Raw genomic sequence first — 144,179 nt, 5'->3', positions numbered from 1 at the left:
TGGGCAGATGGTGTATACTAGATGGGCATTTATTGCCCATTTGAAGCTGCCCTTGAGGAGTTAGTGATCAGCTGGCTTCTTGAACAGCTTCAGTCCCATTGGCATAGCTACACCCATAGTCCTGCCTGAGGAGGATTTCTCGTATTTTGACAGTGAGGGAACAATATTATACTTGGGTGGCATGTTGGCTCAGTGGTTAGCACTGCTGCCTTACAGCGTCAGGGGCCCAGGTCCGATTCCAGCCTTGGGAGACTGTCTGTGTGGAGTTTGCACATTCTCCCTGTGTCTGTGTGGGTTTCCTCTGGGTGTTCCGCTTTCCTCCCACAGTTCAAAGATGTGCAGGTCAGGTGGACTGGCTATGCTAAATTGCCCGTAGTGTTAGGTTCATTAGTCAGAGGGAAATGGATCTGGGTGGGTTACTCTTCGGAGGGTCAGTGTGGACTTGTTGGGCCAAAGGGCCTGTTTCCACACTGTAGGGAATCTAATCTAATCTACTTCAAAGCCAAAAATAGTGAATGGCTTGGAGGGAAACCTGCAACTCGCTGTTTTCCCATGTATCTGCTGACCATGTCCTTCCAGGTGGTAGTGGTCATGGGTTTGGAAGGTGATGTTCGATAAGCCTTACTCAATTTCAGCGTCCTGTAGATGGTATACACTGCTGCTAGTGAACATCATTGTTGGAGAGAGTAAAGGATTTGTTGTTGATCAAATGGCGGCTTTTTCCTGGATAGTGTTGCGTTCCTTGGTGTCCTTGAAGGTTCACTCATAGAATCACAGAAGAGGTCCTTAGCCCACCAAGTCTGAAGCACCTAAAATACACGACATCTGCACTAGTTCCACTTGTAAGTATTAGGCCATAACCGTGAATGTTATGATTCCTCACATCAACTACCCTTCCAGGCAATGCATTCCAAACCCCTTCCTCCCCTGGGCAAAAAAAAAATTTCCTTGAGTCTCCTCTGTACCTCTTCTTACAAGTATGCTCCTTTATTATTGATCCTTCAACTCACTCAGGCAACTGGGAGTATTCCATCTTATTCCTAACTTGTTCTTTGGGGAATGATTTTAGGGAATCAGTAAGTATATTACTCTCTGGAAGTACAAGTGGAATAAGTTAGATTGTTTTATGGGAAATGCTTGCACAGGCTAGAATAGTATCCACTCAAGTTGAGATGAGTAAGAGAGGACTTGGCTGAAATAAATAAGATCCTGAAGGGGTTTGATGGTGGCTATGAAGGGATGTTTCCTCCTCCAGGAACTAGGGATCATTTTGTAAGATAGCAAAAAGAAACATTCTTATCCTCAAAGGGTCATGATTCTTTGGAATGCTTCCTCTCAAAAGACGAAGGTAGACACATTCTTAGTAAGCAGTGGGATGTAAGGTTATCCAGGATAGGCAAGAATTTGGAGTTGATGTTACAATCAGATCAGCCATGATCCTATCAAATGATACATCAATGACCTACTCATGCTCCAGACTCGGCCTACTCCTGCTTCTAACTCATATCTTCATGCATGTTATGTTTTTCCATGCTTTGTATCCTTCTCTCAGCTTTACAGTTAGCTTGAGGGTACCTCAGAAAGCTTAAAATATGGATAAATTCACTTAACTATAAAAGATTGGAAACATTCAGTGCCACGTTGTGACCCATTGTCAGAGGTGTCATGTGCTTACAGAGTGGGAAATATGATTTTTAAAGATGTTATTGTGGCCTCTAAAGTGGGTCAATTAAACATCAACACTTGAGCCATCTGAATCTTAGTCCAACAAGATGAGATAAACCATCCCCTTAAATTGAAATAAATCAATGTGAAGTGTTCTCCCAGCCTGGTTGGTAAAGGAGATGAAAAGTATGGTGCTGGAAAAGCACGGCAGGTCAGGGATACTCCGAGGAACAGGAGAAGAGACGATTCGGACATAAGACTTTCATCAGGAATGAGGAAGTGCTTATGCCTGAACCATCGACTCTCTTGCTCCTCGGATGCTGCCTGACCTGCTGTGCTTTTCCAGTGCCATATTTTTGAACTCTAATCTCCAGCATCTGCAGTCCCTCACTTTCTCCTGGAAAAGGAGATGCTTATACAAGGGAATGTTCTCCTACTTCCATTTTGGGCAAAAGATATTCATTGTTTTTAAAATAACTTCACAGAGGCCAACATCCCATCATCAACAACAACAAAAACAGAAGTTGCTAGAAAAGCTCAGCAAGTCTGGCAGCATCTGGGAAGCGAAATCAGAATTAATATTTTGGGTTCGGTGAACCTTCCTCACCCTTTATTTATATGTGGAGAGACCTTGAAACTGATCTGGCTCCCTCAGACCAGCTCTCAGAGTGAACAGAATCCCTCGACACTCCTGTTGATATCTGTCAGCCAGGGCTCCCTGATTGGACCAGATTAACAGCCCCAATCAGGGAGCTCATAATCTATGAAGTCCACCTGACTGACCTCTTTACAATTACTATCATTTTTACCAATATGGCGTAGTTTTCAGCCATAAGTATACAATTGCTCCCTCTCTGTCATTTTGACAATTTCCTTTTAAATGATAGAAATCAGTTTTTTAAAACAACTAATTGTAAGACAATTGGGACTGTGAAAGGGTTTACAGTGGCCGAAAAATCATATAAAACCAGAATATCCAGAAAGTTAGCATCTTTAAAGAAGGAAACTAGGTGATGACATTTCAAGTTGGTGTCATTGATGAAGGATGTCTGTCTGAATTTACATTGGACAAGGTGGCCTGAGTAAGAAATCGTCTCTATGAAGGGATAGAATGGGAACTGATCCAGGGCACATTCCTGTTCCAGTGCGTAGGCGGCACCAGGTTCGGATGGAAATACCAGCAATGTGTCTGCAGAAAGGTTTATCTTTACTGCTTGATGAAGCATAGTGTAAACCGTTAGCAACATTTGTGCAACAGCGTAGCAGCTTGCTCACAGGGACTGAAGGTGTACTTACCAGAACAAAGGTCTGCGGCTCTGAAGCAAAACTGCCAGCTTTATGCAGAACATCCGTGACCATACTTAGTTCTTCCCTATAGGAACTATTATGATCTTGACATATTATTTTGAGTTTATTTAATACAATGGCATGGTTGGCTAGCAACAAGAATCAATGTGGCTGTGCAGTGAATCATGTGAATTATTCATTGTTGTTGTGATAGTTTCTTGTCTGTGACTTTTCAGAGGTGGGAAAATTTTGAGCACATAGCATCTAACATCTTATACTCTGCTGGGAATACTGGTAGCTGAACTGCCCTATTAGAATGGACAGCTGCCAAGATCTGGGCAGAGTAATTAGGCTGGATGGCAACTGAGCAGTTGTTACCAATGCAATGGGCTGAATGGCCCCCTTCCATATTGTCAAATTCCTATGATTCTTCCTCACAATTTATTACATTATTCTTTCTCTTCAGCCTACAAGGTACTTGCTTGACTAGGACTCTGGGTATGCAGCTGAGCTTAAACATACGTCCATTGAGATCTCCAACATTTGCAAACATGCTGAAAACAGAGTCACTCTGTGATTTTCTTACCCCCTCTGACCACCATAAGTGCCTCATGTTTACTCCACAAATGCTACACAAAATAGAAAGATGCAGAAAAATATTACAAGAATGTTGCCAGGACTCGAGGGTTTGAACAATTGGGAGGGGTTGAATGGGCTGGGGCAATTTTCACTGGATCGTTGGAGGCTGAGGGGCGACCTTACAGAGGTGTATAAAATCACGAGGGGCATGGATAGGGTAAATTGGCAATATCTTTTGCCCAGGGTAGGGGAGTCTCAAATTAGAGAACATAGGTTTCAGGTAAGAGGGGAAAGATTTAAAAGGGGCCTGAGGGACAACTTTTTCATGCAGTGGGTGGTGTACGTATGGAATGAGCTACCAGAGGAAGTGGCGGAGGCTGGTTCAATTACAACATTTAAAAGGCATCTGGATGAGTATATGAATAGGAAGGATTTACAGGGATGTGGGCCAAGTGCTGGCAAATGGTGATTAGAATTATCTTCGGATATCTGGTCAGCATGCATGAGTTGGACAGAAAGGTCTGCTTCCATGCTATGTAACTCCATGACTCTATGACAATCGGTTGTGCTCTCTTTATAACACCTCAACTCCTGGATATATGTCAGGAATTCAGAAAATAGTCAATATGACTTTCTATTCACTGATATATTTCAAATCAAAGGGATGGCTTAAGTTTGACTCCTGAATGTACATGCTTGACTAGCTCTGTTGGCTGGAGAGCTGGTTTGTGATGGAGCATAAGGGGGTTCAATTCCCATTCCTTTTGCCTGAGGCATGGTGACACCCAGGCTAAAGCATCATCGGTTGTCTAATAAGAGAGCAGGACAACAGTCACCTCATATACATGGTTGTCAGAGAAGCTTAAAGCTCAGAACCAGAACTTCTCAAATCACCAGGTACGTCATCCTCAAATCCCAGCCACAGACAAAACCCAATTGCTATCTCGTGAGAATGATTTTTTCTTTTGGTCATTCAAAAGAAATGACCAAATACTATACAAAATAGAAAAGATGCAAAATGTGGGCTTTGTTAACTTTGTTCATTTATTGTCCAATTTTAATTGCCCTTGAAAAGTTGGCAGTGAGCCAACTTTTAAACCACTCCAGTACATTCGGTAGCGGTACACATAAAATGCTGTTAGGGAGGGAGTTCCATGATTTTGACCTACCATTTGGAGGCACACTGATATATTTCTAAGTTCAGATCGTGAGTGGCTTTGAGAAGAATTTGCAGGTGATGATGTTCCTATGTATCTGCTACCCTTGTCTTTTCATATGGAAGTGATTTGGAAGGAACTGTCTAAGGACACTTGTTAAATGTTTGCAGTGCATCTTGTAGATGGTACACACTACTGCAACTGAACTACAGTCATGGAGAGAGTGGATATTTGTGGATGTGGTGTCAATCAAGCAGATGTTTTGTGCTGAAACATTTCAAGTATCTTCAGTGTTTTTGGAGTTGCACCCATCCAGACAGGTAGGGAATATTCCATCACATGGTGGACAGGCTTTGAGGAGTCAACAAACGAGTTACTCAACAGAGTACCAAGTTGAAAGTGAGGACTAAAGATGTTGGAAATCAGAGTCAAAAGGTGTGGCGCTGGAAAAGTACAGCAGGTTAGGCAGCATCGGAGGATCAGGAGAGTTGGCGTTTCGGGCATAAGCCCTTCATTTGGACTCAGAGTAGCTAGTTGGTGATCTGCTCTTGTAGCCATTGTATTTTATGCAGCTAGTCTCAGTTAAGTTTCAGGTCTTTAGTAACCCATTTGACTTTGATAGTGGGGGATTCAGTGATGGTAGAATTAAATGCCAAGATGTAATGGTCAGATTCTCCCTTGTTGGAGATGGTCATTGCCTGGCACTTGTGTGGCACAATTGCCACTTGTCACCCCAAGCGTAGATATTGTCTAGGTCATGTTACATCTTAACATGGAATGCTTCAGTATCTGAGGAGTCAGAAATGTTACTGAACATCGTGCATTCATAGACAAACATCCTCACCTTATAATGGAGAGAAGATCATTGATGAAACAACTGAAGATGGTTAGAACTAGGACTCTCCCTTGATGAACTACTGCAGTGATGTCCTAGAGCTGAGATGGCTGGCCTTCAACATTGTCCTCCTCCGTGCTAAATGTGATTGCATCCAGCAATGAGTTACTCCCTGATTCTTATTGATTTTGGATTTCCAGGCACTCCTTTGTGCCCACATGAACATAGACTTGAAATCTCCCTGCTCCACTCAATACTATGTAGTGAGATTCAAATGATGAATAGTTGCATAAAAAATGTTCAGACCATCTTAACCGTTTCCTAATGTCCTACTTGGTGATTGAAAAGAATGTAGTTTTTGTAACATGGAATGTTGTCTGGATTCTTCCCAGAGTTGCTGCCAGCAGTTTTCAGCACTGAGAGGCCAGCACTACAAGTGCCAAAAAAAATAATTTGTTCGGATTTCCCAACACCAGAATACCTGACATTTTAACCAATCATTTATGGATGTTGACATAGTTTCATGGGTCAAACAACACTCCCAGTACGAAATGGTCTGAGTGCTTCCCTATATATTAGTGCATAAATATATAACACAGAGATCAGATTCAGCAGATAGATGTCATGAAGTTTATTAACAAGATTAACTATTTATATTGCTATAATAACATTGATTATGCATACTCTGTATTCTGTGTTTATTGATGTTAATGCACATTACATACACATAACTGTATAAATGAATGGACTACACTGGCAGCATTTCACCAAGACAGTGATTGATGGTGAAGTAGGAGCTTTTTACTAGAACATCCCATTGTAAAGTCATGTAACTGTGTTAAAGGTAGACTTTTTATCTGGTTTGGCATCGATGAGATAATACAATGGATCTGAGGATTCATACACTCGTTTATTCATTTATATTCAACTCTAATTGTGAACTAATCATTGGGTCATAGACTCATAGAGATGTACAGCATGGAAACAGACCCTTCTGTCCAACTCATCCATACCAACCAGATATCCGAAATTAATCTAGTGCCATTTGTCAGTATTTGTCCATATCCCTCTAACCCTTTCCTATTCATTGTGGTAAATTAGGGGAGATAATGGCCTGCAGGTATTTTCACTGGACTATTAATCCAGAAACCCAGATAATGTTCTGGGGACCTAGGTTCGAATCCTGCCACACCAGATAGCAGGATTAAAACTCAATAAGCATCTGGAATCAAATGTCTAACGGTGACTGTGAATACATTGCTGATTGTCAGGAAAAACCCATCTGGGTCACCAATGTCCTTTGGGGAAGGAAACTGCCATCCTTACTTTGTCTGGCTTGCATGTGACTCCAGACCCATAGCAATGTGATTTACTCTTATTGGCTGTCTGGGCAATTAGGAATGGGCAATGAATGCCAGTCTAGCCAGTGGCACACTTACCCCACAAATGAGTGTAAAAAAGGAATATTTGTTAAAATAATATTTTCCCTAATTTTAGTGAAAGGGATCCTTTTGTTTTAAGAAATTCAAATGGAAAATCTTTCACAGGAAGCTCATTAAATCTTTGACTTGCACCAAGACAGTATTTGAAAGTGAAATGGGAGCTCTCTACGAGAATATCCCATTATAAAGTCACGTAACTGTCTTAAAGATAAACTTTCTATCTGGTTTGGATCTAAGAGGTAATGCAATGGATCTAAGGACTCATACACTCATTTATTCATTTGTATTCAACTGTAATTGCACATTCTGCATAATTTAACTTATACTTCTTATTCACTATATGTGACAATAATCCTCATGATATAAAAATCAGTGGTGAAATCCTGGAAAATGGAACCCATATTTTTCATCGCAAAAGCTTCATCTGGAAGAAGTTATTGATGTTGAAGTTAACACCCCCTCCAATAAGTTAGCTCAGCTTTTGCCCAACTGGGAAGAGTATTTGAGGGTGAGGATCCAAAACCCAAGACTACCGTACAGCGTTGATCTCCATGCTTCTTATGCCTTGTGATGTCATTGCACATCGCTGCCAACTCTTTGGAGTCATTGGTTTGTGACCTACCAAAATGGATAAGCCCCATTTGGGAAGTACATCAAGGGAAAGCGAGGACTGCAGATGCTGGAGATCAGAGCTGATAATGTGTTGCTGGAAAAGGGCAGCAGGTCAGGCAGCATCCAAGGAGCAGGAGAGTCGACGTTTCGGGCATGAGCCCTTCTTCATTCCTGAAGAAGGGCTCATGTCCGAAGCTTTGACTGTCCTGCTCCTTGGATGCTGCCTGACCTGCTGCGCTTTTCCAGCAACACATTTTCAGCCAAGTACATCAAGGGACTTTGTTTGGAATGGGCAGAAGTGAACCTGAGGCGAGAGAGCCTACAAACACCTCATCGAGCTGACAAAATAAATAACACTTGCCACACATGTCAGGAAGACTGCAGTTAGAGTCATAGAGATGTACAGCACAGAAACAGACCCTTCAGTCCAACTCGTCCATGCTGACCAGATATCCCAAACCAATCTATTTCCACCTGCCAGCACCCGGCCCATATCCCTCCAAACCCTTCCTGCTCATAAACCCATCCAGATGCTTTTTAAATGTTGCAATTGTACCAGACTCCACCACTTCCTCTGGCAGCCCATTCCACACACGCACCACCCTCTGTGTGAAAAGAGTGCCCCTTAGGTCTCTTTTATATCTTTCCCTTCTCACCCTACACCTATGCCCACTCGTTCTGGACTCCCCCACCCCAGGGGAAAGACCTTGTCTATTTACCCCTTCCATGCTCCTCATGATCTTATAAACCCCTCAGTCTCCGACACTCCAGGGGAAACAGGGCCAGTCAATTTAGCGTCTCCCTATAGCTCAAATCCTCCAAACCTGGCAACATCCTTGGAAATCTTTAGTGATCCATTTCAAGTTTCACATAAGCCTTCCAATAGAAAGGAGACCAGAACTGCACGTAATATTCCCAAAATGGCCTAACTAATATCCTGCACAGCCGCAACATGACCTCCCAACTTCTGTACTCAATACTCTGACCAATAAAGGAAAGCATACCAAACACCTTCTTCACTATCCTATCTACCTGCGACTCTACAATCAAGGAACTATGAACTGCACTCCAAGGTCTCTTTGTTCAGCAACACTCCCTAGGACCTTAACATTAAGTGAGTAAGTCCTGCTAAGATTTTCTTTTCCAAAATGCTGCACCTCGCATTTATTTAAGTTAAACACCATCTGCCACTTCTTAGCCCATTGGCCCATCTGATCAAGATCCCATTGTAATCTGAGGTACGTTCTTCGCTGTCCACTACACCTTCAATTTTGGTGACAACTGCAAACTTACTAACTATACCCCTTATGCTCACACCCAAATCATTTATATAAATGATGAAAGGTAGTGGACCCAGCACTGATCCTCGTGACACTCCACTGGTCACAGGCCTCCAGTCTGAAAAACAACCCTTCCATCACCATCCTCTGTCTTCTACCTTTGAGCCAGTTCTGTATCCAAATGGCTGGTTCTCCCTGTATTCCATGAGATCTAGCTTTGCTACACAGTCTCCTTTGGGGAACCTTGTCGAATGACTCATTGAAGTCCAGAAGATCTCCAGTCTTCTGGCACCTCATCTGTGACTATCAATGTAACAAATATCTCAGCAAGAGGCCCAGCAATCACTTCCCACAGAGTTCTAGAGTACACCTGATCAGGTCCTGGGGTCTTTTATGCATTTCAAGACATCCAGCACTTCCTTCTAGAGTCATAAAGTCATAGAGATGCACAGCATGGAAACAAACCCTTTGGTCCAACCCGTCTATGCTGACCAGATATCCCAACCCAATCTACTCCCACCTGCCAGCACCCGGCCCATATCTCTCCAAACCCTTCCTATTCATATGCCCATCCAAATGCCTCTTAAATGTTACAATTGAACCAGCCTCCACCACTTCCTCTGGCAGCTCATTCCATACATATACCACCCTCTGTGTGAAAAAGATGCCCCTTAGGTCTCTTTTATATCTTTCCCCTCTCACCCTAAACCTATGTCCTCTAGTTCTGGACTCCCTGACCCCAGGGAAAAGACTTTGCCTATTTATCCTATCCTTGCCCTTCATAATTTTGTAAACCTCTATTAGGGAAAACAGCCCCAGTCTGTTCAGCCTCTCCCTACAGTTCAAATCCACCAACCCTGGCAACAGCCTTGTAAATCTTTTCTGAACCCTTTCAAGTTTCACAACATCTTAGGAAGGAGACCAGAATTGCATGCAATATTCCAACAGTGGCCTAATCAATGTCCTGTACAGCCGCAACATGACCTCCCAACTCCTGAACTCAATACCCTGACCAATAAAGGAAAGCATACCAAATGCCTTTTTCATTATCCTATCTACCTGCGACTCCACTTTCAAGGAGCTATGAACCTATACTCCAAGGTCTCTTTGTTCAGCAACACTCCCTAGGACCTTCCTATTAAGTGTATAAGTCCTGCTAAGATTTGCTTCCCAAAATGCATGCAGCACCTCGCATTTATCTGAATTAAACTCCATCTGCCACTTCTCTACCCATTGGCCCATCTGGTCAAGATCCTGTTGTATTCTGAGGTAACCCTCTTTGTTGTCCACTACACCTCCAATTTTGTTGTCATCTGCAAACTTACTAACTGTACCGCTTATGCTCGCATCCAAATCATTTATGTAAATGATAAAAAGTAGAGGACCCAGCACCGATCCTTGTGGCACTCCACTAGTCACAGGCCTCCAGTCTGAAAAACAACCCTCCACCAACACCCTCTGTCTTCTACCTTTGAGCCAGTTCTGTATCCAAATGGCTGGTTCTCCCTGTATTCCGTTAGATCTATCCTTCCTAATCAGTCTTATGCCTTACTGAAGTCCACATAGATCACATCTACTGCTCTGCCCTCATCAATCCTCTTTGTTAATTGCTCAAAAAACTCAATCAAGTTTGTGAGACATGATTTCCCACGCACAAAGCCATGTTGACTATCCCTAATCAGTCCTTGCCTTTCCAAATACATGTACAGCCTGTCCCTCAGGATTCCCTCCAACAACTTGCCCACCACTGACATCAGCCTCACTGGTCTATAGTGCCCTGGCTTGTCCTTACCTCCCTTCTTAAACAGTGGCACCATGTTAGCCAACCTCCAGTCTTCTAGCACCTCACCTGTGACTAGCTTCCCACAGAGTTCTAGGGTACACCTGATCAGGTCCTGGGGATTTATCCACCTTTACCCATTTCAAGACATCCAGCATTTCCTCCTCTGTAATATGGACATTTTGCAAGATGTCACCATCTATTTCCCTACTGTCTATATCTTCCATGTCCTCTTCCACAGTAAATACTGATGCAAAATACTCATTTAGTATCATCCCCATTTTCTGTGGCTCCACACAAAGGTCACCTTGCTGATCTTTGAGTGACCCTATTCTCTCCTTAGTTACCCTTTTATCCTTAATGTATTTGTAAAAAGTTTTTGGATTCTCCTTAATTCTATTCACCAAAGCTATCTCATGTCCCTTTTATGCTCTCCTGATTTCCCTCTTAAGTATACTCCTACTTCCTTTGTTTTCTTCTAAGGATTCACTCGATCTATCCTGTCTATACCCTACCTATGCTTCCTTCTTTTTCTTAACCAAACCCTCAATTTCTTTAGTTATCCAGCATTCCCTATAGCTACCAGCCTTTTCTTTCACCCTGACAGGAATATACTTTCTCTGGACTCTCGTTATCTCATTTCTGAAGGCTTTCCTTTTTCCAGCCGTCCCTTTACCTGCACCCAATCAGCTTTCAAAAGTTCTTGCCTAATACTATCAAAACTGGCCTTTCTCCAATTTAGAACTTCAACTTTTAGATCTGATCTATCCTTTTCCATCAGGATTTTAAAACTAATAGAATTATCTTTGCTGGTTCCACTGACACCTCAATCACCTGACCTGCCTTATTTCCCAAGACTAGGTAAAGTTTTGCACCTTCTCTATTAGGTACAACCACATACTGAATCAGAAAATTTTCTTGTACATGCTTAACATATCCTCTCCTTCTAAACCCTTAACACTATGCCAGTCCCAGTCTATGTTCGGTCGGTTAAAATCCCCTGTCATAACCACCCTATTATTCATACAGATAGCCGAGATCTCCTTACAAATTTGTTTCTCAATTTCCCTCTGACTATTAGGTCTCTATAATACATTCTCAATAAGGTGACCATCCCTTTCTTATTTCTCAGTTCCACCCAAATAACTTCTTTGGATGTATTTTAGGGAATATTCTCCCTCATTACAGCTGTAATGCTATTCCTTATCATAAACCCCACCCCCCTCCTCTCTTGCCTCCCTTTCTGTCCTTCCTGTAGCATTTGTATCCTGGAATATTAAGCTGCCAGTCCTGTCCATCCCTAAGCCATGTTTCTGTCATTGCTATGATATCCCAGTCCCATGTCCCTAACCATGCCCTGAGCTCATCTGCCTTCGTGTTAGGCCTCTTGCATTGAAATAAATGCAGTTTAATTTATCAGTCCTACCTCGTTCTCTGCTTTGTCCCTACCTACCTTGACTATTTGACTTGTTTCTGTTTTCAACTGTACCAGTCTCAGATTGATCACTTTCCTCACTATCTCCCTAGGTCCCACCCCTTCCCCCACCCCACCACCCCCCCACCTTACTGGTTTAAATCCTCACAAGCGGTTCTAGCAAATTCCCCTGCCAGTACATTAGTTCCCTTCCAATTCAGGCAAAATCCGTCCTTCTTGTACAGGTCACTTCTACCCCAGAAAAGATTCCAATGATCGAAAATGTGAACCCTTTTCCTATACACCAGCTCCTCAGCCATACATTCATCAGCTCTATCCTCCTATTCCTACCCTCACTAGCTTGTAGCACTGGGAGTAATCCAGATATTACTACTCTTGGGGATGTCCATATTAAATTCCTGCCTGTAATCTCCCTTCAGAATCTCAACCTTTTTCCTTCCTATGTCTTTAGTTCCAATGTGTACAATGACCTCCTGCTGGTCCCTCTCCACTTTGAGAACATGCTGCATCCTCTCCGAGACATCCTTGATCCTGGCACCATGGAGGTAACACACCCATTCTGCTTTTTCGCTGCTGGCCACAGAAACGTCTATCTGTGCCTTGGTCTGGAGAGTCTATCTATGCCTCAGACTACAGAATCGATGTCTTGGAACCCGACATACCCCTCATTGCATTAGAGCCAGTCTCAATACCAGAAACTTGGTTGATCGTGCTACGTTCCCCTGAGAATCCATCATCCCCTACATTTTCCAAAACAACATACTTGTTTGAAATGGGACAGCCTCAGAAGACTTCTGCACTCGCTGCCTACCTCTCTTCCTTTTCCTGGAGTTAACCCATCTATGTCTCTGTATCTGCAACTTTTCTCCCTCCCTATAACTGCCATTCATCACACCCCCTTGCTCTTGTAAATTCCTCATTGCTTCTGTCACTCCAACTGATCCATTCAATCTGATAGGATTTGAAACCAACAGTATTTATTGCAGATAAAATCCTCAGTACTGTAAACTCTCCCTAAACTTCCATATCCAACAAGAAGAGCATAACACTCTATTAAAGACCATTTCTGCTTCTTTAAATCTATCGACCCAGAAAATAGCACTGTCTTATTCCTCTACTAAAAACTGCTCCTGACTAACTTAATTCTTATGGCTTATATTTTTACGTTTAATCCAGAGACATATCTCAATTATATTTTAAATCAAGAAAGAACCCACTGTACTCACTACTGCAGACTTACAGCAAGGCCCAAGACCACAGTTAAAATTTCATACATTAGATTGATCAGCTCTCTCAGAATCCCTTAAACTAGAAAGCAAGTAAATCATCCCCGATCCCAAGAAATTATCTCAGATATATGGGATCGCATTCATGTCTTAAATGTCATTGGAACGTCCCAGTTGAAGAGTATGTCCCCAGGTGGATTGTCCATTTACTTCCTCCATTACATTTATTCAATGCCACTTTCTTCCAAATTACTCAGGGTCCAGCATTAAAGGTGCTTCCTGATCGCTTTTGAGGGTTTGTGCTACAGGAAGAGGCTGAGTAGGCTGGGACTGTTTTCCCTGGAGCATCGGAGGCTGAGGAGGTGACCTTATAGAGGTTTATAAATTCATGAGGGACATGGATAGAGCAAATAGACAAGGTCTTTTCCCTGGGGTGCAGGAGTCCAGACGAGAGGGGAAAGGTTTAAAGTGACAGGGGAAAAATATAAAAGGGACCTAAGGAGCAACTTTTTCACAAAGGGTGGTGCATGTATGGAATGAGCTTCCAGAGGAACTGGTGGAGGCTGGTACAATCACAGCATTTAAAAGGCATCTGGATGGGTATATGATTAGGAAGATTTTAGAGGGATATGGGCCAAATGCTGGCAAATGGGACTAGATTAGCTTAAGATATCTGGTCGGCATGGACGGGTTGGACCGAAAGATCTGTTTCCATGCTATACATCCGTATGACTCTAAGACTCTAAGAAATTATTTGTAATTTTGACTAGGTACATGGAGATTTTAGCTTGAAGATTGCAGAGCGAGTGGGAAAACACACAGCAAAGATATTCAAGAATTTTGGAGGAGACAGATTTATTTTATTGTGGGCCGTGGGCATCATTGGCTGAGCGAGCATTTATTGCCCGTTCCTTATTGCCTTTGAGAATGTGGTGATGAGCTGCCTTCATGAACCACTACAGATCAGTTGTGGATACATCTACAATGCTGACATAGATGGAGTCACAGCATTTTGACCCAACAATACTGAAGGAATGCTGATATGTAGGGAGATGTGTACTCAACCCCCTACTGTACTCACTGTATATCTATGATTGAGTCTCCAAATACCAGACTAATGACATTTAAACTATAGTCGGTCGAATCGCATATGGCGATGAAATAGACTACAGACAGAAAGTAGAAGACTTGGAAAAATGGTGCACTGAGAACAACCGAGCTCTCAATGCCGGCAAAACCAAGGAACTCATTATCGACTTTCGGCGGGATGTTATCCATGCCCCCTACACATTAACAGCACAGAGGTGGAATTAGTGGAGAGTGTCGAGCTCCTGGGAGTAGTCACACAACAAGCTTCCTTAGAGTCTTTATGTAGATTCACTGGTTACAAAAGCCCAACAATGTTGCTTCTTCCTCAGGCAGCTGAGGAAATTTGGCATGACGGCGAATACCCTTGCCAACTTTTATAGGTGTGCCATCGAGAGCATTCTGTCTGGATCCATCACTACCTGGTACGACAACTGTACCATACAAGATCGGAGACGGTTACAGAGAGTGGTGAACTCGGCTCAGACAATCACAAAGGCCAACCTCCCATCTATAGAATCCATTTACTTGGCCTGCTGTCAAAGAAAGGCTGCCAGCATTCTCAAAGGTCCATCCCACCCTGGCAATGCTTTTCTACAACCTCTACCATTGAGGGGAAGGTACAGAAGCCAGACACATGCACCTGTTGGTTTCGAGACAATTTCTACCCTACTGTTGATGGAAGACTGAATGGACTCATAAACTCTTAGCATTTGCCTGTATCTGCATTTTTGCTTTTGCCATTGTTTCTGTGCTATTTAATTATGTAATGTGCCTGTACTGATCACAAGACAAAGCTTTTCACTGTGCCTCAGTACACGTGACAATAAACTAAATTCATTCATTCATTCAATTCATATTGAGGAACCTTGATTATCCAAAGGACACAGATGGGCAGCATTTTGTTCGGTTAATCGAATTCTGGATTACCAAATGCCGGATAATATAGTTTAGCCAAGCATCGGGACCTTGCGATCTTGCCAGATAATCCGATAATCAGGTAATCGAATGCTGGATAATCAAGATTCCTCTATATTTCCAAGTCAGAATGTTGAGTGGCTTTGTGGACAATTTGTATGTGGCTGTGTTCCCATGTATCTGTTCTCCTTGTCCTTCCAGATAGTAGTGGTAATGGGTTTGGAAGATGCCGTCTAAGGACCTTTGGTGAATATTTGCAGTGTATCTTGTAGACAGTACACACTGCTGTTACTGAACGGTGGTGATGGAGGGAGTGAATATTTGTGGATATGGTGTCAATCAAGCAGGGTACTTTCTCCTGGATGGTATCAAACTTCTTAGTATTGTTAGTACTGCACCTATCCGGGGAAGTGGGGATTATTCCATCACACTCCTGACATGTGTCTTGTAAACTGTGGACAGACTTTGGAGAGTCAGGGGATGAGTTACTCACTGGAGTATTCCTAGCCCCTGACCTGTTTTGTAGAGATTGTATTTATGTGGCTTGTCCAGTTGAGTTTATAATCAATGGTAACCCCAAAGAGGTTGATAGTGGGGGATTCAGTAATGGTAGCAGCATGAATGTCAAGGGATGGAGGTTAGATTGTCTCTTATTGGTGATGGTCTTTGCCTGGCCTACATATGGCACACATGTTACTTGTCACTTTTCAGCCTGAGCCTGGATATTGTCCAGGTCTTGTTGAATTCGAACATGGACTGCTTCAGTATCTGAAAAGTCACAAATGGTGCTGAACGTCAGTGAAAATCCCCATCTCAGACCTATGATGGGAGGAAGCTCATTGATGAAGCAGCTGAAAATGGTTGGGCCTGGGGCACTACCCTGAGGAACTCACAAAGAGATGCCCTGAAAATGAGGTGACTGCCTTCCATCACTACAACCACTGTCTTATAAGACCATAAGACATAGGAGTGGAAGGAAGGCCATTCGGCCCATCGAGTCCACTCCGCCATTCAATCATGGCTGATGGGCATTTCAACTCCACTTACCCGCATTCTCCCCGTAGCCCTTAATTCCTCGAGTCTAAGTATGGCTGCAATCAGCAGAGAGTTTCTCCCTGATTCTCATTGACTCCAGTTTTACTAGGGCTCCTTGATTAGGTTAGATTCCTTACAGTATGGAAACAGGCCATTTGACCCAACAAGTCCACACCAACCCTCAGAAGAGTAACCCATCCAGACCCCTATCTTATATTTACCCCTGATGAATGCACCTAACACCAGGGGCAATTTATTATTAGATTAGATTACTCAGTGTGGAAACAGGCCCTTCGGCCCAACAAGTCCACACCGGCCCGCCGAAGCGCAACCCACCCAGACCCATTCCCCTACATGACCAATTCATCTGCCCTGCTAATCATTGGATTGTTGGAGGAAACCAGAGCACCCAGAGGAAACCCACACAGACACAGAGAGAATGTGCAAACTCCACACAGACAGTTACCCAAGGCAGGGATTGAACCCAGCGTCCTTGGTACTGTGAGGCAGCCATGCTAACCACTGAGCCACCATGCCACCCCAGTGCCACAGCTTGCCAAATGTGGCCTTCATGTCAAAGGTGGTCATTCTCATCTCACCTCCGAAAGTCATCTCTCTTGTTTGAATCAACTCTATAGTGTGGTGAGGAGGCTTGGCCCTGGCAAAACACAAATTGAATGTCAGTGAGCAAGTTGTCATTGAGCAAGTATTGCATGGAGCACTGTTAATGACACCTTTCATCTTTAGTCTTCTTGTAATTTGGGAAGGAAAGCAGAGTTGGTTTAAGATACAAAGAGGCAAGGTGTAATTATGATGAGGGAGGTAATAATAGCACACTTTAATTCAAAGGCAGTATCTTAGGAATCATCTATAAGATCAGGTAGCCTGCTGGTAAGGAGAGAAGATTGTCTGATCAGATATTGTAAGGATACAGTTGAAAAAGCAGGAGCTGGCTCTCATGGAGAAGATGAGTTTGGACAGATCATGAGGTGAGATAAGAAGAAAAATTGAAAAAATGTCTTCTTTTGGAAATGACATACTCAAACACAGCCTGAGCAAATATTCCCAAATTAGCAATTGAGTGAAACATAAACATATGGATCTTGGAAATTCAGAAGAAATTCTCTTTAAAATTTCTTGAAAAACTGGAAAGGAAGGCACAATGCAAACTCAAACATTGTGACACGATGCTTGCCATTATGAGCAAAAAGTTAGAATTGCAAAATCCAGTGCAAGGTCACTAAATGACTCAGTACTTTACCTTACATTGCAAAAACACTGTTTAAGATTTTTCAGCGCTTGGAACTCTATAAATAAATGATCTGATGTCATGATGACCTAAATCATTGGGACAAACAAAGTTACAATACCACCCCACCAACCTCCACATACATCGCATCATCCGTCGTCATTTCTGCAACCTCCATATGGACCCCACCACCAGGGATATATTTCCCTCCCCTCCCCTATCAGCGTTCTGTTCCGAAAAGACCACTCCCTCCGTGTGTCCCTCGTCAGGTCCACACCCCACACCAACCCAACTTCCGCTCCCGGCACCTTCCCCCGCAACCGCAAGAAATGCAAAACTTGCACCCACACCTCCCCACTCACTTCCCTCCAAGGCCCCAAGGGATCCTTCCATATCCACCACATATTCACTTGCACCTCCACACACATCATCTATTGCATCCGCTGCACCCGATGTGGCCTCCTCTATATTGGGGAGACAGGCCGCCTACTTGCGGAATGTTTCAGAGAAGACCTCTGGGACACCCGGACAAACCAACCCAACCACCCCGTGGCTCAACACTTCAACTCCCTCTCTCACTCCACCAAGGACATGCAGGTCCTTGGACTCCTCCATCACCAGACCATAGCAACACGACGGCTGGAGGAACCGCGCCTCATCTTCCAACCACAAGGGATGAATTTAGATTTCTCCAGTTTCCTCATTTCCCCTCCCCCCACCTTGTCTCAGTCCCAACCCTCGAACTCAGCACCACCTTCCTAACCTGCAATCTTCTTCCTGACCTCTCCGCCCCCACCCCCACTCCGGCCTATCACCCTCACCTTAACCTCCTTCCATCTATCGCATTTCCAACGCCCCTCCCCCAAGTCTCTTCTCCCTACCTTTTATCTTAGCCTGCTTGGCACACTTTCCTCATTCCTGAAGAATGGCTCATGCCCGAAACGTCGATTCTCCTGCTCCTGGGATGCTGCCTGACCTGCTGCGCTGATCCAGCAACACATTGTCAGCACAGTTACAATCGACTCAACTTTAGTAAGCTGAAGAGCCACCTTCTAAATTTTTATATTTAGAAGAACAGAAGCTACATCTTTGTGAGTGTGATGCAGTATTCCGTATCTCTCACTCGTTTTGCTCCAAGTGGTTTATTTTTGTATTATTTTTGTGAAAAGCACGCCAACAAGATAAACCTCTTGATGCATCGGTCACATTTTTGCTGCAGACCCACATTTGACCAATGGTAACCAGAAGAACTATTTCCAAACGGCTTTTAGCACAGTAAAATGTCATTAAGATGCTTCACAGCTGTATTATCAGACAATAAACTAACCCTGAGCCAAAGACAGACACATTTAGGTAAGGTGCCCAAATAACATTCAAGTTGTAGGAGCAAAGGGGAAAAATGGAAGTGCTTTGGGGGTGAGGTTCAGAGAGTAGACTCCAAGCATATAAAGAAACAGCCAACGATGATGGCTAAAGAAAGTCAGAGAAATCAAGAGTTCAGTTAGAAAGTTGTAATATAACGATGATTATGTTTTAATTCCATCCCCTGATTTAATACCTGAGACTGTCTTATGAAAGAAAACACACTTAAATAAGTCAGGACACTGTGTCTTAAAGTGGCTGCAGAGGTAACCTAACCTTTTAAAGTCTGGTTGAAGATTTGTAGCTCGGGTGTCCGTTGTTGTGGTTCTGTTCGCCGAGCTGGAAGTTTTTGCTGCAAACGTTTCGTTCCCTGGCTAGGGAACATCATCAGTGCTGTTGGAGCCTCCTGTGAAGCGCTGCTTTGATGTTTCTACCATCATAGGACAAGCCAGACAGAGAACAGCCAGGGAATTCCTAGAGGCACGGCATTCATCCACAAACTCCATTAACAGACACATGGACCTGGACCCCATATACAAACCACTACAACTGAAACTGACACCCGGAAGCGGCAAGAACATCCATCAACAGACACATCGACCTGGACCCCACATACAAACTACTACAGCTGAAACTGACACCCGGAAGCGGCAAGAACAAACCACTATAAATACCGGAAGAAACATCAAAGCAGCGCTTCACAGGAGGCTCCAATAGCACTGATGATGTTCCCTAGCCAGGGAACGAAACGTTTGCAGCAAAAACTTCCAGCTCGGCGAACAGAACCACAGTAACCTAACCTACATGACAGGCTAAGTTTCTTAAAAGTCTGGGATGTGGATTAACAGGAAACGTGTCTCAGCAGTTCTGCAGAATTTCACATTTGTCATTTTTCCAACAGTCTGGAGAAAAACCTGAAGAGAAAAGCAACAGCCAGGTACCCACCAAAGAAAAAGAAAATTCACTAAGCACATTATGTAAGCAGCACCGTCTTCAAACCTTTTACAATGGGAAACCAATTCTCCTTCATTAACATGGGTTTTCACAACTCTGTGCCAATAACCAGCTATCACGTGACTGAAACTCACTCCCCCACCCCACCCCCCTTGTGAAAAGCAAAGATTAGAAGCTTTCTGGAGGGAGTAATATCAGGAAGGCCATATCTCTCTCTCTCTCTCTCTCAATAGGCTTTGAAAAGCTCAGACCCTATCTCTGCTACAAGTTAGAATACATCAGAGGGAGAGAAAATTTCTGAAGTAAAAGGAACTTCAAGTGCTACAACATCCATTCTGGGAACAGACAGATTGTAGTTTAAAGAGATTGGCTCCAGAAAAAAAAACAGTTTAAATCACCACAACAATACAGGATTTCACGGCCTGTGGGAACAACAGATTTATAATTATTTTCGCTGTAGACATTTTTCCAACACCATCTTCCCCACTCTTTAGCATGTTCTGTTTTATACATGCTCATGTGTTATATGCATGTTGTTGGATTAAGGGTGGATTTCACCTTGTAAATGAGTCTTATACTGTACTTAAGTGAGATTACAAGAAATGCAGGTCCTCATTTTGTTAATTCCGAGATCTGCCTGGCTTGTTTATTCATACAGCTTTGCACATCGAGTCATGCAGTTTAGAAACAGATCCCTTGATCCAACTTGTCTATGGCGACCAAGTTTCCCAAACTAAAATGGCTCCACTTACCTGCATTTAGCCTATATCCCTCTAAACCTTTCCTATTCATGCATATATTCAAATGTCTTTTAACTGCTGCAACTGTACCTGCATCTGCAACTTCATCTGGCAATTCATTCCACATATGAACCACCCTCTGTGTCAAAACGTTGCTCCTCAGGTCCCTTTTAAATCTTTCTCCACTCACCTTAAAAATATGCCCCCGGTTTTGAACTCCCTCGACCATTAAAGAGGTTACAGTTGCACACTTGGAAAAACTCAAGGTATTTGGCAAGAGTCAGCGTGGATTTGTCAAAGTGAAATCGTGTTTAACCAATTTATTGGCATTCTTCAACAAAGTAATATTGGGGCTCTGGAATGGCACAGAGGTAGCGTCCCTGTTCTCAAACCACCTGCTCCAGAGGCATGTAATAATATCTCTGAACAGGTTGATTAGAAAAATAGTTCAAATATAAAAAAAATTAAAAATCACACAACACCAGGTTATAGTCCAACAGGTTTATTTGGATGCACTAGCTTTCGGAGCGCTGCTCCTTCATCAGGTAGTTGTGGAGTATGAGATCTAGTGCTGCCAAATAAACCTGTTCGACTCTGAACTAGTGTTGTGTTATTTTTACTTTGTATACGCCAGTCCAATACCGTCATCTCCAAAATTTTTTTTAAAATGAAGGAGTAATATTCACTGTGGATAAAAGGAGCCTGCAGATGTAATATACTTGGATTTCCAGAAGGCATTTGATAAGGTGTCACATCAAATCTTATTGTAGAGGATAAAAGTTCAGCGGTCTCATGTAGCATGGATAACCAACTGGCTGGCTGGCAGAAAACAGAGGAAATACATACACCGATCTAAATTTGCATATAACATTAGGATAGGTAGGAAAGTATGTTGTCACAACTCACTGGGATAGTATTTTAGAAATTAAACTTGGCTATCCCCAGACTTGTCAAAAAGTGAAAGATGTTAAAATAAGTACACAAAATTCCCCAATTTACCTTTTTTCCAAACCCAGCTTGATTGAAAGCAGGCTCTGTACTTAACAACAACAGTTAAATGGTTATAAACTGTTGGCATAAAAACTATATTAGAAATTCTAAGCTCCTTATCAACATCCCCTACACACCTGTCCACATATGCAGACACACACACAGACAACATAAAATAGGTCTGTTCCGAAGAAAGGTCACTGGACCTGCCCTGCATAGATGCTGCTGGACTTGCTGAGCTTCTCCAGCAATTCCTGTTTTTGTTTCCAATTTCCAGCATCTGCATTTTGTTGCTTTATTTTAGTGCGAAGCACATTGCGACATCTCTTCTTGGTATGCCCAACTTGAAGCCATTCTGCAACTCTCTCCAAAAAGATTTCCATTCCAATCTTTTTCCTTGTTCACTGTCATACACACTCTCCCACACACACCCACACAGCCTCACTCCCACACATACACATCCTCTCTCTCCCACACACACACACACAATCTCCCCTACACATACGCGCACACCCTCTCTCCCACACATACACACACACTCTCCCACATACACACTCACGCACACCCTCTCTCTCACACTCACACAGACCCTGTCTCCCACACACACTCTCCCTCTCTCACACACAAACACACAGCCTCTCTCCCACACATGTATGCACTCTCCCACACACACACACACACTCCTCTCTTCCACATATACACTTTCCCACACATTTACACACACACCCTCTCTCCCACACACACACACACACACACTCTCTCATGTACACACACCCTCTCATACACACACAATCCCACACACTCACCCTCTCTCCCACACATATACACAGCTCTCCCACACACACAAACACTCCCATATACACACACACCCTCTCTCCCGTACACAAACACACACATACTCTCTCACATACATACACCCTCTCTCCCACACATACCCGCTTTCCCACACACACCCTCTCTCCCACACATATACACACCCTTCCCCCCCATACACACATACACTCCCTCTCTCCCACACATACACGCGCACACTCTCCCACACACACCCACACATGCACTCTCCCACACACACCCACACAACCTCTCTCACACACACACACACACACACACACTTTCTCCCACACACCCAGACACACACCCTGTCTCCCAAACATATACACACTCTCCCACACACACCCCATCTCCGACACACACTCTCTCACATACATACACCCTCTCTCTCAAACATACACCCTGTCTCCCACATATGTACACACTCTCCCACACACACCCTCTCTCTGACACACACTCTCTCAGATACATACACCCTCTCTCCCACACATACACACTCCCTGTGTCCCACACATATGCACACTTTCCCACACACATCCTCTCTCTGACACACACACACACTCTCCCACACATACACACTCATGCACACCCTCTCTCCCACACTCACACAGACCCTCTCTCTCACACAAACACACACACTCTCCCACATACACCCTACCTCTCACACACACATGTACACACTCTCCCACACACACACACACTCTCATATACATACACCCTCTCGCACACACACACACACATCCTGTCTCCCACACATATACACACTCTCCCATACACACCCTCTCCCTGACACACACACACACTCTCACATACATATACACTCTCTACCACTCATACACACACATACCCTCTTTCCCAACCACACACACCCTCTGTCCCACACATACACTCCCTCTGTCCCACACATATACACACCCTCACATACACACACACCCTCTCTCTGACACACACACACAACCTGTCTCCCATACAAACGCACACCCTCACACACACACATATACATTTTCCCACACATTTGCACTCTCTCTCTCCCACACATGCACACACACATCCTTTCTCCCACACATACTCTCTCTCCCACACAAACCCACACACGCACATATCCTCTCTCCCACACACATGCACACCTTCCCACAAACACACTCCCTCTCTCCCACACATGCACACACACATCCTCTCTACCACACACACACACACTCTCTCTCCCACAAAGACCCACACACACATCCTCTCTCCCACATATACACTTTCCCACACATTTACACACACACTCTCTCTCCCACACATGCTCACACACACATCATCTCCACCACACACACACTGTTGCACACAGACTCACCCTCACTCCCACACAAACACACGCACCCTCTCTCACACACATACACCCTCTCTCCCACACATACACAAACACTCCCTCTCTTCCACACAAATACACACACACAAACATTCCTAGTGTTTGACAAGGTCATTGCCAAATCTCGCTTCCACAGCCATACCTCACTCCTCAGTGACTACTTCTGACTCAGACTCACTTTGCGTGGATTCCAAATGAAAGTTTCATTCTTCGTGTTTCAAGTTAAAAAAAAACTTGTACAATGAAAGGGAGTGGCCAGTTCTCCCAGCTCACCTTTCTCTGGTTTGGCTTGGTTTTTAGCAGGAATGTAGAAAAAACTGCTGGACCCAAAGAAGCAAGTCCAGGTTGGTACTCTCTCTCTGACCTCTCAGGATCACAGGTATGTTCATGAGTTCTGACAAAAGGTCACTGGACCTGAAATGTTAACACTGTTTTCTCTCCACCGATGCTGCCAGACCTGCTGAGTTTCTCTAGTAATTTCTCTTTCTGTTTAAGGCAAAATAGATTATGGGCAGAGGAAGACAGTGCAAATTGCTGAGATGAACCCTATGATTCTTATGTTGGTCAAAATGTTGTATGTCTATCATCTTCATCTGTTTGAACATAGAACATAGAACATAGAACAATACAGCACAGAACAGGCCCTTCGGCCCACGATGTTGTGCCGAACATCTATCCTAGATTAAGCGCCCATCCATGTACCTATTCAGTTTGCTTCCACTTCAAGGTCTCTGACTTATTGGTTAAAAGCCACTGTTTGTAAAAACTGCTGAAGCAATGAGGAACTATTTTCCTTCATGTTTAAAATGAGTATTCACTGCAGAGAACAGAGAGACAACTCTTGACTAAGTGGAGATCATATCATTTCTTTTTATAGCTTGTTACTCGGCTGTAAGATATTCACTTTCCTGTGTACCAATTATGCAGTTGTTGGTAGACAAAATGCTTTTGTCATTGCTAATTAGTCACTCATCCATAGTGTTATAGACCAGGCCAGACTCCCTGAAACCATTTCAAGAAGGTAGCCCAGACCCTAACCTTGCTCGTTGTTTTAAGTAGATGCACACTGGATGTTCCAGGAGAAATGTAACTGGTCAAACCACTTAGTTTTAACAAAACTGAATTTATTTACAAGATTACTGAATGAAGCACAAACAACAGAAAATAGAATACCAAATATCTTAATCCCTCCAAAAACCCAACAGATCATCCCAACTCAATGATGCTGCTCCAAATACTTGCCACAATCCTCATACACACCCCTTGGCACTAAAGGTAAAATCAAACACAGGGTCTTGCAGGAGAGAGGTCAGAGAGAGAGTACCAACCTGGACTTACTTCTTTGGGTCCAGCAGTTTTTTCTACATTCCTGCTAAAAACCAAGCCAAACCAGAGAAAAGCTGAGCTGGGAGAACTGGCCACTCCCTTTCACTGTACAAGTGTTTTTTTTTAACTTGAAAGCCTTCTGCCTGAGGCATTATCTGTTAGCTAGTATCAAATTGGCCCTAAAACCCTTTAAACCTAGACTTTTCAGAGTCTGAGCCATTTATGACTGCCCAAAAAAACACCAAGTACAGCATAACCTTGTTAAAGGAGCAGCGTTGTCACAATACACAAAACAAGTTCTTGTTGCCACTAAGTTGCATCACTATACAGAACCCCTTGACTTCAATTCATCTGCATTTAATTTACTGCTTGTTCAAACAACTGCCTGCACAACATTTGCCATGAGAGTCAAGTTACTTGCTTTTACAAAAGGGGAGCAATCCTTTAAAGGAAGGTACTGGTATAGTGGTGATGCCACTGGACATCAAATGCAGAACCACAGGCCAATTTTTGAGCTATCGTGAGTGATATTTTTCGCTGGTCTGCTCCAACCCCACTTTTCCCATAGGCCCCATTATTTCTATTAAGCGATTTTCTATGAAACACGGTTTTGCAACTACACCGTTACAGATGAGCCGACTGTGCATTAATCATGAACATATGAGTAGTGCAACAGACTTGACAGGGAAAATGGTCTACTTCTCCTATTTTGCCTGTTTGTACAGATATAACAACTGAAAGAATTCAAAGTTCTTGAAAAGCCTCATGGATGTGGGCGATTAGAAGTAAAGAGGGACTAATGTATGGTAAGATAGGAAAATAAGGATGAGTTTGTAAAATTTTAGGCATTGGTAGAACCAATGAATTCCAATAACTGAATACTTGACAGAACATGTGAGAGTTAGGGTCTAAGCAATGGTAATTTAGATGCGCTCAAGTTAAAATGGGTGCTAGTTCCTTTTTTGACTGGGCAAGACATAATGGGCGGGTTGGTGCCACACTATTTCTTTGGGTCTCTGGTACTGTGGCTCATATTAATGGAAGCAGGTTGCAAGGTAATTAACAGGCAGAGTATATAATAGTAACACAGTGACAATATTAGATTGCCAATCACGTCTGGTAGCATACATTCATGAGCCTTCACATTAATTCCACTAAGGTTTGAGTAAAACTAACTTGTAAATGCATTTGAAATGTAATATTTCAAAAAGAAATCACATGGCACTGAACACAGATCTGTGTGTTCTTTGGAATTGAGCATCCTGTAAGCTTCCTGTGCAGGCATTTCTTCAAAGTTCTCCAAATTGAATTGGTAATTCCTTTAAAATCTACTTTAAACCCCAATGTACATTCTGATGGGCTTTGTCCTAAATTATTCTACTTGCACACACTTGATGTTGCAGAATCAGTTCAGACAAAATAGGAAGCAAGTGCGTGGGTGGTTCATTACATACCACGGAAAATTAGTCATGTTTAGTACGTGTGCAAACAGGAGAACCAGACTGAGTCCATTCATACAAAATGTATCCGCTGGTGAAAAGGATTTTTATTTTGGAGTCAATGTAAAGGGATCTTTATCTAGTCAGCCACATGATATGTATCCTATGGTTCTCATTATGAGTTATACTTTAAACAAACTATCATAACTACTCTGAATAACACGAAGTCTCTACTCATGACCAATTCCAGATGCAACACAGCTTGATCTTTAAAAAAAATTGTTGCAATAGACATTGAACAAGGCTGTCAGTTGCTAAACAAACTATTGTTTTGCGTAGAAGTTATTTGCTTGGCTGTTGATGTTCTGGTGTTGATCCATTATCAAGCAATGATTAATAACAACTTCATGTTTAAAATATTATTCTTACATTCTTCACAGAATTTACATCAAAAAGAAGGTACTGTGCCTGCTCATTAACAACATCAGAAATTTGTTGAAGTTATTAAATCAAACAACTTTCATTTACAAATGATTCATTCAAGACTATGGAAACTAACTTACTTCCGAAAGATGGCTGTGAATTATAGAGGCCAATCACTTCACCCAAAAACATGTTTCCAGGAGTTTCTCAGGGACATTTCGTAAAGAAAAGATCAACATTTATAAAATGGCATTTGCAACCATTAGATATTTCAAAGTATCTTAAGCAATGAGGTAATTTTGTCAGTGTAACGTAAATTGCTTGAAATTGGCATCCAACTATATGCTGAAGAGTGTAGCAATGGAAAAGCATTGCCAGTCAGGCCCATCCGAAGAGCAGGAGAATCGGCGTTTCGAGCATAATGCCTTCATCAGGAATGAAGCAGGAGAATCGACGTTTCGAGCATAAGCCCTGCACCACCCTCTCCGACTCTGATCTCCAGCATCTTCAGTCCTCACTTTCTCTGAGCCAACAATGTGTATCGATCACCTATGAACAGCAGCAAACTGATCATGGCTGACAAAATGGTTTTGTGACATTTATTGAGGGATAAATATTGGTTACAACCTTAGTTGTAAGGATAATTCACCTACACATTTACAAAATAATGCTCTGGGATCTTTTACATTTGAGAGGGCAAACAGGTGATGGCTGTTAGCTTTCTGAGCAGTTAGATATAGGTAGCAGATGTGCCACTGGGTATGGGAAAAGAGGCATAAGCTTCTATTCTCAACTGTAAACCATGCAGGCCGTGATAAGAGCAGGAGATGAATAATTTAAACCATGATTCAGGTGGAATGAATTGATTAAGGTTACAAGCATCAGGCTTTATTTCAGAGTTTACATCTAGAAGTCTGCAATCTATCTAATCACATTATAAAGAATGTCTCTCCTTTTATATGGCATATTCCTACTGGAATTATTAACAAGCAGGATTATTTACGCTAGTAGTTTAAGATTCTGGGTGGCACGGTGGCACAGTGGTTAGCACTGCGGCCTCACAGCACCAGAGACCCGGGTTCAATTCCCACCTCGGGCGGTTGTCTTTGTGGGGTTTGCATATTCTCCTTGTGTCTGCGTGGGTTTGCTCCAGTTTCGTCCCACAGTCCAAAAAAAAATGTGCGGGTTAGGTGGGTTGGTCATGCTAAGTTGCCCGTAGTATTAGGTGAAGGTGTAAATGTAGGGGAATGGGTCTGGGTGGGTTGCGCTTCGGCGGGTCAGTGTGGACTTGTTGGGCCAAAGGGCCTGTTTCCACACGGTAAGTAATCTAAAAAAAAATAAAAAAAGTCATGCAAAAGGGTACATAGTGTTTATTAGGCAAGTAAAGGCATGACATTTGCTTGCTGAAAGTGGGACACAAATTATAATTTTGAAAGTATGGTGAACACCAGTATACAGTACAGAGGTACAACACTGCTTGATTACAGTTTCAAAGTCCTTCTGACAAAAGAACTAAAATTGTGTTGCTGCATTGAAGAAATAAGGATATACTTGGGAAAGAGATTAAAGCAACAAAGCAGAATTTCAAAATGAATTAAAGTAAGACTAATATACTACCTTATTAGGAAGAAATAGTAGGATACGTAATATTGCCTAACAGATTTAATATCCAAGATGGGCCAAATAATGTATTTATATTTTTTTCCAAGAAAATAAATAATCATGAGTGGAACTATAAGATCTATAGTGAAAATGTTATAATTCATCAGGGCATAAAAGAATGTGCAGATACTTTTGATGAAGTTTCAAAAGATTTTGGCAATTTCATTTGAGAACAATAGAAAAACAAACTTTAACAGAAAGATTTTAGCATCCAAGGAATCCAAAGATAAGTGCATTAATGATCTTTACAGATTAATGGTAAATTGTGACCATGGAGCTTTGAAATTAGAATTTATAAGACACAAATCTTTTTCTGAAAGGAATTACTGATGAGTGTTTGCCATATTTGTTATAGTCCAAAGAAGATTTGACATTGAAGAAAACTACTCAAATTGTGTGGAAAGTAGATTTCAGAAAGATTCACAGATCAATCCTGAGGAGAAGGACAAGTTGATCACAGAAGAGCAAAATAATCCATTCAGCTTATTTGGTGCTAACAAAAAAAAATTGACATATGACAAACCAGTCAAAGATGTTAGGTCAGACAACAAATATTAAGAGCCAGGATTAGCACTATAGAGTAATGAAGCCGCACAGGCGCAAAAAGTGCCCAACTGTGAGAAAAGAATACTTTATCTATAAAAACATAGATTGCTTTCAGATGATGTGTAGAAGTTGGGCATAGTTACAGACTGACAAAAAGTAAAATGGCCACTCATACAAAGATATTAATGCAATGGAGTGACTGATATCAGAAAAGAATACCCAGTGCAATTCAAATTTGACAGGCCTTGTTGATCTAAATGGAGATCTGATTAATTTTAAGCTTTATACAGGGGTTGAGTATCTAAGTCTTATCAGATTATTTGCCAAGTCTGAATGGACAAAGGTTATGGCTTCCAAAAGTAAAACTATATGTTTCAGGTGCATCAACACTCAAATGTTAAGGATATACTGGAAGGAAAAAGTGATACAAAGCAGAAAAGATAGAAGGGAAAGTATGTATAATTCATAATCAAGAAATTTCATTCCTGAGTGTGCATGCATCTGTTGACCACAGGCTTTTGAAGTATTAGAAGATATTAAATTGTGTTTAAATGGATGATGAACTGGTCAAGGGAAATCAACTTACGCAAAGTTTGTCCACCAGTCAGAGAATAATTGGTCAAGGAACAAATAGTTATTACAAGAGGTCAAGAGGCAACAACTGTAACATTTCATTGAGCTTCCTAGCCTCAGAAACCAAGAAGAAAATAGAATTTATTGAAATTAGCTATGATGATGTTTGGAATATGTTTTATATGACCAAGAAGATCCAGTGGCCAGAAATCTAAAATTCAACAAGAATAGAAGATAGCAAGAGTGTGTGACCACTCACTGGAATTGTCATGGAGAATGGCCAGACCAGAAGTCCAATAAGTTAGCCTTGTATACATACTTTGAACACTGACAGTAATTAACAATCATAGATATATTAATCATATAGAACTACTTATTCCAGCTTCCTTTTGGGCAAGAGAAAAGATGCATTGGAGACACCTAAGGTGGTTAGGTGCACAGCTAGGTTCAGTCAGCAATGTAGTGTCAGCAATGAAATTAAAGGTTTCATAAATTATTGTGAAATCTGCAATTTCACAGGAGTGTCATGGCTGAGAAACAGTCCTGTTATCACTGAAAGCAATTCAGGTGACAGAAACCGGAAAAGGTTGTGAGAAAATATAGACAAGCAGAAAAAAAAAGTAAGCCATGCAACTCACTTGAGCTTATCGATCAGTCTTCAATTGAAAAAGACTTAGACACCAACAGAGCCTGGTGAATAAATTGTCATGACAGATTTGAATTTGACTTCAGATGATAAAACAATACAAGTGCAAGTGGAAATTTCCCTTTTTCATCTTCCAAGGAAGAATGGTTATTTCTGGTGACAGAGTTAAGTCAGCACCAAGCCTCATTGAGCATGACTGAAGATGTAAAAGTGTTGTGTTCACCGATAAGGCCAGCACAGAATGAATGAAGGTGTTCAAGTTACAGTAAAAGTTCATATAGTTAACTGAGAATTGCCACAAAAACAAAGATTTACTTGGAAATATATCACTGTTCCTTCCCTGTCACTGGGTCAAAATCCTGGAATGTTCTCCCTAATTGGACTGTGGATCTACTCACAGCACATGGACTGCAGCTCATCACCACCTTCTCAAGAACAACAAGGGACAGGCAATAAATATTGGCCTATCAGCCATATCTATGTCCCACAAGAGAATTTTTATATAAGTTATGTATGTGAGTGTACAATGTTAACAACTGGGATAAGAAGCTTCCGGGGGTTGTTATTTCAGGCAATAAAAGTGTTAGAGACTGCATTAAACTCTGCTCACCCTAATAATATCATAAGGTCTTTGATGAGAATGGCAAAAGATTTTAACATCTTGTGTGATAAGCTATATCTACATATGTTCCCAATAATCTTAGTAAAATATCTAACTTGTGAATGTGATTTATCATGCAATTAATTGATGTTTTTTCACTGTTGCTGGGTCAAACTCCTGGAATTCCCTTCCTCATGGGTCTAACTACAGCATATGAACTTCAGTGTGTCAAGAAGACAGCTCACCACCACCTTCTCAAGGTGATATGTCATGTAAGTAACTACAATCTGTTCAAAACAAGAGTCTCTACTGTGTAGGATTTTCTCAGGGTTTTTCTCCATCTTTGCAAACCAAGTAAACCCTTAGATGCAGTCAAGGAAAGGGGAGAGTTGTATCAAACCACCCCAATTGCACATTAGTAGTGGCATTGCTGACAACCCTTCCATCACTTTGCTGATGATTGAAAGGAAACGTTCGAGAGCACAAGTAGTGTAATACTATTGCCAAAATGTTGTTGGAGCCTATAGTCTTCTCAGTATCCAGTAGCTTGAGCCATTTTTTGACATTGCATGGAGTGAATCAAATTGGCTGTGACAGGAATAAGCTTCCTTTCTCTTCCATTTCAACCTGCCACCAGCTTGTTAAACATTTAATCACAACATCCTCCTCCATTGTTAGCTGGCTATGCTCTCATCTGCTTCCATTCTTATCCATCTGATCATAGCCAGAGGATTACTTGCAATGACTTCCCTTGCTGCTGCTACTGATGCTCATTTCCTCTCCTCTTACCCCAAGGATCTATCTTTGTGGGCCTCCTGTTTCTCGTCAGCGTCCTGCCTCTTAATGGTATTGTTCAAACGTATGGCATTAGTTTTCACATGCATTCTGATGACACCCAGTTCGACCTCACAACCACCGGTCACAAAGCTGGTCCCTTTTCTCTAAATGCTGTTCCTTTTCTCAGTGATACTGTGTCCTTGGTTTCTTTCAGAGGGGCCATAAAACCCTCCTGGCTCTGAGGTGACTAGTTTGGTACAGAGATGAAAACATGTTGAGAGACCTTTTGTTTATATGCTTATATATAAACCAATGAGACTTCAGGCCAAAGTAATCATGTTTTAGAAGTGGCTTGTTAATGAAAGGGGAGTGGTCAGCTCTTTAGCTGAGCAGTTCAGTCTAGAACTAGTTTGGAGTTCAGCTGTGTGGGAACAAGCTGTGAAACTCTCTCTGTCCTCCTGCTCTTCTAACTTCAACCTGTAAGCATTTGTTCCATTTTTACTATTTTTTAAGGGTGTTTGCTTATTCGGACTGTTGCGTATATTTGGAACAGCATAATTAAGTGTAGTTTGGACTGATTGAGTTCTGTAGAGGTTCTTTACTCTGTTCTTTGTGTTTCATTATGAACACATTTTTGTCTGTTTTAAATTAAAAATCACACAACACCAGGTTACAGTCCAATGGGTTTAATTGCAAGCACACTAGCTTTCGGAGCGACGCTCCTTCATCAGGTGATAATGGAGGACTCAATCGTAACACAGAATTTAGAGCAAGAATTTACAGTGTGATGTAACTGAAATTATACATAGAAAAATTGATTGTCTGTTAAGCCTTTCATCTGTTAGAATACAGTGATAGTTTCACTTCTTTCATGTGTAAATCACAAAACCTTTTTAAAAAAAAGTTGCATTCTCAGGTTAGCTGTTAACATTGGTGATAACTAGACAACATGTTGGAGGTGTTGGCCCCCTGTGTTCTCTGTCTATGCCATGACGTTTAGATTGATTCTCATCGAAAAAGTGAGATAACTGAGTTTTACATAAATTCATGCAGTTTTTGAGCTTAGAGTTCTACATGAATGCATGCAGTTTTTGCATTTATGTAGAACTCTGAGCTCAAAAACTGCATGAATTTATGTAAAACTCCGTCATCTCACTTTTTAGATTAGAATCAATCGAAACATCATGGCATAGACAGAGAACACAGGGGGCCAACACCTTCAACATGTTGTCTAGTTATCACCAATGTTAACAGCTAACCTGAGAATGCAACTTTTTTTTAAAAAAAGGTTTTGTGATTTACACATGAAAGAAGTGAAACTATCAGTGTATTCGAACAGATGAAAGGCTTAACAAACAATCAATTTTTCTATGTATAATTTCAGTTACCTCACACTGTAAATTCTTGCTCTAAATTCTGTGTTATGATTGAGTCCTCCATTATCACCTGATGAAGGAGCAGCGCTCTGAAAGCTAGTGTGCTTCCAATTAAACCTGTTGGACTATAACCTGGTGTTTGTGATTTTTAAGTTTGTACACCCCAGTCCAACACCGGCATCTCCAAATCTTGTCTGTTTTCAAACCTGGTATTCAACCTAGCTACCTTAATCCGGGTAATTTTCACTGTACACTTACAGAAACAAATTGCACGTTTATGGTTTGGGCTGCCTGTTTAAAAATGTTTTGATAGGTCTAGCTTAGTCCATAACACACCTCTCAACGCCTTTACATTGCTATATCATCAGACTGCTTCCAGTACTGGATGAGCAGAAATCTTCTCCAAGTAACTATTGGGAAGACTAAAGCCATTGTTCACAGTCCATGACCCAACCTCTAATCATTATTTTCACACTCTATCCCTCTCCCTAGCAATTGTCTAAGATTAAACCAGTCTGTCTGCAACTTTGGTGTCACATTTCACCCTGATATGAGCTCCCTACTATGAGATTGCTTGAATTCACTTGTCACAACTCATCTGCTATTGAAACTTTCATTCACAACTTTAGTACCTCCAGACTCTTAACCTTTCCACGTTCTTTGGTCTCCCACGTTCTCTCCTCCGCAAAATTGAGCTCATCTAAAGCTCTGCTTAATTTGCAACAAAACCTATCACCCCTGTGCTCATTGACCTACATTGACTCCAGGAACAGCAATGTCTTAATTTTAAAATTTGCAAGTTTGTTTTGAAATCCCTTTTTGTCTCTACTCTCCGTATCACTTTAATCTCCAATAGTAGAGAATCCTCTTAGATATCTGTATTCATCTTATTCTAACCTCTTGAATATCCCTGATTTTAATAACTCAAGCCAGTGGAAGACCAGCCTTCTAGTGCCTTGAACAACAAGCTCTGGAATTCCCTTGTTAAAGCTTCCTACTTCCTCCCCCATTAACATGCCTTAAAGTTTTTCATTTCCACCAAGCTGATGGTCATCTGATTTAATATATATTGCTATGATTTGGTGTCATACTGTGTCTTATAATATTCCTGTGAAGCAGCTTGGAACCATAAGATGTAGGTTCAGAAGTAGACATCCTGCCTATCAAGGCTGCTCCACCAATCAATTAGACAATGTCTAATCTGATAATCCTCAACTTCACTTCCTTACCTTTCCCCTATAACCTTTGATTCCCTTGATGCTTAACAATCTACCTCAGTCGTGCTTATGTTTAATGACCCAGCCTCCACAGCACTCTGTGGTAAAAAACTTCACAACAGATTCACTACCCTCTGTGAGAAGAAATTCCTCCTCATCTCTGTTTGAAAGATGTGACCCCTCTATTCTGAGATTATGCCCTCTGTCCCAAATTCTCCCACAAGTGGAAGCAACCTTTCCATAACTACTGCCACCTCCTTTAAGAATCTTATAAGCATCAATAAAGTTGCCTCTTATTTTTCTAAACTCCAATGAGTACAAACCCAACCTATCATCATTAGATATTCCCTCTATACCCAGGAATAATCCAGTGAACCATCTCTGGAATGCTTCCAATGCCAGTGTATCTTTCCTTAGATAAGGGGCTCAAAACTATTCACAGCATTTCAACTGTGGTCTGACAAGTGCTTTGTGCAGTTTTAGCAAGATCTTCCTATTTTGATATTGCCATTCTCTTTGAAATAAAAGCTAACATTCCATTTGCCTTCACTATTGCCCGCAGAACTTAAATGGTAACATTTTGTGACTCATGGACAAGAACTCACTCATCCCTCTTTAACTTTCCGCAGTCTTTCTCTGTTTAAATAATAATCAGCTCCTCTATTCTTCCTCCAAAGTACATAACCTGATCTATTTGTACATTATAATCCATCTGCCAGGTTTATGCTCAATACTTAACCTGTCTATGTCCCTCTGTTAACTCTTTGTCATCCTCCATTTGCCTTCCCAGCTCTTTTTGTGTCATCCACAAACTTGGTGATGGTACACGTACTTTGCTCATTCAATACATGGGTATACATTGTAAATAATTATGGCCACAGCACTCACCCCTTTGGCATGTTTGTTTCATACATTATAGGCTTCAAAAGGTTGTTGTCATCCAGAACAGCTCTGAACCCAGAGTTGATAAAGTATGGCGCTCGAAAAGGCGCAGGAGGTCTGGCAGCATCCGATGAGCAAGAGAGTTGACACTTCGGGCAGGATCCTTCTTCAGGACCCAGCCACATCCAAGCATGTGAAATCTCAGGATTAAAAAGACTCTCGCAGAAACTGGATCCTCTAATGGGCACCTGAAGCAAGGATAGCAGCTGAAAAACAAACATTGAGCATACGACAACCCACACAAATTCCTCAGATTCCAACCTTCACTGTCAAATATCAATCATATCCAAAAACATTACCGGTACAGTTCTCTGAATGTGTTTTTACAAGTGGGGGAATAAGTTGGATTGTGATTTAATAAGAAGGAACTGCATGTTTTGTGGTCTGAGAATATACATGACACTTCAGTAAGATTTCAACGCTGGTTTAGCGTTGAAGGAATAATTTATAAAAATGGGCACTGTTAGTGGAAAATGCTGCAGTGAATTTGCGTTGTTCAAGGTCTCATTAAGAGCAGTAAAAGAATTGAGAAGTCAGTTTTTTCTATTAATAGTGGGTGAGGTTTATCTGTTGGCCAATCACTGGGAGAATGCTGTTGCTTTATTTGAATTTGTATTTTGACATTGATTATCGCTACCTGAAAAGGCAGATGTGGCTGTGGTTAACAACTCACCTGAAAGCTAGCACCTCAAATAACGCAGCATTGTGCTGTCATTGTCAGTGTTGGCTGCTGCTTCTGCTTTCTGAATCTGTGACCTACTAAGGCCGAAGGGCCTGTTTCCACACTGTAGGTAATCTAATCTAATCTAATCTAAACTATAACTGAGTACCGAGAAGTAGCATACCAGATATCTAGGTTAGCTCCTCCATACAAGAATTCTTGTAATTTTTGTTAATCTGAGCTTTACATTTTTGCAATTTTGGATGCATGGATTGTCTAGGAAATTCTAATTATTCTGTCAGAACGATTGGAGTTTCCCAGCCCTTTGCAGCCAGCTTTGGGAGCTGCAGTAATTAAAGGCCACATTCCATCCTCAAATGTATTTTAACAACATCAGGAGGCCTTACCACTGCATGGGTAAAGCAGTTAATTCAGTTAAATCCTGGAGGCCTTCCAATGGCTTCTTGAGGGGTGGAGGTTAGGGGGGAACCTTCTGAATGGTCCTTCCATGGCCCATGAAGATGTCCCTTGGCTGAAAAATGCCTGCTGGGATATGTCCGCCACCCCTTCTTTGTTAGGGTCAGCCTGTCTACCTAAATGTTCTTTTGGAAAGAAACTCACCCACTTTTCAAGGGCATGAAGGTATCCTCTCCTTCGTGCTCCAGCCACAGCAATGGCTACCATTAGGAGTAGTGTTGTTAAGAGTGCTCTTTTCTCACCCTTCCATTGAGCGGACAGCTCTAGGATGGCTGACCACCCCCTTTGATTGGCCAGTTGACTCGGCAACGACCTGCCAACTAGTCACTACTAGCAAAATGTTGCCCATAGGGTCCCGACAACTCCCACTTTTGGCCGCAGCACAAAATTCCTTCCTGGTGAGGAAATTCACTCCATGATTCCCTAAAGCATGGATATACAACAAAGGTTACAACTCAAAAGGGGTTGGGACAATAGAGGGTCCTGGAAGTAGATGTGCATAAATTTTTGAAGGTGGTAAGGCATGTCAAGAAAGTGATTAAAAAGCCAACAGGATCTTGGGCTTTATAAATAAAAACAAAATAAGTTACAATTCCCCTTTATAAACATTGGTTCAGCTTGAACTGGAATATTAACCTGAACTCTGGGCAGCTGACCTTAGGAAGAATGTGAAGGCGTTGGATTGGGCACAGAAATGGTTTCCAAGAATGATCCTGGATCCAAGAGTTTTCAGTCATGTGGATTGTTTAGAGAATTAGCCTGATATTCAGTGCTGTCATGGGAAAAACTGGTTTAATTCGTGGGACGGTCAAGAACCAGAGGCACTGATTTAAATGGATTGACAAATGAATCAAAGGCAATGTGAGGTAAACATCCTTAGTTTACTAAGTGATTATGACTTGAAATGCATTACCTGAAAGGGTGAAGGAGGCAGTTTTAATTTTGGATTCCAAAAGGAAATTGGATAAACGCTTGAAAGGATTAAACATTGCAGAGCTGCAAGTAAAAATAAAGTCGCCATAGTCCTACTGGACCATAAGACTGCTCTCTCTCATCAGAAAGAAATGACTGGTGATGGATTAACCTGAGGGTCACTACCTGTTATGGATCAGAGCAAAACCTCCATCAAAATATTTTAATTGGGTAGCCTTGACCCTATCCTTTTCTTATTTTAAATGTAGATATGAAGTGTATGTTCCAGATGTGATATGATTGGTCAAACTGCTTGACGTTAAGCAAAACACAATTTCTTTAAATCCTATAGTTAAAATACAAACAAAAGCAAGAGGAATTTAGAATAACTCAACCACTGGAAAAACTAACTGAATAATAGATACAGTACTAATTAACTGTTCCAACATGGTAATGTCGCAAAAACACACCTCTTGACAAAAAGGTAAATTCAGACACAGATTCTCACATGCAGTTCTCCAATCCAGGAGGAAACAACATCAAGAGAGATTTTAGAGAAAGTAACAGCCAGGCATCATTTACTGAACCTTTAACTCTCTTGGGGCCTCAAACAGCTTCTGACTACAACAGCAAAAAAAACTAGAAAGCCTGGTGTGTGAGAACTAGCCACTCCCCTTCCATTGTTACAACAATGTTTTAAAAAACATAAAAGCTTCATAAATTGTTGACTTAGGCGGTTTCTAGTAAACACCTTGGCACTCCGCCTTTACAACCACTCTTCAAGAAAACCCCAAGCAAAATAACCATTCTAAAGTAACAGCATCATTACACACCCTTGAGGTTAGGGAAGATGTTGGGAAGAAGAGCCCTTCATGGTAACCTCAGCCAGTGTGAGAATCAAAGGCTGGATAAATTGCTTGTGCAGATAGCAAGTACAGCTTGATGGATTGATGAATGGCTTCCTCTGTGTTGTAATCCTTTCATGGTCCTATGATTCTACTCAAGCACAGTGCTGACAATTTGTGGGCTTGCATACAAGACAACTGTTTGGATACACCCAGCAGAAGTTTGCATTGTTGATACTGCCAAATGACTTTCCAAGATCACGGTCATTCTGTCTGCTTCCCACAAATGGTATGTGTAAGTGCCACGGGGATAGCTTTGCTATCTTCATGTTACAATGTAATGGTGTGCAATAAATTCTATTTGCTTTTGATGATGTAATTGTTAATACGGTTTTGTTCAGAGAAAGTAAGAAACCATGAAATTGCTCAGCATTGCGAATGCATTCGATTAATTTACCCAGTAGATAGATGCTCTTCTGCAAACTGCTGACTCTCAGATTTGACTCTGTCAATCACATACTATTCTTTGACCTGTTCATTGATTAACAGAACCATCATTTGTTCAACCTTTGAAACAGTGGAATAGATTCCTTGGTTCTTTGAGCAACAGGTTTTAAAGTAATGGAACAGATTCCTTCAGCTCTTGAGGTTGCTGACACAGCATTGTAATGGAACCTCATCATGAATGCTTGTCTGAATTCCAAATCCAAATAATGTATTGCACGCAGTGGGAGTTGTTGATGTAGTAAACAAGATGATTATTGGGAGAAAGTGAGGACTGCAGATGCTGGAGACCAGAGTTGATAAGTGTAGTGCTGGAAAAACACAGCAGGCCAGGCAGCATCTGAGGAGCAGGAGAATCGACGTTTCGAGCAAGAAGGGCTTATGCCCAAAACGTCGGTTCTCCTGCTCCTCGGATGCTGCCTGGCCTGCTGCGCTTTTCCAGCACCACACTTTTCAACCCCAAGATGACTATCGGACCTATTTAGATTTTCAGGTTTATGAGCTTCTGCAAGAATAATGTTTTCATTATCTAGATTTGAATGATTATTTGTTTATTCTGACAGTTTTTATGTATACTTAATAGGTCTGAAGTCTTTTTCTATGATGAATTTGAATTTTGGATTAGCAGGGCTCCTAAAAAAAGGATTAAGTTTTTACAAGTAACACTTAAATAGCTGTTTGTTTATTTCAATATTTGCATGATCATTTTTGAAGAATTCCCTATTTATTACAAAGCTGATCAATCTTGTTCATAGTAGATACTTGGTTAGTGGATTCCTGATGAAGGACTTATGCCCGAAACGTCGAATTTCCTATTCCTTGGATGCTGCCTGACATGCTATGCTTTAACCAGCAACATATTTTCAACTGTGATCTCCAGCATCTGCAGACCTCACTTTTTACCCACTTGGTTAGTGGAGACGATGGATATAGGGGAGGGCATGAATATGTGAAAAGGACACGAGAGATGTGGAGAGTAAGGAGTATCTAAATGTCCATGTACAGAACTGGGTCAATGTCCTAGTGAACACAGGTAGGCATTCTAAGATGCATGCCTTAACACCCACCCTCCTCCATTCCCATCTTGGAGCTGGAATCAGGCAGGGCTGCCCTCTCTCTCCTGCCTTGTTTGTTGTGCTGCATAGAGCCATTTGCCGAGTCCATCAGGAAGGATGCGAACCTGAGAGGGGTGACTATTCCTGGCAGCGGGGGCCTGCAGGTTAAGGCCTCCCTGTACATGGATGACATCACCATTTTCTGCTCAGATCCGCTGTCCATGCATAGACTCATGTGCATATGTGACCAGGTTGAACGGGCCTCGGGGGCCAACGTAAACTGAGGCAAGAGCGAGACCATGCCGTTCAGGAACTGGAACAACCAATCCTTGATCCCCTTCACCATCAGGACCGACCACCTGAAGGTGCTGGGTATTTGGTTCGGAGGAGGGGGTGCTGGGGTATGAGCCAAGTCTTGGGAGAAGTGTATCAGCAAAGTGAGGCAGAAACTGGGCAGATGGAAGCTACGGTCACTCTCGATCGTGGGAAAAAACCTGGTCAACAGGTGTGGGGCACTGTCATTGCTGTTATACGTGGCACAGGTCTGGCCTATTCCCAGAACCTGTTCCGCTGCAGTCAGCCAGGCCATCTTCCAATTTAGATGGAGTTCAAAGATGGACCGGGTCCGAAGGGACTCGCCGTACAAAGATCTGGGCAATGAGGGAAAAAATACACCAAATGCCACCCTCACCCTATTGGCCACCTTTGTATGTGGCTGCATCAAGCTGTGCATGGATCCCCGGTACACAAACACCAAGTGTCACTACGTACTGAGGTTCTACCGGTCCCCGGTGTTGCGAAGGATGGGCCTGGCCTCACTCCCGCAGAACGCTCCGAGTAGTTGGACCGTTCCGTATCGCCTGTCCTTCATGGAGAAGTTTATGAAGAAAAACACCTTTGACCACAAGTCCATCAGGAAGTGGTCAGCACGTAGTGTCCTTAAGACCCTTCGGTAAAAGGAGAAGGCGGATCCTATCGAACAGATTGTCAAAGCCATTTGGCAGAATGCCTCATCGCCAGAACTTTCCAACAAGCACCAAGACATGGCTTGGCTGGTGGTGAGAAGGGCTCTGCCTGTGAGATCCTTTATGCACGCCCGGACTCTCAACCTCAGCACATGCTGTCGTCGAAGCGGCTGCGGGGGGGACGAGACTGTCACACACCTCCTTCTGGAATGTGCCTACACAGAAGAAGTCTGGAGAGGAATGTAGTGGTGTTTGTCGAGGTTCATCCCGAGCAGCGCCGTGACGCGGGACTTTGTGCTCTACTGTCTGTTCCCCAGAACGCACACCGAGACGAACATCAACTGTGCCTGGAGGATCATCAACTCGGTGAAGAACGCTCTCTGGGTGGTCCGAAACCTGTTGATCTTCCAAGTGAAGGAGTTGACCCCCGACTGAGTGTTGCAGACTGGCACATTCCAAGGTCCAGGGCTACGTGTTGAGGGACGCGCTGAAGCTTGGGGCAGCTGCTGCCAAGGCGCGATGGGGAAAGACCACAGTGTAACATCTGCCTGACTAAAGAAGAACAGGGGGCCCGCGCAGTCATTTGGGCTCTGCTGACGCCTCAGCTAAACATATGGACATATGATTGATAAACGTACAGACCTGTATATAAAAATGATAAATTCTGATCTCTGTATGCAAATGTTTACGTATGTCTGGCATGACCAACTGTACAGACCATCAAATTATTTTATGAATAAAGTAAATTTTTTGAAAGAAAAAAAATCTTGGAGCTGCTTTGTGAGAAGAAAAGTGGCTGCAATATCACCCAGAGGATGTGGATTCAGGTACCTTTAAAGGACATTAGATAAGGACATGAATAAGAAACGATCGAAAGGATTTGGGTCAAGTGCAGCAGATGGGACTAGTTTAGTTTGGAATTACGGTCGGCATGGACTGGTTAGACCGATGGGTCTGGCTCCATACTGTACAACTCTATGACTATGACTTTTATATGAACATTTGATAATGGAGAAGTTAAAACCAATTGTTCAGCAAGCTTGTTCAATATTGTGTAGCACATATTCTGCACGTCATCACCTATATCCATCATTGCTGAAAACTATTGGGAGAGACAAGTAAAAACAAAACATCTTTAGGCCAATTTATGAAGTTTTTCACTAACTTGCCAAAACACAAAGGCACGTTTCCACATTCTTCCATAAAGAGTAACGTTGGCTGCACTCTGTCATTTATCCAGCTAACATCATATCCAAAATTCAATACTCAGTTGTGGAATAAAACCTGAACACAAGACTGAAGGCAAAAAGGATTACCAAGTGACACAAACTGAAACTGGTTGTAGCTGCATTCCTTGTTATTTGCTTTATCCACTTATGAAAACCTACTGCAGTTAAAGTGCTATCCTTTCTCCATAATTCCTGTTTAACAAAATAAATTCTATGCGCTAGGAACTCTGGACAAACAGTATGTCAGCCAAGGAGAAAGTGAGGGGATTGCCTAACATTGGCGCCAATTTATCAAAAATCACTGACAGTTTAATTTGGCACAAAATTGTAGGTTCATTTGCAGACATTTACTGGAAATTTCCTCTGGGGTTTCCCTGTAACATTGGTGAAACATCAGAAGGTGTTTACACCAGGAGTCTGCTTATCCTCCGCCAAAATTATAGTGGCTGCTCAGGAGAACTTGGGGAGATGTCACAGGGATAATAATTATTTCACAAATAATCTTACATATTTTTAATTAGCCAAGAACCATTATGAACCTCAGCCTGCAATCTGAGAGGTGGTGTTTCTTAATGTGAATGTTTGCACTCATCAAGTCAAGGAATGTTAGCAGAATTTAATTGTTCACTCTAGTGATTTGCAAAAATGTATCATTTATTCCACCAAGTATGTCAGGAGGAGATGTGTTCAGATCAGCTATTGTGTAATCTGATGCATTCTGGTGTATGAATCTTAACCTCTGTAGTGGTGGCTGGAAGCAAGTCCAGAATTTTTGTACAAACTAAAGAGCTGTGGATGCTGGAAATTCGAAACAATAACAGAAGTTGCTGGAGAAATTCAGGAGGTCTCGCAGCATTTGGGGAGAGAAAGCAGAGTCAACCTTTTGGTCCAATGACTATTCTTCAGAAAGATTTTTTGTTCCAGAATTCTTTTGTTTCCCATGTCAGCTACCATGAAGTGAGATCGTCACTTTTATACAGCGTAGTTATGTAAACTTTGTGTGATTATGTACTGAGGAACAATTAAGTGTTTACTTTTGCTCATTTACATTTCCTGTTGGATCTTTACAACTATTAGAAAGAAAAGGTATTCTTCTGGAGTCAAAGCTATGACTAAAGCCCTTAACCAAAAGATCTGGCGAAGAATATATTCAAGGCTAAACTAAAATGTGCCTGCCACTTCTATACTCGATTAAACTTCCCTGTACTTCAGACCAAAAATATATTTTCATTTTCTTGTGTAGCATCATTTGTAGTTTGTTGTCTTGCTATTTTTGGTGCCTTTTAATTAAACTTCACACGCAATGACCTTATAATTCTTTCAGGACTTTAGGCAAAATCGTTCTAGAATGGTCAGGGATGGAGTGGTAGGCTGATGAATAAACACAGAATTTATAAATATTGCACCTGATGTGCATTACCAGTACCCAGAAGATCTTGGTTTGAGGCGGAGTCACCAGATACCACAAACAACATCATCCTTGTCATGGGGTAGCATAGCTGAAACCCAGCTACATCAGAATTGGAAGATTTCTTTGTCCTTTATTGGGAATCTGCCAATTAGTTGCTATACTAAGCAAAAAGAGATATGTCTGTTGCGTAACAGGCCCTCATCCTGCCTAACATTATCATTGCAATGAGGAATGCTTTCCAAGTCTAACGTTGTTGGGGGTTGGAGGTTAGAAGTCCATTGAACCCAGGCCTTGATTCAAGACCCGGATCAAAGGAGTATCGACATATGGTTTAATAGCTGATATTCATTTAAAATCCAGCATCACAAAATCTACCAGAAATAAATTACAACACCGGCTCTCAGTAAGTTCAAGGCTTTGTTTTGAAGTTCAGTTAGCCCCACAGACCACAGATTTCTTCCAACATTTTTCTCCTGGAATCAATCTGAGTAAACGTAGCATTGCTCAAAGATAAGTTCGACCTTTTGAAAAGCTAGCTTAATGAAAATCTCCTCAATGATTTGACTAAAACATAACCCAATTCCAATAACGACATTCTTCCAGTCTCTTGACACTGGACAGTGCAAGCTTGGGACACTCCGACCCATGTTATGTTTGAGAACAAAGTTATGTCATAAACAACACTGAGGGAATTGAGTTTGTTCTAAATCCCTGTGTATGAGGGAGTTGAAATACAACAGTAATAAGGCAAATGGTCCTCATGTGATATATTGGCACACTAATAATCACCAGCAGCACTTTGAACTGATAGATTTCAACTCAGCGCTGATTGTCCTACTGATAATGTGGGATGACTAACTGATACAGGAATGTGTGATTTATTTGAATGCTTTTTTGGTGATGTCTTAAGTCTGAATAACACATTAATCTGAATCAAATCTGTTCCTTGATGTTTACAGGGACTTGCGTTCAATCTAAAATATGTCAAACAGACCCCAATGCATATTTGCTATTGGCTGCGCACAAATGTCCTGTTAAGCCACACAGGTAGTTGCAGCTCTGCCTCATGCTTCAGTGTGAGGTCATTGGACTCTTTCTTAAAATGGACCAGGAAAGCTCATCATGCCTCCAGGCAGTGGTGGATCAGTGCAAGGTTTACAGTTTATTATTCTGGGTTTCCAGCTGGTATTCTCACCACTTGCAGAAGTGTTATTTCACTGCAGTAAAAACAACATTGACAATTTACACATGGGAAATAACACAGCAGCATAAGAAAACAACCGTATGAGGTGAACTCAATGAAAGTCTCTGTACAAAGTTAAAAAAAAAGCCAGTTTAAAATCTTTTCAGTGAAATACGCTGTGAATACAGAACAGGGAATGAATATTACCTCGCCCTGGTAAAGGATATCATAGATATTGGAGAATTCATGATTTATTTTCACTGAAATTTTCAAACTCTATAATGCATTGCAAGCAGCTTAATTTCCAAATTATTGGCTCATTTTAAAAATTATTCATCATGGGATGAGAGCATCTCTGGCTAGGCCAGTATTTATTGCCCATCCCTAATTGCCCTGTGGGCCGTTAAGAGTCAACCACATTGCTGTGGGTCTGGAGTCACATGTTGACCAGACCAGGTAAGGATGCCCTAAAGGACATTATTCAACCAGATGGGTTTTTCTAGGGAACATCTCTAGGACACCACACCAATCAACCACACCACCCTGTGGCCCAACATTTCAATTCCCCCTCCCACTCTGCTGAGGAAATGGAGGTTGATTAGTTGATTAGATTTACAGTGTGGAAACAGGCCCTTCGGCCCAACAAGTCCACACCGACCCGCCGAAGCGAAACCCACCCATACCCCTACATTACCCCTTACCTAACACTACGGGCAATTTAGCATGGCCAATTCACCTGACCCGCACATCTTTGGACTGTGGGAGGAAACCGGAGCACCCGGAGGAAACCCACGCAGACACGGGGAGAACGTGCAAACTCCACACAGTCAGTCGCCTGAGTCGGGAATTGAACCCGGGTCTTCAGGCGCTGTGAGGCAGCAGTGCTAACCACTGTGCCACCGTGCCGCCCACAGGTCCTGGGTCTCCTTCACCGCCGTTCCCTCACCACCTGATGCCTGGAGGAAGAAAGCCTCATCTTCTGCCTCGGGCATCAATGTGGACTTCAACAGTTTTCTCATTTCCCCTTCTCCCACCTCACTCCAGCTCCAAACTTCCAGCTCAGCACTGTCCCCATGACTTGTCCTACCTGCCTATCTTCTTTTCCACCTATCCACTCCATCCTCCTCCCTGATCTATCACCTTCATCCCCTCCCCCACTCACCTATTGTACTCTATGCTACTTTCTTCCCAGCCCCATCATTATCTGTCCACCCTTCAGGCACTCTGCCTGTATTCCTGATGAAGGGCTTTTGCCCGAAACGTCAATTTTACTGCTCCTCGGATGCTGCCTGAACTGCTGTGCTTTTCCAGCACCACTCTAATCCAAAATCGGGTTTTTCTGATAATTGACGTTGGATTTGTGATCCTCATTTGACTCAACTCCAGACTTGTTACTGAATTGAAATTCCACCATCTGACTATGGCAGGATTTGAACTCAGAACATTAACTGGGTCTCTGGCTTAACAATCACTAATTTCACTAGGCCATCAAACTCAAACATATATTAATGAACATAGCTTGTAGGGACAGACAAATACAGCAGGCTAAAAAATAGATTTATATTCCTTTAAAAATGTTAAGAACTGTATTTCTCCAATACTTTAACAATGTAGTCTGCTGTCAAATATTGAATTTCTCATTTCCAAAATGAAAATACTTAACAGTTTTAATAAGCTAACATCCTAATTTTCATCTCTAGATGGAGCAATGATTTTAAAGCTTTACTTGAATGCTTGGTCTCCAACATGCTCTTATACAATGCACAAGTCAATTTAGCCAAGTTCAGATCATGTTCTACCTTACATTGAACTTAATTGAACTAAATTGATGCCAATGCATGTAGGGAAAAAGAAAATCAATTTTTTACAAGGGGTCATAAAATAAAAATGTATCTGCAAGATAAATCGATTTGTTCAGAAATTAATCGTAGGATGATGAACCGTGTCCTATAAGGAGCGAGGAAGAGGTCAACTCTTCTGAGAACTTTCCAAAGGAGTAAAAGCACATGAATCCCTCAGCACTACACTGAAATATTCACATACATTCTAGTCTCGAGTCTAATCACACCTTTAAAATCCTGTTAAAACAATTATCAAAAATCCAAACCAAGTTGGAAAGATAAAAGCAAAGCCAGTTTTCAACACTTCTAAATAGTGTTGTCAGGCATTCTTAACTCATTATTTTTCCCTCTGGGTTGCAGGAACAACTCTTGAGAAAGATTTGTGAATTTCGTCAAGTGCATTAGAGTTTTGGGTTTTTACACAAGTTTTTTCCCTTGGAGTCTGTAACAGTGTCATGTCCAGAGGGCAGGAAGAGAATTATCCCAATTTTTTGAAACTATGTTGTCTTGTTAAATTTTTTATTTAAAATGGACTTTTGCCAGACTTTAAAATGGTGACTGTCAACCACAGAAATTCCTAGAAGTTTCCAGCAATTACCAAGATAAAAGTGACTCATTACCTCCTGGTACAAGACACTTTTTGTATTTGATGAAATTCCAGACAAATCAAAGGGCATAATAGATTAGATGTCTATCTTAGTCAATTCTGATCAGAGGATATCAATTGGAAAAATCATTATTGTGTGACTTCGGTGCAAATGTCTCCAGTTATCTGCTAAAAAACACAATAGTTTCTAGCAAGCGAACACAGGAAAAACCTCATCAGCTGGGTATCTCAACCTGAAGCCCCAGTCATATGACTGAAAGTGTTGGTTTGTTTGACATATCTAATTTATATAGCTTTGACTGTTGGTTATCAGTCTATTACACTGAAGGAATTAACAGCTTCAGGCTTAGTTCAAAATCTGATCTTAACCTCACCTAGAATTCTGATCCCTGAAAGGACCCAACTTCGAACCTTTAACTATTGTATCTTCATCAATAACTTGACTGCGGCTGAACTCATATGAAAGGGGCTTCTGCAAGTATCATAAATCCGTCCCCTGGGTTTGGATTGCAGTAATAAATGTTCCTTAATTTTAATCCCAAAGAATTTGCTTTAGGTCGTTTTAAATTTGAACTTTACAAACAGGATTTGGGAAGGAAAACACCGATTATTTCTAAAATGGAAAAGGAAATAAGAACAGGGATTTCAAACAACTTTAGTTACAGACAGGAGAGAGGATAATAAGAATAATTCTATTCACTTCTCCTCTTATCTGGGATTAAATATTTCATACAAGCCAAATTTTGCCAGAGTGCCCATAAAATCTGACCACAGTGCAAATTTAAGACTAAGCCAGTTGCTTAATGAAAGTAATCAATTGGCAGCCGAGAGGCAAAAATGATCGTTAACACAAGTAAAGTATCACAGCAAAATAACTTATTCCAGCATTCAAAAGTGGTGCTTTTAGATTCACGCATGTAGAAATCAAAATGGATTTACTGTTGAAATGTTAACCACCCTGAGCACACACCAGTTAAAAGCTGTATTTAGGGAATGACAGGTCAACTTGCCAGCAAGGTAAAACAAATGAAATTCATAACATTCTAGCTGAGTGCCCAAGAATTAACTCCTGGAACTGACCCAGCCCCATGACCAACTTGAAATTGGCAAAACACAGGATGCAGTTAGAGTTTACAGAGACAGAACAAGAGAGAGGCGGAAAGGTCTTACCAATTTCAAACATTGGAAATGGAATAATCAGGTTTAGACAAACAGTTAAGACGGAGGGAAGCTGCTGGAAATAACTCCTCTCCACTCTATTTGGCTCAAAAATGTACAATCTGCAGGCACTCAATGTAGGCAGTCAATGCATTATATACTTCGTAAATTCCACTTTGGAAATACAACAGGTCTGCCTCAAGTTTGGGATGCAGACAGACTTTGACCTCACTCCTTTAATGCATGATCTGAGTTGAGATGTCACTTTTGTTATAAAACCTTAAGTTGTCTTGAGAAGGTGATTTAAAAGAAGTTCTGGGATTTACATATTAAAGAACTGAAACTTGCAACCCATTCTAAAATGATGAAAGATTTAAAAATCCAGGTTTGTTATCTTTACCACTTCAGTTGCATGACACTGTAATCTTTCGCAATAAATTCTATGACTTATGATCTTACACTCCACAACCACCAGATGAAGGAGCAGCACTCTGAAAGCTAGTGCGTCCAAGTAAACCTGTTGAACTAGAACCTGATGTCATGATATTTACCTTTGTCCACCCCAGTCCAACACCGGCTCCTCCACATCATCCTGTCCACTCAACAACTCAGTCTTCCCACCCCAGAATCATGCTTTGAAGCTCTGATGTTTGAGGTTCATTCATAAATTGGCAGAAGGTGCTGTACAGAGTTTCTTCTCCATTTTCCGAAAGGTAGCAGTGAAGTTACAACGGGCACAAGAAATGTGGACCCTCATGATTCAGGGTCAGTTAGCAGATAAGGCTCAAAAGGTCTGTGGATTGACCCTGGAATTGACTGTTGTTTATGAACAGTCAAAAGCAGCCATCATTAATGTGTATGAGCTGGTGCCTGAGGCATTTCATTGGCAATTCAGGTGCAGACAAGGAACCCATGCAGAGCTGTCCAGTGAAAGCAAATCACTTCCAACCGAGGATTTTGCCTCTGTAACGATAGGGAGTAGCCGTGATGAATTAAGCCGACTAATATTGCTGGAAGAAAGTGAGTGTAAACCATTGTGGAGCCCACCCAACCTTGTAAGGAGAACACTCGGGTTGTTAGTGTGTTCCCACTGTCATCAAATAGACCTCTCCAGGCCTGAGCGTTCGAAAGTAAAAGGGAAACCAGTAGGTATGGTACACGGGAAGTAGTTCAGTTCTGAGGGAAATACTTCAGCAGTGGCTGCAGCAGAATCAACAATGGTCTTTGGCTGTATTCTATCACCCCTATGAAGAGTTTGTTCAATAGGTGACTCACCCTGATGGCTGCAGGAATTTTGTCAGCCAGGAAAGGCTTGCCCCTTCCGGGGAGTGAGCAACGCAATTGCTTTAGAGGCACTGGGATCAGCCAATCCTAATGGCAGGGAGGATTCTAAACCGTCAACCCCTCTCCCAAACACAAGGCCCAAGGCAAAGAAGTGGGTAGAGGGTGCATACCAGTTCCCCTCCACACTGTGTGATTTAGTGTCAGGACTCAATCATAGTCATTGCCCCCGCACTCCAACAGCAGGGATCAACTCCTTACTCAGGGATGACCTGGCTGACAATCAAGTCACAGTATACCCAAAGGCCCAGGCCAGTCAGGTTAGTAAGGCAGTCTGAGCAACCACCACAACTAAAGCCTGTCAAGGTAAATAGGATCAAGGGACAAGTCACCGGAAATAAACAGTACATAAATGGAGCAAAATAGGCTTGACCTGGCTCCCAGAGAAAGGAAGAGGGTCCTTCAGTTTGAACCATTTCAACAAGGCTTTGCAAAGGTATGGAATACCGAACAAGGGTCAAATGCTCTGCAGGGGACAGCAGCATCTGAAAGGGTTGGAATAAACTGGTTTAATTGCTCAGAAACATAAAGCACAGAGCAACAAGTGTCAAAGGATCAAGAGACAGCCAAGGCCTGAGAACTGAAGAAACAGAGATCGAGGGAAATGCAGCCAAATGGTGGGCAGCACAGTTCACCTCTCCAGACTTAATTGGGAATTCGGAACGTTGCCAAGCTGGGTGGATAAATGGGGACAAGAAGAAACCCACAGCCTCACAGGCTGAGCAAGACATTGGGTTAACCAAGAACCTTCTCCCAACTAGACAAGATGATGGGGATGGAGAAATCTCACCCAGTTAAAATGATGCTGTGCAGTTCAGCAATGACCAGACAGTCACCTGAGGGTAAGTGGTATTCCATCAGATGTTGAGACAGGTTTTGTCTGATCCCTACCCAAAGCCTCAAGATAGGGTCAGTTATGACACTATATTATTTCAATGGCAACCAAATGTCAATAGCCCTCTAACTAGGGCAGCAAGGTGGCTCAGTAGTTAGCACTGCTGCCTCACAGCGCCAGACACCAGGGTTTGATTATAGCCTCCTGTGTGGAGTTTGCACATTCTCCCTGTGTCTGCATGAGTTTCCTCCGGGTGCTCTGGTTTCCTCCCACAGTCCAAAGGTGTGCAGATTAGGTGAATTGACCATACTAAATTGCCCATAGTGTTAGGTCCATTTATCAGGGGTGAATGTATGGCAGGAGAATGGGTCTGGGTGGGTTACTTTTCGGAGGGTCAGTGTGACTTGTTGGGCCAAAAGGCTTGTATCCACACTGTAGGGATTCTAGTCTAGAAACAAATTGGAGCCTGAAGATTTATCTTTATGCACAAGCTCATTCAACAAGCAGCTCATCTTTCTTTCAGCATACTTCTGGGAAGCATGCCTGGCGGCAGATTATGCCATCCCAGCACTGTTATTTTCCCAGCACCCCCTACCTGCTAACTCAGCTCCAGAAAAACTTTGTCTGTTCAGTGTGGAGTTAACAGCTACATAGATGAGGCTTTCAGTTGCAAATGGGCTGAGACAGGGTTGAAAATTGAGCAACAGTACAGAAGTCAAAGTTAGTGATCATTGTGGTGCCTAACTCAGAGGCACTGAGAACAATTGCAAAATACTTCAATTCAAGAAGTGAACAACTTTATTGTCTTCTGCTAAGATAAATACCTCAGCAAAAAGTCAGAAATTTCACACATCTGAATGACTCAGTTTCAAACCTAACTGGGATCTTAGCAATCCACCATTCCTGAAGGTATGATGAAAACACTTCTTTGTCCTCTCAAAATGTTAAAAGTACAACCATTGGATAAGCATTCAAAAGCAAAGTATAATTATAATGTAATGAAAAATGCAAATAACAGAATCTTGCACGATAAAAAGAGATGTGTACATATTGATGCAATGGCATGAGATCAGGGGAAATACTCTGTGTTTAATAGCAATATAGTGTGTAAAAAACATTTAACTCCAGAATGGGAGAGGTTACAGTAATGTTTATATTACAGTCTCACAGAGATTGCAATCAGTTTCCATGGAGACTGCATTCTGTTTCCATAGAGATTGTGCTTCATTTCCCTGGAGATCATGTGAAATGAAATCTAGCAATATTTTGGGAGAAAGAAACACTGTTGGATGAAAGACTTAAGATGTGCTTGAGATGCACGTCAAGGTAAATGTGAAGCACAGGTTCATATTTGAATGGAACAATGTTTAAATTCTTTAACTTAAATTGCTGCTAATTGACCTTCAAGAAAACACATACCTAAGTATGGAGACTCTAGGGAGAGTGACACATAATAATCATCACTAGATCATGAAATATTCCAACATAAAAGCAGCATCAGAAGTCCCCAGTCCTATAAAGGTTAGTAGAAACTCCACAAAAGATCTCTAAGTCACCTAGTCAGCCACCAACTTTGATGAATTCAGGATAAACTCTTTACTACACCAATGCGACACAGTAAATCTCCAGTGACTGCAAAACCTTCCCAAATTGATAAAATAATCGCAGTGAGAAATGCTGCTCAACTTATCTTAACTCAACCAGCTAGAAGATGCTTTGCAGTTAAGTAATTTTCCTCTAATTCCTCACCTGGAAGTTAATTCAGTTTATTTATTTCCCGTTGTAAAGAATTCCTAACATGCATCTTTAATTCTGCTGTAAACACTTTGAATTGTGAGTCTTCCTCACTGTTTAGTTCTATTTAATGTTCCAGATTTATTTTCTTTATTCCATTTAATACTCTATCTACTCTGTAAAAAGAAAGAGGAACAAGAAAACCAAACTGGGCACTGATTATCTCTCCTTTGATTTAGGATCACTTAGTTATTCCATTGATTACACTTCCTGTCTAAACCAAATAAACCTCCAAATAGAAAGAAGACCAGTCCATTTCAAGGCCTAATCTGACAAGATATTGCTGCCCTTCAGTAGATACTGCTTAGTTCTTCACTGCTCATTGCTGATCAACACTGCTCAATGCTCAAATCCAGCAAGATTAATAGGGTTAAAATATGTTGTGTTATATCTAAACAACAAAAGAGCCATTGAGCAGTTGGGAGTCATTAACTGGAAGTGCTATAAAGTGGAATTAAGTGGAACACTGTTATCATTTACTGCAACCATAACTTCCCCAGAAGGGGGGCATCATGTAAATAAGATGCAAATGAGGTTCAGTGAGTATTATTTGCTGACTATCAGTTTGTGACAATTGGGGCTATTCAGTGTGGAGCACAACACTGGAGCATTATTGTGACAGGCAGTAAGACAAGCCTTTATTACAGGCTATAGGCAATAAAAGTGAATGAGGTGAATAGAATAGGTGATGTCAAATGGTAACAAGGCACCTCATACAAAGGCTTCTGTCAATGATGTGTCAGTTCTTTTGAAATTCAGCATGAAATAGACAAAACATTATTTTCACCTCCTAATACCATAAAACAACAAAGATTTTACACAGCCTGTCAATCTTCAACACGTACCAACCAATTGTACTAAACTTTGCAAAAGCCAAATTGTCTGTACCTACCTGGAATGTGATCTCTAATAACAATGCCTGCAAAAAGGTGGGATCACATACTGATCACATGACTGATATTATCATTATGTTAGTTGATCTAATGAAGGAGTCCATGAAAATATAAAGTCTAATAAGTACAAGATTTGTGCATCTGTTGTGACACTTGTCAAAATAAAAGAGTGGCATATTCCAAGATAGCAAAAGAAATTACAAATGCAAGTTATTTCTCTTCAGTGCATCATTAGTACATTCACCACAGAAACACCTATAGAAAAAAGATGGTAAAAACTGCTTATGAAGTCCCCAGGATTGAACCATTCAATCAGGTGCAATAGGAAAGGCTGGAGAGTATTTAGTGAACTGACCTTATCTGAGATTTAGATACTGTTAACATTTTAATTGGTTAAATGTCATCACACATTTATGAATCTCATGTTAACCAGAAGCAATGCATTTCTGCTATCTTTAACCCTCTTTAGCACAACTCACTTAAAATAAGAATTAAGGAACTATAATGGAATGGCATAGCAGCTTGGTTAACATTTTTATATTTCCTAATCAACCTGTTATTGCTGTCACCCACAACTTGTTATTACTCTCCTCTGGAACAGGTGCGATTGAAACCTGACCTTCCTAGCTCAGAAAAGCACAGCAGGTCAGGCAGCATCCAAGGAACAGGAAATTCGACGTTTCGGGTATAAGCCCTTCATCAGGAATGAGGAAAGTGTGTCCAGCAGACTAAGATACACGGAGGGAGTGGTCTTTTCGGAATGCTGATAGGGGAGGGGAGGGAAATATATCCCTGGTGGTGGGGTCCGTTTGGAGGTGGCGGAAATGACGGTGGATGATACGCTGAATACGGAGGTCGGTGGGGTGGTAGGTGAGAACCAGTGGGGTTCTGTCCTGGTGGTGGTTGGAGGGGCGGGGCTCAAGGGCGGAAGAGCGGGAAGTGGAGGAAATGCGGTGGAGGGCATCGTCGATCACGTCGGGGGGATTCTGCGGTCCTTGAAGAAGAAGGCCATCTGGGCTGTACGGTATTGGAACTGGTGCTCCTGGGAGCAGATGCGGCGGAGACGAAGGAATTGGGAATGTGGGATGGCGTTTTTACAGGGGGCAGGGTGGGAGGAGGTGTAATCTAGGTAGCTGTGGGAGTCAGTCGGTTTATAATAGATGTCTGTGCTGATTCGGTCACCCAAGATAGAAATGGAAAGGTCGAGGAAGGGGAGGGAGGAGTCTGAGATGGTCCAGGTGAATTTGAGGTCGGGGTGGAAGGTGTTGGTAAAATTTCCTGTTCCTTGGATGCTGCCTGACCTGCTGCGCTTTTCCAGCAACACATTTTCAGCTCTGATCTCCAGCATCTGCAGACCCCACTTTCTCTTCCTAGCTCAGAGGCAGGAGGCACTACTGCTGCACCACAAGAATCCACTGGTTTAAATATTTTTTAAGAGGATGATGATTACTATTTGAGGTTAAAAATCACACAACACCAGGTTATAGTCCAACAGGTTTATTTGGAAGTACAAGCTTTCAGAGCACTGCTCCTTTGTCAGTGGGGCAGGATCGTAGTACATAAAACTTATCGTATACGATCAAAGTGTTATACAACAGATGTGATGTATTGAACAAACCTAGATTGCTGTTAAGTTTTTAATCGCTTATAATGAGGATGCAGGTTTTGATTCATTAATGTGTAAATCCCAGAACTTCATGGCTACCATTTAGATTAGATTCCCTACAGTATGGAATCTAATTGTAATTCCCTACAGTTGGCCCTTCGGCCCAATAATCCCACACCTACCCTCCAAAGAGTAACCCTCCCATGTTTACCTCGACTGTTGCACTTAACACTACGGGCAATTTAGCCAATTAACCGGGCCTGCACATTTTTGGACTGTGGGAGGAAACCAAAGCATCCCAAGGAAATCCACGCAGACACAGGGTGAATGTACAAACTCCACACAGACAGTTGCCCGAGGCGGGAATCAAACTCGGGTCCATGGCACTGTGAGGCAACAGTACTAACCACTGAGCCACCATGCTGCCACCAATATATGAGTCCTCAATCAAACAGTTAATCTTTCAAATGCAGAGACTGCAGTGTGGAAGCAGGCCATTCAGCCTATCGAGTCCACACAGACCCTCCAAAGAGTGTCCCACCCAGACCCATCCCTGTAACCTGCCTGATTTGAATGCATTACAATTCTAAAGTTTTCTTGGAGGGGGGAGCTGGTTTGCAGCATTCATGAATTTTCTTTTTTCAACATGTTTATCATATGGTATTACTCAGTTTCTAGTGAAAGCATTGTCAACTTGAAACAGTGTGTAATTGCTACTTGAAATTTAATAAAATTCCCCACAAGAATTGTGCAAAATTAATAAATCACAAACTAAATGAGACTTTTCATAATATTGCCAATATTTCTTAGCATCTCTAAACATATTTTGTTATTTTGAATTATTGACCCAGTCAGGTTTAATATCACAAACACTAGGCTGAATCTTACCGTATTTTGGCAAAATGTCACATTTGTTTGAGTTTCAAGCAGTTTTTTTTCTCTCTGCAAGGTTGATTGAGTTTTTGCACACCATCATTCCAAGTTCCACCTCATCAATGACCTACCCTACCTCAGTGCCCCTCTCATCCTGATTGTACTCCTCATAGTGGTTGGAAGAACTCTGCACTGCCAAGATATCCCAGCATCTTTGACACTGATGCCATCTTTCATCACCAAACATGCAACTGTGAAATGAGTGGATCGTGTAGAGTAGGAGATCTCTGACTGAGGTTGTTAACCTGGATCAATCAGGGAGTCACAGAGTCATTGAGATGTACAGGACAAAAACAGACCCTTTGGACCTACTTGTCCATGCAGACCAGATATCCTATCCTATTATAGTCCCATTTGCCAGAATTTGGTCCATATCCCTCTAAACCCTTTATTTCATATACCCATCTAAATGCCTTTTAAATGTTGCAATTGTACCAGCCTCTACCACTTCCTCTGGCAGCCCAGTCCATACATGCACCACTCTCTGTGTGAAAAAGTTGCACCTTTGGCCCTTTTTTATATCTTTCCCCTCTCAATCTAAACCTATACCCTCTAGTTCTGGACTCCCCCACCTCAGGGAAGAGACTTTGTCTATTTTATAAACCTCTATAAGGTCACCCCTCAGCCTCCAACGCTACAGGGAAAAAGCCCCAGACTATTCAATCACTCCCTATAGCTCAAACCTTCCAACCCCAGAAACTTCCTTGTAAATCTTTTCTGAACCCATTCAAATTTCACAACATCCTTTCAATAGGAGGGAAATTCCTGGCCCCTCAGAATAGCCAGAAGGCCTGTCAGAAACTATGGTTTCTCCCCTTCCTTGTAGCGCCAAATAAATCTCCGAGTCCAAGATGGATACAGCCTCCATACTGTTACCACCTGAAGAAGAAGAGGAATTTCTCCCAAAATGCTCCGGGTGTAAGAGATCAGATGCAGTCCAGTACACTCTGCCCGTGTCTAAGTCAGAGTCAGAGGAACCAGACCTGCAGGTGAAAATGTCTCAGGAGAAGCTACAAGAAAAAAAAACAGGCAAACATTCCAGGATTTAGAGGGGGAAGGATATTATGATTGGACCAAGGATCAGGTGGATCGCAATGACTCTAAAATCCTTGACTAGGGTTGTTAACCTGGGACCAATAGGGAGCGCTGGCTGACAAATATAAACAGGAGCTTTGCGCTTGCTGGGTCTGTATTGTCTGCACTTTCCTATGTAATTGGATTGTTTCATGTACAACTTGTTGGTGTCTTTTCATGTTTGAAACTGGGATTCGAGGTTTGTCCTCATTTCCCTGTAAACTGGTTAAACGGTAGGGTTTGGGGTCTGGCTTTGCTGCTCCTCTCCCTTGTTGTATACAGTTGTAAATGTTAACTGTTTTTCTGTAAACTCTTTTGTAATTGTTTAATAAAATAAAAAAAGGGGAAAAAAAAATAAACAGGAGCTTTAGAAGGTCTCCTCATCTCAGGGGCTGGCTCTGAGTAAGCTGCTTAGAGCCCATGTACTGTGCATGTGTAAATAAGGAGTGACTTGGTGACAGGACACTGACCTCTGTGGAGATATCCGGGTAAAAAATGAGGTCTGCAGATGCTGGAGATCACAGTTGAAAATGCGTTGCTGGTTAAAGCACAGCAGGTCAGGCAGCATCAAAGGAATAGGAAATTCGACGTTTCGGGCATAAGCCCTTCATCAGGAATCGGAGGAAGAGAGCTTCTTCCAGGAAGGCATCCTTGCAAGAGGATTCGCAGAAGGTTAAAATCTTCGGGTAAAAAATGAGGTCTGCAGATGCTGGAGATCACAGTTGAAAATGCGTTGCTGGTTAAAGCACAGCAGGTCAGGCAGCATCAAAGGAATAGGAAATTCGACGTTTCGGGCATAAGCCCTTCATCATGAAGGGCTTATGCCCGAAATGTCGAATTTCCTATTCCTTTGATGCTGCCTGACCTGCTGTGCTTTAACCAGCAACGCATTTTCAACTCTGTGGAGATATGTCAACCTGATTAAGCATTGACTCTCCAGAGTTACCCTTCACTTTCACCAGTGTGACACAGCAGCCACAAACAGAACACGAGGACTGGAGATCAGAGTCAAAGAGTGTGGTGCTGGAAAAGCACAGCTGGTAAAGGAGCATCTTTGATAGCAGCCACAAATGAGCATTCCTCACTGCACATAGGTGGCACCGCTGGTACTTCCTGGCACATCTGACTGCACATTCAGATCTAATTTATTGTTTAGGTGCCCCATCACACATCTCACTGGTTTGCAATCACGCTTCTATCCTCTCACACTCTGTACTACACTTCCTGTAATGCCCAAAGGAGCCCAGCACCTTCTTATTATTAAATATGGGGAAATCAAATGCAGGAAGCCTTCAAATGATTCAATACATTAACTTTAATTTACAAACACCAAGAAAATAAACATCAAACAGAAGCTGCTTTTCTCTCATGACAAACTGTTTGCATGTGGAGGATCAAGCATTTTACACTCAATGAATGATCACACACCCAGCTCCCATCCACTGTATCAGGTATCAGTCAAGGATTGGCTGTACACAATGTTACTGTCATGCATGAGGTGATATTCCTGAAATTAAATGTTCTCATTCTCCTTAGAGGAGGAGGACTGCTCCTGCTATCCCAGTTCCTTACCATCCACCATATTCCCTCTTTGACTTTTCCAGCTGCACAGAACACAACATGCCAGGATTATCCAACACACTCTGTCCAGGGTATACTGCAGTCCCCCACCAGACTGAGCGAAGCATAGGAACATCACCTTCAGTCTTCTAGCAAGCCTGGCATCTGCTCTACCATGTCCCTGATTGAAGAATGGGCTGCACTGTATTTGTGTTCCCCCTCAGTCATAGGGCTGACTAACTGAGGCATCAGCATCTTCACAGTGGGTAGCCATTGGTTCCCCAGTAACCAACTTTGTAAGGCATCTAGACCCTCAAATGCAACAGGAACCCAAGAGTTCCCAGCGGTGAACAAGTCATAGCAGATCCCAGGGTACCAAGTACAAATCTCTAAGAAGTGGTACTGTTGATCACAGATCACTTGCACATCGATGGAATGGAATCATTTTCTGTTGATCCATTCCACAGAGTGGTTCATGGCCATCTCATTGTGACGTGTGGACCTGAGGGAGATCAGCAAGTTTCCTGACACCTCCTACTCGGGCTGTAGTACTGACCTTGCCCTGGGGAAACAAAATGTAATCTGGTACAAATGTCATCGGTCAGAGTTCTTGATGCATTTTTATATGATGATGGCAAGATGTCACACGGGTTTCCCAGGATGGACCACCCATTGCTTCAAGGTTCATGTCCCATTCCAGTAGAGTTCAGTCACACTGTCTCGGGATATCCTCAGCCCAAGCCAGCACAGCACCCATGCATCCGGGGCAAATGGCATTAAGGGTAAAAGACTCCACCATCCTATGTCTCTGACAGATCCTGATGGTCCCCGAATGTAAGGGGTGCTGTACTGGCTCGGGCTGAGATAACCCCGGACACTGACTGAACTCTGCTGGAATGGTATTCGGACCATGAAGCAGTGGGTGGTCCATCCTAGGAAACCTGTGTGAGATCTCTCCATCATCACCTACAAATGCATCAAGACCTCTGACTTCATATTGTAGAGATTGTTTGACTTCCCCAGCAGAATGCTGCTGGTCCAGCATTGGCTGATTGATCTAATCCTCCTCTACCACAGCAACAGTGACAGCCAGACATGCTGTGACTGACTCTGCCAGCCACAATTTTAAAGAAGCTGCACGGGAAACATAAGGAACTGAACAGGTTTTTCACAAGGACACAAGCTGGTAACTGCATCCCTTACTTATGATGGCTGAATACACACCTCCATAGACCATTGTAACAAGGAGTGCAAAGGGCTGGTTCATGATGCCAAGTAACTCACTTCAGCGAGTGCTCTGCTGCTCATTGAATTTTGAATCCCTATTGTGTGGGAACAGGCCATTCAGCCCATCAAGTCCACACCGACCCACTGGAGAACATCCTATCTTGCTCCCCAACCCCTACATTTCCCACGGCTCATCGATCTAGCCTGCACATCCCTGGACACTTTAGGCAATTTAGCATGGACAATCCAGCTGTCCTGTGCATCTCTGAACTGTGTGAGGAAACTGAAGATGTACAGCACGGAAGCAGACCCTTCTGTCCAACCCGTCCATACTGACCCGATATCCCAAACCAATCTATTCCCACTTGCCACCACCTGACATATCCCTCCAAACCCTTCCTATTCATATACCTATCCAAATGCCTTTTAAATGTTGCAATTGTACCAGCCTCCTCCACTTCCTCTGGCAGCTCATTCCATACACGCACCAACTTAGGCCCTTTTTATATCTTTCCCCTCTCACCCTAAACCTATGCCCTCCAGTTCTGGACTCCCCACCCCTGGGTGCTTCTTTGAGTCTTTTGATGGAGGCACACAGCGTGTTTGCCACAGGCATATAGCATCTAAGTATGAACTTGACATAAGAACACAAGAACGTAGGTGTAGGCAATTCGACCCTCGAGCTGGTTCTACCATTGAATATGATCGTGGCTGATATCAGCTTGGCCACAGCTCCATTTCCTGCTCACTCCAAATAACCCTTTTGCTTATTACCTTTAAATATCTGTCTATCTTCTCTTTACATTTATTTAATGTACTAATATCCAATGTACTCTGGGGTCATTCCACAGATTCATGACCTTTTTGAGAAATAATTCCTCCTAATTTCTGTTAAATCTGTCAGCCATTAATCTAAAGCTATGATCTCTCATTTAGATTGGCCTCAAGGAGTAAAATCCTCTCTGGATCTATTTTGTGAATCTCCTTTAGCAACTTATATCCCTCAATTACATCTGCTTTCATCCTTCCAAACTGCATAACCACTCCTCAGAAAACAAGCCTTTTCACCTATGGAATCAATCTTCTGCCAAAAGCCTCCAATGCAATTATGTCCTTCCTCAAGTAAAGGGACTAAAACTTGCATAGCATTCCAAATGCAATCTCAATAATGCCCTGTTTAATTGAACAACAATTATCCTACTTTTATAGTCCATCCCTTTAGCAATACATTCCAAATTCCATTTGACCACCTTATTATCGCCTGTCTCTGTATACAAAGCAAACTAAGGGGCAACTTTTTCACACAGAAGGTAGTGGGTGTATGGAATGAGATGCCAGAGGAAGTGATGGAGGCTGATGTAATTACAACATTTAAAAGACATCTGAATGGGGTGAATAGTGGGTGGCACGGTGGCACAGCAGTTAGCACTGCTGCCTCAATTGACCCGGGTTCAATTCCCGACTCAGGCGACTGACTGTGTGAAGTTTGCACATTCTCCCCGTGTCTGCGTGGGTTTCCTTCGGGTGTTCCGGTTTCCTCCCACAATCCAGAGATGTGCAGGTTAGGTGATTTGGCCATGCTAAAATGCCTGTAGTGTTAGGTAAAGGTGTAAATGTAGGGGAATGGGTGGGTTGTGCGTTGGTGGGTTGGTGTGGACTGTACCGAAGGGCTTGTTTCCACACCGTAAGTAATCTAATCTAATGGAATAGCAAGTGTTTAGAGGGATATGGGTCAAATGTTGTCAAATGGGACTAAATAAGGTTAAGATATCTAGGTCGGTATGGCCAAATTGGACCAAGAGTATGTTTCTGTGCTATACGTCTCTATGACTGTATGACTCTATGACAAACATTCTATGATTAGTAATTAGAACACCCAGATCCCTCTGCACTAAAGTACTTTAAGGACAATAAGTTGCCTTTTTATTTAACATAGCACTATGTTCTACAGTAATATGTTAATCCCTTTGATTAATCTCTGCTGAGAAACATGACGAGATTCCTAGCTTGGTGTCTGTGCTAAATAGCAAGGCAAGCCTTTAAGCTCTCAAGAATTCCTACAGTGTGAAAACCGGCCATTCAGCCCATTGAGTCCACACCAAACCGCCAAAGAGCATCCTACCCAGACTCACTCATCTACTCTATCCCTGCATTTCCCACCCAGCCTGCACATCCCTGAACACCACAGGCAATTTAGCATGGTCAATCCACCTGACCTGCCAACCTTTGGACTGTGGAAGGAAAGCAGAGCACCCAGAGGAAATCTACACAGACATGGTGAGAATGTGCAAACTCCACACAGACAATTTCCCAAGGCTGGGATTGAACCCAGGACCCTGGTGCTGTGAGGCAGCAGTACCAATTACTGAACCAGCGTGCTGCCCAAGGGTTGAGATGCCAAGACTCAGGAAGGCAAGGTAATACTGTGGGCATCTGGATTGGTGCTGAGTGCACCGAGAGAGCAGCGCTGAGTTACAGACTGAATGCAATGTGCCCTTGCAGCAACATTTCTCCACTTTGCAATTGTAATCCTTGTTTCGAAAAATTGCTTTCTCTTTACCTCTCCTTATCTCTTTTATCTTCTCCAGACCCAGAACCCTCCAAGATATCTGTGCTTCATCTAATTGTGACTTCTTGAATGCCTCCAGTTTTAATCACTCCATCACTGCTGACCACAGTCCCTCAAACCAAAGCTCTGTCTTCTCACTTTAGAGTTAAAAATCACACAACACCAGGTTACAGTTCAGCAGGTTTATTTGGAAGCACTAGTTTTCGGAGTGCTGCTCCTTCTTCAGGTAACTAGACATCCGAAAGCTAGTACTTCCAAATAAACCTGTTGAACTATAATCTGGTGTTATGTGACGTTTAACATTGTCCATCCCAGTCCAACACTGACACCTCACATCATTTTCACTTCAAATCATTCCAACTGTCCATAGGAGCAAATTACTGCAGATGTTGGAATCTGCACTGAAATCAAAAAAGAGGTCTGATGGTGAGTCATCCTGACTCAAAGGCATTAGCTTGCTCTCTCCCCATGGATGCTGCCTGACCCACTGTGATCTCCAGCATTTGGTATTTTCACTCCAACTCTCTACCTTTCTTTCCCCCTCTAGACTGTTTCTTAAAACCTACCACATTAACCAGGTTTTTGGCCATTTTCCCTAATACCACTTTGGTGTTAAAATGGTTTTTATAACACTTCTGCAAGTGTTATAAATAATTTATTCCATTGCTAGTGCTGTAGTATTGTATGGACCATTGTAGTACAGTAATTTGGCCACATTTAAAAGCAGGAGAAATCGGTCTCGAAGGTCGCCACAATTATTGTTATGCAGCCCGCTGTTAACAGAGTTGAATTTTTAGCTTGATGAAGCTTTACTCTTAGTGAAAAATGCATAAACATATAAATATGAATAAATTGCTGATCCTTTTCAATTCTGGCTCTATGACTCTATGTACCCTGAAATAAGCCTGTCTTTCTCCATACAATGATTCACTGGGAATCGCAGAAACAATTCACAATTGATTTGCAAAAAGTTACGACTTTGTCCACACCAGTGAATTTTAAATCTCAAAGTAAGTCTGTAAACAGGGCCACCTTCAAAGAAGAAAGAACAGAGCATCTAACAAGTTCGGGCAAGTGTTTGTCAAATTGTATCTAGAAGTTTCATGCCTCGTGGTGGGATCAAACATTCTTCTTGGAATCGGAAAGGTTAATGAGCTGCACCATAAAACGGGAGTACTTGCCAATAGTAACATCATTATGTGAAGGTTGTGGAAGGAGGCAGATACCACTTATTAAACAGCGGGAGGGAAACGTGTCAAATCTCCTTTCAGTCTTTCTCTTTCATCTGGTCTCAGAACTCTGCTTTCATTGTTACCTGAGAGGCTCAAATGTCAATCTCCAACCTCATTTACAAATCAGTGTAGAAAGACATTAACATTCAAATCCAGGCAGAGGAAAATTATACAGTGGTGTCTGAAACTACTTTACACACCATTTTTTTTTGACTGAACTATTATGTCGTGCTTTTGTCTAAAGTGAGCTGTGGTGTTGATATATCAGTTGTACTGAGACACAGCTTATCCAAGCATATTATGTGTCATTGCAGCGGCTAGTTGTGTGAACTGCTCATATAATATCACACGCATTGACAAAAAAGTAGTACCAAACAAAGCATTAGCGCGTTTCTTTGTCCTGAAGTACACCAGTACGGGCAAATTTATTTATTCAAAATTATTTGACATCCAAAGGAACTCTCAATTATATTGCAAAGTAAGGGGGAAAGATGCAGATGCCAAGTCAGGAGCATGGTAAAGCTAACCCCACAATTCTGACCAGCACCAATTTGAAACTTCTCCACATTACAGGCTGTAACGCAATTAACCTCAGTTTCAATTTGATCTCCAGTGCTCATTATAACTGAAAAAGAAACAGAAGTAGCCAGAATCTGTGGCGAGAAAGCAGAGTTGCACGGTGGCACAGTGGTTAGCACTGCTGCCTCACAGCGCCTGTAGACCTGGGTTCAATTCCCGACTCAGGCGACTGACTGTGTGGAGTTTGCACGTTCTCCCTGTGTCTGCGTGGGTTTCCTCCGGGTGCTCCGGTTTCCTCCCACAGTCCAAAGATGTGCGGGTCAGGTGAATTGGCCATGCTAAATTGCCCGTAGTGATAGGTAAGGGGTAAATGTAGGGGCATGGGTGGGTTGCGCTTCGGCGGGTCGGTGTGGACTTGTTGGGCCGAAGGGCCTGTTTCCACACTGTAAGTCTAAGAAGTTAACGTTTTGAATTCGGTAACTCTTCACAGTTGGAAAAGGTGGTTGTTTTCCTAGTTCCTACCAGTTTTGATGAAGGGTCATCAGACTTGAAAGGTTAACTCTGCTTTCTCCCCACTGGTGCTGTTAGACCTGCTGAATTCCTCCAGCAATTTCTGTTTTTGTTTCAGATATAAAAGAGATCTAGGGGGCAACTTTTTCACACAGAGGGTGGTTCACGTATGGAATGAGCTGCCAGAGGCTAGTACAATTGCAACATTTAAAAGGCATCTGGACGGGTATATGAATAGGAAGGGTTTGGAGAGATATGGGCCGGGTGCTGGCAGGTGGGACTAGATTGGCTTGGGCTATCTGGTCGGCATGGATGAGTTGGACTGAAGGGTTTGTTTCCATGTTGTACATCTCTATGACTCTATGAGATCTCCAGCACCTGCAGTCCATTCTATTATTTTATTAAATAAATAAATACTTTTGTTAAGCTCAGTATTGTGTCTGGGAGGCTCTATAATGTTTAATTAAAAAATGATGAATGGCTCTTTGAACTTCCATTAATCTCCTTTGCCACCCCTTCTCCATCATCCACTCACATATGATTCTGTCTTGGCTTAACATCTGTTGTATCTGTGACTATTCGCAGTATTGACAAAGGGCCATTGACCCAAAACCATTCACTCTGTTTCTCTCTTCACAGATGCTGGTTGACCTGCTGAGTATTTTAAGCATTCTCCATTTTTTTATTTCTGATTTCTAGCATCTGCTGTAGGGTCAGGGACAGAAAACATGGTCCCAGTGCTGTTTGTAATGGCCCCTCCACCAAGAAAATGGGCTTATCAGCAATGGGCAACATGGTTTTGTGCTAGAAAGGTCATGTTTTACCAACTTAATAGAATTCTTTGAGGAAGTGACAAAGTTAATTGATGAGGGAAGGGCTGTAGATGTCATATGTATAGACTTCAGTAAGGCGTTTGATAAAGTTCTCCATAGGAACCAGGCTGATAGAGAAAGTGAAGTTGCATAGGGTCCTGGGTGGACTAGCTAGATGGACAGAGAACTGGGCAGCAGGAAACAGAGAGTAGCAGTGGAAGGGAGTTTCTCAAAATGTAGAACTATGACTGGTGGTATTCCAAAGGGGTTTGTGTTGGGACCACTGCTGTTTGTGATATCCACAAATGATCTGAAGGAAGGTATAGGTGGTCTGATTAGCAAGTTTATAGATGAAACTAAGATTGGTGGGGTAGCATATAGTGATGGGACTGTCAGAGAATGCATAGAATATGGATACCTAGGAGAGATGGACAGAGAAATGGCAGATGGAGTTCAATCCGGACAAATGCAAAGGTGATGCATTTTCGAAAATCCAATTGAAGAGCGAACTATATGGTAATGGAAAAGCCCTGGGTAAAATTGATGTAGAGTAGCTTTTACTTGTCATTTCTACCACATACTACTGATACAATAAAAATGAGACATCATTCCTCTAAGGCCAAGGGTGCTACATGGATAGCACAATCTTCATGATCGTGGACAGGGTGGCATAAAGTGCATAAGAAGTGCAAAACATGCAAGTTACAATGTAATAAAAGAATGACAATTAATATAGCTTTGAATATGTTTGAAAACAGTTATCAATCTTACTGTTTCCCAATAATTATAACTCCGTGCAATAGAGGGCATTTACTGAAGTAAGGAGACGCCTCTAACTTCTAATGATATGGGGTCAAATTTCCCAATATCAGCCAGTGTTGAACCAATATGCCTGGTAAAATGGTGCATTGCCTTGACCATGGTGTACTTAGAAAATTACTCTTGAAGTGAGCTGTAGAAAATTCCTAGAAGACCATTGATGGGCAGATTTGGTAAAGACTGATAACAAGCTGCTAACTGGCTGGGGAATGGTTCATACCTAGAAACAAGGAGTGAGGGATGATGACCCAGAGAAAGAGGTGAGAATCAAATTTAAAAGAAAAACACAAGTAAAATTGAGTGAATGATTTTGCACTGTCAGCTTGGGTCAAGGAAGAAGGCTAATGTAGGTTAATTGTATGTTAAAATAAACAGTCATTGTGCTATTTTTAAGCAGATGGCACTTCCATATTTTACATCTGCTTTATTCAATCTGAAGAAGCAATAACAATGGCCCTGGCACCGATATGCTGTTTGCTCAGCTGTTTGATCAAATTGACAGCCAGTCACTTGGAAAAATTACACATTTGATTTGTTTGCATTTTTCTAAAACCCATCTGTCCGGAAAGAGAAAGCATCCGCTTTTAAACAATTTGTCTGATATCTCACATTTACTTCTTCGACTTATATTAATATTTTTGCTTTGATGGTGATCATTCCTACCTTGTTTGAGGATAGTTATAGCAGATAAGAATAAAAAATATTGAGCAGAATAGCATGAAATTAAAACTTTCGACTCTTCCCTGTAAAAAAAAGGCCCGATACAAACCAGAATATTGGTTATTTTTTATGACATCAGTTTCTATAACATTCTTGGGCACCCAAACCAGAGGGTGGGGGAAATAAAAGGAGGCAAAAAAACAGTTGCAGAGTCATAGAGATGTACAGCACAGAAACAGACTCTTCACCCAATTCATTCATGCCGTCCAGATATCCTTAAATTAATCTGGTCCCATTTCCCAGCACTTGGCCCATATTCATTTAAACCTTTTCTGTTCATATACCCATCCAGATGCCTTTTAAATGTTGTAATTGTACCAGCCTCCACCACTTCCTCTGGCAGCTCATTCCATAAACGCACCACCCTCTGCCTGAAAAAGCTGCCCCTTAGGTCCCTTTTAAATTTTTCTCTTCTCACCCAAAACATTAACCCTCTAGTTTTGAACTTCCCTACCCTGGGGAAAAGGCTTTGACTATTCACTCTATCCATGCCCCTCATCATCTTATAACCTTCTGTTAGGTCACCCATCAGCCTCCAATGCTCCAACCCATCCTCTTCCTCTAGCTCAAACCCTCCAAATTCCTCAATTAAGCTTATGAGCAGGTACCAATGGGAAAGGAATATCTGTTTGATATATCAGATTTGGGGAAGACAATTTATTTCAGAACTCTGTCAGTCACCTGGGTTTTTGCTCCTGAGGGAATGCAGCAGAGATTATCTAGAGGATATTCAGAGATCAAACAGGTCAACAAACCTCAAACCAATAACTGATACATTTAAGACTGATATCAATTCTTCCTTGCGCCCAGATAAATCATTTTTTAGAATGGATTCTGGAAAGAAATGTTGGTTAAAATATTTAAAATCAATTCCAGATGAATTGGCTGCAACAATGGGATTATTCTATTGTGTTCTGGTTGGATGTTTTTCCTTAGCTGTATCTATCCCATAATCCTAATAATTTCTAATTGAAATCACCAGCAGTTGTAGCACTGTGGGCAGATGTTTGCTGTGGGATTAGATGTTAAATTGATTTGAGGCTCACCAGATTTATTTACTTCTGCCCATCTGTCTTGTCCAGCCTCAAATACCAGTTTTGGTAGGAATGCTTCATTCGACCTATCAAGATATCCAGCCTGTGGTGTTTCTCTTCACCAGGATTGTAGAGTCATAGAGTTGTAGAGATGCATTTCACAGAAACAAACCCTTCAGTTCAACTCATCCACGCCGCCCAGGTATCCTGAATAGATTGAGTCCCATTTGCCAGCATTTGGCCTATATCCCACTAAACCCTTCCTATTTGTATACCCATTCAGATGTCTTTTAAATGTTGTAATTGTACCAGCCTCCACCACTTCCTCTGGCATTTCATTCCATACACCTCCTGTGTGAAAAGGTTGCCCCTAGATCCCTTTTAAATCTTTCCCTTCTCCTATAAACTTATACTCTCTAGTTTTGGACTCCCCCGCCCTGGGGAAAAGACCTTGTCTATTTACTCTATCCATGCCCATCATGATTATATACACATCATAAGGTCACTCCTCAGCCTCTGTTGCTGCAGGAAAAATATCCCCAGCCTATTCAGTCCCTACCTGTAACTCAAACCCTCAAGGTTCTTGTAAGTCTTTTCTGAACCCTTTCAAGTTTCACTGTATTCTTTCTATAGCAGGGAGACCAGAATTGCATGCAGTATTCCAGTAGTGACCTAATCAATGTCCTATGCAGCCACAACATGATCTTTCAACTCCTGTACTCAATGCACTGACCAATAAAGGAAAGCATACCAAATGCTTTCTTCACTATCCTATCTACTTGCAACTCCACTTTCAAACAACTATGAAGGTTTCTTTATTCAGCAACACTACCCAGGACCTTACCATTAATTGTGTAAGTCCTGCCCTGATTTGTCTTTCCAGCATGCAATACCTCACGTTTATCTAACTTAAATTCCTCAACCTATTGGCCCATCTGATCAAGATCCTGATGTACTCTAAGGAAACCTTTTTCACTATCCACTATACCTCCAATTTTGATGTCATCTGCAAACTTATCAAACATATCTCCAATGTTCACATCCAAATCACTTATATAAATGATGAAAGGTATTGGGCCCAGCACCGATCCTTTTGGCACACCACTGGTCACAGGCCTCCAGTCTGAAAAGCAACCCTCCACCAACACTCTCTGTCTTCGACCTTCAAGCCACTTCTGTATCCAAGTGGCCAGTTCTCCAAGAGATGTATTCCATGAGATCTAACCTTGATAACCAGTTTACCATGAGGAACCTTTTTGAAACTCTTACTGAAGTCCACATAGATCATGTCCGCTGCCTTGCCCTCATCAATCCTCTTCGTTACCTCTTCAAAACGCTCAGTCAAGTTAATGTGGCACGATTCCTCATGCACAAAGCCATGTTAACTATCCCTAATCAGTTCTTGCCTTTCCAAATACATGTAAATCCTGCCTCTGAAGAGTCCCTCCAACAACTTGACCACCACTGACATCAGGCTCACCGGTCTATAGTTCCCTGGCTTGTCCTAACCACCTTTCCTAGATAGTGGCATCACGTTAGCCAACCTCCAGTCTTACGGCACCTCACCTGTCACTATCGATTACACAAATATCTCAACAAGGGGCCCAGCAATCACTTCCCTAGCTTCCCATAGAGTTCTAAGATAAACATGATCAAGTCTTGGGGACTTATCCATCTTTTCATGTTTTAAGACATCCAGAATCTCCTCCGCTGTAATCTATACATTTTTCAAGATGTTGCTATTTATTTCCCCTTGTACTACATCTTCCATATCCTTCTCCACAGCAAACATTGATGCAAACTAACTGTTTAGTATCTCCTCTATCTCCTGCAGTTCCACACGTAAGCAGCCATGTTGATCTTTAAGGGGCCCTATTCGCTCCTTAGTTATCCTTTTGTCCTTAATGTATTTATAGAATCCCTCTCCTTAACCCTATTTATGTATGTTTGTATGTCCCCCTTTTGCCCTCCTGATTTCCCTCTTAAGTATACTCCTACTGCCTTTATAGTCTTCTAGGGGTTTGCTCAATCTATCCTGTCTATACCTGACAAATGCTTCCTTCTTTATCTTGGCCAAGAATCTCAGTTTCTCTCGTCATCCAGCATTCTCTACACCTACCAGCCTTTCCTTTCTCCCTAACAGGAATAGACTGTTTCTGGACTGTCATTATCTTGTTTTTGAAGACTTCTCATTTTCCAGCAATCCCTTTACCTGCGAACATTACCCCCAATCAGCGTTTGAAAGTTTTTACCTTATACTGTAAAAATTGGCCTTCCTCCAAATTAGAACTTTAACTTTTAGATTTGGTTTATCCTTTTCCATCACTATTTTAAAACTAATAGAATTATGATCACTGGCCCCAATGTGCTCCCCCACTGACACCTCAGTCACCTGCCCTGCCTTATTTCCCAAGAGCAGGTCAAGTTTTGCACTTTCTCTAATAGGTATATCCACATACTGAATCAGAAAGTTGTCTTGTAAGCACTTAAACAAATTCCTCTCCATCCAAGCCCTAAACACTATGACAGTCCCAGTCAATATTTGGAAAGGTAAAATCACCTCCCATAACCACCCGATTATTCTTACAGATAACTAAGATCTTTTTACAAATTTGTTTCTCAATGTCCCACTGATTATTAGGGGATTTATACTACAGTCCCAATAAAGTGACCATCCCTTTCTTATTTCTCAGTTGCATCCAAATAACTTCAGTGACACTTTCCTTGGAATATTCTCCCTCAGTACAGTCCTAATCAAAAATGCTACTTCCCCTCTTCTCTTGCACCCCCCACCCCAGCCTCCCTTCCCCCACCCCACCTTTCTATCCTTACTATAGCATCTATACTCTGGAACATTAAGCTACCAGTCCGGTCAATTCCTGAGCCACGTTTCTGTAATTGCTATGATATCCCAGTCCCATGTTCCTAACCATGTCCTGAGTTCATCCGCCTCATCTGTTAGGCCGTTTACATTGAAACAAATGCAGGCAAAAGCGAGGACTGCAGATGCAGGAGGTTAGTCAAGATTAGAATGGTGCTGGAAAAGCACAGCAGGTTAAGCAGTATCCGAGGAGCAGAAAATTCGACGTTTTGGGCAAAAGCCCTTCATCAGGAATGGTGAAGGGCTTCTGCCCGAAACGTTGATTTTCCTGCTCCTTGGATGCTGCCTGACCTGCTGTGCTTTTCCAGCACCACTCTAATTTTGACTTGAAATAAATGCAGTTTAACTTATCAGTCCTACCTCATTTTCTGCTTTGTTCCTGCCTGTCCTGACTGACTTGCTCCTTTTCTCGACTGTACCAGTCTCAGACTGATCTCTTTCCTCACTATCTCCCTGTTCCTCCCATCCGTTTACTAGTTCTAGCAAATCTCCCTGCCAATATAATGGTGCCCTTCGAATTCAGGTTCAATCCGTCATTTTTATCCACGTCACTTCTACCCCTGTAGAAATTCTAATCAGCCAAAAATGTGTATCCTTCTCCCCTGTACCAGCTCCTCAGCCACACATTCATCTGTTCTATTCTCCTCAGCCTCACTAACTTGTGACACCAGGAGTAATCCAGGTAATACTATCCTCGAGGACCTACTTTTCAAATTCCTGCCTAAGTTCCTATTTTCTCTCCTCAGAATCTCATCCTTTTCTCTTCCTATGTCTAAAGTTAAAAATCACACAACACCAGGTTATAGTCCAACAGGTTTATTTGGAAGCACTAGCTTTCGGAGTGCTGCTCCTTCATAAGAACGGCTGCTGGATGTAGGAGCAGCGCTCCGAAAGCTAGTGCTTCCAAATAAACCTGTTGGACAATAACCTGGTGTTGTGTGATTATTAACTTTGTCCACCTCACTTCCACACCGGCACCTCCACATTATGACTAATGTGTACAATGACCTCCTGCTGGTCCTTTCCCCTTTGAGAATATTCTGCAATATCATTCATTTGTACAGAGGACTGTTAGAATGTGGGATCCCCTACTTCTGGTGGAAGTAGAATTCATTGTAGCTTTTGTACATCCAACAGTTCATCAACTTGTCACCGCACTTCTAAAAGAAAACTGCATGAAAACCACAAAGACTTTACACTTCAGTTCCTTTTACCATGTAGTAAGGCAACAAAAATGTGGATTAGGATTCAGCAACTCATTGAAAGAGACAGGGTGATGGGTACAGTGATACAGAGGTCAGAAAGAAAAGTGATCATCCTGATAGATATAATGAGGAGTGGAAGCTGAGCTCAGAACTGAGTTAAACACTTGGATTCTGCACCTCTTGAAATTCTACTTAGGCCATCCACGTTTAATAAAGTCAACTTTCGTTAATCTTCTTCCTTCAAGGTACACGTCATCTTGCCTTTCCCAACATAAATTTTAGTTATCAATCCCACTCTTTAAAACCCAGATATGTGCTGCTGAAGTTGTTTCCAGTTCTCTTCACAATTCATCATGTTCCTTCCAGTTCTTCTTTCTGAAGATGTTAATATTGCACTCCATCAATAACCTATGAGTAATGAAACCAACAGTGACAAGACCGAACATAGTTGCTTACAGCCTAGACTGAAAAACATCAATCAGTAACTTCTGTCTGTTTGCTTTATTTCTCTCTTTTAACTAACTTATTATATCTCTGCTCCAACAGATACTTGCTCTCTTTAATACAACTTGTCTTGATTTTGACAATTTTCCGACGTTTTACATTTCAGTCGGCCCCAGGTTTGTGTTGTCCCATTTTAATGCATTCATCAGGGAAAATGTAGGGAAAGAAGGGAATGTGTTGCTCTTCGGAGGGTCGGTGTGGATCTGCTGGGCCGAAGGGCCTGTTTCCACACTGTAGGGATTCAAAGTTCTAATTTCAGTTGGTCTGCTTTAATGTCATGAATGTAATGGAGATGGTATGTGCACTTGGCAGGGGATTTCAGTTTCAGTGTTTACACAAAAGGCAAACGGGGCACTCCATTTTCTTCAATTTCCCTCTGGTCACTTCTCCCCCAACACACCACTTCACTTCCCAATCCTCCAGCTTGTCACATTTTGAGTCTGGTAACTTTTCATCACGTCCAGAGTTAAAACATTAATTCCGTTTTCTTCCCATAGATGCTGCTGGACCTGCTGAGTTTCTCCAGCAATTTCTGCATTTGTTTCAGATCTCCAGCATTCGCAGTTCTTTATTATATTTTACTGCATAGTGAGAACCTAAGCTCAATCCCTCTCCAGGTCTTAACTCAACAATTTACTCCTAAAAGTTTCATAAAATCAAACCTTCATTGTCCTTAATAATATTAACTTTTACGACACTCAACTATTGTTAAGACAATTTGAGGCCATATATTGAGGGACTGTATCAGAAAAGAAAGTAATTTAAAGACATTGGGCAGAGCAGGAATGAAAATGATGGTGAGATTAGAAAATTAAGAAACATAGCAACTTAGAGGATAGGAGCAGGAGGAGGCCATTCAGCCCTCAAGTCTGCTCCACCACTCATCATGATCATGGCTGATCATCCAACTCAATAGCCTAATCCTGCTTTCACCCCATAACCTTTGATCCCATTTGCCCCAAGTGCTATATCTAGCCACCTCTTGAAGACATTCAATGTTTTGGCATCAACTACTTCCTGTTGTAATGAATCCCACAGGCCCACTATTCTTTGGGTGAAGAAGTATCTCCTCATCTCCATCCTAAATGGTCTACCCTGAATCCTCAGACAGTGACCCCTGGTTCTGAACATGCCCATTATCTGGGACATCCTTCCTGCATCTACCCTGTCTAGTTCTGTTAGAATTTTATAATTCTCAATACCAAGAAAAAAAACAGTATTTCTAGCTAAGATTTTTCCAGTGCATAATGGACCGTCACTCATGAGCAGCAAGGAACCCCTTTTCAGTCAGCAGCATCTCATTATTAACTAATCTCACCTCATTTATATGTAGCTTTCCATCTTCCTGGAGACCGGAAAGAAACTAGATGGCATCCATACCTGAAATGAACATTTGCAAAGGGGACTGGCAGCTCAACTTGTCACTTGCTTGTCTAGGTTTCCATTTTGAATGGCATTCCCGAACTTTTCAGGGCATACTCCACTGACAGTGACGACCTATATCCCTCATCCAAGGAGGTTGGCATTGGACCCAAAACCACCGTCAGGGCACATCTTGAGGCAAGAAACTCTGCAGTCTCTACCTTGGTTTGGCTTACATGTGACTCCAGACCAACAACAATGTGGTTGACTCTTAGCCAGTGATACCCACAATCCCATAGGCAAATGAAATAAAGGTCTAATATAGCCAGTCTGGCAATGAGCAGAGCAAGTCATCACTAAGAACTGTTGTTCTAAGTTGATGGTGATGACTGTTCAATCAGTTCGGGGTAGCTGTTCTATCCAAGGTACTAGACGCACTTTACCGGCGAGGCAGTAATTTACCTGCACTTCATTCAATCTAGTTTACTGTATTCACTGCTCACAATTCTGGTCTCCTCTAAACTGGGGAGACAAAATACAGATTATGTGAAGCTTTGCTGAAGATTTACACTTTTGCCATAAAAAGGAACCCTCCAACCACAAGGGATGAACTCAGATTTCTCCAGTTTCCTCATTTCCCCTCCCCCCACCTTGTCTCAGTCAAATCCCTCGAACTCAGCACCGCCTCCCTAACCTGCAATCTTCTTCCTGACCTCTCCGACCCCACCCCACTCCGGCCTATCACCCTCACCTTGACCTCCTTCCACCTATCGCATCTTCATCGCCCCTCCCCCAAGTCCCTCCTCCTTACCTTTTATCTTAGCCTGCTGGACACACTTTCCTCATTCCTGAAGAAGGGCTTATGCCCGAAACGTTGAATCTCCTGTTCCTTGGATGCTGCCTGACCTGCTGCGCTTTTCCAGCAACACATTTTAAGCTCTGATCTCCAGCATCTGCAGACCTCACTTTCTCCTGTGTCTTCAACACACCAACATGTTGCCTCCCAACACTTCTGCCACAGAGGAGACTACTGAGTGAGGTAAGGGCCCATGGTGTTAGAGGCAAGGTGCTAGCATTAGATAGAAGCTTGGCTGTTTGGGAAAAAAGCAGAGTGTGAAGATAAAAAGGGTCCTTCTCAAGGTGACAGCTGGTGACAAGTGCTTTTCCACAAGGCTCAGTAGTGGGACCATAACTTTTCACTTTATACATTAACGATCTAGAAGAAGAAACTGAGAGCATTCTGGCTACGTTTGCAGAAGATACAAAGATAGGTAAAGGGACAGGTAGCATTGAGGAGGCAGGGAAGCTGCAGGAGGATTTGGACAGGTTAGGACAGTAGGCAAAGAAGTGGCAGATGGAGTACAATATGGGAAAGTGTGAGGTTATGCACTTTGGTCGGAAGAATAGAGGCGTGGACTATTTTCTAAATGGGGAGAAAATTCAGAAGTCTTGCAAAGAGACTTGGGAGTTCTAGTTCAGGATTCTCTCAAGGTAAACTTGCAGGTTGAGTCAGTAGTTAGGAAGGTAAATGCAATGATGGCATTTATTTTGAGACAACTTGAACATAAAAACAGGGATGTACTTCTGAGGCTTTATTAGGTTCTGGCCAGAACGCATTTGGAGTATTTTGGGCCCCATATCTCAAGAAGGACGTACTGACCCTGGAGCGTGTTCAGAGTAGATTCACAAGAATGGTCCCAGGAATGAACAGCTTAACATATGAGGAATGTTTGAGGGCTCTGGGTTTATACTTGATCGAATTTAGAAGGATGAGGGGAGATCTAATTGAAACACAGAATACTGAATGGCTTGGACAAAGGAGATGTTGGGAAGATGTTTCCATTGGTAAGAGAGACGAGGACCCAAGGGCACAGAGGAAAGGGAAGACCTTTTAGAATGAAGATCCGGAGAAACTTCTTCAACCAGAGTGGTGAATCTATGGAATTCATTGCCATGGAAACCAAGTCATGGAATATATTTAAGACTGAGATAGATAAGTTCTTGATTGTCAAGGTGATCAAGCGTTACGGGAAGAAACTGGGAGAATGGGGTTGAGAAACGTATTAGCCATGATTGAATGGCAGAGCACACTCAGTGGGCTGAACGGCCTACTTTCTGCTCCTATGTTTGATGGTCTTAACCATTTCTATTTCCCATTGGCACTCCGCCCAGCATTCAGAAATAAAATTAGCTTTCTTGTCACAAGTACTCACATGAATACAGTGAAAAGGTTATAAGTCATCCCCTTGACACCAAATTAGGTACTGGTTCTTGAGTACAAGTCCTTACGGACGAAATTAGAAAAATAAAGAAATTTAAAAAGGCGACATTACAGACCTACGCACCATCATATGTACAAAAGAACAAAATCATAGGGATAAATAACAAGAAAATAAATAAAACGTTCAGAATAACAATCTTTCCGAACCAGTCTGTGCCAAACCTTCCCTCCAGGCTGCGCAGGGCTTCACTTCAAGGAAACTTGAGACTGGGAGTCCGCTCTAGGATTCACAGTGAGGCCGGGAGTCTGCTCTGGGATTCACATCGAGACCGGGAGTCCGCTCTGGGATTCACATCGAGACTGGGAGTCCGCTCTGGGATTCTCAGTGAGACTGGGAGTCCGCTCTGGGATTCACAGTGAGACTGGGAGTCTGCTCTGGGATTCACATCGAGACTGGGAGTCAGCTCAGGGATTCACAGTGAGACCGAGAATCTGCTCTGGGATTCACAGTGAGACTGGGAGTCCGCCCTGTGATTCACATCGAGACTGGGAGTCCGCTCTGGGATTCACATCGAGACTGGGAGTCCGCTCTGGGATTCACAGTGAGACTGGGAGTCTGCTCTGGGATTCACATCGAGGCCGGGAGTCCGCTCTGGGATTCACATCAAGATCGGTAGTCTGTTCTGGGTTTCACATCGAGACTGGGTGTCCGCTCTGGGATTCACAGTGAGACTGGGAGTCCGCTCTGGGATTCACATCGAGACTGGGAGTCAGCTCTGGGATTCACAGTGAGACTGGGAGTCCGTTCTGGGATTCACATCGAGACTGGGAGTCTGTTCTGGGATTCACATCGAGACTGGGAGTCCGCTCTGGGATTCACATCGAGGCCGGGAGTCCGCTCTGGGATTCACATCGAGACTGGGAGTCAGCTCTGGGATTCCACTCGAGGCCGGGTGTCCGCACTGGGATTCACAGTGAGATCCGGAGTCTGCTCTGGGATTCACCGTGAGACTGGGAATCTGCTCTGGGATTCACATCGAGACCGGGAGTCCGCTCTGGGATTCACCGTGAGACTGGGAGTCCGCCCTGTGATTCACATCGAGACCGGGAGTCCGCTCTGGGATTCACAGTGAGACTGGGAGTCCGCTCTGGGATTCACATCGAGGCCGGGAGTCTGCCCTGGGATTCACATCGAGGCCGGGAGTCTGTTCTGGGATTCACAGTGAGTTTGGGAATCCGCTCTGGGATTCACATCGAGACTGGGTGTCCGCTCTGGGATTCACATCGAGACTGGGAGTCCGCTCTGGGATTCACAGTGAGGCTGGGAGTCCGCTCTGGGATTCACAGTGAGACTGGGAATCTGCTCTGAGATTCACATCGAGACTGGGAGTCTGTTCTGGGATTCACAGTGAGACTGGGAATCTGCTCTGGGATTCACATCGAGACTGGGAGTCCGCTCTGAGATTTACAGTGAGACTGGGTGTCCACGCTGGGATTCACAGTGAGACTGGGAATCTGCTCTGGGATTCACATCAAGACTGGGAGTCTGCTCTGGGATTCACATTGAGACTGGGAGTCCGTTCTGGGATTCACATCAAGACTGGGAGTCCGTTCTGGGATTCACATCGAGGCCAGGTGTCCACTCTGTGATTCATAGTGAGACTGGGAGTCTGCTCTGGGATTCACATCGAGACTGGGAATCCGCTCTGGGATTCACAGTGAGACTGGGAATCTGCTCTGGGATTCACATTGAGGCCGGGAGTCTGCTCTGGGATTCACATCGAGACTGGGAGTCCGCTCTGGGATTCACGGTGAGGCTGGGAGTCCGCTCTGGGATTCACACCGAGACTGGGAGTCTGCTCTGGGATTCACATCGAGGCCGGGAGTCTGCTCTGCGATTCACATCGAGGCTGGGAGTCCGCTCTGGGATTCACATCGAGACCGGGAGTCCGCCCTGTGATTCACATCGAGGCTGGGAGTCCCCTCTGGGATTCACATCGAGGCCGGGAGTCCGTTCTGGGATTCACATCGAGGCCGGGAGTCTGCTCTGGGATTCACATCGAGAGCGGGAGTCTGCTCTGGGATTCATAGTGAGACTGGGAGTCCGCTCTGGGATTCACATCGAGGCTGGGAGTCCGCTCTGGGATTCACATCGAGACCGGGAGTCCGCCCTGTGATTCACATCGAGGCCGGGAGTCCGCTCTGGGATTTACATCGAGACTGGGTGTCTGCTCTGGTATTCACATGGAGACAGGAGTCCGCTCTGGGATTCACATCAAGACTGGGAGTCCTCTCTGGGATTCACATCGAGGCCGGGAGTCCGCTCTGGGATTCACAGTGAGACTGGGAGTCCGCTCTGGGATTCACATTGAGACTGGGTATCCGCTCTGGGATTCACATCGAGACCGGAACTCTGTTCTGGGATTCACAGTGAGGCTGGGAGTCCGCTCTGGGATTCACATTGAGACTGGGAGTCCGCTCTGGGATTCACATCGAGGCCGGGAGTCTATTCTGGGATTCACAGTGAGACTGAGAATCCGCTCTGGGATCCAATCGAGACTGGGAGTCCGCTCTGGGATTCACATTGAGACTGGGAGTCCATTCTGGGATTCACATTGAGGCCGCGAGTCCGTTCTGGGATTCACATGGAGATTGGGCGTCTGTGCTGGGATTGACATCCAGGCAGGGAGTCCATGATGATTTTCTTGAGGCTGAAGAACGAAGGAACAAGGAAAAAGAAGCGTTTACTTTGTTTTCTTGGTTTCTCATCCAGAATCTCTGTTTTCCTCTCGCTTTTTTTTTCACTCAACCCCTAACCAACAATCTAACTAACTCCTAACCCCACCCCTACCGCCATCGATGTCAATTCCAACCTCTCCCAGCTACTTACAGTTCCAACAAAGGGTCCCTGATCTCACAACACCAGCTCGGTTTCTCTCTCCACAGATGCTGCCAGACCTGCTGAGTTTCTACAGCGCTTTCTTGTTGTTTTTCGGAAATTCCGTTCACTGAAAGTGAAATGGCATTATCAACTGTGAGTGCTGTAGGGAACAAGTTGAGGGTGTTAATATTGGAAACAGCATGCTGGGGGGTGGCTGTGACAACAAATATGAATTACTTAACATATAAGGATGGAAAATAATAGTGTATTGGAGGACTGGGTTACTGCAGGATTGGGGAGTCATTGATAGTCACCACTATCCTTGCATAAGTAAGCTCTATGTCTGTGATTTAAGGGTAATGTGAGGTAGGAATGATATAAATAAAAGGCTTGGGTAGAACTAATGTAAGATCTGAATTGATAGGATCATCAAAGAGTGCAAAGAAGAAAGGAATATGAACGTTTGGGGATCTCAACAAAATTGAAAGCATGAATTTTAAAACTCACTCTGTAAAATGTGATCTGCACTGCCATCCAACCTCTTCCCAATCACAAATATCCAATGGAAATGAGAAATAGCTGCCACCATCCCTGGTGTGGATGGAGTAAGGGTTTTATTTACAGTCTGAAAAAGCAGACTCTATTTGTAAGTGATGTGACGCCCTTCAGAAGGCAATTGCATTAATCAGGTACAAAGTCAATGCAGTCCTAACACATATCTGTAATCACAGAATTCAAACACTAATCCTGTCCACAGCAATATTGACCATGTCATTGATCATCACTGATCTATCAGTCATCTCTGTGAAGCAGAGGCAAACTTAGGTGTGTCACTTGTGGGTCGCAGTTCACGAGACAATCCAACATCTCAAAGGCTGCACAAGGAAGTGGAACTGATTTCCTCTCACCTTGAAATGTAAATATTTGACAGCATGTTCTTATATGCAATGCTAACTTTCCTGGATGTTATGAGATGGAGTCAGGTTTCAGTAATCCCACTGGATTTACAAATTTCAACAATGTTTGTGAAACAGGCATACATTGGAATAAAGTCTAACCGAAGGATGTTGTACTACTTGAAAGGGTTCAGAAAAGATTTATAACGATGTTATCAGAGTTGGAGGATTTGAGCAATAGGGAGAGGCTGAATAGGCTGGGGCTGTTTTCTCTACAGCATCGCAGGCTGTGAGGTGACCTTATAGAGATTTATAAAATCATGAGGCGCATGGATAGGATAAATTCACAAGGTTTTTTCCCCAGGGTGGGGGTGACAAGAACTAGAGGACATATGTTTTGGTTGAGAGGGGAAAGATATGAAAGAGACCTAAGGGGCAACTTTTTCATGCAAAAGTGGTGCATGTATGGAGTGAGGTGCCAGAGGAAGTGGTGGAGGCTGGTACAATTGCAATTTTAAAAGGCATCTGGATGGGTATATGAATAGGATGGATTTAGAGAGATATGGGTCAAGTGCTGGCAAATGGGACTAGATTATGTTAGGATATCTGGTCAGCGTTGACGAGTTAGACCAAAGGGTCTGTTTCCATGTTGTACATCTCCTTGACTATGTCAAAGGTCCATGTATAGCATCTCATGGCCTTCCTTTTGGGAATCCTTCAAGCCCCACTGTGTTGAGGTCTTTGGTAAACTGCCAGTTGTGCGTTGCAAATGCTGGCTGCTCACATTACGAAGGAGCTCTTTAGTTTCTGATATTGTCCACATTGGTAGATTGGAACCATGACCCAATGTATTCAGTGAAACCAGAGGGTATAGTGCCTGTAGTAAAGACACCAAGGTCACAGGGAATTTGAGGATGAAGAGATACTTCACCAAGCTCCGAATGGGCAGCGACCTATGATGGCTGCCAAATAACTGCCAAATGAAGAAGCTACAGCAGAATGTCCCTTCAGGACATGGAGGAGGTACATCAGGCCTACAGTCTCTTGCTTTCGATGCCATCTCCTCCAGGCAGATTGAGCTTGCACACTGTACACAAGTGGAGCAGGCAACCACAAGACATGATGGACAAAGAAGAGATAGGAGACTCGTAGCAGTCTTCTAAAGAGGCAGAGAAGATCATTAAGTGTGAGGGATGTCACCATCACTGCGATAGAATGGTGAAGCATTGGGCACAACAAGCCAGTTAGGATGCAATTGACATTTTTTTCAGTAGAGGACATTCCTGATGAAGAGCTCATGCTCGAAACATCGACTCTCCTGCTCCTTGGATGCTGCCTGACTGGCTGTGCTTTTCCAGCGCCACACTTTTTGACTCAGTTCCCAATAAATCTGAGTTAGATGAAGTCACCGACAAATTGTTGTTAGAAAGTCTATTTAGTGCCAGAGGCAAGTACAGCTTTTATGTTTGTTTGTTATTTCTTGGCTTTACCTGTTGTTTTATAAACATATCCATTGAAAACTGCTTCAGGGCTTTCCAGCATGTAGTATATTCACGTTCAATCTTTTTTTTATATATCAAAAATATACTTTATTCATAAAATAATTTGATGGTCTGTACAGTTGGTCATGCCATATATACATAAACATTTGCATACACAGATCGGAATTTATCATTGTTATATACAGGTCTGTACGTTTATCAGACATATGTCCATATATTTAGCTGAGGCGTCAGCAGAGCCCAAATGACTGCGCGGGCCCCCTGTTCTTCTTAGGCAGGCAGATGTTACATGGTGGTCTTTCCCCACCGCGCCTTGGCAGCAGCTGCCCCAAGCTTCAGCGCGTCCCTCAACACGTAGTCCTAGATCTTGGAAGGTGCCAGTCTGCAACACTCAGTTGGGGTCAGCTCCTTCAGCTGGAAGATCAACAGGTTTCGGACCACCCAGAGAGCATCCTTCACTGAGTTGATGATCCTCCAGGCACAGTTCGTCTCGGTGTGTGTCCCGGGGAACAGGCCGTAGAGCACAGAATCCCACGTCACGGCGCTGCTCGGGACGAACCTCGACAAACACCACTGCATTCCTCTCCAGACTTCTTCTGCATAGGCACATTCCAAAAGGAGGTGTGTGACAGTCTCGTCCCCCTCCGCAGCCACTTCGAGGGCAGCGTGTGAAGTGGCTGAGAGTCCGGGCATGTATAATGGATCTCACAGGCAGAGCCCTTCTCATCACCAGCCAAGCCATGTCTTGGTGCTTGTTGGAAAGTTCTGGTGATGAAGCATTCTGCAAAATGGTTTTGACAGTCTGCTCAGGGAACCGCTCAACAGGATCCGCCCTCTCCTTTTCCTGAAGGGTCTCAAGGACACTACGTGCTGACCACTTCCTGATGGACTTGTGGTCAAAGGCATTTTTCTTCATAAACTTCTCCACGAAGGACAGGTTTTTTTTTAAGATTAGATTTACAGTGTGGAAACAGGCCCTTCGGCCCAACAAGTCCACACCGACCCGCCAAAGCGCAACCCACCCATACCCCTACATTTACCCCTTACCTAACACTACGGGCAATTTAGCTTGGCCAATTCACCTGACACGCACATCTTTGTGACTGTGGGAGGAAACCGGAGCACCCGGAGGAAACCCACGCAGACACGGGGAGAACGTGCAAACTCCACACAGTCAGTAGCCTGAGTCAGGAATTGAACCCAGGTCTACAGGCGCTGTGAGGCAGCAGTGCTAACCACTGTGCCACCGTGCCATCCCGTTTTTTTAAAAACATGTAGTGTGTGTAGATTAGACTTACAGTGTGGAAACAGGCCCTTCGGCCCAACAAGTCCACACCGACCCGCCGAAGCGAAACCCACCCATACCCCTACATTTACCCCTTACCTAACACTACGGGCAATTTAGCATGGCCAATTCACCTGACCCGCACATCTTTGGACTGTGGGAGGAAACCGGAGCAAACCCACGCAGACACGGGGAGAACGTGCAAACTCCACACAGTCAGTCACCTGAGTCGGGAATTGAACCCGGGTCTCAGGTGCTGTGAGGCAGCAGTGCTAACCACTGTGCCACCGTGCCGCCCTATAGATACAGAATGGTCCAACTACTCGAACCATTCCACGGCAGCAAGGCCAGGCCCATCCTTCGCAACACCAGGGACAGGCAGAACCTCAGTACATAGTGACACTTGGTGTTTGTGTACCGGGGATCCATGCACAGCTTGATGCAGCCACACACAAAGGTGGCCATCAGGGTGAGGGTGGCACTGGGTGTAGTTTCTCCCACGTTGCCCAGATCTTTATACCTCGAGTCCCTTTGGACCCGGTCCATCTTTGACCTCCATATAAATTGGAAGATGGTCCGGGTGACTGCAGCGGCACAGGTTCTGGGAATAGGCCAGACCTGTGCCATGTATAATAGCAATGACAGTGCCTCACACCTGATGACCAGGATTTTTCCCACGATGGAGAGCGAACGTAGCTTCCATCTGCCCAGTTTCTGCCTCACTTTGCTGATACGCTCCTCCCAAGACTTGGCGCATGCCCCAGCCCCCGTGAACCAAATACCCAGCACCTTCAGGTGGTCATTCCTGATGGTGAAGGGGATCAAGGATTGGTCGGCCCAGTTCCTGAAGAGCATGGCCTCGCTCTTGCCTCGGCCCCCGAGGCCCGTACGAACTGGTCACATATGCATATGAGTCTGTGCATGGACAGCTGATCCAAGCAGAAAACGGTGACGTCATCCGTGTACAGGGAGGCCTTTATCTGCAGGCCCCTGCTGCCAGGATTAGTCCCCCCTCTCAGGCTCGCATCCTTCCTGATGGACTGAGCAAATGGCCCTATGCAGCACACAAACAAGGCAGGAGAGAGAGGGCAGACCTGCCTGGCTCCAGATCTGACTAGGAAGCTATCTGATTCCCACCCGTTGATTGAGACTGCACTGACAATGTTGGTGTAGAGTAGTCTGATCCAATTACAGATTCCCTCCCCAAAGTGCATTTTGGAGAGAACATCTCTCATATCATTCAATGATGACAAAATGTTCTGCTATACTAGGCATCAGAGAAAGACAGTGCTCGAGCATGGCTTAGCATAGAGGATGGGTAACCTCGGTAGCTTCACTCTTCTAGTTACTCTCACTCATGTATTTACATATTATTCTATCTCCAATGAAGTTTCACTTGTGCCACCTCTATGTCCACAGAAGCTTTTTCATCTCATTTCATCCTCATTATGTGCACTGTGAAGGGCTATTCCTGACTGGCAACACTCATCCTGGTGCAAAGGTAGGCCTGAAAAATGGCACCAGTGGCACAAGACCCAGTAGGCCCTGGAGAATGTCTCTGCCACCAGTGATCACACAATAAGAACAGGGATGGCACAGTGGCTCAGTGGTTAGTGCTACTGCCTCACTGCACCAGGGACCTGGGTTCAATTCCAGCCTCGGGTGCCTGTCTGTGTGGAGTTTGCACATTCTTCCCGTGTCTGTGTGGGTTGCCTCTGGGTGCTCTGGTTTCCTTCCACAGGTGTGCAGGTTAGGTGAATTGGCCGTGCAAAAATTGCCTATAGTGTTCAGGAATGTGTAGGATAGGTGCATTAGTCAGAGGTAAATGTAGGACAACAGGGGAAGGGAATGGGTCTGAGTGGGTTACTCTTCTGAGAGTTACTGTGGACTTGTTGGGTCGAATGGCCTGTTTCCACAGTGTAGTGATTCTATGAATCAGCACGAGATAATGACAAGCATAAAATAACCCACTCAAGAATCCCTCCACGAAACTCCCTCAGCATTTGGGAGAGGAGAGCACTGGGAAAGGAGGGACATTTTTTCCCTCAGCTATATAAGTGAGTGTTCTCTAAACCTAAATCCCCACGCTTGTAGGGCTTCCCACCCATCCACCTCCTCTAACCTTAAACACCAGAGACACGTCAGTTAAGCTTCTCTCTTTTTTTACTTTCTGATAAGGGAACGAGCGGGAATGGCAGTGCAAGGAAAGGAATGTTCCTCCTGCATGATGTTTGGGGCAAGGGACGCCATTAGTGTCCCGTTCCAAGTACATCTGTAGGAAGTGCATCCAACTCTTGCTCCTCCAAGACCATGTTAGGGAACTGGAGCGGGAGCTGGATGAACTTCGGATCATTTGGGAGGCAGAATCTGTGATAGATAAGAGTTACAGAGAAGTAGTTACTCCTAGGCATGAAGAAAGCTGGGTAACTGTTAGATGGGGTAAAAGAACAGTCGGTACAGGGATCCCCTTTGGTCGTTTCCCTGAAAAGTAAATGTACTGTTTTGGATACTGTTGGGGGGACGGGGAGGGGTGTGACTTAACAGGTGTATGCACTAAGGTGCAGGTCTCTGACACAGAGTCTGTCCCTTTTGCACAGAAGGGAAGGGGGAAAGCAAGAGAGTGTTAGTCATTGGGCACTCAATAGATAGAAGGTCAGACAGGTTTGTTGGGAACAAACGAGACTCGCGGTTGGTGTGTTGCCTCCCAAGTGCCAGAGTCCATGATGTCTCAGATCGTGTCTTTGGGGTCCTGAAGGGAGAGGGTGACCAGCCTCAGGTCATGGTCCACATAGGTACCAACGACATAGGCAGAAAGAGAGATAGGGATGTAAGACAGGATTTCAGGGAGTTAGGGTGAAAGCTGAGAGCTAGAAAAGAGTTGTTATCTCTGGTTTGTTACCTGTGCCACGTGATAGCGAGGCGAGGAGCAGGGAGCCTCCAGGGTAAAGAGATCTTTCCACCCTGCAGGCTTCCTGCCTCCATTCCTGATGAAGGGCTTTTGCCCGAAGCATAGACTTTCCTGCTCCTCGGATGCCTCCTGATCTGCTGTGCTTTTCCAGTACCACTCTCATTTAAACTCTGGTTTCCAGCATCTGCAGTCCTCACTTTCGCCAGATTACAAATGTTGTCCACTTGTTGAAGAAGGGCAGTAGAGATAACCCAGGTAATTATAGACCAGTGAGACTTACATCTGTGTAAGAAATGTTTTGGAAAGGATTATAAAAGATAGTCTGTCTAACCATCTAGCAAGCAACAATTTAATTGGAAATAGTCAACATGGTTTCGTCAAGGGCAGGTCGTGTCTCATAAACTTCATTAAGTTTTTTGACAAGGTGACCAAGCATGTAAATGAGGGTAGGGCAGTTGACGTGGTATACATGGACTTCAGTAAAGCCTTTGATAATGTTCCATATGGTAGGCTATTAGAGAAAATGCAGAGGCATGGGATTGAAGATGATTTAGCAGTTTGGATTAGAAACTGGCTTTCTGGAAGAAGGCAGAGAGTGGTGGTTGATGGAAAATATTCAGTGTGGAGTCCGGTTACTAGTTATATGTCACGAGGATCTGTTTTGGGACGATTGCTGTTTGTCATTTTTATAAATGACTTGGATGCAGCCATAGGTGGCTGGGTTAGTAAGTTTGCAGATGACACCAAAGTCGGTGGAGTAGTGGACAGCATGGAAGAATGTTGCAGGTTGCAGGGACACTTGGATAAACTGCAGAACTGGGCTGAAAGGTGGCAAATGGAGTTCAATGCAGATAAATGTGAGGTGATGCACTTTGGGAAGACTAACAGGAAGGCAGAATGCTGGGTCAATGGAAAGATTCTTGGTAGTGTGGATGTGCAGAGGGATCTTGGTGTCCATGTACATAGATCCCTGAAAGTTGCCACCAAGTTTGATAATGCTATTAAGAAGGCATATGATGTGTTAAGTTTTATTGGTAGAGGGATTGAGTTCCAGAGCCGTGATGTCATGCTGCAACTGTACAAAACACTAGTGCGGCCACATTTGGAATATTGCGTATAGTTCTGGTCACCCTATTACAGGAAGAATGTGGAAGCATTAGAAAAGGTGCAGAGGAGATTTACCAGCATGTTGCTTGGTCTGGAGGGAAGGTCTTATAAGGAAAGGCTGAGGGACTTGAGTCTGTTCTCATTGGAGAGAAGAAGACTAAGAGAGGATTTAATGGAGACATACAAGATGTTCAGAGGATTAGATAGGGTGGACAGTGAGAGCCTTTTTCCTAGGATGATGATGTCGGCTTGTACGAGGGGGCATAACTACAAATTGAGAGGTGATAGATTTAAGACTGATGTCAGAGGCAGGTTCTTTACTCAGAGAGTGGTAAGGGCGTGAAATGCCCTGCCTGCCAATGTAGTCAACTCAGCCACATTAGAGGCATTTAAACAGTCCTTGGGTAAGCATATGGATGATGATGGGATAGTGTAGGGGGATGGGCTTAGACTAGTTTACAGGTCAGCGTAAAATTGTGGGCCAATTCTGTGCTGTATTGTTCTATGTTCTATTGACACTTAGCCAATTTTTGGTAAGATTCATGTTCGTCTTGTTGTTGCTGATTACATGATAGAGTAACTGCCAAAATGGTCAGTGAGATGTTTTGAGCTGTTAACAAGCTATAATGATTGCAACCAGCGACTTGCTGCCTATCTTGTCCAAATCTTTCTCAGTCACTTACGAAGTGCATAAAAATGGCACGAGCTGTTCGTGACATTAACACCTGTTAGGAGAAAGTAAGGACTGAGTCGGGAGTGAGGTGCTGGAAAAGCACAGAAGGTCAAGCAGTTTCCAAGGAGCAGGAGAATCTACGTTTCAGAATTCCTGATGAAGAGCTTATGACCGAAAGGTCGACTCTCCTGCTCCTCGAGTGCTGCCTGACCTGCTGAGCTTTTCCAGCTCCACACTCTTGACTCACTCCACCTGTTGGACAAAAAGGAGCCTGGAAGAACACACCATGCTGGGCAGCATCAGGAGTCAACATTTCAGGTGTAACCCTTCTTCAGGCACAGAGATGGGGGTAGGGGGAGCTACAGATAAAGTGGGTGGGGCTAGGGGTGGGTGGGGGGGCATTGTCTACTCTGGATTCCAGCATCTCCAGTTTTTCTGTCTCTCACCATACATGCTGGCCAATTCTGCCACACATCTCTCCATTACCCGTGTCCCTCAGACTCTCCCACAGTATTTATACTACTAAAAGGATGTTGTCATTGTTTCCTGACACTACTAAGTTTTTTCTTCATTGTATCCCCTTGTTATATTTCCTCTTACATCCTGGAAAAGCCTGTGTGCCCTGGAATCCTCGCTGTTTGTTGATGCTCAGTTTTTTGCCAGGCGTAAGATAGGCTTCCCCAGGATACAACTGGTCTGGCAATTTCTGATTCTTTCCCAACAATGGAACATACAGCGTACAGGAATTACTCAAGCTGCTGTGCTGCAAGAAAGATGGTAAGTCTTATCTCCTGGGAAACAATGGGTTGTTTGTCAATACAAACTGAAACTTGAACTCACAAAACATCTGGTAGGTCAGCATGTCTCATACTTCCTAATATCACACTGGGCTGAATATTATGTTCAGGACATCAGTTATAATTTTGTCCTACTATCATGACTTTCCAAGGATATCATTGATTTTAAACCTAACACTGCGGCTTTTCACAAAATCAGGCTCAGCTTGACATATTGGTTCCCTGGTACACACTTAACGAAGAGCTCAGCAAATCAATGTGGATTTATTATTTATAACTTTGACCATACAGACTACATGCCTGCTTTTGTTTGCTTATTATCCAGTCTCAAATACATTTGGAATGCGAAAAATATATTTTTAAAAAACAAAATACCTTCAGTACTGGAAATAGAAAATAAAATGAAGAAGTCCTGGAACTATTCATAGAACTAATACAGTGCAGAAGGACTCTCCAAAAACCACCCCACCCAACCCCCTAGCCTATCCCTGTAACCCCACATTTCCCACAGCTAATTCACCTAACCTGAACATTTTTGGATTGTGGGAGGAAGCTGGAGCACTTGACAGAAGCCCATCCAAACCCAGGGAGAATGTGCAAACTCCATGCAATCACCCAAGGCTGGAATCGAACCTGGGTCCCTGGTGCTGTGAGGTAGCAGTGTTCACAACTGAGCCCCCTCATTCAGCTGATCAGAAAACACAGTGAAAATCTAAGTTAACATCACAGGCCACTGAGATTTCATAAGAAATCATACAGAAGTCTGTTTGATAACACAGTCTCATGATTAAGTGCTGAAATTGCTAGAAATACTCAGCAGGTCAGACAATATCTACAAGAAAACAATCCCAGTCAACGCACAGCATGGTGGCACAGTAGCTAGAACTGCTGACTCAGTGCCAGGAACCCAGGTTTGAGCCCAGCCTTGGGTGACTGTTGTATGTGGAGTTTGCATGTTCTCCCTGTGTCTGTGTGGGTTTCCTCTGCATGCTTTGGTTTCCTCCCACAATTCAAAGATGTGCAAGTTAGACGAATTAGCAATAGGAAATTGCCCCTAGTGTCCAGGGAGGTGCAGGTTAGGTGGATTAGCTATGGGAAATGCAGGGTTACGGGAATAGGGTGGGGGAATGGATTTGGGTGGAACATTACTTGAAGATTCAGTGCAGACTCAAAGGGTTGAATGTTGTCTTTCTGCACTGTAGGGATTCTTTGACCTCTCAGCAGCACCTGAAAAATTAATCTTTTTTCTCTCTCCATCACCTTCTAATGTTTGTAACATTTCTCATTTCATTTGAGAATTCCCAGTCCGTTTGTGCTTGTTAATTAGTTTAAATTTCACATTGAATTCACATGCTTTACCATTTTTAGGCATCTTGGATATCTTTTCCTATGAGTTGTTCAACAACAGTGGAGCGTATTCCTGAGAAATGCTGTTACAGTGTTTACTCTGAAAATGGAACTGTGTGTTATTGCTTGAGTCTGCAACTATTACGGGGTATTCTGACTAAAGTATGCCTCTGTCAGTTTAGAAGGCCTTACTTCCCCCACACTGCTCCCTCCCCCTCACCCAGTGTCTGCAACACCCCCAGCACCAGAACAGCAGTCCAGATTCAGTCAGATGGGAAATTCATACACAAACTCTATTGAGCTGTTCCCTCAGGCTAGGCTTAGGGAGCCTTATACAGTGCTCATTTCAGCTGCTGTAGTCGGCAGATCTGCAAGAAAGGACAATAGCCTCTTTCTGCTGAGAATGACCAGCATTAGGATTGTCATCAGGCATAATGGCTGTGAGCATTTGCAAATTCTCATAAAGGGTTAGTCAGCGTGCATTCGCAAAGTAGTCCACTCCTCTGCTTGAGACAGTGTGCTTGCTGCTTTGGTGTGTAATGTGAAAGCAGACCATTATATCATTTTTACAGTAACACTTAATGGAAACATGAGGTAATGTGTGAAAGCATACAGCTGAACTCACATAGATGAGGGTTAAGGAGGCAGGGGGTGGTGGTGGAAATCTCAGGTTACACCAGGTCTATGGAGCTTCAAAATCATTATAAATTGTGCCCACATAAATTAGATATTTTCTTCAAATGAAAATATCCATTTGAAAAATCTTTCCTTGAATTGGGCATATGCAGCACAGTTGCTTCAAACCATACCCAAGCAACCAAGAAATTCTGGAAAAGGTCCGTTCTTTTGTCTGTTGTTGAAACTGAGTGAATGTGCCTTTGGAAAGTCTAATAACTGTTAGATTAACAGATCAAAAGAGGGTCTCCAGCATCCACAGTTCTTTGTTTCAGTTTAGATAAAGTCAGGAGGCATTTTGACTTTGAGGGATAAAATCATCAACAGGCTGAAACTGAATCAGTCACCGTTCATGCATTGCTCAAGATTAAATAATGTGCAGCTCATCTGATAATGATTTGGAGGTGCTGCTGTTGGACTGGGGTGCACAAAGTTAAAAATCATACAACACCAGGTTATAGTTCAACAGGTTTATTTGGAAGCATTAGCTTTGGAGCACTGCTCCTTCATCAGGTGGTTGTCCATTGCAACAACAATTAGCCTTCATAAAAATGACTTGCCTGCAAAGCTCTTTGGGACACCTTCAGGTCATGAAAGACCCAGAAAGTGCGAATTCTTTTTCTTCTTTATTCCAGATGAGGCCACATGAAGAAGGGCTCAACAAATTACCAAACATTCTTTAAAGAATTTGTAATAATGCTCAAGAAAGATGTGGAAGGATATTAAAGATGGGACGATTCAAAGAAAACTATAAAGTAGGGCAGATTAAGGAGACAGGACATTAGGAAGGTCAAAATTAGAATTGAGGCATCTGCTGTTGATGGTGGTGCAGAAGGTCAGTAGCTTGAATGATCTGGGCTAGGGTAAAAATAAAAAAAATGGCAGAATTATTTGAAAAGTCGAGAGAGGATGATCATGGTGTCAGGAACAACACAGTATATCTTATAAATGAGACACCGGCATCAAGGCAAGACTCTGGCCAAGCAGCAGTGAGTTGCCTATTAAGGGGATTGTTGTGAGTTAACTGCACACCTCACCTCATTCATAGAATTAAGGAGAATCCAAAGGGTTTTTACAAATATATTAAGGACAATAGAGTAACTAGGGAGAGAATAGGGCCCCTCAAAGATCAGCAAGGCAGCCTTTGTGTGGAGCCACAGAAAACGGGGGAGATACTAAATGAATATTTTGCATCAGTATTTACTGTGGAAAAAGATATGGAAGATATAGACTGTAGGGAAATAGATGGTGACACCTTGCAAAATGTCCAGATTACAGAGGAGGAAGTGCTGGATGTCTTGAAATGATTAAAGGTGGATAAATCCCCAGGACCTGGTCAGATGAACCCGAGAACTCTGTGGGAAGCTAGAGAAGTGATTGCTGGGCCTCTTGCTGAGATATTTGTATCAGCGATAGTCACAGATGAGGTGCTGGAAGACTGGAGATTGGCAAATGTGGTGCCACTGCTTAAGAAGGGTGGTAAGGACATGCCAGAGAACTATAGACCAGTGAGCCTGACCTCTGTGGTGGGCAACTTGTTGGAGGGAATCCTGAGGGACAGGATGTACATGTATTTGGAAAGGCAAGGACTGATTCTGGATAGTCAACATGGCTTTGTGCGTGGGAAATCATGTCTCGCAAACTTGATTGAGTTTTTTGATGAAGTAACAAAGAAGATTGATGAGGGAAGAGCAGTAGATGTGATCTATATGGACTTCAGTAAGGTGATCAACAAGGTTCCCCATGGGAGATTGATTAGCAAGGTTAGATCTCATGGAATACAGGGAGAACTAGCCATTTGGATACAGAACTCAATCAAAAGTAGAAGACAGAGGGTGGTGGTGGAGGGTTGTTTTTCAGACTGGAGGCCTGTGACTAGTGGAGTGCCACAAGGATTGGTGCTGGACCCTCTAATTTTTGTCATTTACATAAATGATTTGGATGCAAGCATAAAAGGTACAGTTAGTAAGTTTGCAGATGACACCAAAATTGGAGGTGTAGTGGACAGCGAAGCGGGTTACCTCAGATTACAACAGGATCTTGACCAGAGGGGGCAATGGGCTGAAAAGTGGCAGATGGAGTTTAATTCAGATAAATGCGAGGTGCTGCATTTTGGGAAAGCAAATCTTAGCAGGACTTATACACTTAATGGTTAGGTCCTAGGGAGTGTTGCTGAACAAAGAGACCTTGGAGTGCAGGTTCATATCCCTCCAAACCAAACATCTCTATGACTCTATGACCCTATTCATATATCCATCCAACGTCTTTTAAACTATGTAATGATGCCACCACACCTCAAGAGGTTCATTCCACACATGAAACACCCTCCGCATAAAAAAATTTTGCTTCTTATGTCTTTTTTAAATCTCATCTTAAAAATGTGCCCCTTAGTCTCGAAATCCTGCACCCTCATGAAAAGACAATTACTTCCCAACTCCAATAGTCAAAGCACAGAGCAATGAAGGCATGCATGCCAAATGCCTTTTTCACCACTCTGTCTATATGTGACGCAAACTTGCTGCACCCCTAGGTCCCTCTGTTCTACAACACTACGCAAGGCCTTACCATTAATTGTATAAGTCCTACCCTTGTTGTAGCATTTATCCAGATTGAACTCCATCTACCATTTTTCAGCCCATTTACCCATTTGAGCAAGATCCCTTTGTAACTTTAGAAAACCTTCTTCACTATCTGCTATGTCACCAATTTTGGTGTCATCCACAAACTTACTAACAATGCCTTCTATTTTCTCATCTCAATTATTTATATAAATGGCAAACAAAAGAGGAGCCAGCACCGATCCTTGTGGCACACTGCTGGCCACAGGCATCCAGTCTTAAAAGCAAACCTCCTCCACCACTCACTGTCTTCTACCTTCAAGCCAGTTCTGTATCCTGATGTCTTGTTCTCCCTGTATTTCGTGTGATCTAACCTTGCTAACCAGCCTATCATGAGGAACCTTGTCAAACACCTTACTGAAGTCCATACAGATCATGGGAGCAGGAAAATCGACGTTTAGGGCAAAAGCCCTTCATCAGGATTCCTGATGAAGGCCTTTTGCACAAAACATCGATTTTCCTGTTCCTCGGGTGTTGCCTGACCTGCTGTGTTTTTCTAATCTAATCTTGACTCTGATCTCCAGCATCTGCAGTACTCACTTTCGCCTCCATACAGATCATGTCTACCACTCTGCCCTTATCAATTCTCTTTGTTACCTCTTGAAAAAAACTCAATCAAGTTAGTGCACAAAGCCATGTTGATTATCCCGAACGAGTCCTTACCTTTCCAAACATACGTGGTCTGACCTATCTAGTAGTAGTACCTTTGTACTCAATTCCAACAGCTGGAGTCAGGCATGCTATATGCCTTCTTTACCACCTTATGTTGCCCTTTGCGGGCAGCTATGGACTTGAGCTCCTCTGTATATCAATACTCCTTCAGGTCTAGTTCTTGTCGTGATTGGGCCCTGGTGAACCTTGTAAATTCCAAGGTTCTTGATTGGGGTTGTTAACCTGGGCCGGTCAGGAAAGTGTCTACATGAACAACAATAACAATAACGCAAACTACAATGTAATAATGAATGAACATTAATCGAAGACATTGTTGTAGCAGTAACTTGAAAAGTCTTGCAATGAGATTCAGATGGGATGAAGTGTGATCATACAGTGTTCAGCAGCTTGATGGCTTGGGGGAAGAAGCTGTTGCACAGTCCGGCCATGACAGACCGAATGCTCTGGTATTTTGTGCCAGATGGCAGGAGGGAGAATAATTTGAGTGAGGGGTGTATGGGGTCTTCCACAGTGCTCTTAGCCTTTTCAGATGCAGCATGTGGTGTAAATGTTTATAATGGCGGGAAAAGAGGCCCTGATGATCTTTCGAGCTGTCTTCACTATCCGTTGTAGGGTCTTATGGTCTGAGACGATGCAATTTCCGAACCAGGCAGTGCTGCAGCAGCTTAGGGTACTCTCAATGTACCCTCTGTAGAATGTGGTGAGGGTGGGAGATGGGAGTGGGGGGGGGCTTTCTTTACCCTACACAGAAAGTAGAGATGCTGCTGGGCTTTCTTGGCTATGGAACTGGTGTTGAGGGTGAGATTCTCAGCCAGGTGGACACCAAGAAATTTGCTGCTCTTCACGATCTCTACAGGGGAGCTGTTGATGTCTAGTGTGGAGTGTCGTTCCGTGCCGTCCTGAAGTCAACAACTATCTCTTTCATTTCGTCCATGTTCAGAGACAGATTATTGGCTCTGCACCAGTTCATTAGCAGTGACACCTCCTCTCTGTATGCTGACTCATTGATCCTGCTAATGAGACCCACAATAGTCGTGTAATACTCTTGATACTTACAATATCCACAGCATATCAGGCACAAGTCAAGAGAAAAACCATTTCAAATTGAAAATAACAGGAAGTGCAGTGGAATTCAACTTTCTGTACACAGCTCCTTCCATTCTGAGATGTTTCAGACCACCTTCAATACTCTTGATGCCCACAATGTACATTCATTGTCAGACCTGCAGCCTGAGGGAGTGTACGCCATTTCCAATCTGTGCCATCTTACTTTTGCTCCGAATCCATGAATAAACAGAAGGGAGTATCTTGTCAAACTCAGTCGCTTGATGAATGCACAAAGTACGCATTTAAATCTTGGAAAATCCCAAGTGAAGAAAGCCCAAGCTATGACCCTACGGATTCCAGCTCACCTCCTTACATTTTTCCAAAGCATCATGGATTTAAAATATTAGTAGCATAGAGCTTTTGAACTAGGTTTAACACACTGATTAATAACGCAGCAGATGCTCAGAGTTTCAGCTGCTTACACTGATTACTTAAATTCCACACGCCAGCAAACAGATTCAAATCAAAATGCCCAGTGATTTACCAGAAACATAGATCATTAACCTGTAACTTGCATCTAGCTCTGTGCTAAGGGAATAGCGCTTGTCCATCTCCATCCCTGTCACAGCGTAGAGAATTTTGAAATTCTCAACTTATTTCCATATTATCAGCAGACTCCAAACTACTGGACTGCATTGTTCTTAATCAAACATATGAATTTTTGGATGAATAACAATCTGATAACCCAGCATCAGTCAGAATTCCAGTTCTTTCAATTCACCCAAGCAGTACTTACTGAACTTATTGAACATATAGATCATACTCTTGATAAGGGCTGCCTTGGAAAGACCATTCTTCTTTATTTAAGGAGAACCAAAGACACAGTAAATCGCAATATTGTGTGTCAGAAGTTATAGTCCATTGGCTTGAGTAAAATTGCAGCATGAGAGTTTCAGTCTTATCATTCCAATCTGCACCAAAATCTTACTCTTATTGCACACAGTGTGCTTTTGGCTGTTGGTTTTGTTAGGTTCTTTTGCACACAAAATCTTTTACACCTCATCTTTCTCTCTCTGGTTCTCCCCCCTCCTCCTGAAAGACCTTGGGAGGAATGTCAGAGATATTGAGGCCTCTATCTACTCGCTTAGACTTACCACTTTTCTCAGCCCAGACAGAATCTCAACAGACAACGTTTCTGTGTGATTTTAATTGAATATGCAACATCACTGGAACCATTTCTGCAAGTCACTGATTGAATTAAAGTCACAGTGACTCGCAGTAAGATAAAGACCAACCCCACCTTAATTAACAGTCAGATTGCACGTAAGCTTTTAGTTCTAACTAGTAATTGGGAGCAGGATTTTTAGTTAATACTCCCCATTAGCCCTAATCTGAATCTGCTAACTTCAACTGTGGTAAGAGTACCCTGGCTGAGATTTAGTAACTGTGCATGGAACAATCATCTCTTCATTTTTAATCACTTGCCAGGCCAGCACTTGTTTCCTGTCCCTGGTTGCGAATTCTCTATTCCTGAGATGCTGCCTGGCCTGCTGTGCTTTGACCAGCAACACATTTTCAGCTGTGATCTCCAGCATCCGCAGACCTCATTTTTTACATGAAAAAGTGGTGGTGAGCTGCCATTATGTACCACTGCAGTTTCTGGACCACACCCTGTCATCTTGGTGGTTGTCAGAAATTCCTACCATCTGATTTTTAACCAGCAGGTGGTACATCAACAAATTAATGATGTGAGATTAAGTGACAAAGAGGTTAACAATGACTGATAATCCCTGCTAACCGACCATTCACCACTCACGGGTGAGAATCTCAATTCAACATTCATAATTTCTTCTGAAAATACGACTTGCTGGTTCCTAAAGTCGAGGTAGGCCACACTCAACATCTCATGTGACCTCCAAAATTTTTAAGCATAGCTCATTATCGCTGACAGCCTTGGGAAGATTCTAACTTAATGAATATATCTAGTGTGTATTGATAAACTTAATTTATTATGGACTTTTGTTAACCTTTTTTTCAACAAATGATTCATTATGAAATATAATGACCTTAGTGTAGGATAAAAGGTTGGCACAACATTGAGGGCTGAAGAGCCTGTACTGTGTTGTAGTGTTCTATGTTTTATGTTCTGTAATTTGCTTTCATCTTATTCATGCCACTTTGATTTGCTTTACCTGAAACTTCCTTAGATTGAACAATTGGGGAGTGTTGCTGAACGAAGGAGACTTTGGAGTGCAGGTTCATAACTCCTTGAAAGTGGAGTCGCAGATAGATAGGATAGTGAAGAAGGCATTTGGTATGCTTTCCTTTATTGGTCATAGTATTGAATACAGTAGTTGGGAGGTCATATTGCGGCTGTACAGGACATTGGTTAGGCCACTGTTGGAATATTGTGTGCAATTCTGGTCTCCTTCTTATCAGAATGATATTGTAAACTTAAAAGGGTTCAGGAAAGATTTACAAGGATGTGGCCATGGTTGAAGGATTTGAGCTAAAGGGAGAGGTTGAATAGGCTAGAGCTGTTTTCCCTGGAGCGTCAGAGGTTGAGGGGGACCTTATAGAGGTTTATAAAATCATGAGGGGCATCGATAGGGTAAATAGACAAGTCTTTTCCTTGGGGTGGGGGAGTCCAGAACTAGAGAACTAGAGGGTGAGAGGGGAAAGATATAAAAGAGATCTAAGGGGCAACTTTTTTCACACCGAGAGTGGTACGTGTATGGAATGAACTGCCAGAGGATGTGGTGGAGGCTGGTACAACTGCAACATTTGAAAGGCATCTGGATGGGATTATGAACAGTTTGGATGGATATAGGCCGGGTTCTGGCAGGTGGGACGAGATTGGGTTAGGATATTTGGTCGGCGTGTTCAAGTTGTACCGAAGGGTCTGTTTCCATGCTGTACATCTTTATGACTCCATGACTTTATGACTGCTCCCCAACCTCCACAGTGGGTCCTTGCTGCCAGAAAAACAAAGCCACAATGTCCATCCCTCAGTCTGCGATACACTTGCTTCCCAAGTCACCACACGCCACCACAGCCAGAACACCACTGCCTTCACCATGAGGTACCTAGGCTCAGCTATAACCTGGAACCACACCACCACCATTGGAACCATGTCACCATTCTTCAGCACCATCTTGCCTCAACCAACATCATTACCGTCATGAGTCTGCTCAGGGTCCTGAACTAGGCCCAGACCAAACATGGGGTCCACCATGCTGAAGTAGCCGGTGCCTCGTCCTGGCTGATGTCACTGCCGTTTCCGTCTCGTGAGACTCCCATTTCAGCAAATGAAACCCCATTCCCCCTCCCCAGTGGCCCTAGGAGGGTAGCCACTCCTGCTTCGCCGACTCTCCAGGATGGAGACACTGCTGTGCACCTCCCCCTCCTCCCCCACAAAAAAAAGGAGGGAACCATTCCTGCCCAGAAAGGAAAGAGAAGAAATTATGAAAGATAGAAAGATGAGGGCAGCACGGTGGCACAGTGGTTAGCACTGCTGCCTCACAGTGCCTGAGACCCGGGTTCAATTCCTGCTTCAGGCGACTGACTGTGTGGAGTTTGCACATTCTCCCCGTGTCTGTGTGGATTTCCTCTGGGTGGTCTGGTTTCCTCCCACAGTCCAAAGATGTGCAGGTCAGGTGAATTGGCCATGCTAAATTGCCCGTAGTGTTAGGTGAAGGGATAAATGTATGGGTGGGTTGCGCTTCGACGGGTCGGTGTGGACTTGTTGGGCTGAAGGGCCTGTTTCCACACGGTAACTAATGTAATCTAATCTAATCATAGAAGTAAAAGAAAGAGAGAGAAAGAAGAAAGGCAAATGGAAGTAGATGAGCCCTGTGCTCAGGGCCCAGGCTGCCACCAGCTGTATGGTTTGTCTGAGTTTGCTGCAACCGAGGGTATTATCTGTCACAACACTTGCTTTTCTGCTACACTGAAAGCAAATCTTCCTGACAGCTGGTCTTAGCAAGTTCAGGGACATAGGAACAACAGTAGACCATTCAGCTCCTCAATCCTGTTCCGCCATTCAATGAGATTACAGCCAATCTGTGGCCTAACTCCAAATACCTGCATTTGGCCCATATCCCTTAATCCCTTTGCTTAACAAAAATAATTCATCTCAGATTTTAAATCAACAACTGATCCAGCATCCTCTACCATTTGTGAAAGGGAATTCTAAACATCAAGCACCCTAACATCTCTCCTGAACAGTCTGGCCCTCATTCTCAGACTATGCCCCCCCGGTTTTAGAATCACCAACCAGCAGAAATTGTTTATCTTTATCTATTTTGTCTTTTCCTGTTAATAGCTTGAAGATTTCGATCAGATCACCACTTTTTAGATTTGTAAAACATTCACTTTTGGAACCCAAAGTTACTACCAGCATTCTCATAATAAATAAAAGGTGCCTCATTGTCAAGGAATTACACTTTTAAACCATTTCTGGAGCAGGACCTTGGGTCTCTGAGCTTTTTGTTCCCCACCCTTTGTATAAAGACCTCCACCATCATCCCAAACATATGCTTCTCTGACCTGTACATATGGTATCATTCCCTGATTATCGCTTGTTCAATGTCCTGGAACTCCCTAACTAACAGTTCTGTGGGGTTACCTTCATCACAAGGAGTCCAACAATTGAAACAGAAAGTTCACCTCCAACTTCACAAGCCAAAATTCACAATGAATTAGGGAGAGGTTGAATAAGCTGGGACTGTTTTCTTGGAGCATCGGAGGCTGAGGGGTGACCTTATAGAGGTTTACAAAATCATGAGGAGTATGGATAGGATAATAGACAAAGTCTTTTTACCTGGGGTGGGAGTGTCCAGAACTAGAGGGCATAGGTTTAGGGTGAGATGGTAAAGATTTAAAAGGGACCTAAGGGGCAAATTTTTCACGCAGAGGGTGGTACAAGTATAGAATGAGCTGCCAGAGGAAGTGATGGAGGCTCATAAAATTACAACATTGAAAAGGCATCTGGATGGGTATATGAATAGGGAGGGTTTAGAGGGATGCGGGTTAAATGCTGGAAAATGGGACCAGGTTATGTTAGGATATTGGGTCGGCATGGACAAGTTGAACCAAAGGGTCTGTTTCTGTACTGTCCATCTCTATGACTCCGTGACTCTAAATGCAGAAAATGCTAGCATCCACAACAAAGTTAAATTGACAGCACTTACATTTCACCCAAGCAGTTATCACTCAGAATGGACAGTGAATTTGGTCAGACTATACAGCTGTGTGCAGCTGCCCAGCTGCCTTTATAATATTATAAAAGTTACAGTCCAATTGGTCTGTGTTGGTCTTTATGCTCTCCATCAAGTCACTTTCCAGACTAGTTCATCTAATCCTATCAACTTATCTATGATCCTGTCTTCACTGATGTCCAGTGCCAATAAGTTTGTACAGCAGTCAGAATTAAGAAATTTAGACAACTTTGCTATCACTGAGCCAGGAGCACGGACACTATTTATGGTACCTGAACAGCTGTCTGAGCTGAGACAGTCTAATTCAAGCCTGGGACTTCCCTGGTCTAAATATATTAGGCACACAGCCACAAGATCAGCACGGTGTGATTTCCTCCATACTGTGCAGTTGTGGATTGATTAACTTTATTACCCCAACCTTCCGACTTCTGTTTAAAATATCAATTTTTCCTTCAGCAGCAAAGTTAGAAGTTGTACTGCTATTAAGGAATCACAACTCCCCATAATGAGAGTCAGTGTTCTAAGTCTCTACACCAAAGGTCCCTTATCTTTAACCTTTGCGGAAGAATTCCCTTGCATTTCCTTGCTCTGAGGGATGAATGAGTTCATATTTTGGCAGTACAGACTGTGCAACAGTCAGAGCCACAGCACCGGTTGACACGGAGCGCAGTGGAATGCAGATAATGAGTGCTGTCACCTGAGCTTCCAGTTAGATTCTTCTTTCCTTCAAACAACCACAGCAATTTATTGATCTCATCTTACCTGTAGGATAATCAGGACCAGTCAAACAATTAATGGTTTCATTGAACCTGGGCGACATAGGACCCTTGCAGGATCAGCTCTTTTATTTCAATGAGATCTGTCAGCGGTTGCAAGTCCTCATCTCCACAAACCTTGTAAAAGACTCCCTTTGTCCGTAATCACCGGAGCTACACTTCACATACACCCTGTAAATTCTCTCTTGTGTTATACAATCTGGTGCTGTGGGTAGAACAGACTCCCTTGTAATGTCCTGCACTATATAATTAAGTGTATAATTGGCAGTCACCTTGCAGTCCCTGAATCCCAGGGCAAAATGAAAGCAGCACCTGCCTGCATTTACACACACTTACAGCCTGAGTTGTATAGCAAAGTAAGCCCACTATTAACTTACACTGGCTTTAAAAGGCAATGTTGAACTTTAATGGGGTTTGTTTTTAGTGAAAACCCACTCAGGGTTCTGCAGTACACTAATGGGTGGATTATTATAGACTCCTCAATGGCATGGACGATGGCGAGAAATGTGGTAGATCCATGCGAAGAGTCCATCCAGGTAAATCTGGCCGTCAAGGAACAATTGGCTGCATCTTTTAATTTAATTCCTCGCATTGAGGTGAGATTCTCACTCAGTTGCTTATGAAGGGGAATTTTAGCTTGTTACTGGTCTTACTAACAACACATCTTTCCTCATTAAGATGGAACTTCCCATCCTACCTTCTGTCATAAGCAAACTCGATGCCAAGAATTTGCGACATGCATGTCCAAGTGAGTACCTGGCAATTTCAGCTTATGACTGTTTGTAAAAAAAACCTCTATGTTGTTCATTACCAAACAGCATCTCAGGGTACCATCCATGGGAAACAGCCATAGGCACATCTCATTCCTAGACATTGGCATCATAGAGTCATCAAAGAGTCGCAGAGTCATAGAGGAGTCATAAAATCTTAGGGTCATACAACACAGAAACTGACCCTTCGGTCCAACTCATTCATGCTGACCAAGTTTCCCAAACTAAACTAGTCCTATTTGCCTGTGTGTGACCCCTATCCCTCTATCCCAGCCCTGCTCTACTCCCAATTTTGGGGCGGTACAGTGGCTCAGTGGTTAGCACTGCTGCCTCACAACTCCAGGGACCCGGTTCGATTCCAGCCTTGGGTGACTGTCTGTGTGGAGTTTGCACATTCTCTCCATGTCTGCGTGGGTTTCCTCTGCATGCTCTGGTTTCCTCCACAGTCCAAAGGTGTGCAGGTTAGGTGAATTGGCCATGCTAAATTGCCCATAGCGTTAGGTGCAATAGCCAGAGGGAGGTGGGTTACTCTTCAGAGAGTCGGTGTGGACTGGTTGGGCCAAAGGGCTTGTTTCCACACTGTAGAGAATCTAATCTAAAAACCTTTCCCATCATATAACACCAGGTTTTTGTTCAACAGGTTTGTTTAGAAGCACTAGCATTCTAAACGCTCTTCCTTCAGGTGGTTGTGGAGCAGCACCATAAGATACAAAATTGTATCCAATTAACCTGTTGGACCTGATGAAGGAGCAGCACACCAAATGCTCATGCTTCCAAATAAACCTGTTGGACTATAACCTGATTTTATGTGGTTTTTAACTTTATATTGTATAGCAATGCCATGCCTGGTGTTGTTTTGGTGCTTCAGCTAAAACCTTCTTAGAATTGAAATTCATAGAATCCCTACAGTGTGGAATAAGGCATTCAGCTATCGAGTCTGCACTGACCCTCTGAAGAGCATCCCACCCATATCCACCTCCCCTACCACATATTATCCCTGTAACCCTGCATTTCCCATGGCCAATCCACCTAACCTGCATATCCCTGGACACTCGAGACAATTTGGTAAAAACAAGGACTGCAGATGCTGGAAACCAGATTCTAGATCAGAGTGGTGCTGGAAAAGCACAGCAAGTCAGGCAGCATCCGAGGAGCAGGAAAATCGACATTTTGGGCAAAGGCTCTATTCCTGATGAAGGGCTTTTGCCTGAAACGTCAATTTTCCTGCTCCTCAGATGCTGCCTGACCTGCTGTGCTTTTCCAGCACCACTCTAATCTAGACACTAGAGACAATTTAACATGACTAATCTACCCTAACCTGCACATCTTTGGACTGTGGGAAGAAACCAGAGCTCCCAAACTAAATCCACACAGACTCGGGGAGAATGTGTAAACACCACACAGACAGTCACCGGAGGGTGGAATTGAACCTAGGTCCCTGATGTGTGAGGAGAAAGTGAGGTCTGCAGATGCTGGAGATCAGAACTGAAAATGTGTTGTTGGAAAAGCGCAGCAGGTCAGGCAGCATCCAAGGAACAGGAGATTCGACGTTTCGGGCATAAGGAGATTCCTGAAGAAGGGCTTATGCCTGAAATGTCGAATCTCCTGTTCCCTTGTGTGTGAGGCAGTAGTGCTAACCAACGAGACCCCATCCACCCTTAAAGCTGTCAGTATTACTCTCTTGTACAGAGACACACAGACAAGCTATTCTGAAGGGAGGTCCATGGACCTCCCAAAATGTTAACGCTGCTTTCTTGCTCCACAAATGCTGCCAGACCTGCTGAGTTTCTCCAGCAATTTCTGCTTGTCATGCCTGTCAGGAGGCATCTGTCCAGAATGTGATCGGAGGGTCCAAGGATGTTGCAGGGAGGAATCAAGTCATCAAACCCATCATGTCATCAATCAAAGGCATACAGCATGTGCTGGCTGACCCTGTAGCAGACAGACAACGCATTAATTCAATGTCCGTAACTGGAAGTGGTTGGGGGCTAGTAATTGGGCGTCATTATCGATCAGGGTGCGCTGGTGCTGTTACTCATGGGCACAGATCACGCACAGTCCACGGTGTTGACCACAGTCAGTCATCCGCTTGAACCAGTCAGTCAAGGCCCATGTCTGACTACAGACTCAGGAGTTGGCAATGGCCAATCCTGTAAAGCCTGCACTATTGGCGAGGGGAACCATTGATCATCAGTCAGGGAGCTGAGAAAACAGCAATCTGGGATCGGGTCAGTCACAATTTGGCATTGTCCATCAATGTCAGTCAAAGGTCTGGATTTAATACCATGTATTTATTTGTGGGGAGGGCACTGCCATGCCAACTGTGTGCCAAGAGCAAGGTCGTTCGATAGGGTGAAGCGAAGGACAGGGGGTTGGTAAACTGTGTGGCCTGGTGGTAAACAGAGTTTGGTGCAAGAGAGCATACCAGCTGTGTGCCAAGAGCAGGATAGCATTGTCACTCCTGTGCCACTGCATTGCTGGTGAAAGACAATGCCAGATTGTCAATACATGTCCAGTTTTAAAGATGGCGTCAGGTTTATCCATCTTTCACTGGCTAAGTGGTGAGGAAGTGGGTTCTTCTGGGAGCAACAGATGCAAGAATGAGACCGGCAGAGCAGAGCTTTGGGGGAAGGGTAAGTTTCTGATAAAGCATGTTTCAGTTAAAATGCAGTGAGGAATCCATTCAGGCCTCTCTGTAAAACTCAGTGAAATTGACTCTTACATGAAAAAAAGCAAGATTCAGCCCAAAACTTTCACAAAAAAGGGAAGAAAGTAAGGAAACCCTTAAATGTATGCTTGCAACAGTATAAGCTTGTTAGGTAGGAAATGTCAAAGTGGGTATAACCTTCAGAGAGGTGAGAACATTTATATTCTATTTTCCCTTTTTTTATCAGTTTCCTAACCCAACATTGCTGAATTGTACAAACTGCCCAATTCTAAGATTTACTGCTATTTTAAAATTTTATACAATCCCTAACTTCCTTTTCAGCCCTAGCTGGCTGGCTATTTTTGATTTTTTTTGCATTTTGACAGAATTAATAGTTGCGTTAAGCCATGTAATAATTCTTTAAAGATTACCATTGTACACCCTCCATACAGTATTTAATGTATTATCCCAATCAACCTCAGCCAATATGGCTCATGTCTTCATAATTGCCTCAGATTGAACAACCTTACTTTCAAAAATAATGTTCAGTTCTATCACATTGTGGTTACTCATCTCAAAAGGATCTTTTACGATAAGGTTATTAATGATCCCTTTTTCATTGCAGAATACTAGACCAAAAATAACCTGTCCTATAGTTCTCAGCATACTGTTGTAGAAAACCAGCCCTAACACACTCCAGAAATTTGCCCTCTACAGTTTAAGTACTCAGTTTGTTTACCCAGTATGGACGCAGAATCAGACACCCATGATTATTTTGTTGCCTCTTGATGTTACGTTTGTAGATGATACAAGGATAAGTAGAGGAACAGGTAGCATTGAGGAGGCAGGGAGGCTGCAGAAGGATTTGGACAGGTTAGGAGAGTGGGCAAAGAAGTGGCAGATAGAGTATAATGTGGGAAAGTGTAAGGTCATGCACTTTGGTCAGAAGAATAGAGGTGTGGACTATTTTCTAAATGGGGAGAAAACTCAGAAGTCTGAAGTGCAAAGAGACTTGGGAGTTCTAGTCCAAGATTCTCTTAAGGTAAATTTGCTGATGAGGCTGTAGTTAAGAAGGCAAATGCAATGATGGCATTTATTTTGAGAGAACTTTAATATAAAAGCAGGGATGTAACTTCTGAGGCTCTGGTCATACCACATTTGGAATATTGTGTGCAGTTTTGGGCTCCATATCTCAGGAAGGATGTACTGGTCCTGGAGCATGTTCAGAGGAGGTTCACAAGAATGGTCCCACGAATGAAAAGTTTAACATATGAGAAGTGTTGAGGATTCTGGGTCTATACTCCATGGAGTTTAGAAGGATGAGGGGGGATCTAATTGAAACATACAGAATATTGAATGGCCTGGACAGAACAGATGTTGGGAAGATCTTTCCATTGGTAGGAGAGACTGGGACCCGAGGGCATAGCCTTAGAATAAAGGGAAGATCTTTCAGAATGGAGATACGGAGAAACTTCTTCACCCAGAGAGTGGAATTCATTGCCACAGAAGGCTGTGGAGGCCGAGTCATTGAGTATATTTAAGACTGAGATAGATAGGTTCTTAATTGTCAAGGGGATCATATGTTTCATGGAGAAAGGGGAAAAATGGGATTGAGAAATGTATCAGCCACGATTGAATAATGAAGCAGACTCGATGGGCTCAACTGCCTACTTTCTGCTCCTATGTCTGATGGTCTTATGGTTTTATGGATGCATATGAACATAGCAACAGGAGTAGGCCATCCTGCATATCAAGCCTGCCCTGACAAATATTGCAACTATGGCTGGTCAAATACTTTCATGCCTTTTACACACCACATCGTCATAACCCTACTCTACCACTGGTCATCGGAAATCTATCAACCTCTACCTTAACCATATTGAAGGACTGAGCGTCCACAGCCCTCTGTAGTAGGGAGTTCTAGAGGCTCATAAACCTGAGTAAAAAACAATTCTCCTCATCTTGTGCCTCGGTGGTGAAATAACTCTTCAGAGACTGCAATCTCAACACTAATCACCCTTTTATTCAAAAATGTAGAGCCTTAGACAGTAGCACTGTCTCTACCTGAGTCAGGCATTCAGCCCCTAATATCCCTAATGTTCATCGTTTTATGTCAACCAGGAGTCCGTGATTGGACCAGATTAATAGCCCCAATCAGGGCACTTATATTCTATGAGGTCAAGCTGGTTGACCTCCTTACAATCACTACAAGTGTCATCCCCCTTATTTTTAAATTGTGTCTCTGATTCTCGATTCTTAAATCAGTGGAAACATCTTACCTGCACCTACCCTCACCATCCCTTTAAGTATATAAGTTTCAGTGCGATTACCTCTCATTCATCAAAACTCTAGAGAATACAAGCTCAGTGAAACATTCAAGTGAAAACCCAGATATAAAATTTCAACGCTCCAAGTCACGTTGCAATAATGAAGTGGCTTTATTCTGCACGCATGCAACACTGGGCAAACCATGCATGGCTCCATCGAGGTTTAAAATGAGCATAGTTTATGTATGTTTGATTATCAGTGATGACCAGCAGCATTAGGTAGATATGGGCCATAACACATGACAATTGTGTTACTGTACAAATATGTTTTAGTAATTGTATGACTTGGCATTGTTTTTCTAGAGACAGCAAAATATGCGATTATTTGGCATAAGTGGTTTACAAAACTGATGTTGCTTGGAGCCGTCTGGTTATTTGACAGTGTCCCTCTCCATTTCTGTATGAGATCACCCTGTGTCATTATTTGTGCTTTGGAATGCCTGAGATTAGTCACCCTCTCCTCCCCATCCCCTCTGTCCGTTTGTTTGGATTATGAGATATAGCAGAATACTTTGAACTAATATCCATCCGTTTCTTACAAATGTTTAGCTAAGCTCTTTGCAAAATTCAAGCTCTCTTGTCAAGCCGTGGGTATCTGTGTATGCTTCAGCACTTGGTTGGTCAGAATGGACACTCTAAAGCTGACTTCTGCACCTTCACCCAATTTACTCAGTCTCTCTACACAGGATAGTCCCAGGAGCAGGTCTGGTGAACCTTCATTGCATTCCCTCAGTGACAATGATATCTTTCCTGAAATAAGGAAACCCAAACTATACACAATACTCCAGGTGTGGTCTAATCAACCTCTTATATAACTGAGTTGAAAAAAGTGGCACTGGAAAAACACAGCCGGTCAGGCAGCATCCGAGGAGCAGAAGAGTAAATGTTTCGAGCATCGTTCTTGATAAAGAGTTGATGCTTGAAACATCAACTCTCCTACTCCTCGGATGCTGCCTGACTGGCTGGATTTTTCTAATGCTACACTTTTCGACTCAGATCTCCAGCATCTGCAGTCCTCACTTTCTCCTCTTGCACAATTGTTGCAATTTCAGCTCCCCTGTACTCAAATCCTCTAGCAATAAGAACAAACATTCTATTAGTTTTCCTCATAGTTTGCTGTATCTACATGTTAGCATTTAGGGTTTTTTTTATCGACAAGGCCACCTCAATCCCTTTGCACATCTGCATTTTTCAACCTCACAACATTTAAGAAATATTCTGCACATCTGTTTCTCCTTTTAACATAGATAACCTCACATTATAATCCATCTGCCATGTTTCTGTCTTTGCACTAAGTCTGTCTGAAATTTCCTGAAGCTGCTTAGCATCTTCTTCAGAGTATAAATTCCCACTTAGCTTTGTATCATCTGCATATTTAGAAATATTACATTGGGTTCCCTCTTTCAGATCATTGTGTTCATATTGTGAATAGCTGGACTCCAAATACTGACCCCTGGACTATCCCCCTAGTCACAACCTGTCAACCTGAGAATGAGCCATCTTTCCTGCAGGAGACTTCATCAAAAGCCTTATGGGAATCTATGTAAACTGTACTTTTTAGCTCTCCTTTATCAATTATGTTCATAACGTCTTCAAAAGAGTTAACTCTTTATCAAACATGATTTCCCATTTGCAAGTCATCAAATCCCTACAGTGTGGAAAGAGGCCCATCAAGTCTGCACCAAAACTCTGAAGAGCATTCCATCCCAGCCCTCTAACATATCCCTGTAATGCCACATTTCCTATGGCTAATTCACCTATCCCACACATGCCAGAATATTATGGGGAAATCTAGCATGACCAGTCCACCTTTGGACTGTGGTAGGACATCGGAGCACCTGGTGGAACTCTACATAGACACGGGAGAACATGCAAACTCCACACAGACAGTCACCCAAGGCTGGAATTGAACCCAGGTCCCTGCTACCATGAGCCAGCTGTGCTAACCACCAAGCCACTGTGCTACAAGCACATGTTAACAATTTCCAATCAGACCATTACAACAGGTTAGCAGGCTAACAGATCTCTAACTCCCTGTTTCCTCTTTCACTCACTCCTTAAATACTGGGGTGATATTTTGCTACCTTCAAATTAATAGGAATGAATCGACAGGATTTTAGAAGATAATCATCAATGAATCCATTATATCTCGCCATCTCCTTCAACATTCTGGGATGTAGGCTATCAGGCCCTGGAAACTTATCAACTTTCAGCCCTATTAATTTCTCTAAGACCGTCTTTTCACTGATGCCAATTTCCTTCAACACGTGACTTAGCCTAGCCCCTTGGATCCCTAATTCTGGGAAATTTCAGGTATTTTCCTCTGTGAAAAACAGACAAAGCAATAATTTAGATTGTCACGCCTGACAGATCTAACAGGATTACAAAGGATAAACATCAGTATGATGTTCCCAATGACCTCAGAGTCCAGAACCAGGGATCACAGTTTAAGGATATGCAGTGGAACTGAGATGAAGTGAAATTTCTTCACTTAGAGAATGTGAGCCCATCGAATTCACTGCCACAGAAAATGGCTGAGACAAAATCTTTGACTGTTTTCAAAAATGAGACAGATGTAGTTCTTAGGTCTAAAGGGATCTAAGGATGTGGGGTGAAAGCAGGAACAGGATGATCAACCATGATCATATTGAATAGTGGAGCAGGTCTCAAGCGTCTACTCCTATCCCTATCTGTGTTTCTATGCCTTACATTATTTGTTTAATGACTGCCGCATACCCTGTGTGAAGGCAACCTACAGCAGAGGAAGAGGTGACAAAGCCAGGCCAGTACACCAACAATGCATTTTTCCAAACTAGTGGATCATTGTGAAGCAAATCATCTTTGACTTGTTTGAGTAAACTGTTACCTCAGAAACTGGCATTCACAATTTAATGATGTATAATGTTAAGTCAAATAAAGCAGCTAATTCTAAGGGCAGGCGATTATCATCATTTCCATTTTTATGCTTCTATCAGGAAACTCAGCAAAAATTTCAAGAGTGTTTTGGGGAGAGAATAAAATTCTGACTCAAATGAAAATGCGTTGGTTTCACGTTAAATTCAGATCAGTATTTTCAGAAGAAAGGTTAGTAAAATCCAATACTTTTGTGATAGTGTAAGCTCAGTTTTTACTCCTCAGAATTCATTAATAACACCGAATAGGTTTAGGTGACATGTAATATAATGCAATTGAGATAAATTATTGAGGTTACTCATGCAAACTCAGTTTGCAGATGACACCAAAATTGGAGGTATAGTGAACAGCGAATAAGGTTACTTCAGAGTACAACAGGATTTTCATCAGATGGGCCAATGTGCTAAGGAGTGGCAGATGGAGTTTGATTTAGATAAATGTGAGATGCTACATTTTGGGGAAGTAAATCTTAGCAGGACCTATATACTTAATGGTAAGGTCCTAGGGAGTGTCGCTGAACAAAGAGACCTTGGAGTGCAGGTTCATAACTCGTTGAAAGTGGAGTCGCAGGTAGATAGGATAGTGAAGAAGGCGTTTGGTATGTTTTCCTTTATTGGTCAGAGTATTGAGTATAGGAGTTGAGAGATCACATTGCGGCTGTACAGCTCATTGATTAGGCCACTTTTGGAATATTGCGTGCAATTCTGTTTTCCTTCCTAATGGAAGGATGTTGTGAAACTTGAAAGGGTTCAGAAAAGATGTACAACTACGTTGCCAGAGTTGGAGGATTTGAGCTATAGGGAGAGGTTGAATAGGCTGGGGCTGTTTTCACTGGAGCATCAGAGGCTTAGGGGTGACCTCATAGAGGTTTATAAAATCACGAGGGGCATGGATACAATAAATTGAGGGCATAGGTTTAGGGTGAGATGGGAAAGATATGAAAGAGACCTAAGGGGCAACTTTTTCCACGCAGAGGGTGGTACGTGCATATTTCCATGGTGTACATCTCTATAACTCTATGACTCTATGTATTAGTTGGTTCCTGCAAACTACCCTATCATCTTTAGCTTCTGATGATCAGATATTAACAAGATCTAGCTTAATCGATAACATCAATTATCAGATACAAAATACAGTATGAATATATACTTTGCAATAACATGTGCAGGATGTATTAACTGCTCATATAAAGATATAAGATAAAAAGTAAATCAGAATCAATAAACTGAAGGGCTTGGCTTTATCACAAAACCACTGAATTTCACAGACAGAAGGAGACCATTTGATCCATCGTGTCTGTAGTGGCTCCCGAAATTGCTTCCCAGCTAGTCCCACTCTCCAGCCTTACCTCCATAGCTCCTGCAATTCATTACTTCCAAATAGATATCCAGCTCTCCTCTGAAACCTTGTATGGAATCTGCCTTCACCACTCTCCCATACAGTGCATTCCAAATCCTAACAACTCTCTGTATAAAGAAGTTTCTCCTCATTTCACTCCTAGTTCTCTTGTTGACAATCTTGGAAGTGTAACCCCTAGTTACTGACATACCAACTTTTGGAAATAGAATATCCTTCTTTACCCTGTCAAAATTGTTCCTGATGAAGGGCTTTTGCCCGAAACGTCGATTTTACTGCTCCTTGGATGCTGCCTGAACTGCTGTGCTCTTCCAGCACCACTAATCCAGAACACCTCAATAAGATCATCTCTTAATTTTCTCTGCTCCAAAGTGAGTAAGCTTAATTTCTCTGGTCTTTATTGGTATCTAAAATTCCTTATTCCTGGTATCATTTAGTATAACCCCCTTGGCACTCTCTCCTAAGGCCTCTCCTAAATAAACATATACTAGTCATTTTTTGGAAGACAGGGTAGGGGAAGTATGATCCAGCTAATGGTATTACTGGATTAGTCAAATTCACAATGAAACTTGGCTTGGTAGATTAAATGTTTTATAGTTTATAGTTAGTTAATGTGGTGCTTAGTCAACAGAGCATATGTTTTATCGACAAAAAAAAAGTAAATCAAGCAATTCGGATATAGAAATAAAAGGCAGTTTAGAAATATCGGCAACACCAGCACCTCCAAGTCATAGAAATACTTTAACACACAAATAACAAACCAAAGATTAAATTTGCTTTCCAATGCTATCCATTACAGAGGCTCAAGGCCAAAGAAATTATACTTCTTTCTCAACTCTCTCAATTTCTTACTCAAATGATACTTCACTTCCAAGTATTTTTCTCCATGGAGTAGAAGGACAATTTTACGATTCCTTTTTGTGTCTATTGGCATGCAAATTTACCGCTCTGAAGGCCTTAATTTTCTCAGTTTGGACAAGTTGAAGACTTCTATTCAAAGTACACTAGTTTGGAAATTCCACAGATTAGAAAGTACTTCTGCTGATGTGACTGGTTCACCTGAACTAACCTACACTCTTGTTCCTTCTAAACTGAACTGAAAACCTGATTCTTCTGCTCTGAAGTCAAAGCAAAACCAATGGCATTGTTCTATTCATTCTGAAACTCCCCAGAATAAACATTTTATCCATTAACACTATCAAGGCTCCACCAGACCCCTCTTTGAAGTCATGTGCTTCCTTAACATTGATGTATTTAAATGACTGTTACAGAATGATTTCTCCAAAAAACACTTGAAAAAGCTGTCCATTGTAACATTACATATAAAATTTTGCCTTCATCATTATGCTGTTCTATTGACTTGTTAATTCTCAGCTCTGATCTATCTATAAGTTGAATTAAGTTACAAACACTGCCTCTACTGAAGAGCTGTTGGTAAAGGTTTTTTTTAAACCCAACAAACACATTTGTTTTCCCAAGGAAAACACATTGGAAGAACACCAGAGAGTGAAAGGTGATTTCCCCATTTTTTTGCTTTCTCAAGTGGACTTGGTGCAACTAAGTATTTTATACTGAGGACATTTATTGAAAACTTCATATGATTTGAGGCTACCTGGAATTGGGACCATCACGGTAATTATCAACTAATGGAAGTTAGAAGAATCACATTTTTACTTCTTATAAATTGGTAAATCAAGAGATGTTTTTCATACATATATTTTGGTGGGTTATTTGATAGCTGGGATGAGGATATTAGAGCCTGTCTGAATCCTATCTGCACCTGTTTTCTGCATATTTCCATGGAGGATTATTGGATAAGGATCTGCCGTAGAAATCATGACAAAATTTTCTCTTTCCGAAACCAAAGGCTTGATTTGGGAAAATAGATGTTACACTAGCAGCAGACATCAGTAATATTTCATACATTCAAGAAAACTGGGAGCGATTAATTATATTAGATTAGATTCCCTACAGTGTGGAAACAGACCGTTCGACACAACAAGTTCAGAACCGACCTTCCGAAGAGCAACCCACCCAGACCCATTCCCCTACATTTACCCCTGACTAATGCACCTAACACTATGGGCAATTTAGCGTGGCCAATTCACCTAACCTGCACATCTTTGGACTGTGGGAGGAAACCGGAGCACCCGGAGGAAACCCACGCAGACACGGGGAGAACGTGAAAACTCCACATAGGCAGTTGCCTGAGGCTGGAATCCCGGTCCCTGGTGCTGTGAGGCAGCAGTGCTAACCACTGACAAAGGGTCAGTTAGACTCAAAACGTCAGCTCTTTTCTCTCCTTACAGATGCTGCCAGACCTGCTGAGATTGTCCAGATAATTACAGGCCAGTGAGCCAGCGGTAGGAAACTGTTGGAGAAGGTACCTAGAGACAGGATTTATTCACATTTGGAAGCAAAAGGACTTGTTAGTGATAGGTGGCATGGGTTTGTGCAGGAAAGGTCATGTCTCACCAATTTGATTGAATCTTTTTGAGGAGGTGACAAGAATGATTGATGAGGGATGTTGTGTACATGGACTTTAGTAAGGCATTTGATGAGGTCCCTCACGGCAGGCTGGTACAAAAATTAGAGCCTCATGGGATCCGTGGTGAGTTGGCTAGATGGATACAAACTTTGCTTGGCTGTAGAAGATTGACAGCAGCTGTGGAAAGGTGCCTTTTGGAATGGAGATGTGAAACTACTGGTGTTCCACAAGAATCAGTGCTGGTACCTTTTCTTATTGTAATATATATATAAATAATCTGGAGAAAAATGTAGGTCGTCTGATTAGTAAATTTGTGGATAACACCAAACTCGATGGAGATGCAGAAGGTGAGGTGGGTTATCAAAGGATACAACAAGATATAGGCAGATTGCAGATTTGGGCAGCAAAATTGAGATGGAATAATGGACTAATGCAAGGTGATGTACTTTGGAAGCTCAAATTTAGGTGTGAAAGAACCCTGAGGAACATTGGCATACAGAGAGATCTGGGTGTACAGGTCCACAGGTCATTGAAAATGGGAACACAGGTGAGTAAGGCGGTCAAGAAGGCTTGCAGCACACTTGCCTTTATTGGTTAAAACATCAAATATAAAATTTGGCAAGTTTTGTTACAGCTGTATAAAACCTTAGTTCAGCCACATTTGGAATACTGCATGCAGTTCTGATCAACTTACCAGATGCTTTGTAGAGGGAGCAGAAAAAGTTTACCTGGATGTTGCCTAATCTGGAGGGTTTTAGTGATGAAGAGAGATGAGATAAACTTGGATTGTTTTCACTGGAATATAGAGCCAAAGAGCGACTTGATAAAGGCCTATAAAATTATGAGATGCATAGATAGGGAGGATAGTTAAAGATTTTTTTCCCAAGATCAAAACGTCAATTGCAAGAGAGCACAGTTTCAAGGTGTGTGTGTGTGTGGGGGGGGGGGGGGGGGGAGGTGGGCGGGGTGGGGGGGCAAGTGTAGAGAAAAGTGAGGGGAAATATTTTAATATAAAGTATACTGGGTGCCTGGAAGGCACTGCCAGTGCAGGTATTGGAAGCAGGCATATGAGCAACATTCAAGGTGTATATTGATAGAGCAATGGGGTCTAAGTAAGAATTAGGAATTGGCATAGGCTTGAGAAATTGTACCTGTAAACAAGAAGTTAACACGGGCATGATGATCCAACTGACCTATTTCTGTGCTATGATTCAATATTATTACTTATTTTATACCACTGGTCAAAGTCAAAATTATTCCCAAGAGCACTGAGAGTATTTGTAATGCCACCACCACTAATGTCACAGCCAAGGTTAGTTTCTCTGGGGAGACTGGGATCAAACCTCAGAATGTATGACTAGTCTGTACAGCTCAATTACTTACTGGGCAAACTTGCTGAGCGATTGACATTGACTGTCTGCATTTCTAACAAGTACATCATGCATTTCACTACACAAATGGGTATACAACTGCTAGAGTTACAAGAGTTACATATGATATGTATTTATATAAATGTACATATTAGTGGTCTAGGCAGCTGTCTGTTGGACACATATAAAGCAACCTACTACTCTGGGCATCTCATGTTCCCTTTAACACATCTCCAAATACTTAGAGCTGAATAGAGTTTATTGAAAGCTATGTAAAATTTAATTGATATGGCATTATTATCTGAATAAAATATATCCTTTTTCTGAAGGAATCTTGTTTCAGAGACTTATCATACGACTTAAAACATGTTGAAAAATGTAATAAGCATTTAAAATTTGCATTTAACTCTGACCCGGTAATCGAAACAGCTAGACATTACTGGTCACATCGACTGGCCAGAAATGTTCAAATTTCCTGTTATTTGTCTAGCTTTAATTGAAACCCACATTTCATTCTTATTGGCGAACCTCCTACAAGCACCAATTTTTTTACCCACTTTTGATGGTAATCCCCGATGACATTGACACTTCCTATCTCCGTGACCTCCTCCAGCCCTACATCTCGCTTAGATCCCTGCACCCTTCTAATTTTGACCTCCTAAACATCCTGACTTTATACAGCCAGAAATGCCTTCTGGTGTTTAAGCCCTAAATCCTGGAAATTACATCCAAAACTTTCAATCACCCCTCAAAAACCTCTCTCTTTGACTAGGTCTTTGATCACCAGTCTTAATACCTTCTTGTGTGACTCAATGTTAAATTGTGTAATACTTTCAAAGTGCCTTGGGACATTTTATTCCATTAAAGAAGTAAAATGATGAAAAGATGTTTTTGGTGTGAACTTCAAGGTGCCGTGACTCTGAATATTACACTTTAACATGGAGAGGTATCAGCGCCTTTTTTTAAGGATGTCAGATTGGAAACCATGGCAAGTAATGATGAAAAATCTGCAATAACATCAGCAGTAAGGAAAGAGACTGAGAAACATTTAAAAAAACTCACAAATTTTATACTAACTAATGACATCCTTAACAGAATGGAGGAATGAATACTCAAACTGAAAAGTGGACACACAGGTAGGAAAAGCCATAAAAATGCTCGTGAATTGTTGCATTTTATTTTGGGACATTTATAATGGAAGGAAGGAATGAAGCAATATTGAGTTTGTATAATTTCCAAAATGAATAAACACTATTGAGTGATTGTAATATGGTCAGCCAGGGTAGACTTCATCGAATATGAGTTCCCTGATTGGGGCTGTTAACCTGGCCCAATCAGGGAGCCTTGGTTGACAGATATAAACAGGAGCATCAGAGGCTCTGTTCACTCTGATAGCTGGCCTCTGAGAGAGCCAGACCACTATGCACATGTAAGTAAAGGCTGACTTGGTTATGGAATACCAACCTCTGTGAGGTTATTTCAACTGTTGCAAAAATATCACAAATTTGCAAATTTGCACTGATTTGCAATATCACAAATCAGTTTCAGTGCTTCAGGATGCTTTCCTGACCCTCTATAAATGTAAAACATTGTTGGCAGCAACCATTGTCCGAATTGTTTCCTGGGGTGGTAGGACTGATGTATGAGGAGAGATTGAATTGATTAGAATTGTATTCCCCTGGAGTTTAAAAGAAGGGGATGGTGGGGGATGGTGGGGGAATCTCATAGAAAACTATAACATTCTAACAGGACTAGACAGGTCAGATTCAGGAAGGATGTTCCTGATGGGGCGTGCTGGACCAGGTGATGGGAGTGTGCTGAACCAGGGGTCACAGTTTAAGGAGAGGACATGAACCTTTTGGGACTGATATGAGGAGAAATTTCTTCACCCAGAGAGTGGTAAGCCTGCAGAACTCACTGCCACAGAAAGCGGTTGAGGCCAAAATATTGTGTTTTCAAAAAGGAAGTAGATTTAGCTGTTGTGGCTGAAAGCAACAAGGTATACGAGGGGAAGGGTGGGTTTGGGTATTGAAATCGATGATCTGCCTTGATCATATTGAACAGCAGAGCAGGCTCGAGGAGCAGAATGGCCTACTCCTGCTGCTATAATGCTTCTATGTTTCTATACATGCAGAAAGGTTCAATCATTGAAAACATTTTACTGAGCGAGGAACTAAATAGAAGATTTCAGACTTTGAAAAGGTTTTGAGTTTGCAAACAGCAAAAAAGGCTGTTCCTATGAGACAAGGCCATTTACTCAGAATAAAGTCCAGCATATGCATTTATAAATTTGGAATTTAGTTTTTTGTTAAAGCTAGAAATTGAAAAGAACTTTATCAGTGCAAATGATTATAAACCTAATGGGCTTACAAATTTAAAGATATAAACCAGCCATTTCCATTTGTATGTCACACCTTAATAATGATCAGGTGTTCTGGGAACAAAAATGACCAGCACCATGACTACTTCTAACAAAACACTTTGATCTTGAAACCTGCCACACTACACCAATTTTTTTAACATTGATTTATGCTGTATCAATTCAGGTTCCGGGAAGCAATCTAAGACTAGTGGTGATCGATCAGCAGATCTTCTATTTCAGATCTCCACACCTCAGGACCCAATGCCTTCCTCTTCAATGACTTGTAAGAGGATTTAATTTTCAATTCCAGTGAGCAATGAATTGAAAAGAATATGTGAGGCGTTTTCCCGATTGCTTCCTCGTGCATTTGAAGGTATGCAGGTTATTTTCCAACTGATCCTCTGCCTTTAATCAGCTGCTGTCCCTGGAGTTTCTTGCTTTTCTGCCATCATTGCCAAAATTGTCTGGCTATACCTTTGGTAATGGCTCACATTCCTGAAGAAGGGTACCTTGCATGGGTCCGGGGTGACTTGCAAAAGGGCACAGTGACTCCTCCTTAAGGGTTAGAGTAGCCTTGGAAAAGCAGGTGTGCATGAAACCTTTTACCTATCGCATCACCCTCACCTTAGTGTCCTTCCACCTATCGCATTCCCAACGCCCCTCCCCCAAGTCCCTCCTCCCTACCTTTTATCTTAGCCTGCTTGGCACACCCTCCTCATTCCTGAAGAAGGGCTTATGCCCGAAACGTCGATTCTCCTGCTCCTTGGATGCTGCCTGACCTGCTGCGCTTTTCCAGCAACACATTTTTCAGCTCATGCATGAAACATGAACATTACCTGCACCTGTAAAATGTTAAGAAAGTGTATCAAAAGCATTAAGAGGCAACTTACAGTGTATTTCCATTTGCAGACCTATTTCATGTATAACATTCATTAACCTAGTCAAATGTTCAGTGATTTTGGGATGTTTGCAAATCAGTAAATGCAACTGTTGTGATGTTAATGTATTTCTCTCTATGTATCACAGAGAACAAAATGTTGGATTTCAACGTTAGTTTTCTTTCATGACTGAAAAGAATATATTCATTATTTGCTTTTTTAAGATGAGGCTAGATAGGAGACTTTTTTGATATTTAGAAACAACAGATGATGTAAGGCAGTAATGTATCTGCAAAGAAACTAATGTCATATTGATATGTTAGACCGACATGTTTAGACTTTCCAGACATTTCGATCACTGAAAAAATAAGTACAATTTTTTTTAGAAAAAGATTTACATGAGAAATTGAAATTTTATTGAATCAATTTATGGAATATTGAGCCTTTCTGATTGGAGAGAAAGTAGAAAAGAATGGGAGTGTCCGATCTCGATCATGGAATTGGACTGTATGACATTTCTCCTTCTTTCTATAGTTCTCTCCTTAAAGAACCAGGTTGGGCATAGCACAGTTCCAGCTCTCCGGTACCAACCACATGGACCTAATTCTCATGCAGCAACCTGAATATTGGCAGGATATTTGGTTATGGAGGTCATCACAACTGAACTTGAATCTAGTCTGACGTGATTTACGCTTTGTGGCCAGAGAAGTATCAGAAGCAAAATCCTTATTGATTTCTTTCTCCACCTCGATGGATGGCAAACCCTATTAAAGCATTCCTACTTCCAACCACCATGAGAAAAGCAAATTGAATAATTGCAGGAAGTGAAACATGGGGTTTCCAGGCCAGTGCAGCTCAGCAGGGTGCCCCATTTGCTCACAGAACAGTCAGAGTGATGAATCCATTGAACGTCAATCCTTGAATATCTGATGTCCTGAGTACGTTTCATATGCTAGCAAATTTCATTGTAATATTTGACTTTGATCTGATTAACATTTTCTATTCCAAATTATTCCAAATGAGGCATTGTTACAAATAACTCCGCTTTGAAAATGCTATGAATACAATGAAAACTAAATAAACAAAATCAGGGCTGTGTAATATGGGAAGCTTCCCCACCATCCTGCATCTCGCCAAGCAAATTTGAAAATTGCCTATTCTCCTCAAGAAATCAGATTGATCTCCAGCTCAGATTAATTATTGATTGATTGATTGATTGATTTGATTTCTTGTCACATGTCCTCCAGAGTACAGTGAAAAGCTTTGTTAATCATAAATCGTCTATCATTCCCAACCATGGGACCCTGAGTCCAGTCCCCTATCTAAGTTCAGAGGGAAGAATTAAAACAGCCATGTTTGAAAAATAGCTGAGATAATATTATGAGGCTGGTTCCTCTGTGTATGAACTCACAAAAGGTGTTTGACAAAGCACTATGCCTTAGACCTGTTAGCAAAGTTGAAGCCTCTGGGACTGTATGAAATTGTGTAAAAATTATTCAGAAAGCAGAGTATTGGGGCAGAATGATGTATTGAAGAAGATTGAGAACACTCATTATTGGCTAAATAATAGTAACTCAAAGGGGATTCAGAAACAGAGAGACCTGGGAGGTATCTTTGGAAGGGATAGGACAAGTTTAAAAGGCTGTAAATCTTTAGCTTCATAACTAAAAGCATAGCAAAAAGATGGCTTCAAGCATTGCACAGGCTGTGTTGAACTCAGGCACACACAGCCCTAGGACCCGTATGGCAATTGTTCAATGAGGGACCCTGTGTGTGGACCACACAGGTAGTGGCTCACAGCAGGTCTGCCAGCATGGAATTGATATATGTCTGCACAATGTCACTTGAAGTGGTGCTCAGCAAACAATTATTTCTTCCAATAACAAGAAAATTATGCTATGTCTTTATAAATCCCTGGTTAGGGCCCAGCTGGAATATTGCGTCCCATTCTGACAACCATGCTTTGGAAAGATGCCAAGATTTCTTTTAGTCAGAATGGTACTAGTGATGAAAGGCTTCGGTGACATGTAGAGACCAAGAAAAGACAGGCTGCTCACCTTCGATCAGAGAAGGTCAAGAGAGATTTGGTGAAAGCGTTCAACACTATGATGGGTTTTCATAAATTAAACAGAAAGGAACAACTCCAATTGGGGAGAAGGATGGATGCAGTTTTAACGTAATTGGTAAAAGAACCACCAGCAACACAAGAGGAAAAAAAGTTATATGAGTAAATGTGATTAGTAACACATTGCCTAAAGTTAACAGTAAAGTGATGCCGTCCTTGTAAGGTATCTTACCCTTGAACCAAAGCAGGAAAATGAGAGTTTTTGAGTATTATGTCAGCTTCTAGGGTACAGATTGCACATGAATGGTATCAATTGTACATTATTTGAAGGAAACTCCTTTCTGCTAAGTCAGCCTGTTATGATATGGCTCTCTCAGCCCAATGTGTGTATGGACAACAGCATCCTGCAGCTACGAGAAGCCAACGCTGTTTGTCCAGTTCTTGGTTAGGCTGTAGCACTCACCTTGTCTTGGAGAACCCAAATAGAACTGTGTGATCTGTCACCAACTGCAGCGGTAATAGTCACAATATATTTCAATGTTGAGGGTTGTGAGATCCCAGACAGGTCCACAGTGGATCTTTGGAAACTGTCAGCTGCATGTACATTTGGCACAGCAGTCATTCCGATGGCAGCTGGAGTAGGATGGCCACTCATTGTTTCTGTTTGCAAGCTCAGCTCCAGCAAAGGACACAGCTCTGTGATGGTGCCCTGGGGTAATCTCAGCCCATGGGCTGCAGTGCCTCACTCACCTGGAGGAAATGACACCGAGGATCACAGACTCTAGGCCTCCCTGTACCTGCTCTTCAACTTGAGTGGACCTTCAGCTGGGTCCGGAGGCTGTTCAGCAGCTGCTGGAGGTTGCTGATGGTCCTGGACTGGCTGGTGCATCTGTTCCTCCTTCATTTCAGCATCTTTATTGTACCACAGGCACAGTGACAATAACCCCAGTCATGGCTAGACCCACTGAATGATCACATTTCCCCTTGATTGAGGGCTCTTCCCCTCAGACTTTGAGACATTCGTGTTCAGTGAAGCACATTCAGTGTGTTTGTTGCTGACACATGGTGTAGGTGTGACATTGATATAGCACAGCACAGCAACATGTCCACCATCTTGATTGATCACTGCTGACAAGCTGCCTGGCTTTGAATCTGAGTTAAAAGGCATGGCAAGACACAAGGTCGGTGAAACTGAAGTTTCTGAATGTTGTGACATAGTGCAGAAAAACAAGTCAAGTCAGAGAGGCTGGGAACATCCAAGTAGGTGCAATGTGAGCAAGCTAAGAGCTTTGAAATGCTCCCTGCTCTGATGCATGAGACTTGGGTATCTCCCTGTAAACAAAGCAGCCTGGCAGCAGCATTGGAATGAAACACATCGGTGCATCTCAAAGTTTAGCATCAAAGTGGATAATTGTGCTCTAAGTGAATTGATGGTTACAGTAGTGATGTGGTGAGGCTGGTGCATGTCCAATGCCGATCTCCTTGGTGGATCATAGAATCTCTATAGTGCGGAAAGAGGCCATTTGGCCCATTCGGTCTGCATCGACCCTCTGAAGAGCATCCCACACAGACCCAGCCCCAGAACCAGTTTGACGAGGGTGGTTGGGATGTTTGAATATTCACACTCTTCTGTTGTCTGTGCTTGGCCCCACCTGGGCCTGTTGGAGATACTCACAATGGATGGCAGAAACTTTTTCCCTAGTCTGGGGGCTGTTGGGCAAGAGATTCCCACAAGACAGAGGAAGTGTTGTGTTTCTTGGGGCGGCTTTGAGGGTATCCTTGAAGAGCTTCCTCTGTCATCCTGGAAACCACTTGCCATGATGAAGTTTTATGAGGGCTAGATACACCTCACAGCTTCACTGTATCATCAAAGTCACAGAACCTTTGTCTTTTCACATAATAAGTCATGTCTTAGTAGCTGTATTGAGCCCATTTTATAACCTGAAGAGAAGACTAGTATTTTAAAAAAGCCACACAGGTGCCATAGAACAGAAAAGAAGCAGTATTTCTGGTGTTGGATTTTCAATTGCCTTTGGGGGTGAAGTTGGCAGCAGGTGCACATTGAAAGTTGTGAACTTGGATAGAATAAACTGATTTCCTCACCTCTGGCATACAATGTAATTTTCAAACAGACAGTGAGGGTAGAAGAAGAAGTTAGCAAACAGTACGCCTTCAACTTCGAGCAACTTAGCTCATTGTGGAATATATTAGAGCCGAGAATCTTCAGTGGGGAAGCACTGGAGGTACTGAGGTTCTGGACCATGTTGGGGTTTAGCTGGCAGAAACTCAGTGGCTAACTCTGATTGCTAACAGGCAATGTCAAATATCACTGGGTTATAATCCAACAGGTTTATTTGAAACCACAAGCTTTCGCAGCCTCGCTCCTTCCCCAGGCAGCTCGTAAGAAAGGATATTTCCGACACAGAATTTATAACTTAAAGATCAAAGGATCGTACAACTGATGCAAATGTATTGAACAAACCTAGATGGTTGTTAAGTCTTTAATCAGTTAGAATGGAGGTGCAGATTTTGATTGATTAATACGTAAATCCCAGAATTTTTTGGGAGGTTCCGAAAGTTTGTGGTTTCAAATAAACCTGTTAGACCGTAACCTGGAGTCATACGATTTTTGCATTTGTCCACCCCCAGTCTAACACTGGCTCCTCTGCATCAATAGCAGTGTGCAAAATGGCTACTTGACTGTCCTCGGTATGCTGCAATGCTCCAGCGAATCACAGTGAAAACTGGAGGAATGACATCTTAACCATGCAGTTTACAACCTTCTGGACTCCACAGGGAGTTCAACACCTTCAGATGGTGAACACATTCCTTCCCTTTCTTTTAGTCTTACTTGTTACATTTTCTGTCACCCTCTCTTCCCTCTCCCCACCCCAGTGAGGTCCCACCCCAGTGAGATCATCTATTCTTTTTAGACTGGCAGGTGAACACACCATTGTTCTGCCATTCTCACATTCTGATTACTTAATCAGAACTATCAACATCCTTTCTCCCCCAGAACTCCAATATTTTGAGTGAAAAAATTTCTTCATCATAGTTCTAAATGGTCTAGTCTCGATCCCGTGACTGTGACCACTGGGATCTAGATTCCCAACCAGGAAAAACAACGCCCCTTTTTGTTGAATCAGTCAAATGTAATACGTTTCATTTAGATCTCCTCTCTTACTTCTAATCTACTGAATTCAGGCATAGTTGAACTAATCTCTCATAGAATCATAGAATCCCTACAGTGTGGATGCAGTCCATTGTGTCCACACCACCCATCCGAAAAGCATCCCACTCAGACCAATCCTATCTGTGTACCCCTGCATTTCCCATGGCTAATCCACGTAAGCTGCACATCCCTGGACACTATGAGGCAATTTAACATGGCCAATCCGCCTAACCTGCACATCTTAAGGGGAAACTGGTGCACCCGGAGAAAACCCACATAGACACTGGGAGAATGTGCAAACTCCACCCTCGACTGAGGGTGGAATCAAACCCAAGTTCCTGGTGCTGTCAGGTAGCAGTGCTAACCACTGAGCCACTGTGCCATCCATAGTATGCTCCTGCCACCCCCGCTACCAACCTCATGAACTTCTATTTCATTCCCTTGGGACGTTCATTAGGTTGATATTTGGGATAGCATATCCTATAAAGAGAGAGATTAGTTCAAATGGACCTGCATTTAATTGAGTTAGAAGATTGAGAGGGAATCTAACTGTATCATTTAACTTCCATCAGTTGGAAAGTGAGCTCAGACAAAGCACACACATCTGAATAATACCATTTCCAGCCATACTGAATGAATTTCAGGTCCCTGGTGCCAACGTTCTCCCCATGAAGATCATGACATTACAGTCTTGAAGGAGGGTTACACCCAAAATGGCGACTTCTCCCCCTCCTGATGCTGCCTGGCTTGCTGAGCCCTTCCAGCTTCCTGCCTGACTACTTTGGATTCCAGCATCTGCAGCTTTTTTTTGTCTCATGACATTAGATGGCCACAGTCTAGTTTTCCAAAATCAAAAGCCAAAATAACTGCAGATGGTGTAAATCAGAAACAAATACAGAAGTTGCTGAAAAAGCCCAGCAGGTCTGCCAGCATCTGTGAAGAGAAATCAGAGTTAATGTTTTGGGTCTGGTGAGGAAGGGTCATCAGACCCGAAACGTTGACTCTGATTTTTCAAGCCGTCTTCAACAATTCCTGAACAATGTGCTGAACATTCCTCCAGGGCAGTTAGGGTCTTTCACTTGTTAACAAAAACCTGCATCAATACAGTGCAGAATCAGGACCTAGAAATGATGCAGCGATTAGTCTCCTGAACACAGGCTGAAAATCAAACCCCTAGAGTACACTGTGGAATTAGAGTATTTGGAACTCCAATGTATGGGTATTAATGCCAGCAGGGTTTTGATCTGAATCTGTTTTTCCTGCAAGGGTGACAGCAGAGTCAGAAGAAAATTACTGGAGGTGTCCCAGATGATGGTGAACATTTCACTGTCCCCCAAGTATGCTATGGGTATCAGAGGAAAATCAGGTATAATTTAATGCATCCTGGATTCAACAGAAATTATAATAAGGGCATTATAAAGCTGTTGGTTGACATCAATTGACTAAATTAGCAACATTGCGAGTGTGGTGCTGGAAAAGTACAGCAGGCCAGGCAGCATCCGAGGAGCAGAAGTATCAATGTTTTGGGCATAAGCTCTTCATCAGGCCTTGTGGAAATCTACCCCTCCAGTTAATGGAGGGAAAATGAAGCAGAGTATGTACACTTCAGGAGAAAATAATTCATTTATAACTAAGATTAAAACTGATTGCATCAAATGCTTGTTCCAATTTGGATCCAAGGCTTTCATTTACAAATACATTTTGAGACTCACTGAGCACCATACTAATACAATGAAAACATGAATCTGTGGAAATTAAATCCAAGCACTGCTGGCAATCTAACTATCTGTCATCTCGTCCCAGAATTAGGTCAAAGCTGAAATTTTCATTAGAGTCAGACTAAACAATACAATACACAGCAGCAACAGGTCCCTTCCCCAAGGGGTATTATTAATTTTCTTTGCAAGCTAGTTATTGGTTTTGGTTTCACATTCATTTTGCCATCTGGCTTCACTGCTGCTTGTAAATAGTGCAGGAAATAATGTGCACATGATGGCCAATTGCAAAAAACAGGATTTAAACAAAAAAAAAGCATGACATCAAGAGCCTCTCAAGTGGATAAAAGGACAATGTAGTGCACAGCTGTTTCTGGACGTCAGTAATAATTGGAGAAACTAGTGGATGTCTTCATAAGTATTACTGGTGGCAATTCTCTGTAGGTTTAAAGTGCTGACAGAGGGACAAAAATACAAGGACTTTTTTGATAAATTCCATTTCATTGGGCCACTTGGGATGCACATGTTAATTCAATCCAGGGAACTCCAACATTGTTACTAGCTAGTTGTGCAATATCAGACTCCAAAATGACTTGGTGGGGGGGCGAACAGAATGGATAGAGAGAGGCCCAGTATCGAGTATCTTGCTTTTTTTTTAACAATTGCTCAATCAGAATGCTGGTAGCAATTTGACAGGAGTGGAAATCTCTACGCCCAGCATGATCCAGAAGCTCTATTTTAAATATGCTCTCCCACAAAGTGTGTGTTTTTTTTTCACGAAATGGATCTTGACCTTGCTGTGTTTCCCCTTCTCGCATTTCAAGTCCGCAATCTGCTTTCTTCAGTGAGGTCATCCCCTTTGGAATACAATGAGCTGTGGAATAAGAGGACCTTCACTGTCATTACCCTTTTGAATCATAACTTGCACAAAGAATTATGATCAACGTCAACATTCACAACATTGAATGCTACAAAACATGCGGCATTGGCTGATGCTGCATTTACAGGTCAGTGAGGGAAGGCATACCTATAGCAAAAGAATTATAGCATAAACACTGAAGCCCTTGTGGTAACTTCTTGCTACATGTATACCATGAAATAAATATTAATTAGTTCATTTAAATCTATTGTTAGTGGGTTTCCATGGCAACGGGCTGCCAATTTGGATAAGCAATGGGGTGGAAATAGCACTGAATTAGTAATATCCTGCAAGTGACATTCTTTCCCTTGGTCAAGAGGTAAGAAATATGCTGTGAAAGTAATATACTTCAAATCAAATCAGAAGTTGCATTCTTCTGTAGCACAGAAGACAACACAAATATTGAAACTTTAACAATGCAAAACACCCAGTCAGGTGCCAAAGTCGACCTTTGAACATAGACGCTATGCCCTAACTTACAATGCACCATAAAATAAAATTGACACTATTCTTGAGTGAGGAAAATAAATGATCAGATGTGCACCTCAGCAAGACTTGCTTCTCTTTAGCAAAATATGGACTCAATACATTTTCAAATTTTGTATGTTAATTGTATGTTAATGTCTTTTGAGCTTTATGGTACTTTAAGGAGTTGACTAAGTTCATGCTGATATAAAACTTGTCCTTAGAAGTGTACTTTTAGGGTTGTGCATGCATTTGTCAAGGAAAGATAATTTGTTCAGCTCAAAACGGGCACCCACGCCCAGACTTTAAGCCTTAAATTCAGCAGGGTGATTGTTATAATGATTAACAAACGCAAGCTTCAATTGCCTTGGGACTTTATCTCACATCATTATTTTTTCCCTCCAATATAAGACCTCTCTGACAATGATTAATTGAGGATATACTATTCTAAACAGTATTTTTTTAATTACTTGAAAAAGTAAAAAGGGTGAAATTATACTCCAGGGAATTCGTTAAATTGGAAAGAAATTCCTTCAAATTATGCACCAAGGAGGTAGGGAGAGATGAAACAATTTCAGCAGGAAGCCAAATGATCATAAATATTGCAGAATTGACAACTCAGCAATTTTATTTGATGTAAACACTAAAGCTTTTTAATGTCTTACCACCTAGATTTAAATTACGAATAAATAGTAAAGGGATTAAGAATAAGAGATTCAAAGGTAAGCAATCACACTTGCAGACACTTGCACATGCACCTGATGATGACATGGTATAGGAAGCTGTGTTGGGATAGTAACAGTTAAAGGATTGTGACGTGTAAATAAATAGAGCAAACAAGGTACGGCATTCAGGCATGTGAATCCTATTGAGCACTTGGCAAAATAATGCACTTATCCTCAGGTCAATGACAGTTGAGTTGTCACTTCAGTTTTAGTCCGAGAATTCATACCATCTATCCTCTCTGATCTTGTCATTTATTGTTGTTTGTTTTATTATCAACTGCACTGATAATTACTGTTTTTGTTGCTCATCAGGGTAAGAGATGTTAGGACTGGGAAATGGAATAATTTCCCATTCTGGCATCAAATTTCCTCAACTTGAGTACAGAAAATGTTGGGAAAAGAAAACTTACTAACATTTGGTCAAGGATCATGATCTCAAGCAGCAGCAAGTTTTAAAGATTTTTCTTAATTTATTTATTTTCTTAATTTATTTATTTTCTCTTTTATATGGAGAAGGACTTCAATGTTGAACTTTTAACGATATTTCCTTATTTTTCTACTTTGTACTTAAAATTTTGTACCGAGGTACCTTTATACCTAAGATAGCACCTGGAATGATGCCAAAGTACACTTTTCACTGTACTCCTGCATCCCTGTACTTGAGTACGTTTGGCAATAAAATCTAATTCTAATTCTAACAACCACCAAATATAAATTTACAAGAGCACATTCACCCTAAAACCTTCTATCAATAATGTGTTAAAAACCGCATATTTATACACAGTTTCATGATTAATTATATGCCCATATTTATAGAGTCATAGAGATGTACAGCATGGAAACAGACCCTTCGGTCCAACCCATCCATGCCAACCAGATATCCCAACCCAATCTAGTTCCACCTGCCATGGAGAATGCCTAAATAACCTTGTAGCACTGTGATTACTTCCTATGACAATCATATGTCATGATAGGTTTGCACAGGTAGTCTGCATTGAAGATTAAATGTACAACAGCAACCCAAAAATAAGGCTAGGCGAAAGTGAGGACTGCAGATGCTGGAGATTAGAGGCAAGAGTGTGGTGCTGGAAAAGCACAGCAGGTCAGGCAGCATCCGAGGAACAGGAAAATTGATGTTTCGGGCAAAAGGGCTGGTGAAGGGCTTTTGCCCGAAACGACGATTCTCCTCATCCTTGGATGCTGCCTGACCTGCTGCGTTTTTCCAGCACCACACTCTCGACACAAAAATAAGGCCCAATGTATCATTTTCAAATGAGGACTGAATTACAAATTCAGTCTAATATCTGTCAACAGTAAACTTTATTTCAATTGCAGAAAACAGTTGTGTCCCAATCTGTACTTTTAAAGAAAGCCCCCATACCATTTGGTGTTCAACTCTCCTGCTCAGATAACTTAAGTTAAAATGGAAATGTGTGAGCTGAGATAGCAATGTCATCAAATAAGTTGCATAGCCTACTAGCTTAGTTTCTGGCAGCAGACAGCATTAGAAATGTTTCCTGATGAAGGAATTATGCCCAAAACACCGATTCTCCTGCTCCTTAGATGCTGCCTGAGCTGCTCTGTTTGTCCAGCCAACACTTTCAACTCTGATCTCCAGCATTTGCGGTCCTCACTTTCTCTCCGGCACTAAAAATGTTTCCTCGTGAAGGGCTTTTTTAGACCCGAAACGGAGATTCTCCTGCTTCTCGGATTGCTGCCTGACCTGCTGTGCTTTTCCAGCACCACACTCTCGGGCATTAAAAATGCTCCCTTTGTCAAGAAAGTAGAAAGGAAGGCCTGCATTTATATTGCACCATTACAAGCAAAAGACATCCAAAAGTGTTCGAAAAGTGTTTTACAACCAATTAACTGTAATGCATTAAGTAACCTATTAAAAGTCTTGTGGATGCCAGCATTCCCATACATCATATTTTAACTGTCACATTTTTAACCATCAAATGACAATTGTTAGCAGACAAGATATTGCATATGAATATATTCCATACATATACTACAGGAAGAATTTAGCAAATGAGAGGGAGTTTTGGATTTTAAAAAGTATATTTGCAGTGTGAGTTTCCACTTCCAGTTTAAAACCAGCGATCCTGGCTGGAGTTTGCAAATACATGGAAGCAGACCTATCTCACTCAGCTGTGAGGTGGCCCCATTCCAACGAACTAAGTGATTAACAAGTCACTCGGGTCACTGAACATTTAAGTTCTTATGAAATGGTGCTAAGTCGAGATTCTAAGTTGGTGGCAATGATACAAAGGTTATGGCAATGTTTAACCGGAGGAAATAGCAGTTCATCCGATTCTAGAAGCATCTAAAAGCAGTGACAGTGAAGAGAGTGTTAAAGAGGTACACTCGGGGTGTTGTTCTGACTTGGGGGGGTGCCAGGGTTTGACTGGGGTGGACAAAGTTAAAAATCACTCAACACCAGCCTATAGTCCAACAGGTTTATTTGGAAGCACTAGCTTTCGGAGCGCTGCTTCTTCATCAGGTGGTTAGCAGCACTCCGAAAGCCCGTGCTTCCAAATACACTTGTTGGACTGTAAGCTGATGTTGTGTGATTTTTAACATTGGGTGTCGTTGACATGCATGTGGAAGGTGATCCTGTGCCTTTGAATGATGTTATCAAGTGGTCTCACACACACACACACACACACACACACACACACACACACACACAATAGCTAAGGAGAGATGTTTGCATGATCCGAGTGTTAATGACACAGGGGTGGGAAGAGAAAACAATTACTGCACTGCAGCCTTAAAGGACTTCATTCATTTAATTTCCATTCAGTATGTTTTTTTTCAGGTCCACAGTTCAATCAGAAGCATCTAAGAATGGACCATTTATTAACAGTCGCATTTTTCAAACTTAGATGCTTTCCAATTGAGATCAAACAGATTAAAGAGGAATTTGTGTGAGGGGATGCACTCCTCCCCCACTACATCCTTTTGTAACCTTTAACCCGAGGCTTTTGTCAGCATTTTTTTCTCATTCAAACTGTGAACTGAATGAACGCTCAGCCAGCCAGCAAAATCAAAGATAAAAGGTCAATAAACAGAAAAAAACTGCAGAGGGACATTACCTTTCTTATGTCCTCTGTAATACTCTCAGGCTCCTGGTGGTAAGGAATCCCATTTACATTTACGTATACAAGGCCTCACTGGTAAATAGCTGATTCAAAACCTTTTTTTTGTGTTGCTCAATTCTCTATTTGCAAGATCATCCCTTTGTCATTTTCATGAGAAAGAAGAAATGGAATCACAGGAAGCAATTTCCAAAACTCTAGCATTCATAAAAATAGAATGATTCAGTCACCATCAAACAGATCCTACCAGTTTTCTAGTGTGAAGTTATTCTTTCTCTCTTGCTCTCTCTGTATTATTAATGATCATTCAATTTTCAGTTCAAACCTTTCTATCTTTCCAAAAGTTATTAATTTAAATTTTAATTGCTATTGGTGGTCAGAATTTTACTGCAAAAAAAGGGTTAAAATGAAGACATTTTAGACTTAATGATAAACGGGATATCAGCACTGATTACTGTCATGTATTGAAGTTTGTCCTTGTTCAATGTTATGATTAGATTAGACTTACAGTGTGGAAACAGGCCCTTCGGCCCAACAAGTCCACACCAACCCGCCGAAGCGCAACCCACCCATACCCCTACATTTACCCCTTACCTAACACTACGGGCAATTTAGCTTGGCCAATTCACCTGACCCGCACATCTTTGTGACTGTGGGATTTGGAAGAGTCAGGTCTTGAAATTATACTGACTAATATTAAACTACTTATGATTAAGATGTGTATCTGAAATTCCCTTTTCAACTTCTTAAGATTACACATTATCCTGCTTAAAATAAATAAGCAACATTTCCAGTAATGTAGCAGAGGGAAAATTCTGCAAAAAACATATAACATTCATATGCATGCTTGTATTCTAAGATGTAGTGTTATAGAACAAAGTTAAAAATCACACAACACCAAGTTATAGTCCAACAAGTTTAATTGGAAGCACTAGCTTTTGGAGTGACGTGGTGAAGGAGCATCGCTCCGAAAGCTAGTGTGCTTCCAATTAAACCTGTTGGACTATAACCTGGTGTTGTGTAATTTTTAACTTTGTACACCCCAGTCCAACACCGGCATCTCCAAATCATGACTGTTATAGAACAGTGAGACCGAAGAGTTGAGGTAACTAATCCTTTGAACTTAGTGTCACAGGTAGATAGGTTGGTTAAGAAGGCATTTAGCATGCTTGCCTCCATTGCTGAGACCATTGAGTATAGGAGTTGAGACGACATGTTTAATTTAGATAAACGTGAGGTACTGCATTTTGGAAAAGCAAATCAGGGCAGGAGTTGTACACTTAATGGTAAGGTTCTGGTGTGCACTGCTGAACAATAAGACCTTAGAGTGCAGCTTCACAACTCCTTGAAAATGGAGTGCCAGGTAGATAGGATAGTGATGAAGGTGGTTGGTATGCTTTCTTTTATTGGACAGCACATTAAATATAGAAGTTAGGAAGTCATGTTGCGGTTGTACTGGACATTGGTTAGGCCATTGTTAGGACATTGGTTTGGAATACTATGTGCAATTCTGGTCTCCCTGCTATAAGGAGGATGTTGTGAAACTTGAAAGTGTTTAGAAAAGATTTACAAGGACATTGCCAGGTTTGAAGGGTTTGAGCTATGGGGAGAGGCTGACTAGGCTGGGGTATTTTGCCTGGAGCATCGGAGGCATAGGGGTGATCTTTTTGAGGTTTATAAAATCATGAGGGGCATGGACTTCCCTGGGGTGGGAGAGTCCAGAACTAGAGGACATAGGTTTTAAGGTGTGAGGGGAAAAATATAAAAGGGACCTAAGGGGCACCTTTTTCACAAAGAAGGTGGTGCGTCTATGGAATGAGCTGCCAGAGGAAGTGGTGGAGGCTGGTACAATTGCATCCTTTAAATGGCATCTGGATGGTATGTGAAAAGAAAGGGTTTAGAGGGATATGGGCTAAATGGCCGGCATCGATAATGCAAACAGCAAGGATATTTTCCCTTGGGTAGGGAAGTTTAAAACTAGGGGACATATTTTTAAAGTAAGAGTAGAAAGTTTTAAAAAGGATGTGGGGCAATTATTTTACACAGAGATTGATTCATGTGTAGAATAAACTGCCAGAGTAAATGGGATGTGCAGGTACAGTTACGGCATTTAAAAGACATTTGGATATGTAGGTGAATAGGAAAGGTTTAGATTGATATGGGCCAAACACAGGTAAGTGGGACTAGTTTTGGTTTGGGAACATGGTCAAAGTGGACAAGTTGGATCAAAGGGTCCGTTTCCATGCTGAACGACTGTATGTCTCTATGAGTCTATGTAATGCCAGGGGTGTAATTCTTATAATGTAAGCTATTCTTCAAGATAACACTGAACTTCTGAAAAATGAGCAGCAATAGAAATTGGCATACCACAGGAAGGATTTAATGAATAAGGGGGGAGTTTTGGATTTTAAACAGTCTCCAGGCTGAACTGAGTATTTTCTCCACTCTTTTTGCAGAAAAGGAATCGGCCTTGGATTCTCTGCACCACCTCCACAGCTTTATGTTTACCTATGTCCTTCTTATCAAAACTGATTACAATACTGAAGGTGTGGTCTGCCCAGGTCAATGCAGATTATAATGATAGCTTTTGATGTATATTCAACTGGCCTGATAGCTTAAAAGACATTACCTTTATTTATTCCTGCTCGACAATAATTTGACAGGTTAGTCTCAACACTTCCGGGCATGCAAAGAGATCCACCAAACTGAGTTCCTACCCCACATGACTCATTTCAAGATTAAACTTAGCTCAAACATCCCCAAGTTTGAAAAATAAGCAGATCCTGGGCTCAAATCTAAATCTAGCGAAAAAGTAGGCAGGCTTATGTCATGATGTTCAGGAGGGGGTTAGTGGGGAGAAGGTGGCAATGGAAGTTAAAGTCCGATGAATGTGTTTCCACATCAAATCCACCTCCAAACGTTTTCACTCATTTATGGGATGTGAACTTCAACCAAGGTTAATTGCTCATCACTAGTAGCACTTGAGAAGACTCACAGAGGCAAGGATATGTTGCACTCACGCAGTCGTGTTCACCCATTTCCTAGAATCTGAGTATCTATTGAAGGAACGTCCATTAATGAGCACCACCGCCACTGACTTACAAGGTCTCTGAATCCATCTCCATGTCTCCGATCTCTCTTCCACTAAACAGGTGCCAAACACCACTGCCATCAGCACTGCCAACCTGTACCCACCACCACAACTGGGAGGTGGAATCTTCCGGGCCCACCTGAAGCTTTTAGAAAGTCTGGTGGTAAACCTACCATTGGGCAGGAGGCCTAATGTTGGTTTTCCAATGGTTGGTCAAACTTTTGCCGTAAACCTTTGCTCAAGACTCTTCAAGTGGGTCAACCTTCCTGACCACAATAAGTAGGAACCTTCTTTGTATTCATCAGCATGTTATGAATTCTCATTAACGCCCCAGCCTATTGGAATTACATTCATGGTTACAACAGTATGTGATGGATGGCAGTTATAGGATGGGTTGGGGGGGAAAGTTTCAGATACAGTCACATGGATGGGTTAACCCCAGGAAAGGTAAGAGAGGTAGGCACCTAGGGCAGGAGTCTTTTGTGGATATACCCATTTCAAACAGGTATGCTGTTTTGGAAAATGTTGGGGGTGATGGATTCTCAGGGGAACGTAGCACGAACAGCCAAGTTTCTGGTATTGCGACTGGCTCTAATGCAACGTCAGCTTCCAAGACAGACATTTCTGTGGCCAGCAGAGAAAAAGCAGAATGGTGTGTTGTTTCCCTTGTGCCAGGATCAAGGATGTCTCAGAGAGGATGCAGAATGTTCTCATAGGGGAGAGGGGCCAACAGGAGGTTATTGTCCACATTGGAACCAACGACATAGGAAAGGAAAAGGTTGAGATTCTGAAGGGAGATTACAGAGCTGCAAATGTGTTGCTGGTCAAAGCACAGCAGGTTAGGCAGCATCTCAGGAATAGAGAATTCGACGTTTCGAGCATAAGCCCTTCATCAGGAATAACAGAGAGCTAGGCAGAAACTTAAGAAGGAGGTCCTCAAGGGTAGTAATATCTGGATTACTCCCAGTGCTACGAGCTAGTGAGGGCAGGAATAGGAGGAAAGAGCAGATGAATGCATGGCTGAGGAGCTGGTGTATGGGAAAAGAATTCACATTTTTGGATCATTGGAATCTCTTTTGGGGTAGAAGTGACCTGTACAAGAAGGACGGATTGCACCTAAATTGGAAGGGGACTAATATACTGGCAGGGAAATTTGCTAGAACTGCTTGGAAGGATTTAAACTAGTAACGTGGGGGGGAGGTGGGACCCAGGGAGATAGTGAGGAAAGAGATCGATCTGAGATGGGTACAGCTGAGGACAGAAGTGAGTCAAACAGTCAGGGCAGGCAGGGACAAGGTAGGACTAATAAATTAAACTGCACTTATTTCAATGCAAGGGGCCTAGCAGGGAAGGCAGATGAACTCAGGGCATGGTTAGGAACATGGGACTGGGATATCATAGCAATTACGGAATCATGGCTCAGGGATGGGCAGGACTGGCAGCTTAATGGTCCAGGATACAAATGCTACAGGAAGGATAGAAAGGGAGGCAAGAGAGGAGGGGGAGTGGCATTTTTGATAAGGGATAGCATTACAGCTGTGCTGAGGGAGGATATTCCCAGAAATACATCCAGGGAAATTATTTGGGTGGAACTGAGAAATAAGAAAGGGATGATCACCTTATTGGAATTGTATTATAGACTCCCCCAATAGTCAGAGGGAAATTGAGAAATAAACTTGTAAGGAGATCTCAGCTATCTGTAAGAATAATAGGGTAGTTATGGTAGGGCATTTTAACTTGCCAAACATTGACTGGGACTGCCATAGTGTTAAAGGTTTAGATGGAGAGAAATTTCTTAAGTGTGTACAAGACAATTTTCTGATTCAGTATGTGGATGTACCTACTAGAGAAGGTGCAAAACTTGACCTACTCTTGGGAAATAAGGCAGGGCAGGTGACTAAGCACTTTGGGGCCAGCGACCATAATTTTATTCATTTTAAAATAGTGATGGAAAAGGATAGACTAGATCTACAAGTTGAAGTTCTACATTGGAGAAAGGCCAATTTTGACGGTATTAGGCAAGAAATTTCGAAAGCTGATTGGAGGCAGATGTTCGCAGGTAAAGGGACGGCTGGAAAATGGGAAGCCTTCAGAAATGAGATAACAAGAATCCAGAGAAAATATACTCCTGTTAGGGTGAAAGGGAAGGCTGTAGGTATAGGTAATGCTGGATGACTAAAGAAATTGAGGGTTTGGTTAAGAAAAAGAAGGAAGCATATGTCAGGTGGAGACAGGATAGATCGAGTGAATCCTTAGAAGATTACAAAGGAAGTAGGAGTATACTTAAGAGGGAAATCAGGAGGGCAAAAAGGGGACATGAGATAACTTTGGCAAATAGAATTAAGGAGAATCCAAAGGGATTTTACAAATATATTAAGGACAAAAGGGTAATGAGGGAGAGAATAGGGCCCCTCAAAGATCAGCAAGGCAGCCTTTGTGTGGAGCCCAGAAAATGGAGGAGATACTAAATGAATATTTTGCATCAGTATTTACTGTGGAAAAAGATATGGAAGATATAGACTGTAGGGAAATAGATGGTGACATCTTGCAAAATGTCCAGATTACAGAGGAGGAAATGCTGGATGTCTTGAAACGGTTAAAGGTGGATAAATCCCCAGGACCTGATCAGGTGTACCCAAGAACTCTGTGGGAAACTAGAGAGGTGATTGCTGGGCCTCTTGCTGAGATATTTGTGTAATCGATTGTCACAGGTGAGGTGCCGGAAAACTGGAGGTTGGCAAACGTGGTGCCACTGTTTAAGAAGGGCGGTAAAGACAAGCCAGAGAACTATAGACCGGTGAGCCTGACCTCGGTGGTGGGCAAGTTGTTGGAGGGAATCCTGAGGTAAGGGTGTACATGTATTTGGAAAGGCAAGGACTGATTCGGGATGGTCAACACGGCTTTGTGCATGGGAAATCATGTCTCACAAACTTGCTTGAGCTTTTTGAAGAAGTAACAGAGAAGCTTGATGAGGGCAGAGCAGTAGATGTGATCTATATGGACTTCAGTAAGGCATTCGACAAGGTTCCCCATGGGAGACTGATTAGCAAGGTTAGATCTCATGGAATACAGGGAGAACTAGCCATTTGGATACAGAACTGGCTCAAAGGTGGAAGACAGAGGTTGGTGGTGGAGGATTGTTTTTCAGATTGGAGGCCTGTGACCAGTGGAGTGCCACAAGGATTGTTGCTGGGCCCTTTACTTTTTGTCATTTACATAAATGATTTAGATGCGAGCATAAGAGGTACAATCTGTAGGTTTGCAGATGATACCAAAATTGGAGGTGTAGTGGACAGCGAAGAGGGTTACCTCAGATTACAATAGGATCTTGACCAGATGGGCTAATGGGCTGAGAAGTGGCAGATGGAGTTTAATTCAGATAAATGCGAGGTGCTGCATTTTGGGAAAGCGAATCTTAGCAGGACCTATACACTTAATGGTAAAATCCTAGGGAGTGTTGCTGAACAAAGAGACCTTGGAGTGCATGTTCATAGCTCCTTGAAAGTGGAGTCGCAGGTAGAGAGGATAGTGAAGAAGGCGTTTGGTATGCTTTCCTTTATTGGTCAGAGTATTGAGTACAGGAGTTGGGAGATCATGTTGCGGCTGTACAGGACATTGGTTAGGCCACTGTTGGAATATTGCGTGCAATTCTGGTCTCCTTCCTATTGGAAAGATGTTGTGAAACTTGAAAGGATTCAGAAAAGATTTATAAGGATGTTGCCAGGGTTGGAGGATTTGAGCTACAGGGAGAGGCTGAACAGGCTGGGGCTGTTTTCCCTGGAGCGTCGGAGGCTGCGGGGTGACCTTATAGAGGTTTACAAAATTATGAGAGGCATGGATAGGATAAACAGGCAAAGTCTTTACCCTGGGGTCGGGGAGTCCAGAACTAGAGGGCATAGGTTTAGGGTGAGAGGGGAAAGATATAAAAGGGCAGGTTTTCACGCAGAGGGTGGTGTGTGTATGGAATGAGTTGCCAGAGGAAGTGGTGGAGGCTGGTACAATTGCAACATTTAAAAGGCATCTGGATGGGTATATGAATAGGAAGGGTTTGGAGGGATATGGGCCGGTGGGACTAGATTGGGTTGGGATATCTGGTCAGCATGGACATGTTGGACCGAAGGGTCTGTTTCCATGCTGTACATCTCTACGACTCTCTATGACTCTAATTATGTTACCCACAAATAGGAAACATGTCTGTTTAAAATCCCGATGATATATACGAGGTGTTTGTCTGTTCGGGTTCACTATTGCCTTCTTTGCCCTGTGAGTACAAATGTCTTCAATGAACTGGATCCATCAGCAAAAAAAAAGCACTTTTTTGTGCAAGCACTTAGTGTGTCAAGTCTATAGTGTCTTTGTGTTGATCAGTTGATGAAAAGATTCATTGCCTTCAATCTAACATTGTGCCTTTGAGCTTGATGGCTCAGTCGTTAGCACTGGTGCCCATAGCACCAGAGATCCTGTTTCGATTCCACCCTCGGACAACTACCTGTGTGGGGTTTGCACATTCTGCCCGTGTCTATGTGGGTTTCCTCCGGGTGCTCCGGTTCCCTCCCACAGTCCAAAGATGTGCGGGTTAGGTGGATTGGCCATGTTAAATTACCCGAGGTTTCCAGGGATATGTAGGTTGGGTGTATTAGCCCTGGAAAATGCAGGGTTACAGTGACAGTGTAGGGAATGGGATGCTCCTTGGAGTGTCGCTGGGCTGAAAGGCCTGCTTGCACACTGTAGGGATTTTATGAATTACAGTGTTAGGGATGAAGGCTCCACTAGCTTGCCCAAGTGAGGCAGCTGGATTTCTAATCTCAGCAAGCCTGAGAAAGTGGGCCTCATCAGAAAAGGAAAGCATTGCAAACAAAGGGGTAGTCCCAAACGGAAATCAACCTACAAAGGGGATTAACAGAAAAGGTGGATTGGGTGGAAAGGAAAGGGAGTGAGTAGAATTAACGAACGTGATTATTTTGGACACTGGACAGCTCCTGGGGAATGGACGGAGCAAACTGGGATGGAGTGGTTGGCATGTATAGCAAACTGGGATTGGAGGAGGTGTGTCCAGCAATAGACATAGAGATATTGGGGACAAAGGTAAATGGAAGCCAGTTATTAAGGACAGATAACGCAATGGGATAAGTTGGAGGAGGAATAAGAGCAGAGGAACTTAATTGGGCGGTATAGTGAGGGTGATGTAAGGGTAAGGCTGAGCATGGTTATCTCAAAGGAAGTGCGATTATGGAGAGTGGGATATTGAGACAGACAGTGAAAAGGCCAAGATTCAAAGAGGAGGAACAAAGACGGACATAAGGGATTGGAGACTAAAGGAGCAAGTCATAAAAAGTTTTGGGGCATAGTTATACTCAAAGGAAAGGGTAGAGGGTAGGACATTCAATTTTAAAGTTCACCATCACCATTTTGTACTAAGTTGTTTACCAAATGCAGGATTTTGGAGAATGAACAGTGCAAACAGCAGAGACCCACTGAAAATCCCAAGTGCTTTTGTGCAAGTAATCCCTGAATGCTTTTTTCATTGCAGTTAGAAGATCATGGAGCGAAAAGGGCGATTATGGTGTAAAAAGTACAAACATCTATGCCCCAACCATTTCCAGTCATTCATTAATCTTTCGTGAAAAGGACAGCTAAGATTCCGCAGCAGTGCTGATAATGGAGGGCTGGGTTGGGATGGGAATCAATCTCCAATCATTCACGTTGGACCATTCCCAGGATCTTACATATGAGACTTGACCGTTTGGTGATGAAAGTCATAGGGCAATGAAAGTCAAATCAATTCATGTTACTCTCACTGACTCATGCATGCAAAGTAATGTTAAGACAGAAAAAAAATACCTTATACATAAGGAAAGGGGAGAACCAGTCAGGGCTATGAAGGATGCAACGCTCTGTGTCAGAGATGGTAACAGGACAGACTTTTACCCAAGCCAATAGCAGCCTGATAGCTCCATTGTTACCACTAACTATAGCAAGGTGTCAAATGCAACACATATACTCATTCCTGATACTTTTGATATAACTTATTTATTTATTGTCACACGTATCTTATTACAAAAATACAGTGAAACGTGTTTAATGGTGTTGCCACTTTCCACCTTAACATGCAGAAAAATAGACTATAAAGGCAGAAAACTGAAGAAATACAGAAAACGTGTCAAATTTCACAGTTTAGTGCTCCACCATGGGTCTAGTGACCAGGCACAAGTCTCTTTTGCCAGTCTCCAGTACCACCTCACTCCCACCAATGCCCTCATCACCATAAGTCCTCGTTTATTCACAGAACAACAAGTCCATGCTAAATGTTGGAACCACTGAACCTGGCACCAGCCTTAGCATTGATAAAACTAAGATGTTATAGAAGGAGAAGGGAAGAGTAATGATGGTAGAATCATAAGCATGAGGCTCAGGGAGGTGCAGCTCTGTGAGTGAGTAGTGAATGAAGAGGAGTACATTGACCAGTGAATAGAGAATGGAGGTTCAGGAGACTTTTGCAGCTGCCTCCAGCTGAGCGAAGGACGGTGCAGGTGACATTTGTGCATGACTGGAGAAGTCCTCACTTCCACCTGCCACTTCCTGCAGATATCTGTGCAGCCACTAGACTTGGGAGGAATACAGTAGGGCTGAAAAATCAGAACAGTATTGTGTCTCCTCACCACCAGCTCCTTACAGAGCTCAAAATGAGACTTTTGTGATATTTCCCAATATCCAGTCTACTAGTGTATTCATCAGATTACCAATGTCCTTTACAGCAAAGCAATTCAGGGTTGTCCAGTCCACCAGATCTTGATCAATTAGGTCAATGAGCTGAGGAGGTGCAAGTCAAGCTTAATTTGAATAAATGTGAGATGTTGCATTTTGGTAAAACAACCAAGGACAGGATTTGTACAATTAACAGTAGGGCCCTGGGTCGTGTTGTAGAACTGAGAGACTTAGGGGTTCAGGTACATAATTCTTTGAAATATGCATCACTGGTACACAGGGTGGTTAAGAAGGCATTTAGCACATTTCCCTTCATTGCTCAGATCTTTGAGTACAGGAGTTGGGACGTAATTTTGAGGTTGTACAGAACGTTGGTGAGGCCTCTTCTGAAGCATTGTATGCAGTTCTGGTCTGTCTGCTATAGGAATGATATCATTAACCTGGAGAAGGTCATAGAAATGCATAGCACTGAAACAGATCCTTTGTTCCAACCCACCCATGCCAACCAGACATCTTAACCTAATCTAATCCCATTTGCCAGCATTTGGCCCATATCCCTCTAAATCCTTCCTATTCATATACCCATCTAGATGCCTTTTAAATGCTGTAATTGTACCAGCCTCCACCACTTCCTCTGGCAGCTCATTCCATACACGTACCACCCTCTGCGTGAAAACGTTGTGCCTAAGGTCCCTTTTAAATCTTTCCCCTCTCACTTTAAGCCTATGCCCTCCAGTTCTGGACACCTCCACCCGACAGAGGGCTGGGACATTTTCACTGGAGCATAGAAATTTGAGGAGTGACTTTATAGAAGTTTATGAAATCATGTGGGATATAGACAAGGTGAATAGCAAAGGGCTTTTCCCTATGGTCGGGAAGTTCAAAACTAGAGGCCATATTTTTAAGGTAAGAGGAGAAAGGTTTGAAAAGGACATGAGCTGCAACCTCTTTACACAGTGAGTGGCTCGTGTGTGGAATGAACTGCCAGAGGAAGTACAGGATGATTAGATTCCCTACAGTGTGGAAACAGGCCCTTCGGTCCAACAAGTCCACAAAGAGTCAACTACCCAGACCCATTTCACTCTAACGCACCTAACCTATGGGCAATTTAGCATGACCAATACACCTGACCTGTACATCTTTGTGACTGTGGGAGGAAATCAGAGCAAACCCACGCAGACACGAGGAGAACGTACAAACTCCACTCAGACAGTCGCCCGAGGCTGGAATTGAACCTGGGATCTTGGTGCTGTGAGGCAGCAGCGCTAACCACTGAGCCACTATTCCGCCCAAATGCATGTACAGTTACAATGTTTAAAAGGCATTTGGATAAGTTGATTCCTGATGAAGGGCTTTTGCCCGAAACGTCGATTTCGCTGCACTTTAGATGCTGCCTGAACTGCTGTGCTCTTCCAGCACCACTAATCCAGAATCTGGTTTCCAGCATCTGCAGTCATTGTTTTTACCACCTTGATGACTAAAGGGTCTGTTTCCACGTTGTATGACTCTCTGACTTTATGACTGCTGCATCCTGCACAACCCAGATTAATGACAGGTCCTACAACTTAGAAACAGATCAGTTGGACTATTCAGCTGTCAGTTGAGATGAGTAGAAACGGAGGCCAATGGAGATGTTGAGGGATTGGACTCTGATGTTGTGGAAACCAGGGCAATAATAAGAAAAGGCAAGTCAAAGAGAAACTGTCAGCAGCTACAGATGATAACTAATTGCTAAACATTTGTGAAAATGCAAAGTAAAATCCATTTGTGATGCATTAGCCTTGTTCCCCTCAAGAGAATATTGTTGCTCTGCTTGTCATGTCTTGTACGTTTCTCTGTCACTTTTGCACCAATAAACTTCTGTTAAGTTTGATGGTCAGAGAATCAACATGGAATTCTCTGGGGTTTTACTGGGTCTGCACTTGTAACAGACAGACCTTTGTGCTAGATGGACATCACTTCCAAACAGACATGTTGAGAAGCCACACCATGCTGATTGACTTATGCTTAACAACCATGTAGCATGTAATCCAGGTTCCCAGAGGGTTTACTCCTCTCAGATAAAACCTGTATGAGAGTATCAGAGCTTCCTAATCCTGAACCTCACCCCTCCAGGTATTCTCAAAGGGACTATAGAACCGTTAGATGTAACCATAAGACCATAAGACAAAGGAGTGGAAGTAAGGCCATTTGGCCCATCGAGTCCACTCCACCATTCAATCATGGCTGATGGGTATTTCAACTCCACTTACCCGCATTCTCCCCATAGCCCTTGATTCCTCATGACATCAAGAATCTATCAATCTCTGCCTTGAAGACATTTAGCGTCCCGGCCTCCACTGCACTCTGCGGCAATGAATTCCACAGGCCCACCACTCTCTGGCTGAAGAAATGTCTCCGCATTTCTGTTCTGAATTGACCCCCTCTAATTCTAAGGATGTGTCCACGGGTCCTAGTCTCCTCGCCTAACGGAAAAAAATTCCTAGCGTCCACCCTTTCCAAGCCATGTATTATCTTGTAAGTTTCTATTAAGTCTCCCCTCAATCTTCTAAACTCCAATGAATACAATCCCAGGATCCTCAGCCGTTCCTCGTCTGTTAGACCAACCATTCCAGGGATCATTCCAGACTGCACAAGCACAGAGGATTTTGGAAACATATGGTGAATGTATCGATATGTAAATGGTTTACAAAAACCATCCACCCAAAGGTAGTTCAATATACTTTTGTCTTTCCTGTCCTATTGCTATATCTTGGTGTACTCACTGCTGCCATAGTTGAGCTGGTGGAGGCCTGCTAACTGCTATACCACCTTGCCACTGATCACATTGGCAGTCGTTCTCTGATGGTCCTATACCCAAGCTTCCTGGTGGTCTGGGAGCCTCCTGCACTAACACAGGTGCATTCTCCTCAGCCTGAACTGTTGGAGGTGTTTGAATCCCTGGCACAGGAGAGTTGGTTTAGCCAATCTCCCTGAGGGGAACAATTGCTCCTTCTCTCTGACAGTGCCCAATGGCATCTCCGTCACTTGGCACCTTGCCCCTAAGCGCCCCCCCTTGCCAAGTCAATGAATGTTTTGAGAAATAGAGTGACGGTGTAAGCCCATTGGCAGCAGACACTGCCTGTCCTGTTAGACCTGGCTGTTTACTGGGATCACCACCCAGTTCAGGAAGGCAGCTCTACGCTGGCATATCAGAGCCATGACTTCAAGACAGCACAGTCCGCTGATCTTCGCTGCAGTCCGTACAAACATTTAGCGCCTCTGCCAGATATTCCACAGCTTGTCGAGGCATTATTAGTGACTGAGCCCAGAGACTTATCTCCCATTGAGACTCAGCAAGGGCCTGTCCTCCGAGCATCGAAAAACATGACCATCTCATCCATCTTTAGCTGCACACCCGTGTCAGTGCTGTGACCCTGAGCTTACTCTGAAAACATTCCTCATGGAAGTGAATGGCTTGGTCATGTGGAGGGTGAGGAGGAATACCTTGACACCACTTCCTTTGACGATAGCAGATGCTCCTTCCAAGGTGTGCTGGGTGGGGCTGGCAGAGAGAGATCTGGAGCTTGGCACACATCCTCGCCCACTACAACTGTGATCTGAGGATCCAGAGCAAGGTACAACCTGGACTCGTCTCCTGAGGTGTTAGCATTACCAAAGGTTGCCTGCTTGGAGGCTTTCTCATTGGATGGCTGGACATAAGTCATCTTGCCTTCTGCAAGGCCCACTGACCATGCTTCACTGCCAGCTCAGCAGCCTGATCCTTGAATGTGGTGAGCATTCAGAGTTTGGTATGCCACCCCATCTTAGTAAAGTTTCTCCGACAGAAGGTTAGAGGCATTAAAAGACACGACCAAGGGCCTGATAGGTGCAGGCGCAAGGTGAACCTGCAGAGTGCCACTTGTCCATGTTCACTCTGAGTAAGAAGGAAGTGGTTTGGGGATGTTATGATTGGAAGGGTCCTGAGTAAACAATGTGGTGCTTCAGCTACAATTGATGGATTTCAATGATGCTTCATATCTTGTATGTGCTCAATATTTCCTCAGTGGTGTTGATGCTCAATGCTCTTTAATGGTGTTGCCCTTGTCCCATTGGGGCCATTGGTGAGAAGGTTTGTAATGTGTAGATTGTCCTACAGTCATGATGTCAGGAAGGATTAAGTAAATAACACGAATTGGAGAAGATCACAACAGGTCATCCAGCATTACAACACTGCATCCAATCATGCCTGCAGGGTAAACATCTCAGCCACTTCCACCCAGAGTAGCTTCATCAGAGAGGAATGCTATCTTGTTGCCATGGGGGAATAGGATATCTCTACACTTACCTGCATCCTGCAGGAGCAACACAATGGGAGCAGTTTCTGTGCAGCCTTCTGTTTTTGCTTCTGTTTCTGCTCTGCCATCCCCAGAGTTGGGTGGTACACAGCTGGGATTTAAAAGCTACTGCCAAATGACTCTTGATGGGTTACTGTCAATGGTACACACTGCTGCTCCTGGGCATCAGTGATGGAGGTGGTGGGAGTCCGTGGATGAAATGCCAATCAAGAAGACTGCTTTATCCTGGACGGTGTCAAACTCCTGAGTGTTATTGAAGCTGTACACATCTGGATCATTGCCAGAATGTTGTCATGGCCCATAGCTGTTGCAGTACCCAGGGGGTTTCAGCCATTTGTTGATATCATATGGAGTGAATCAAATTGGTTGACATATGTGATACAGAAGATCTCAGGATCATCCCCTCCGGCTGAAGAAAGATGCAAATACTCCAGCTTTGGCTTTTTGTATTTGTCTGCTAAATCCCCCATCATTGAGGATGAGGAGACTTGTGGTGCCCCCAACCTCCTGTTGGTTGCTCAGTTAT

Source organism: Hemiscyllium ocellatum, chromosome 3 (assembly GCF_020745735.1).
Source record: "Hemiscyllium ocellatum isolate sHemOce1 chromosome 3, sHemOce1.pat.X.cur, whole genome shotgun sequence".
NCBI classification, from domain to species: Eukaryota; Metazoa; Chordata; class Chondrichthyes; order Orectolobiformes; family Hemiscylliidae; genus Hemiscyllium; species Hemiscyllium ocellatum.
This window is presented reverse-complemented; position numbering follows the sequence as displayed.